This window comes from Miniopterus schreibersii, assembly GCF_964146895.1.
Source record: "Miniopterus schreibersii genome assembly, chromosome: 14".
Lineage (NCBI taxonomy): Eukaryota > Metazoa > Chordata > Mammalia > Chiroptera > Miniopteridae > Miniopterus > Miniopterus schreibersii.
This window is the reverse complement of record NC_138114.1, coordinates 32353592-32464452: the sequence shown is the minus strand read 5'-3', so window position 1 is coordinate 32464452 and position 110861 is coordinate 32353592. Positions and strand designations below refer to the sequence as shown.

General features: G+C 41.0%; 4 protein-coding genes across 9 annotated transcripts; 2 read left to right on the top strand and 2 right to left on the bottom strand.

Moving 5' to 3' along the window:
* Positions 1-4674: 4674 nt before the first annotated feature.
* STAMBPL1 (STAM binding protein like 1) lies at positions 4675-44046 on the bottom strand. 6 transcript variants are annotated; one of them, XR_014000289.1, is made up of 12 exons: positions 43959-44046; positions 24073-24155; positions 20198-20415; positions 17943-18018; positions 16102-16197; positions 13859-14210; positions 12629-12753; positions 10649-10786; positions 9352-9485; positions 6756-6868; positions 5730-5829; positions 4675-5039 (listed from the first exon to the last, which is right to left on the bottom strand). XR_014000289.1 is itself a non-coding variant. In XM_081158620.1 (12 exons), the coding sequence occupies exons 3-12, from the start codon at positions 24100-24102 to the stop codon at positions 4983-4985; spliced, it is 1305 nt and encodes a 434-aa protein (XP_081014746.1). In that variant the 5' UTR covers positions 24103-24159; positions 25645-25708; positions 43959-44019; the 3' UTR covers positions 4675-4982. The 6 variants fall into 6 exon arrangements, 5 of the variants coding, with proteins under 5 accessions (XP_081014746.1, XP_081014745.1, XP_081014743.1 ...); XM_081158620.1 differs by lacking the exon at positions 9352-9485 and adding an exon at positions 25645-25708 and having other exon boundaries at positions 24073-24159; positions 43959-44019; XM_081158619.1 differs by lacking the exon at positions 9352-9485 and adding an exon at positions 25645-25708 and having other exon boundaries at positions 43959-44019.
* Positions 43490-49418, top strand: LOC308567318 (uncharacterized protein; the record flags this gene model as incomplete). Its single annotated transcript, XM_081158686.1, has 2 exons — positions 43490-44492; positions 48223-49418. 2 exons carry the CDS (start codon positions 43490-43492, stop codon positions 48369-48371), a joined length of 1152 nt encoding a protein of 383 aa, XP_081014812.1. The 3' UTR covers positions 48372-49418.
* An 18306-nt stretch (positions 49419-67724) lies between these two features.
* On the top strand, positions 67725-90075 carry ANKRD22 (ankyrin repeat domain 22). Its single transcript, XM_081158622.1, has 6 exons — positions 67725-68571; positions 81052-81243; positions 84047-84154; positions 86665-86742; positions 88934-89032; positions 89307-90075. The coding sequence occupies exons 1-6, from the start codon at positions 68551-68553 to the stop codon at positions 89382-89384; spliced, it is 576 nt and encodes a 191-aa protein (XP_081014748.1). The 5' UTR covers positions 67725-68550; the 3' UTR covers positions 89385-90075.
* A 1367-nt stretch (positions 90076-91442) lies between these two features.
* LIPM (lipase family member M) lies at positions 91443-109669 on the bottom strand. Its single transcript, XM_081158616.1, has 9 exons — positions 109508-109669; positions 106487-106604; positions 100989-101187; positions 100027-100136; positions 97475-97611; positions 97189-97335; positions 95809-95880; positions 94534-94605; positions 91443-91986 (listed from the first exon to the last, which is right to left on the bottom strand). Exons 1-9 carry the CDS (start codon positions 109652-109654, stop codon positions 91717-91719), a joined length of 1272 nt encoding a protein of 423 aa, XP_081014742.1. The 5' UTR covers positions 109655-109669; the 3' UTR covers positions 91443-91716.
* Positions 109670-110861: the final 1192 nt, after the last annotated feature.

Sequence of the window (110861 nt, the reverse complement as noted above, 5' to 3'; positions counted from 1 at the left end):
AATTAGGGTTAATGCTGCAAATAATAAGAGCTGGCATGTGCTGGCTACCTATCATGACCAGGTCCTGTACCTTTAAGCCCTTTATATTAGGATCTCATTTTATCCCAGAGCAGCCCCATGGAGTGGGTATCCTTACTGCCTTTCTACAGATGGATCAGCTGAGACTATGAGTGGTTAAGGAACATACATAATGTCATACTTGAGCTTGCTGCCCAGCCCATACTCAGCCATTAGGCCAGCATTTCTCAAAGAACAGGCCACGAAGGTCAACCTCATCAGGGGCTCATTTTAAGTGGGCAGATTCCTGGGCCATATCCAAAGCCTGCTGAACGAGAACCTCCAGAGCTGAGGCTAAGAAGCTGAGTTTTAGTCAGATTTCTCTGGTGATTCTTTAGCACATCAAAATTTGTGAACCACTGTAACATGCTATGATTGAGGGATATTTTCCAGTTGCAAATGTATGCTTATCGGGCAAGGAAACTTCATACCCATTAGAGTTAAACTGAATGATTAGTGTATAGATACCTGCAACAGGTATCTATTACTTAGATACTTTCGTAATCTAAGCAAAAAGCACCAACCATTCCAGTCATCAATCACCGCAGGGTTTACTGACTGCAGTAATAGGAGTCTGTGTACCGTTGTACTTCACGGTGCCCACTAGAGGGCACGAGCTCCCTGGTAAAGGAGTGGGTGCCTGGCCGTCTCAGAGTCAGAAACAGGCATGGCCGGGGCAAAAATCAGGAAAACCAGAACCGCCCAGGGAGTGCGCCTTAGCGAAATGTTCTTTCCTGTGAGCACCCGGCTGCAGTGCCCACACACCTTCTCCCATCATGAATCTACAACTCCTCTCGTTGGTGACACAAGATGCCAGTGACTTGAAGGGCTGAGCAAGCGGCAGTCTCATTGACTAGCCTCACAGGAATCTCAGGAGATGAAACCAGAGATGTGGCTGCCTCCTGACTCCTCTCCTCTCCCCTAACAGCAGCACACCAGGCCCTAACAGCCTTCGTCCCACAGTAGGCGCATGCAACCCGAGGGTGAAGTGGGTTCACAGTGAAATTGCCCACCTCACGCAGCCTTTGCTGTGAGCAGATGCATGGGAGGAAGTGTTACTTATTTTTTTCAAGTGAATAATTCAGTTGTCAAATGCAGCAGCATCTGTGCAGCTGGGCCGAGCGCGAGTCTCTTCAGTAGGATTTACGACACAGGGCAGCCTGAAGAATTTTCCACGGTAGTGAGCGAGGTGGCTCTCAGGGCCAACACAGCTCCCAGCCAACCACAAGCCATTGCTGTAACTAAGCTCACTCAGAAAGAAAAAAAAGGCAATAGAAATGAGATGTTGTTCTTCCACGTCTGAATATAAAAAGCAGATGTTTAAATGTTTATTCCTGGGAGAGCCAAGTGAATTCAAGTGTGTTTGAAGAGCTAGGAGAGGGACGGTGTGAATGGCATGAAGAGAAGAAGGCAAGGTCTTGCCTGGGTGGAACTAGGCTAGAGAGGCAGGTGGACATTAAGCCGCAGCTCAGGTGTATTGCGACGGTAACAAAAGTGGAAACATACGGGCTACTGGCTCTTACATAGCCAGGGGATCAGGGGAAGGCTTCCTGAGTTGGTGCATAAGTAGAGGCTTCAAGAGTCAGATCTAAGCCTGGCCGGGCGTGGCGCAGCAGTTGAGCATCGACCTATGATCCAGGAGATCGGGGTTCGATTCCCAGTCAGGGCACTTGCCTGGGTTGCGGGCTCCATCCCCAGTCGGGGGTGTTGTGCAGGGGGCAGCCGATCAATGACTCTCATCATTAAGGTTTCTCTCTCTCTCTCTCCTTCCCTCTCTCTGAAATCAATAAATATATATATATTTTTTAAAAATTTAAATATTTCGTGCCAATTACGACCCAGCAATTCCACTTCTGGGTCTGAAGAAACCTAAAACACTAATTTGAAAGATTATATGCAACCCTATGTTCATTGCAGCATTACTTATAATAGCAAGCATATGGAAACAGTCCATGTGTCCATCAGTAGATGAGCAGATTAAAAAGATGTGGTGCATTTACACAATGGAATATTACTCGGCCATCAAAAAGAATGCATCTGGGAAATGAACATTCAGATACTACCACCTCTCACTCGGTTTTTAATGGCTACAGCTATTCCAGAATGTTCTTCGTGTAGCAACTTCATGCCCTTTAAAGACTGAAGGGAATATAAATGATTGCAATTTGCCTGACTGAATTTGTAAACATATGCTATTTTCAAGGACAACCGATGACAAAACAGGCTCCAACACAGTGTAGTTAATGACAGTTTTCCAGAGACGTGAAGCTCAGGTGTCCCTAAGCAGATTTCCTGTTCTTGGAGAAAATGCGTGGTGCTGCAGACACACCAAGTCAAAAGCTGTTCTTTTCACATTCGCCTTAGATGCTGCTTTCTATTTCTTCCCCTCCGTATTTAGTTTGAACCTTACTCCTCTGTCCTTTCGTTGGATCAATTATTTTCTCCCCTCCTTAGATCTCTCCACATATGCTACAACTTGAAACTCCTTAAGAAATGGCCTAAAATAATTTAACTTCAGTCTTTCTTTACCAAATGGCATCATCTATTGAGGCAAAAATATGTTAAGCAGGTGAAGCCTATCCTACAAATTTAGAACTTCAAGCCCTTGGTCTTGAAAAAAGAAGTTTGTGATTTCAGATGTATGTTCCAAAGTATGTTGCAAACGCATAAAGCATGGGGCCCAGTGGCAGGCAGCAGTCTTTCAGAGCGTGGTGATTCTTGTTGGCTGCTCTCTTGTATTTCTAATCCTACCCAGTCAAAAGAGTGGACCGACCGTTCTTGATAAAATAAAACTCTGCTTCTACTTGTAGTTCCAATGAACTTGATAAAGGCCTAGGACTGGAGACCCACGAGTGATGACAGTGGGTTCTAGAAGCCTCCGGCATCTTCATCAACTCTGATTTTACTGTCAAAATTTGACTTTAAAAGCATTAACTTCATAATGTATGGCTCTCTCTAAAGCACAATGAGATACCACTTCACACCTACTAGGATGGCTATAATTAAAAAAAAATAGAGTTGTCGGGGACATGGAGAAATTGGAACCCTTACATGTTGCTACGTAAAATGGTTTAGCTGCTGTGGGAAACACTTCGGCAGCCCCTCAAAAGGTTAACCTACATATGACCCTGCAATTCTATTCCTAAATATATACCCAAAGGAGTTGAAAACAGATACTCAAACAAGTACAGTACACACATGTTCGTAGCAGCGCTATTCAAACTGGCCGAAGGGTGAAATCAGCCCACGCGTCCATCACTGGGCATATGGTATGGATAACGCACAGGACGGAGTACTAGTGAGCCGCAGAAGGAACAAAGCACTGATGTCAGCTCCAGGGTACAACGTGGATGAACCTCCAAAAAATGTTATGTTGAGTGAAAGAAGCCAGACACAAAAATTCACATACTGTATGATTGCAACTATAGGAAATATCCAGAGTAGGTGACTCGGTAGAGACAGAACGCAGATCGGTTACCAGTGGCTGGGAGACGTGGTGGTAACACAACATTGTGAATGACTAAATGTCACTGAAATTTTCACTTCAAAAGAGTTAATTTTATCTTATGTGAATTTCATCTTGGTAAGTCATTTTTTCTAATAAAAGTGATTAAAAAATAATGTATTTCCTTGGAAAAAACTTGGATAGGTAAAAAAATTTTATTGCTGACAGGAACCTGCTGAATCAGCGATTCACATGCCTCATTTCCGTAGGTAAGGAAACCTGGCCTAAAGTCAGGAATTGAGCAAATGTCATCTAGCTGCTTGTTTTCTTTTTCTGGCTCATCAGCGATTATATTCGGAGGAAACATAATGGAGCTTCCTTATTTCTTGAACAATCTGTAAACGCTTTTCCTTCTGCAAAAGCTGTGGAGAGGAATTTTAAGCATCATCTCAGACCCAAGAACATCGATGCACCACTCATTCCACTGTTCCATCCAGGACCCACCCGGACAATGACTAACTTGAGTAAATAATTTTAATTTTCCACAGTCGGTGGCTTGTATGCCAACCACAGCTTTCCCAGTCTTTGCTTTCCTCCCGGCTTTATACCTGAGTTGCCTCAATGACCTTGTTTGCATGTACCGGCACCCACTAAGAAGTTCAATGACTTCTGTTTTGTAAAGAGGGGTATTCCCTGTACTCCGTTTGTGGAAAAGACAACATTCCTCCCCCACTGGTCTACTCCCCAATCCTGGTACTGTGCCACCCAGATTCTGCTCCAGTTCTCATGAATGAAGTGCCTGCTATGGGTAGCTCAGTGGCTTGTTTCTGCCTTATGACAACTTGTAGGCAGACTATAGAAGCAGAGCTTGGTTTGCCCTGTACACGGGGCTTTGAGTCTACAGACACCACCAGCTGAGGGCAAATTAACTCTGCAAGTCCAGCTCCACAGCCAACCCAGTCTCCCTGAGCAAAGCTGTCCTCAACTGCTTAGCATCTGCACACCGTATGCACCCATGTTTCTTCTCACATGTGGAAACGGTTCATTTTCTACCACAGGGAAAGGCTGCAGAAGCAGGTGGCCTGTCCTGAGGACCACCTGCTACTCAGGATTTCTGGTTTGGAATTGTATTTTATAGGAATGAGAAAAAAATACAGCAAAACATCTAAAGCTCTGAAAATGTGTGCAGAGACCTCTTTAAACACTGGTCATATTATTGTTTGCAGCACAATTTATTATCTGGTCATAGTATTTGGTTACATTAATGGGTATTGATTTTATATTATTGTGACCACTCTTAAGACAGAGCAACCCAGAAAGAAACCTTCAAAACGCGCAAGAGCAATAAATATCAAACTTTCTGATCTAAAATGTATAAATATAAAATATCAGACATTTCTGGAAACATCTTAAGAAAATTCAGCAAACACATGTCCATGGGCAGGTGTCTGGTGTTGATGGTGCTAATCTTCAGAACCTATCACCTCAGATCCAGCACGGTTATCTTTATGTCTTTTACCAACACGTGTTTACATACCTAGGAAAGAAAAAAATTCTTTAGATCACAATGTTTAACAGAATCCTCTTTAGGGAGGGAATATGAATTTCCTAATTTAAAAATGTTCCTAATTTTAAAAATGTTTCCAATCAGGACAAATGCACTCATATTTATCCATTTTCAACAAATAGTATTTACAGAGATTGCCAAGTAATTTTCATTTTAAATAAATACTAACTTCAAAATAATCTTTCTCAGATGTTACAGCAAGAGAACCACCAAAGGATCAGTTAGAAAGAAAAGTTGTAGTCAAATAACGTTTCTTCAGGGCTATACAAAGCTAACAAAGTACGATCACAGTTTTCTTTGAACTACTATGAAAAAAATTAATGTGGCCACATTAAGTGGAAACCATTCATGAGACATTTAATATCATTTTATTTAATAATTGTTTGCTTACTTGGCGTTTGAAGAAAACTGTACTTCAGTATCACACAGATCCATGAATGGAAAGGTAACTTAGCTTAACTCTCTTAGAGAAATACTGACATTAACTCATAAATAAACTATTAGTCAGAAGAAATTACAAAGAATGACTAATTTTCTGGGTAAGAAAACTTCAAACTAAGCAGTGTAATATGTTATCTCATATTATACCGCTAAAAAAACAACAACAGAGGAGGTAAAAAAATAAATATCTGCAAAAAATAACCAACTGTGTCTACTCACACTGAACAGCCTTGGCTCCTTGGTGTGTGGATGGAAACCCTTCTTCTTACAGGTGGAGACCTCAAGCATGCCGGCATTGGTGAGCCTGAAGACGCCAGTGCTGTTTCAGGGTGAAGGAAAGGGGCAGAAATGAAGGCTCATTGGGCTTTCCAGAGGCTTTATTCAAATGGCACAAGCATACATATCCCTCAAATGGGATGGAGCAAGGCACCACAAACTAGGAATTCCGTGGTGATTTTCTGAACCAATCTTATGATGACTGGCTTAGCTAGAGGAGAGAAACAGTGGAGGGGCTGGTGCTAAATCCAAGCACTTGCAGGACTGTCATGGGCAAGATGCAGCTGAACTGCTAGGTGAAACCACAGAGATAAAGCTAAGGCCCCACGGAGAAAACTGCAGATGGCAGATATTTCTGATTATTCTAAAAACATAACAGTGGTGGCAGCAACAGCAAATATTTATGGAGCGCTGGCTGTGGTGCCAGGCACTGTGCTAGACTCTCATCTCTAGTCTCAGCCTCACGTCCATCACGGATGGGCAGGTATCAGGGATGAAGAGACCGAGCCTCCCGGTGGTCGGGTGTCCACCAGGCACACCACTTGAGGGTGGAGATGGGATTCCTACACAACTTCATGTGTCCTCTGCTTCTACTCACTCAACAACAAAAATGGTCTCCCAAACCTGGGAAGGTTTTGGAGACAATGAAACTCAGGCTGGGAATTTTCCTACAACAGGAAATAGCACAGTAGAACTAAAATCTCAAATGGGCAAACTGGAATAGTAACATCCAGTTTCTCCACTTCAAGGTCATGGGAACTGAAGAAAGAGAACCAGTAATTCTACCACTGAAAAGGACCTTGAAAGGCAAGACGATAGAGCTGCAGGTACATGGGAACTGGCTGTCACCAACCTTTTTTTCCCAAGGGCCTGGTGTGCCTGCCTATTCGAGGACCACAACCTGGTCTGTGGACACACCTGGACCCAGCAGCTCCAGACAAAGCCGAGTCCCTCCACAGTGACACTTACTCTCTATGCTTCGGTGAACACACAATGGCAATCGCCTCTGGCAACATGAGCTGATAAGAGCAGTGAGTGTGAAGGTCAACACTGGATAAGAATGCAGTTTGGGTTGGATGTGTCTATAGAAAGAAAAGAAGACGATCTTATTGGGGTAGCTGAGTCTCAGCTAAGGCCACAGCCCATTCTATGTGCCTTCCCTTTTTTATCATTATTAATCAAATATGAATTTTTAAAAACGTCTTGCTGACATATGCCTTCCCTTTTTGCATCGTTGGAATAACTCTGACTTTGAGAAGAGGTTCTTGGGCATGTTCATGTCCTCTCTGCTTATTAGAAAAGAGGGAACTGGAAATTAATTTGCCAGAGGCTTTGAGGAGATTTTCATTTCATCGCAGCTCATCCAGGAGATACCTCTATTATTACCTCAATTTCACATACAAGGATCCTGGGGCTCCTTTAAGCTTGCCCGTGGTCACACAGCTGGTCAGGGGCAGAGCTGTGACTGGATGTTTTATACAAAACCATGGACACAAAAGGAAAGTTTCCACTAAGTTTACCACACGGTGCTGCCATCCATTTGTGGCTCGTCTTTCCCTACAAACGGGAGACTGGAACTCTCCAGGTTGTTGAAGGTATTTGGGACTCAGAGTGCACAGCCCGTAAATACGTACGTGGTGAGAAGGAAGAGATTCTAAATTAAAAGAATCATCTTCCAGGTTTGAGACTACTTATATACTTTTGTTTATGAGAGACAAATCAGAGGTTCATACTTGGATATGAAAAACACATGCTCCCATAATGATTTTAAAATTCACAGTCAAGTCCAACTACCCTTGCAAAAGGAATGTGACCGTTTAAATCACGAAACCAAGGTCCTTGGCATGCACTGTCTGGGTCCCGCCTCCATCACCCGCTAGCTGTATGACACTGAGAAGATTCCTTAACCTCTTCATGCCCATCTCATCAACTGTAAAATAAGAATCATTTTCTTCATGGGATTATGAAAATTAAATGAGACAACCCATGTAAAATGCTTAGAAAAACGCCTAGCACACAGAAAGGAATCAAAACCATTCTCTGTTATTATTGCTGTTGTTCTTTAATGTTGTCATAACTAATGGGCACAGGCTCATAGAAATAGCTTCATGCCATTATGTATAACTATGGTTTGTTCAAGAAATGTAAAATATTAAAACTCCTTTCTACTTTATTTACTAGAATGAAGATAAAATCCATTGATATCTATTTACAGAAAGATCCATGTTCTGCAAGGAAAAAATAAGTCTTGGTCTGCAAAGACCTAGACCAACTGAGGAATGGAAATTGTCTAATTTTTAAAACCCAAATCTTTATTATCTGTTAGCTGCCTGTCATCTACTTCAGTGAAAACCTTCTCTTGGTACAGAGAGCCTTCTATGCCTCAGTGAGAAAGTAAGACATGTTCAAAGGCACTCTGGTGCTCTGGAGGCGGCGAGCAGACTGTCCAGTAGGACAGGCCACTCCACCTGTCACATTCTTTCCAGACTGAATGCACCTAAGACATTCGGAGCCCTTTGCTGCTGCCAGGAGGAATCACGTCTACTCCGTGAGGACAACTGCTCCATGAGAGAATGGTGCTCCCCACTTCCCCACTTCCTCTACGGAAATAAAAATGATGATGAAGACCGGCCAGGTGTGGCTCAGCGGTTGAGCATCGACCTAGGATCCAGGAGATCACGGTTCGAGTCCCGATCAGGGCACAGGCCCGGGTTACGGGCTCGATCCCCAGTCGGGGGTGTGCAGGAGGCAGCTGATCAATGATGACTCTCTCATCATTGATGTTTCTATCTCTCTCTCTCCCTTTCCTCTCTCTAAAATCAATAAAGATATATATATATATTTTAAAAATGATGATGATGATAGCAGCTGATACCATTTACTGCAATTGAACTAATCACTTTCCCTGAATTATCTCGTTCAATTCTTACAACAAGATGAGAGAAGTTATTATTACCCCCATTTTACAGATGAGGAAACTGAGCTAAGCAGAAGAGTTAATAACACACTGAAGGTCATAGAGCTAGTTCAGCTGCGAAGTCTAAACTCAGTTCCAGATCTGTCTGATTCTGACTCAGCCCTTCTTTCCTGCAACTAATTTATATCTGAAAAAAGTTAGCTGGGGCATTTGTTGCTATTACTATGCCAAGAAAAAAATCCTCACAAAAAGTCATTACAACCACTGAAGTTTAGACATATAACACTTTAGTGTTTTCGTTGAACTGCAACAATTTGGTATGGTGAAATAAACAAAAAGCAAAATCCTGGAATTCTAGAATTATGCCAAATCCATTATGTAAATGGTATAACTTCATTATTGCATACATTATATACACAGGACATAAGGGAAACACTTTTATTTCTAATTTGGGAAATGTTTTATAAGATAAACGAACACTGACTTCCTGATGTAAGTAAATTTAATAAACTATTCTGTCTAAGTCTATGCTACAATTTCTTTGCTACAATTTTTTTTTTTTTTTGCTTTAAAATACATTCTTGTTACAGAAAATAACACCTTTAAAATTCAGCAATTTCTAAGCAAACAGTAAGGCACATTACTTACTGTTAAGTAAAACAAATAGACATATGGAATGTTTTGCAAACTCTTCATTATAAATAATTTCTTGTATCTGAGAGGCAGTATATACTTTTCACAAGGCTTTCAAACCTGGTATCTTGCTTACAGTTCACACAAATCTGGTGAGGGAGAGAAGGTTTGCATTAGCCCCACCTGGTCAATGAGGGAACCTGGAAACAAGGAAGTTAGGAGTCCTGACCAAGGGCACATGGTAGTTTACAGGTGGAGCTGAGACTGAAGTCGCCTCTCCCCTCCTAAATTACAGAGCACCAAATGCCTGGTGAGTTTGTGGGTGCCATATGTGCGTAGGAGTGGGTGGGCCTCCTGCCCTTTAAAGCAAGTAAAAAAAATGGTCACATCATTCTTCAGGGGCTCTTAAAAGTCCCCATGATGTGCCCTAGAAATCTTGGCCAGCATCCCATCACAGTGGCATGGATGACTTGTCCCTACCCCAGGCCCAGATGTGTGAGACTGAATGGAAAACATCCACCAGACAGGTTAAACTGAGGATACAAAAATAGAGTATTATCACCAAAACGAACAACTGCAATTTTCTGAGTCCCTAGAAAAAATGCGCTAAGACATTCCCTGACATTATCTCATTTAACACTCACCATCACCTTAAGTTAATTATTATGATCCCTGTTTTATGGATGGAAAATCTGATGCTCAGATGGCTTAAAAACCTTGCCAAAGTTCCTATAATGATTCTTAGTGGAAATGAGATTTAAACTCAGGTCTTTTAATTCCTAAGCCCTTTCTTGTTCCTGTGATGTCCTGGTGGATGGTAAAATCCAATATTTTTGGCTCCATCCTTTGGCCCTTCTCCATGGCTTGTTTATACAGTTTATACGTCACTGATGTGTATGAGGTGCAGTGGAGTACATGGTCCCTATTTAATGCACAAAAACCTGTTCTAAAAAAAACATTTTCCAAAATTTCCTTAAAGGAAACGGGAACATTAAAAATTGTCTAGATAAATTTGTTAAAAATCTCACTAGGCCTCCATTACACTATGTAAAAAAATCACCAAAACGAGTCACTAATTTCCAAATGTCTCTCCCTCTTTTAACTTGCTAGAAAAAAACTGCACAATATAACCCTCACCAAATTCAGATTTAGACACAGCCTAAAAATGAAGAAAATGCTTTAATGTGATGACTTGAAAAAAAATTAAAAAATAAGGATTTAAATTAAGCTGACGTTCCTCAAGGGAGGAAAATAGCACACATACACCCCCCGCCACACACACACACAACTGAGACCCAAAGGTTGAACGTACATGGATCCACCCCAGGGTGAGGAGGTCGTGCTGGTCCTGAACACTGAATAATTCCTCTACATTCTCCACGTCGCAATAGTCTGGGCCTGCAGACTGCTTTGGCACAATTACGTGGGTAATAGTTAATTCGTTATGCGTCTAAAAAACAATTAGCAAGAAGAATCATTTACTGACAGAGGGAAAAAAGAAAGCATCTGGCAGACAAATATACGTATCATTCTGAATTTTCTGCCCCACGACATGTATCATCATTCCCCCCTCCCCATAACAATTCAAAAACAAAGTACAGGTACCAAACTAGAAAATGTATTATCTGCCAAAAATCGGAGTCAGCAGTTGGAGCCTGAAAACCATTTTCAGAATAGAAAATGTACCATGAATAGGAATTAGCATCCCTGGCTAGTCGATGGCAGTTTAGTTAATAAATAATGTTCTGATAGATTACATCTATAATGGAAAAATCAGAACGAAATAATAGTGGGTTTATTTAGAGGGGGAAAGACTAGTTCACTAATTTTGTGGCGTTAATGAAGGGCATTTGTAAGGGTTTGGGGGGTTGATGGTCTTGCTTTTGTTTTAATTATATTCTATTTCACTTCAAGACTTAGACTCACTGGGATTTTCCATAATTAAGGTAATCTTTTGGATTTGCAATTAGAACAAGAGAAAGCTAAAATAAATGACCTGCCTCGAGCTGAAAGGAAGCGGGTCTGTGAAGCGGTGGTAGGAAGCTCAGGTAAGATGCTTGTGCTGCGTGGGTCCATCCCTCCCCAGCGCGCCCTCTGTGGCCTTAGAAGTCACAGACTTCTCTCTGTTCTTAGGGGCTTTCCTGCAAACTGGCCACTCTTCCTCCACCCTAGCCCCTTGTTCACGGCTAACTTTATGTATTTTCCAGGCCTAGTGTAAATATCCCTTCTCGGGGAAGCCCTCCCAGGCTCTCCCAGACAAAGGTAGTTTTCCAGTTACATATTCCCGTGATCCTGCACTTCCATTGAGAGCACCCAGCCCCGTTTATCATTAAGTCATCTGTCTGGTGCTTTACAAGCACTGTGTAAGGGTCATGTGGCACGGACCGTGGCTGTGGTAGGCTGCTGAATGCCAGTACCTAGCACAGTATCTGGCACATACAGTACTTAGTATTTGTCCAATGAATGAAGGAATGAAACTAAGTACAACATATGGTTCTGGAGAGGAAGCATCCCAAGCACACTGCCCTCTGAAGGCAAATAAGGTGGCTGTGGGGAGGAGACGGCAGGTCATTGTCCTGTGCCTGTCACCTGTGCTTCCTTTTTCCTGGAGGAAAAGGCAGGATGCAACACTGGAATACAGTAGGAGAATGTGTGTGGAATAAAACATACTATGTATTCAATTAAGCAACAGTCCCCAAGCTAAATGTTTAGGACTGAAAATGTTCCTGGACCCAGAAATATAAACTTACACCCAAGGAGACTATGAAAGGGCACATCTTTCTTGCAAGGAGAAAATTAAATGCATCTTTTCTCTTTTATTTCCTTCTATTTTGACGTTGTCTTTCATCACATATTTCTGATAAGATCTTCCATACCTAAATGTGGCCTGTGCCATAAGATTTCAGTTTGTGGAAACAACTGTTTTAAAAGAAACAACAAAACCCTAGTTGTATTCCACACATATCTGAAAAAGGGATGGCAAAAGGATACCTCCCACAGATAAAAGCAGGTAGAGTTAACTATATACATGAATGTGAAACTAACAATTGCAACAAAGATTTGTCTTAGAAAACTAGATGGTTTTAAAATTGAAGACCTGTGATCCCTGAAATTTATCTTCCATTTTCTAGAAGGATAATTCATGAATAACGACAGTAGTTTTATCAATCTATGTAAAGTTAATTTCATAATATTTGCAATTCCTGGGATGCTTTTATTGTGCTCTGCTTATCACAAGAACGTCAGTACTTTGGAAAGTTTCCTGTGCAGAGACATGAAACAAAGACCATACCAGTTTTCCACAGAGTATTCCACACGTTTCTATTCCTCTCACTGTATTAGATTCTGCCAGCAGCAGAAATCTGTGGCAAAGATCTCTTGATAAAACTACACATCGCAGTCCTTCAACCACTAAATCTAAGAAACAGAAAAGGGAGAAGAAGCTGAAAGACAAATCTCACATCCCATCCTTCAAAACTGTTTTTGGCAAGCGACTGCAAATCAATATAAATATCAAACATGAGATGATCAAGTGCTCCACTTCCCACGTATTAGTTAAAACTCTTAAAAATAAACACTGACTAGAAGGCAGGTAAAGTTACCCTTTGCACATAAATTTTATAAACAAATGGCAAAGTGCAAGTGCCTTTGCATTTTCGTGCCCCAGATCAACTATTTTGCATGTATGCACGAGTCTTGTTCTGGCACAAAGCCGATGTACTGCTAAGTCACAGGCAGCACAGATGAGCTCTCACATCCTGTAAGACGTAGGTTGAAGGCTCTTTACTGTGTTTCCCATGTGTTACGTATATCTTCATGAAAGTTGGTGATAATAAAGTAAAAAGATGACGTTTTCAGAAATAATGAGCAGTAGAGTAATTTATAAACTTGTTGCCTATCATGACTTTTAAAAAAATAAATGGAGACACAAACTCCATCCGACAGCGTCTGCCGGGAAGGACTCCCCGTTGGATCCCGAAAACCTGCCAGCGCAGGCGCAGCAGCAGCACCAGCAGCACTAATCGTCGGCAGAAACGCATAACGCATCCCGAGGTCAGCTCCCGGCTTGCGGGAGATCTTCCTGGCCCAGGGCAATGCTAACACTTTAAATTCAAATCGCCAGGCAAAGCTCTGGACGAACAAGCTTCTCAACATTTTTCATCCCCAGTGTAAGTGTTTCAGATTCATGTGTTTCTTTGATTAAATACATGAAAGCAAAAAAAAAATTATGCTTGGAATTCTTCTCTTGTAGAATCTCTGTACCATGACCGAATGCAGTCCCATTTTTTAGGAACTGAATTTCCTAATCTATCTGCTCTCTCAGGGGGCAAAGCATGCTTCCTGAATTTTCAGGTTACAGAGAGTACAAGCCATATGGCAGGGAAAGATGAGCTGTCTGCATGGCCAGATGATGGGGGGGTCCTAGCACAGCTGACAATGAAACGAGGACCCTCCCAGATGTCCCAGCATCGCAGCTCCAGCAGCAGAGGCCCAGGGCCCGCCGGCCCGTGTGCCCACTCACCCTGAACAGCACTCAGCGCAGCAGCCGGCTTTAGGGCCCTGTTGACCGGAGGAGAGTGGCTGGCGTAACTGGGGGCGCTCCTGTCAGGCTGCTGGGCAAACACGTTCAGCAAGGAACTGTCCTGGTGCGCGGAGAAGCAGGACAGAGCGCTCCCATCGACCTCGGGCAGCGCCGGCGCCTCCAGGCTTCGCGTCTGCACGCGGGCTAGTTCTTGCTTCTTGAGCTGGTCTTCAAAAAACAGAAACTGCTCCGTTTCCAGCTGCTGCTGGCGCATCTGCGCGATCCGCTTCCTTTCCGCCTCGATCAATCGCTGATGCTCCAGTTTTTTGAGAATTTCGGCTGTATATTTGTTCTAAAAAAAAAAAAATGTGGTTGCCAGAGCAAAAGGTTAGTTTCCAAGGCAAGAACATTACACTGGGATTAGACGTTCCATCTTCCAGGAGACAGAGGCGCGGCCAGATACTGCGATCTGCCCTCAGGGCCATGCGTGCGACAGTAAGGAAAATATATAAGGTCACGGCCAAAGCCCCTTAACCTGATTCCGGCAGCAGCTTTAAATCCACTCATATTTTACCAGAGACAGGCCATGGCAATCAAGTCCCCTCCACTCCCTTGTGCTTTTAAATAGAAAACCAAGGTCAAGAGGGTGTGCTCAGCCTGACCATCCAAACCATGTGGAACAAATGGTTGTGTCACCTTAGACAGCACTGGTCAATATAGTAGCCATAGCCATAGGCAGCTATCTAAATTTAAATATATTAAAATTAAATGAAATTTGAAATTCAATTCCTCAATCCAGCTAGCCACATTTTGAGTACCATGTGGCTAGTGGCTCCCATATCAGACAGTGTCACACAGAACATTCCCATCACCGCAGGAATTGGGACAGGGCTGCCCAAGAACCCTTTGCATCGGACTCCACAACTCATACTGCTGGGACTTTATGGAGAAGGGGGATCAATAAGAAAAGGTTCTCAAAATGTGGTCCAATCATCTCTAGTACAACAAACCAGGACTTTTGTTAAAAATTAAGATTCCCGAGCTCCCCAGTCTTATCCAAATATCCAGGCATTATTAGGTAAGAAAATATACATTTTTAATAAGCTCCCCAAATGACTTTATGAAAACTAGACTTTGGGAGCTACTGTAAGGTAGTAGTGTGTCTGTTCATCTCTCCTAGGCATAAAGGCAGCCACGCTACCCCCCCAAAATTTCTTCATGTCATTCATGTGAGATACTACTGCTGTGGACTGTGAAGTCATTGGTGTCACCAAAGGCAGACTGTGCAACAGCTGCTGAGGCTGTTTCTTCCAAGGAAATCCTGAGGGGATGATCAGACGCAGTGCCAAGTATGGAAGGGAGACGACTCAACTGGGCTTTTCTCTCCCTTGCTGTTGCTTTATCTGAGCCTCCAGGATCATTTTTGTCTTTCACAGTTCACATCAAATCATCAATATCCACACTTGCAGGAATCTTCTGATTTCGACATTTCCTCTGTCAATTTGTCAAAACACCTCACTCAACCCTGACCTCTGGCTAAGCTCAAAGAACACAGAGAAGTTCTGTGTTCAGACTTAACTGAAGGGAGAGTCAGTAAAGGTGACAGCTTCCAGAGCACATATACATGGACAAAAAAAGCGAAACAGCCTTCATAATAAAGCTGAAAACATTAAGAATTCATGTTTTCAACTTGAGTATCCTAGAAACTGACCAATTTCTTCTTTTGATGCTTTTCAGCCTCTTAGACATCATTGTCATTTTCACTATTTAATAAGAATCCAGAAGCCATCACCCCTTGGTGATATGGTTATATTTCACTCATACGATTATAATTCCACTTCAATGAAATATTGACTGCAACATGTAAGAAACGAACTCACATTTCCAAGGCCTACAAATTAGATACATTGGAAAGCTCCTACTACCTCCATTCATCAGTGAAGAGCAGTCACCTGGCTCAAGGTTACATTGGCAAGAGTTGGTCAAAAAGCTCTATTAAAATCACTGTAGGAAATTTATTTTCTAATGCATCGCTTTATTAGATGTCGGAGGGAAATAAAATACCACATCTTTGGTGCAAGTGCTTAACCTGGATATCAACATGAATTTTTTATTGGTGCTACATCATTGCATCTTTAATTTTTAATTTAAATGCATATGACATTCAAAAAACTCATATGGAAATGAAATTCAAGTATATCTGCACAGAAAAGTCATGAAATAAATATACCAATTGAACTTACTTTGCTTTGCATATAGTCTTGGTATTCTACGTTATATTTCTTTAAAAGGTCCTTTTTCAATTCATCTGTCCTTGGAAATGCAATCTCCTTCAGTTTCTTTTAAAAATATATATACATATTGATTAGTGGGATTTTCAGTATAGTCTTTCAGATCATCAGCTGAGAAAGAAAAACAGCTGGCATGTGGATTAGAAATCAAGACACAAGTAACCAAAGATGATGGTGAAAAAGTAAATCTCTCTTTTCTAGGGCTCCAAAATATAACTTCTCAGGAGGGAAGAGAAGAAATTATCCCCTTTGCAATGTCTATCTGCATTTTGTTTAGCTAGGTACCCGTTCTGAGGTAGTGGGTTTGTAACTGCACATCCCACAGTATGTAAATGATATGTCATCATATTAGAGGGAACACCGAGGAACATGGTAGGTAAGGACTCCTAAGTTTGACAGACTATAAAATGAACTGTGGAACTTTTCATAAAAATATAAATTCCCAGGCCTAATCTCAAATTTACTGAATCCACATCTTTACTGGAAGGGAGGGGTTAGGGAATCTGGATCTCAAACAACTTCCCAGTGATTCTTAATGGATGAGAAATCTGATATAGTCCAAGCACAATCCCCCTCCCCCCTCTTTTTAGAGTTGAGGAAACAAAGGCCTGGAGAAACTGAAAGGCTTGTCCAGTATCATACAACTAGCTATTGGCCCTATTATGACTAGAATACAAATCTCTGACTCTAGCCAGGCTCTTCCACTAAAACTTCTGTTCTCTTAATCTTCTGTCATCCATCCATCCATCCATCCATCCATCCATCCATCCATCCACCCACCCATTTATTCAACAAGCATAAACAAATAAAAAAGTACATGCTTTTGTAGAATTCTTCCTACAAGTAAAAACAAAGAGTAACCCTAAATTAGAGTAAATGAGTCACACTGGCAGCCTGGGACCTTTGGTTTCCATACAGAACTCTCTGAGGCTGAATGAACACGAGAATTGAGGGGAAATGCTACACAGAGGCATGGAAACGAATGACCCTTCAGATAAGTGTGTGTAGAAATTTTAAAAAGTGTAAATAACTATTTGACAAAATCTGAATTCTGCTTACAGGCATCCTCAGGCCCTACATAACTGGCAAGAGCGCCTTTATTCCATTATATGGTATAATGAGTTATTTCCAAGTTTATGCTGTGATTGTCTCTGCATATATTACCTTCCTTCATATAAGATCAACCCAAACTATTTAAGACCAACGCATAAAAAACATTTTTTAAGTGTTATTTAAAAAGAACATCCTCAGCTAAAGGTGTTTGAAACTATATATATTACAAATGTTGATGAAGAATAAATACATTTCAACAATCTTCCTTTTCCATGGGGTTATTTCAAGCCGCCCCCAAACACTTTATTATTAGGTTAGTACTTTAATAATCAACAGTGATTTTTCAAATAGTCGTGGGGTCTGGACTGCATGGGATAATTAAGACCAGCCAAAATGACTGTCTCGGGCAAGTATGGAGAAATAGATAGCCATTCCCTCAATCTCTGGGAGAAATGGTGAACTAATTCCTCCTTCATGCCATAAAGTGATTGAACACATTTTTTATCTCTTTCTTTCCTTCCCCTTCCCCCAGCCCCAGTTTCAATTAGACAACCCACACTGGCTCAGAGATGATGATTAAAGGTCTGAGAAGAAATCGAAACATCACGGCTAATGGGATGAATTTTTTGTGCTTACGCTCTCGAGAGGATGAGACGGAGGTGGAAAGGAAGGGGGTGTGAAGCAGTAATGGGTACTTGTGGGCCATTTGATCCCGCAGGGGAGAATCGACCCCACAATACCTTCATAATGTCCTGCTTCTCGGGGACTGCACACTGCTGGTAATCTCGATGGCTGGGAAGCTTTTCTACAAACAAGCTAGAGAAGAAGAAAGCCCGTTCTTAGCATTATATGATAGAAAAAACTCAAAGACGGTTTCTACTATGAGAATGGGCCTCCTTTTCAAAAGAGGCATGTTCAATACATTGTTGTTTAACCCCTATTCATTTCATCTGCCTTTCCATCAAATGTTGCCTTTGAGTATGATTTTGGCTTCACAGGGCAGTTAAGCTCACTAAACTAAGTACTGAGGTTAAGAGGGTCTGGAAGACCAAGTCACTTTGTTCTTCTCAGGTTCTGGGTACTTAATCCCACCACAGCACCATCTTACTTATGTGTGCAGCTGGCAACACAGAGCATCTCGTAAAAATGTGAGAGTTTGGAAAGATTGATGTAATCCCTTCTCATGACTGAAGAAGACCCAAGGGACCACTCATGAATCAGTAGCGCCATGGTGTTTATATCAAAAACTCTTAACTGAAACTTCATAACTAAGAGAAATGATAGCCAGAACCCCTAGTGGATTAGGTGCTAGAGGTTAATTATTTTTTCATCGCCTTTTTGAGAAACAAGGGACAACAGAAGTAAAGGGAAATCTTCAGAGCAAACCAGGTGCATCACTTCCAGGTAAAGTGAAGTGAAAGCAACGCTTCCCCAAGATAATGTTTCCGTTGGATTTTCTTACTGCTGTATCCCAGCCTGTAGAATAGTGTCCAGCTCATAATGAGTGCTCAATAAATATTTGTTAAATGAATGAAAAGCCCTTCACTGATAGATTGTGATGGGCTATAAATACTATTTTTGATCAACTAACAGGTGCTACAGTATAATTACTCTGTTGTTTATAAAGCATACAGGCATTCATCATTTCACCTATAAGGTAACCTGGAATGGTATCATAACTCTCTCAAATGAGAAAATTAAGGCTTAATTGTCAGCTTCTTAAGTCTTTTTAACTAGAATAAAGTCACAAACATTTCGAGTTGAAGAAACCTCAGAGATATTCATCCACAAGTCATTTGTAGATAAGGAACTGAGGCCCATGGAGGGTAAGTGAATTACAAATTACCACATGGTTAATGACAGAAGAGGATTCATATATTCTGATTAATCAGTAACTGAGAGTATAGTGACCTTTCCCCTTCACCACACTTACAATCCCATAGAAATATGCATAAAACTCTAGCAAAAAGTGAAAAAGAAAATATTGCAAAAAACAACTGGTAACTAGTTATAGTAGTTATACTAGTTAGGGAATTAAAATTTTTGGAAAACATGTGCTATAATGACAATTGGTAACCTCCAATTTCATACTTATTGTTTAACTTTCCAGAAACAATTGATTTTTCCCAAGTAAGCCAAATGTTGCCAACCATCGACTTCTCAAATGTTCTCAGGTTAACTCCCCAAATGAACTAGTGAAATTGATCAAAAAGTGACTTTCATTAAAACAAAAATAAGGGTTTCAGCTTAGATTAAATAATCATTGCTAACAGATCTTCCCAACAAGTGAGCTGGCAAATTGATAAGGAAAATCCAAATTCCATTTCGGTTAAGTCTTAAACTAGGATATATTACTAACAATATCTATTTAATGGGAAATATGATACCTTCACATGGCTGTTTTGAGGCAGCCACTTTCCCTCAACATTTTGTAAATTCCTCTATACATAGGTTATTATTATTGTTTCAAAAAAGACAAAACAAAAACTAACTAGAATGTAAAACTGACTGTTACAGTCTATCCCAGAATCAGATCCTTCCTACCACTGACAACTCATCCCCCAGACTCAACTCATCAGATCAGCTTTTTCAGATGTGAATGGCACATTCAGAGGCTGTAGATGGAGCTGCAATATGGCTCTTGCTCTCATAAAGCTTACATGTCTGTGGGGGCAGAATGGCACGAAAATAGGAAATTTTATTTGCGAAGATCATTAAAGACAGGGCATGGCATGCATGCAATGGTGTTGGCCTATTGAGAGGGTATCTCACACCCCCGTGCTCATCACGTCCCTGGCCTTCTCCCTATCCCGAAGCCTCAGCCATGATATGAGATGCCTCTGGCTACATTTACTTGGTAATCTTAAAATCTCCACATATAATGTTTTTGGAGATTGTAAAACTGATCTGAACATGAAAACATTCCTGGCATCCAAACCGTCTCACCAAAGCATCACGTCGATATTTTTCCAAGTGTCTCACTTCAAAGACTTACGTGATAAACTTATTATAAAGAACAAAGGCGTTTTCCAAGTTTCCTTCTTCCAAATACACAGAGGCCATCCTCTCCATTTCCACGCCGGATCGGAAGTAGCGGCGCGGCGTGATGTCCTCGGTGATGCTGATGTTGCAGCCCAGCTTGCTGAGCGCCCGCACGCGCTCCTCGGGGCTCAGCGAGACGTCCGTGTGGTCGGGCATCGCCGCCAGCTTCTTCTGCAGGGCCAGGTTGGGACCGTGACGATAAGAAATGTCACTGAAACTGTGGATGCATTTCCTGTACTGAATACCTGACAGCAATATCTAAGGAAAGCTTTTCTTAAAACTTAATAAGATGATAAAAGCAACGTCATTTTGCTTCAACACACAAAAAGATACACTTTTTTTTTGAGGGAAGACCCCTTTTAGGTTTTGGAGTTTATAATTATGGGGCAGTTCCTGGAATGCAAATAGTTTAGGTCATTTTAGGTAAAATATCATCCATTCCTTTTCCTAATGGATGTTCCCATCCAGGGCTACGCGAAGCTGACCAAGGGAAAGATTCCTGCCAGGGTAAAGCTCACGTCCTTCTGCTCCGAAGGGTCTCCAAGAGAGCTTTGAGGTTACTGTAAGGATTCAGCTCTACTCCAGAATACATCTAGTTTAATAAGGAGTTTTCAGGGCCTCCCTGCATCTTCTCCAAGCGAATAAAACTCCACAAGTAAGTCCTGGAGAAGCCTTTCCAAGCACACAGACACCTCCCCTCCACCTCCAGCTTTTTTAAAACATTAAAAAGACTCTTAGAGCCCTGGCCAGTGTGGCTCAGTTGGTTGGATCGTGGACCCCGGTCGTCGTCCCGTACACCAGAAGGTGGTGGATTTGATTCTGGGTTGGGACACATACCCAGGCTGCGGGTTTGATCCCTGGTCAAAGCGCGTGCAGGAGGCAACTAATCAATGTTTTTCTCTCGAACATCGATGTCTCTCTTTCTTTCTAAAAATCAGTAAAATCTTTAAAAAGATTGGGGTTAGCCTTGCAGTGTTAACTAGTTTCCCGGAGGTACTTATGCATGTCACAGTTTGAGAAGCACTGCTTTAGACCACTTTACCATATTTTGATGCTCCAAGAATGGAGTTAGCCCAGAACAAATTTAGCTTCCCAAGTCCCCTTCAGGCTGTCAGGGTAGGTAGCAAGTCTGACTACAGTGTGGACGGAGCATTTGATTAAGGTCTGTAGAAAATTAAAGAAGAAATCAAGGTACACATGGCTTTAGTCTGGCCATGAATGACTGAACCAAGTTTCAGGGGCAGGGTGTGGTGAATTAGATACCTGCAGTTTTTCCAATGCCATCGGGTCTACTTGGGTGGTAATTTTATAGCAGACAGAACCCTAGAGACCTGGGACAACTCTTGCTTTTAAAGGTTTAATATATAACCAGAGAGCCATAACCGGGTTTCTCAAGGCCCCATGAGGTCAAAAGCAGGCCATGCCTCTTGCACCCTCTATCACTCTTTTGACGGAGCCTACAGCAATGTGGGCGAGTTTCCCCTTTCCTGTTTCTTTCCCAGCAAGGAAGCTCTCAGGGCCTGAAGGTCCCACCCTGGAGGTGTCCAGCTATCCCTCCTGTGACTGGGTGGGGAAGCCAGTTCAATTTAGAGCAGAAGGGATAAGACATACCAGTCTCCCACATGCTTGAAGTCCAACTTACGAGGAGTAAAGGGTGCACTTGATTATGATCTTCCCCTGGCATCTTAAATCTATTTTCACTTGGTCCAGAATTCAGAAATCAGAGAGGTGTGACTGGCAGCAACACCAATCCTCAGACCTTTTCTAAGTGACTTCCTCTTAAATTAACACACAATCCCTTCTATACAAACCCCGCAGTGCTGCTCTTCTAATTCTCTGAGAGACTTTCTAATTTCAGAGAAGCTGTTGGAGGCTCCCCACACGAGAGGCAGGGATCAGAGCTTGTGAACTGGGAGGCTTAGGCCTGAGCAGACACCATCTTTTCCAGCTGGGAAGCCTCAGACACCACGGCAACACCTCCACATTTCCCCAGCCACGCTTCCTATAGAGCTGAATAGCACTAAATGAAAATATTTTTATTTGGTTATAGAAAAATTCTCTGATGACATCAGAAAATGACTGGTGGGGAGGGGAAAGCTATGGAAATTAGGGATTTTTCTAAAGGAGGTTTCCAGCCTCCTGAATGTACAAAAGTAATTTGTCTATTTTTTACCACTACACAGTCCACCTGAATTATAATTATTTATGTACCAGGGATCTTTTATGAACTCCCTGAAGGAAAGGAATCATTTTCCATTCATCCCTGTTGTTTTGTGTTGTAGCATGATCCTTAAAACACAAATAATAATCAATAAGTGTACTAGCCCGGCCGGGCGTGGCTCAGTGGTTGAGCATCGACCTGGGATCCAGGTGATCAGGGTTCGATTCCCGGTCAGGGCACAAGCCCGGGTTGCGGGCTTGATCAATGACTCTCTCATCACTGATGTTTCTATCTCTCTCTCTCTCCCCCCCTTTCCTCTCTCTGAAATCAATAAAGATATATTAAAAATAATAATAAGTGTACCAAATGCAGGAGAAAAAGAGAAAAGGGGGCAACGTGATTAAAATTAGATCACCTTTTTCCCAGAAAATAAAAATAAGATTTACCTTTCCTTTACTGAATGGTCCTATCCTTCCCAAATTTAAAATTGATTTCAGAGATAAACTGGGAAACAGCCTACAGTCTTCATCAGTCTATGTTTCATTTGCATGTGAGGTTCTTGGATGAAAACACAAAATTTCCAGATGAGAAATTCATTCATTTTACATTGACTGTCCACTAAAATGTTAATTATTCCTACATATGTTTTAGAAAACCACACAAGACACTCCATAAGGATGATTCTTCCCTCGGCAGAAAGTGAAAAAGTTCCTACAATTCTCTACCCTTCAAACATACGCTCAAAGCAACCGAGCTCCTGTGAAGGATTGTCTTGGCAGACAGAGAGGCTGGGTGATCACCTATTTCAGAGCAAGCACCAGGCCTCTGTTTCTTTGTGTTCCGGTGTGAGCTTTGTGTGTCGAGGGTATGCAGTGCCTGGTGCTCTCGGGGCTACCTGGAGGGCTGTGGTGAGCAGGCTGGGGAGGGTCGTCAGGAGGATGGTAGTGGTAATGACACCTTCCACTTATAAAACCCCCACGATAGGCTGGGCACATGAAAAATATTGCTTCCAACTGTCATAAGGCACAGAGTACAGAAACAGGGCCATGGAGGTTATATAATGTGCCTGTATGCACACTCGAAGGGTGACTTGGGGCACAGAAGAAGCGCACGTGATCCCAAGGCCCCTGTCATTTGCTCTCCTGCACACTGCTTCTTCTAAGATGTAGCCAGAGAAAGTGTGCACCGTGTTGGGCTGAAAGGGGAAAAGTGAGAAAAACAAGAGTTTCAAGTATGCAGACATTTACTTAAGATCCCAAAGCAACACTTAGGGGTTAAATATAAAATGTTTTCCTCGGTCACTACCACACAAGGTAAACATCCAATTTTTATCTGTGAAGTTGAGGCACAAAGAAGGGGCAGATGGACTTGCTGCAAAGTCACCTCTGAGATTCTTGTCTCTGGTGTTCTGCTAAAGGAATACACTCCTGGAATCTCACCAGATAAGATCAACACTTCACAATCATGTGGAAAAATATTTATTTTTAATTCTAGCAAAGATGGCTTTATTAGTCACTTCCTCAAAAGAAAGGACCACACAGATGGATGAAAAAAGACCAGGCCTAAACTTTTTGAAGTAACTGTGATTCATTTCACATTTGGGTTGTTTCTGTTCTCTTTTTTTGGGTTTTCCAACCATATGTAAAATATCAGTTGGTGCTACCTACCAGAGAATTCACAGTAAAAGGCTGGTCCATGGTGTCCTGTCTACAAAATGAGGGTGTTCACTCTTTCTTCTCAATCACTTCATCTGTCTCAAAAACAAAAAAGCAGAGCTCGGGTTATTTTTTTAAGAACTCCAGCCTCAAGTCTTAAACCCCAGGGTTATTTCTGCCTCAGAAGAATATGAACAAATTGAAATGACTCTAACGATCTGTTTTTTAGAGAGACCGTTGGAAATAACTTCCTGAAAATACAAAACTGCAGGTGGCTATGGTTTCTTAAAAGTGGAGGTATGAACAGAATTAATTATTGCCCAGAAAGAGTCTGCTGGGTGTTGTCTTGCTCAGGACCCTGCAAGGTTATTCAGTGGGTTTTCTTTCTTCAAAGTGAAAAAGTCACAGTGGTTAAGAGCATGGACTCAGGGGCCATGGACTCTAAGATCTGGAGTCAGTCTGGGCTTAAACTAAGCCCTGCTAAATATGGAAGGTAAACTCTAAAATGACTCTGTGACTCTTGCCCCTTGGAATCCATGGGTCTGTGTACTCCCCTCCCCTTGAGTGTGGACAAGACCTGTGTCTGGCATCTAATCAACAGAACATAGCAAAGGTGATGGATGGGATATTACTCTCATGTTTATGTCAAAGATAAGAGATTTTGCAGATATGTGCTGACCGGCTATTTCAAGCCAGAACTGGCCAGTGTGGCCAGCTACTTTGGTTTGCAAGGTATTTAAAATTACTTAAATTAATGTGAGTGCAGACAAGAGTTATCTTGTGACCAGTCAGCAATGCTGGGACACAGAAACATGTGTATACTTGTGACCGGTCAGCAAGGTGTTAAGACCACGAATCATTTGTTGTTATAGGGAGATTATCCTGGGTAGGCCCGACATGATCAGGTGAGACCTTTCAAAGAGGGAGACACTCCCCTGCTGGCCTTGAAGACTCAGCCCCCATAAGTTCCACAGATGCAGGGAAGTGAATTCTACGTATAACCACCTGTTGTAAGCCATGAAGCCAGTGGTAACCTGTAAAGCAGCAATAGAAAACAAATATGCTAACCGTGTGACTGCAGGTAAGTTATCTACCCTTTCTATTCGTCTGAAATGGGATAAATAATAGTACCCCTGCCATGTAATTGTGAGGATTAACTGAATTAGCATATAAAGTGCTTAGAATAGTTCTCAGCACAGTCAATAGTATATAAATGTTAGCTATTATTAGAATCTTTGTTTTGCAACTGATGAAACTAAGGTTCTGAGAGGTTATGTACCCAAGTTCAAACAGTCACTCGAATGTTAGCTTCCCTCTTCTTTACGTTAGTTTAGGTCAAGCTTTGCATCACCACTTCCCACTTCTCTAAAATTACTTTGCCTTTATGCGCCACTCATCACTGATGCGATGATGGACACATATCCCCTCCTCAGTTCCTCGTTTATGAAATGAAAGGGTTAAGCCACACTCCTTCAAGTTGTAACAGCCTGTGATTCTAGCACTCTCAGAAGCAGATCATTTGACCCGTCCGTGTTATTTTTTTGGCCTGAATCCACGGCCGAAAACCCCTTCAAGGAAAGTCACCTGGCATGTTCTAGATGTTCCCCTTCACCCTCTCCAGTGACCCCTGGAGATCTAAGCTTGCAGGCTGCAGAAATGCACAAGAAAGAAATGACCTAGAGAGAGCCACGGTCACAGTGTAGTTGAAACCCCAAGTTAATTCTGTCACCATTGAATGTCGGCAATCCCATTTGGGGAATTACCATTTCTCAGTGAGAAGAAATAAACCAGAAGAAAAAAAAAAAAGACATTACAAGAGTTAAAGAGACAGAACAAAGAGGCTTAAGGGGAATTTAGAGCTGGGTGGGAAGAGAAAGGAACGAGCTACTAGTCACTGATTAGGGTTTTGTAAAACCTTCTGGAGTTACTCAGATATTTAAACACAAAACAAATCATTTAAAAAGTTGGAAACATTAGAACCAGCAGTTCTTAAATTTTACTTTATCTAAAAATTACATAAACCTGGGAATTTTAAAAAATGCAGACTCCTGGAACTCATACCTCACTCAGGAGGATTCTGAATCTGTCAGTTTTAAGCCCACCAATGGCACCGAGTGTTCATTAGGATGTGGCCCAGGTGAGTTTGCTAGATGATGTTTCCAAACAATACTTCCAGAGACACTGCATTTGAGAATGTATCGAGCAGGATTCTTGTAAGTAAGGGCATTGATTCCGGAACTCAGAGGATAATGGAAAGATCACAAATTCCAGGAACAATGTTGTATGTTAACTGTAATTGAAAAATTAAAAAATTTCCAGGAAGGGCAGAGAAGTCTGGCTTGGAGGCTACATATCCAGGAAGATCACCCCAAATCACACAGCACCCATCTGCCCGGTTGGGGAGCCTGCAGCTTCCACCAGCAACACCCACTGCTGCCTTGGAAAACATGTGTTGCTGCCTCAATTTCTTCATGTCACTAGTTTCTATTCCAAAGTTTGGGATGGAGGTATCTGACTGACAGAGCCTAGGTCACATGCCTGCAGCCCTGCTGCAAGGGTGGCTGGAAATGCGAATACATAGCTCTTTACACTTCCATAGAAGGCAGTGGGATGTGCCAAGTGAGAAAAGACAGATGCAGGGCTGGGTGGCCCAAATCAAACAAACTTCTCTGTAATGAACTTCTAAATGTATGAAATGTGTAATTCAATAAATCTTAAGCACCAAAATGTATTAAATTGCTGTACACAGAAACCAATCACTATTAACTCTCACACATAAATTTATCTACAATTCAGAAACAGAAAGAAATCAACTCCTTTCAAATTTAAGATGAAAGAAGTTTATACACTTGTTAGTAAACTTTTTTTTTTACCATTAACTACTCCATGGCAGTGGTCCTGTTTTAATTCCTTTATTTTTTTTAATCCCCAGTCCTAACATTTATCAGTTATAATAAGTTACAATGACCAAAATCAACACAAACAGGTTATGCTCTCTTGATCAGTAGCTGTCAAAGTGTAGAAAAGATCCCCAAAACCTTACTAAAGGGTGTGTGAGGTCAATATCATTTTTATGATATTACTGAAACATTATTTGCTTTTTTCCCATCAATCTCTCACAGTTGTATCGTGGGGATTTCCAGAGGTCTGAGTTCATGCCATGCTTACTTGAATATGTTTATAAATGTCTGTTTTAGTTTTTAATATGGTCATAGATATAGTCACACAAACAAAGCTTTTTAGTGCCCTTAGTACTTTTTAAGAGTGTAAAGGGGTCCCAAGACCAAAACTGCTTGCTCTAGATGAACTATGAACACAAAACACACAAAGCAAAACAAAACACAGCATGCTGCTCCGATCTAACCAGAAGCAGAGTGGTCCAGAAGAGTCTAACAGAGGAAAAAATGAATGTCAAATATCACCTCCCTTTTGAGCTCGGAGGGTGTGCTAAAGTTACTAGAAAACTGAGGGCACAGCAAGAGATACCTAACCTCATGCAACCTGAGGCCCACAAGAGCAAATGCAGCTGACCGCTGCACATTCTGCAACACCCACTCTCTTTTTCTAATATAAAAATATAATTTTTAGCTGATACAAAGCCACCCAGGTAAAGACTACATTTTTTTGGAGTTAGGTATGACCATGTCACCAAGCTCAGACCAATGGGTTGTGAACAGAAGTACTACGATCGAAGTCAGGATCCTACCCTTAAGGAAGGGACATGGCTTTCTCCATCCACCCTTGCCCTGCTTGCTGGGATGGCGGGGGGGTGGGTGGGGGGGGGAAGGCTACCATACAGGTGGACTATCTTCAGTCATGGGAGGAGCCATGGCAAAGCAAGAAGAGAAGAGGAGTGGTCTAATTTGCTTACACTCAGACCATCACGGCAGAAACAAATTTCCATCTTGTCTAATCCTTTGTCTTTGTTTAGGCGGCTGGGCCTGTATCCTGACACACGCAATAAGTTTAACCTAGAAAGGATGATTCAGTGCAGCCCAGGGAGGCTCTTGCGGCTGGGCCTGTATCCTGACACACGCAATAAGTTTAACCTAGAAAGGATGATTCAGTGCAGCCCAGGGAGGCTCTTGCCAGCACGGATAATGAAATACACATCTTCCAACCTCCCACCTACCTCAGCACTCCGCCTGTCCTGCCTCTCTCCACACCTCTGGCCCAGGTAAGGGGGAAGCATAACTATCACTTCCTCCTTTCCTCCCACAGCTCACCTGGATCCTGCCCAGCCTGTGAGATCCCACTTACCCATCTAGAAGTTTCACACCTCTTTAGAATCAGTGCCACACAATCCCTCAAACATAGCAGGTATTATAAGCTACAGTCCCAAAGGCAACATTTGGTCATCATAAATGTTTAATTTGGCTGTTACGATAAACTTAGGAAAATTTTAAGTTAGTTACAAAATTTAAAAATTGGGAGATTCATATAAAAATTCAGATTTCAGGTCCTCTTAAAAGAAAAAATCAGAGGACCTGGCACCACTGGACCCAGTACCTAGAACATTCAATTATTATAATTTATCTTCTACCCTGCGTTTAGAACAGTGCTTGCTACTTAATAGGGGCTCAATATGTGTTTGTTAAATTAATGAATGAAGAAGCAATTTCCATGATGTGTACTTCTCATCACATTCCCAGACACATATTAGAAGCTTAGCAGATATTTTGCTCTAAATCTGTGCTAAAATATGCCTCCCAAATGCACCAGCCTTTAAAAACTTACCAGGTAGCTCACTTAATTCTCTCAATACAGGTTTATTCATTAATTCAATCATATATTCATTCAACAAACACTAACTGAACACCTAGGATGTGCCAGGCGTTGTTCTAGGCAAGTGGAGCATGAATAAAATTGGCAGATTTCTGCCCTGGTGGAGTTTACATTCTAGCCAGGAGAGAGAGATTAACAATAAACATTTTGAATAAATACACAGTAAGGTAGAAGGTAGTATGTCCTCTTGAAAAAAGAAAGAGTGGAGAGGGAAACAGTGGGAGAAGAAATCAGAGAGGCAAGGAAAGTAAGGAAGACTTACAGATCTCCATACGGACTTTTGCTTGCGCTCGGAGTGAAATGGGGAGCTATGTAGGCTGCTGAGCAGAGACGTGATGTCAATGGCATCATCATTTACAGAGCGGCCTGTGGGTGTGCTGCTGAGGCTAGACTATGGGGGCAGAGGAGGAAGCGGGGCGCCACCGGGGAGAGGTGACAGTGTCTTGGGAGGTGGAGAGCAGGGGATGAAGCAGGTAGAACGCTGAGTCTCTGCTGAGGAAACTGAAGCCATTTCCATGTAAGTTTTCCCTTTCCAACAGGAGGAAGGGCAAATGGCTTAAGCGCCTGGATGATCAAAGCACACGGTAGCAGGGAAGGAAGCGGAACCAGCAACCCGAACAGCACAGGGGGGCTGGCAGGCCCGGCAGGGCCACCTCTCCAGCTCCTCTCACTCCGGCAGCTGTGGCAGGAAGACAAGCTGTGGACTTCACGTGCTCAAGGTAAGGTAAACATTGCAATTTGGAGGATCAGAAATATACGCAAACGAGGCACCCAGAGCATACCAAAGGCAGGAGGAAAATAATCAACATCAGGCACAAATAAGATGTAAATTCCCTTTGCAAAGTGGGGGCTTGATGGGCCCTGGGGCACCTGGCGGGAAGGCAGCGTGTGGAGTCAGCCTGGGCGTGAGCCGTGGGTCCTGTATCCAACTCGCTAGTCGTCCTCACTAGACCTTCCAGGCTCACGTCCCTCCTTCCCACCTGCTCATCCCGCCGAAGGACTTACGCTGATTGAAAACACTCATCAGGAACGCCGATGGACTCTCCGCCTGCTCCCTACTCCACCCCAGGCCGGCCCACATTCCTGCGGTGCCAGAGCATCGGAATGACAGCCTGGGTCACACTTAACCTGTCCTGAACCCCTGGAGAGTTCCTTTTGCTTTACAGCTCCTGTCTTCTTGCCTTTATCTCTAGCCTCTTTTGCTCACTGTAGTCTCCAAAGACACAACCATTTTCCTCTTTAAATAACCCTTTATTTTTAATTTTTATTTTTTGTGGGGTTTTTTAATTTGATTTCATGCATAAGAGGGAAAAATAAGCATCCTTTTAAAGAGGAGTCTGCTTCCTGTGAATCCTCACATACAAGGCCTGGGGGAACCAGGCCCAGAGAGATATCCAAACCATCTACTCACGAGCACACAGAGGACAACCCCTCTGTGTCCCATGTGTTCAGCTAACTAGTAGCTGCTAGAACCAACTGGGCAGTTCGTGACAGGGCCCAGAGGGCATGTGGCAAAAATGAGTGTTGTCCATGAGTGGCGTGGGCAGGGCGGCGACCCTCTCCCAAGTGCCATTTCACAGCTCTGAGTTTATGCAAGTTTTGTCTTCCTGCGCCCTCACAGTTTTACAGCCCAATAGCAGAATCCTTTTGATATGGGTCCCAATTTCATGTCCCCGTGTCTCAACCTCCCCCAAGGAAATGTGGAAGCAGCTCGACAGTCCTGTCTCTTAAAAGCAGAGACAAATAACACCAGGAGTGAACGGTGAGAAAAATATCTGACCTAGCCCAGCGTGTACTGTGTGACCTTTTTAGCCTTAATTCCCTTAACTCTCCTTTTTTTTCTTTATTAATACTTTTTTTTGGTGGCTGAGCTCAGAATCCTGACCCACTTTCATACCTAAATCCTTATTTCCTGAATACAGAGAAGATACTTCCTGACAGTGAACAGCCTCCTTAGAGACAAGAGCCAGTGAGACGTCGCCCAAACGTGTCCCCTTCTCCCTGGCACTTCTTTCAACCTGAAGGCTGCAGTGAACTAGATAAGCAGGTGAGAGGCCAAACACTCCAGGCCACCTCCTGGACTCACCTTTCTAATTGGCCAACCAGCAGACTTTCTTTACCCCACCGAATCAAAGTTCATGTTTACCTGGTGCAATGCCCTTAGTTGGAAATAAATAAAGGAAGTTATAAATTAGACTGTGGGCTGCCGTGACCTAATCTGATTTAGATAAAGCAAGGAAAAATGCCATCCCCCCACCTTAAATGACACGGGCAGCAAGGAGGATCTCCTGAGTCACACCTGGACAGATTGGGACCTGCTTTAGGGAAAAAAATGACCTACACCCATACCTGTGCTGTTCATTGTGAAAGATTGAAACATTCAGATATTAAACCAACAGTTACTCTGACTTTTTAATATTCAATGTGGTTCTATTTTTTAAATAAGATGATTTAATTAATATAAATCAGAAAACATTTGGAAAATGAATTTAAGGCGTAAGGGAGAATTCGTATTTGTACACAATTATTTTGGCATCATAAATCCGTTGGAGCATGTTAATTTTGTTACCTTGCTATTGAAATACTAAAATTTCCTGGAAATTATGCATTCTAAAGATAAGCCACCCATAAGCCACTAAAATTCTAGTGTACATACTTCCCTTTTGATTGCAATTTGCTTTTAAGAAAATACTACCTAATTCAATGAAGCATGACCCAGAAATAAATTTTCAAAATAACATCATCTTCTTGCCTGCCAGTTCCCTGAAGCTCAGAGATGAGGTCAGTCCTTGGGCATTATTAATCAACTTTATTTAATTTTCATAAATTTTCTAAGGACAGTACTTCAACAAGATGAATCGAGTCCAGCACTACTACTGAAAAGCAAAAGGGATCCTAGAATGCTTCGCATTCAGGGCTCCTCCACGGCCCCACCCACAGGAATCCTAACTGCAGCAGGCTCCAGCAGACAGCTGCATCCGCATTTTTGATCTTGCCCTAGACAGTCTCTTCAATGCAGCGGACGAAAGCATAACAGTCTGTGCCCATCCGTAACCCTCACCAACAGCCCATTTGTAAATGCTTAACCAGCAAGCGGCTGGCTGCTGTTCCTCTTCGCGCGCCACTCACTCCTTCCTATTTTCCTTCCCCGCCGCTGATGTCAAGTTTCCTGCAGTGTGGTTCCTAGGCCACCTGCAGCATAATTACTTGGTGGTAGAGGAGAGTGGTTATTACAAGAAACAGATTTCTAGGTCCCAACAAGTCAGACTTTCTGGGAAGGGTGCCCCACGAATCTCTAGTTTTATTAAGCGGCCCCGGAGACCTTTATGTACATTAAAACTTGACACTCACCCTGGCCGGTGTGGCTCAGTTGGCTGAGAGTCATCCTGTGCACGGAAAGGTCGCCAGTTCGATTCCAATCAAAGCCCAGGCCCAGATTACAGGTTTAGTCCCTGATCAGGATGCATTTGGGAGGCAACCGATCTATGTTTCTCTCTCACATAGATGTTTCCCTCTCCCTTCCTCTCTCTCTAAAAAAATCAATAAAAACATATTTAAAAACAAAAAAACCTTGAGATTCACTCTATCAGATAAAACTTCTCTAATAAGAGAGTTACAAATTACCCCCAATTACCTGGCCTTGATCAGCTGAATATTCCCTACTTTAGAACAAACTCTTGCCTTGGCCTCAGTGAAGTAGACACATTTCCTTTTTCCTTGCACTTCCCTCACCCTACATCTCAAATATTATTTTTTTATCTTTCCTCTTAACATACTTTTATTCCATCAGACACTCCCCCCTCCCCCCCGCCATTGTTTTGACTAAAGCAAAATCTGAGCTTTAGCACCGTGTCTTCAAATGTTCTCTATCCATTTCCACCAGGACATCCAACTGCGATTTCTCACTTAGTATGTTCCAAGGCTAAATATGTCTTTCCTACAAATATTAATAGCACCAAATAAATTCATTCATTCATTCATGTCTTTATCCAAAATTATTTATTAAGCGCCTACTTTGTGCTAGCAGCTTGTGATACTATGGTGAGCAAAGAGATAGACAATATCTGATCTTATAAAACTTACATTCTGCTAGGGGCAGGGGATGGGGCAGACAGGTGTGAAGATATTAAACAATGATCTGCATCATTATATCATTAAACTGTGGTAAATGCTATAAAGACAAAACACAGGAAACAGAATTCTGCATTTTTTTTGGTCAAAAATCCCCCAGAAGTGATGGTGTGTTCTCAGTACATCAGGAGACACTGATTCACCCCATTCACAGTGATATTAACTGTGCTCACTTGTTTATGTCTCCTCTACAAAGCTACTATTTTGTCCTTTATAATTACAAAGTATTTTACAGGGAGTTACTTTGAAATATGCAAATATACTTTCCCCCAGCAATTTTAGCATCCGAAGGTGATTCTTCCCTGAAACAATTATTACTGTGGTGTCTGAAACCAGCGAATTTTCTATTTCCATTCTTCTTTCTACATTTTATTAGTTTAGTTGAAGTTTTTGTTGGAAGGTTGTTTAGCTTTTGTATAAAATTTTAAAAGTTTAGGCTGTCAAATGGATCTCTCTTTTATGGTATCTGGGTTTTTCATCATTCTCTAAAAGGTCTTCAAACTCACTGATTATAAAACATTTTTAAATATGTCTACCCATCTTTTCTTCCGGTAATGCTATGGTTAGGTATTTTTAGATAAATATCTTTGATCTGTGTGGAATTTATTTGTATGTAAGGAATAAGACAAGGACACAGTTTCCTTTTACCAGCAGGCAAAGTGGCCCTGAATCTTCTCAGTTATGCTTAGCTTCTTACTTAATTCTCAATTCTACTCAATAAGTTGATCTGCCCCAACTAGGCACTTAGTACATATTGATTAAACTGAAATAATCTCTTTCAATTATAAAGCTGAAAAAGATACTCTAGCAGTGATGGGTAAAGTTACGGAAAAAAGAGGAATTGGCGACCCAGAGGGGAGGCGAGTATGCAACTGTGGATGAGGGACCAGGTCTGGGCTGAGAGCGGTAAAAAGAATGGAGATTAAATCGTTATTGGGGAAGATTCTGAGGTATAAACAACATAGAACTTGGGAGTTAAGTGGGCATATTGGGATATAGGAGCGAAAGTGGGCAAAGACTGTAAATGCTGCCCTCTAAGGGAATTGTAGGTAATGATGCTCCTGACCGCAACAGAAAAGTGGCTCATTCCTCCGCGCCGCTCAAGGAATGGGACCAACACCGGGTAATTACACAGAACACGGGCGAGGCCTGGACGTGCCCATCCTGCGTCCGCGGCCTCCCTCAGCTCCGTCCCCATCTACTGCTGCCCCGGGCACAGCCACCCTCCTGAATGTCTGAAATGTGCAGCCGCTCACCACCTTTCCTTGCAGCAAGTGGCATCTGCTGATTCTCTCTGCCACCCTTTTCTCCATCAGCATTGCTAGAAGAGCCTTCTAATCGGTCTGTTCTCTAGCAGGCTCCCCTTTGATTATTTCCACACACAAAAGGTATGTCATTCAGCACAGCTGGGTGTGGCTCAGCGGTTGAGCATGGACCTAGGATCCAGGAGATCGAGGTTCGATTCCCAGTCAGGGCACATGCCCGGGTGCGGGCTCGATCCTCAGTTGGAGGCGTGCAGGAGGCCAATGACTCTCTCATCATTGATGTTTCCCTCTCTCTCTCCCTCTCCCTTCCTCTCTCTGAGATCAATAAAGACATATTGAAGAAGAAGAAAAGAAAAGGTATTGTCTTTGCTTCGATTGAAAACCTTTATTAGCTTTCCATCACCGTTCATGTTACATATCCTTAATAGGTCCTGCAAAGCTGGGTCTGACCCAGCTGCCCACTCCCCAGCCTGCTCCACACACCGGCATCTTGCAGTTCTGAGGTGCCCCATGCAAGGTCTAGGCAAATGGACCCCATCTTCACTTCACACTTCCACTTCCTCTGCATCTTTCCAGTGTTGGCTTAAGCATCTCTCCCTTGGGCAAGACATTTCTGACCACCTCCAGACTAGGTTCCACTCTTAATTATATATTCGTGTAGAAACAGCAGACACGCTCACATTGAGAGATCTTCTACTAAACAAATGGCCAATGTTCTTAAAAAGTGTCAAAATGATAAAAGACAGAAAAGCTGAGGAACTGTTTGAGATGAAAAGAGACTAAGGAGACATGACAACCAAATGTGTGTGTGATCCTGGATGGGACCTTGGACCAGAAGAAAGATGATGATGAAATGTGAGTAAGACCTATAGATTAGACAACAGTACCGTAACAATATTACTTTCCTGTGATTAATCAATAACTCCTGTGATTATGTAAGGTGTTAATATTTGGGTCAAATGGGTAAAAGATATACAGAAACTGTGTACTATTTTTGCAGTTTTTTGGAAGTTTGAAATTATTTTAAAATAAATTTTTTAAATGTTCAATTACAATGTACCCTAAAAGCCTCTTCAATAAGTAAAAGGAAAATGGATAATCTATTGTCTCTAAACTACAGGGAGCATCTGCAGAACAGTAAGAAAGTGATAAAGAGTTGAATAAAAAATGGCAAATGTAATGAACAAGTCATGAGGGAAATATAAATAGTTAAGTAACACGTGAAAAAAAGTTTCATTTCACCAGTAATTAAGAAACTATGAATTTGAACAATGTATTTTCATTTATAAAACTTGCATCATTGATCATACTCAATATTGTTGAGAACTGGAAGAAAAATGGGCAATTTTTAAAAATATGCATCCCTGTTGACCAACCAATTCCAGTTCTAAGATTTCCCCATAGACTATCCTACCCAAATAATTCTCTCCCTCTCTCTCCCTCCTCTCTCTCTCTGACCCATTTCAGCATGGTTTAAAAATATTAACATTTTGGAAATAAAATTAAATAGCCATCAAAAGGGGGTTATTTAAAATAAAGAATCTCTAATGCGGATGAAGCCATAAGACAGGATTTACATCCATACACACAGAACCAGCAAGTTGTTCAAGTGATAGCATTAAGTGAAAAAAAGCAAGTTGTAGAAGAATATAAAGTATGACTCCATCCTTGTAATACTCTAATACATATGCATTTAATGTATATTAGCATTAGCAAGAAAATAGTCTGAACAGCATATACTGAATTTTCCTCAGCTGTTCTCTTCAGGATGGAATCACGAAGGATTTTACATTCAATTCATTTACTTCTGTACAGTTTGTTACAAGCGTGTATCACTTCATAATCAGACAAATTACACTTTTTTTAAGCCTGTAAGTTTTGAATAGGTAGTTTCAGATTTGAATTCTAGCCCTGCCACATCTTTGTTTCCAGATGTGTGAATTTTGATCAATTACTGAGTGTGTTTCTCAGGTCTAAAGTGAGGATAACTGGCCCCGCTGGTGTGCCTCAGCGGCTGAGCATCGACCTATGGTTCCAGAGATCCCCGGTTCGATTCCCAGTCAGGGCACATGCCCGGGTTGTGGGCTCGATCCCAGTCAGTGGCGTGCAGGAGGCAGCCGGTCAATGACTCTCATCATTGTGTTTCTATCTCTCTCTCCCTCTCCCCTCCTCTCTCTGAAATCAATAAAGATATATTTAAAAAAATAAAGTGAGAATAATTGTGCCCTGCTTGCTTTGCAATATTATTAAGGCAGTCACAGCTGTAGTAGTTATTCATGGGTTTTCTAAAAGCCTCAGGCTGCTCTGGCCTGATGGCTGAGCTGGGTGGTCTTAGTGTCACACCGTGTACATACAGTTGCTAGAAAGAGAAATTTACTGGCCACAGACTGGAACACAGAGCCAGAGAAGCCTGCTGCATAAACCCTTCAAAGTCAGTCCTACCAAATTCAAGGCCCCAATGACTCACCTTGTTCCCTGCGGCCTTTATGATGACAAACCAGTTGGCTCTGCCCACGCGTTCCTTAATCCTCTGATCTGGCCCAGGTACTGACCGTCCCTAGCTCAGGTGCAATGCTTGTTTGCGTCAGGTTAGTTCTCTGCTCCCAAATGCGCACTGGTAACCGAGGGCCTCCTGGGGGAAGTCTAAGCACCTTCGCCAGCCCCTCAGAGCCAGGGGTCAGACCCTTTTCTTTTGCATTATTAGACTTTGTTTTCCACTGACCCCTTCCCTTACTTCCCTTTTCGATCAAACCCTCTCCGCCTATCTTAACATCTGCCATTCAGAAGGACGTGCAGCATTCTCTCTAAAAATTCCCACCAGCCCTGTGGTTTTCTCAATCCGTCCATCAAAACACAGGTGTTAATACGAAAATAAACAAGTACAGAGTGCCATTATAGAAACTCCAAGGCAGCCTTGACGTGTATGCTACGACATGAAAATGTCCATGGAAATCAGGAGTGAAAATGCAGAAAACTCAAAAATAGAAGCACAAATCTGAATATAAAACTAGATTTAGCTCTTAAGTAGGTTTTTCTCAGTGTGGTTTAATTGACCACCTGTATCAAAATCCCTCAAGAAGACTGTCAAAATGAAGGCTCCCAGGCCCCACCTAAATTTACTGAATAATAATCTATGGGGGTGGGATAGATGTTTAGGTTTTTTGAGACTCATCTGAGAAGCACTGTCCGAGTTACCTTTCTAAGTTTTTCAATAACATGCTTGCTGAAGAAAAATAACCTTTATGCCATTAAGAATGTGATGGTTATTTACATTTCTTTCAAATCCTACATTTTAATTTCTTGGATTTTTTTTATTAATTGGGGAAACAAAGTTCAACACCCACTAATGATTCCAACAGATTTTCATCTTTTTATTTATTTTTGTTAAAGCACTATGTTGATTCAGCAAGCAGTTTCTCTGCCCCACTGAACAAAATCACAAACATATGCAGGACTTAATCCAGGCTGCTCTTTTCTAATCTCTTCCATCTCCCATATCCACTTGTAGAAAATGTATCTTGTGGAACAGTTCATAAACCAATGTCTCAAGGACAAAACTAGTTGGAACAAGAACTGGAGTCAATCTACCAGAAGACTGAGGCATGAACCCACAGGCATAAAGAGCTCCCACTATCTCCTCTCAGTGGCTGAAATGCCTATTTCCAGTATTAAAAAATATGGCGCCAGAAAACAGATAAATACAATCACAGGGTCCTTAGCTGAGCTGAATTTAACCAAGATCACCATTACTAAGTATAGTCTTCCTTCTGCCTTTAATTAAAAGGTACACAACTGCCCCAGCCGTTGGAGTTTGAAATGCAACACTCTCAAAAGGACTGGAGTTTCTCTCTGAACACAGGAAAAGGCAAAACAGGCAGGCAGTGTTCACCCCAAGCCAAGGAGGGTTCAAAATGAGTCATCACTGGCTTCCTGTTTCCAAATTCTCCCAGTCATCAAATGAAACAATCAAAATGAATAAATAAATGAAGTTGGTTATCTCTTGGATGTACCTTACTGAATCTGTGGTTCAGTCACTGATGCCACTGAAATATAAGTATAGCAGATGTTTAAAAAACAAAACACCTAAACTCCAATCCTATCAGCCTTCATCAAGTTTAAACTCACTAAGTTTAAAAACAGCTCCTTTAAGAGGAATTGAACTTTGGTTGAATAATGACGTGTAATGCACACAAAAAGGTAAATCAAAGGATGCACACTGTATTTTTAAGGATGAGACTGGAACATTTTTCTTCAACTAAACAGTCATGCTTTACCCACAAACTTTACACAAGACCAAGAAAAGCTTTTGCCTTCTTAGAAAAAGACAACACTAATTACAGATTTATGAAAGTTATTTATGAGTCAAGAAATTATATAAGGACTAATGTAATATTAAAATATTAAAATCAGTGATAGCATATTCCATCCTAAAGAAGCTCTGGGGGAATTAAGAATTTTGTATTCTTAGTTGCTATAGCAGTCTTTCCACCTATAATTAAAATCTGACCTCTTATAATTAGACGTAATTACTTCAACAAGTCAAAGAACAGCTAAAATTTACTCTGTGGTTACTCTATAAAATATTCTGAATAAAAACAGTTATAAAATGTCATCATAACTCCACCATCAGTCATGAATGGGAGATATATAAGATTCTAGGGGTGTGGAGAGAGGTGGATGGCATATAAGTTTTTTAGGATGCTGATACCTGACCAATAATTTAACGTACACATACTCATTTGTAACACCTCCTTACACCCAGTGATTCTTTATATAAAATGTAAATGTCTCCCTAATATAATGTACTATATAGTATATATAACATATGTGTATATTATACAATGTATACATATAAGTATAGTATACAGAAGTATATAATGCACACCTAACATAATGCATGTAACATCTACATTGTATAAAACATGTGTCATATATAATTACGCAATATATAATATGAGCTATATATTACACACTATATTGGGGAGACATATCCTCCCTGCCTCCAGCAAAGAACCACTGGATATAAGGAGAGATGTTACAAATATGTTGCATATGTTAACTGTTAGGCAAGAACAAAAAAGAATCAATTCTTAAAGCAAATGTAAAAAGACAAATGGGACCACTTCTTAATAAAAAACATCACAAAAGACCAAAGCATCAAGTAAAAATAGCAAAAATTTTGTGCAACAATCTGGGCAAGAACTGTATATTGGAGATGACATATTTTACAATGGAGATGATCAGCCCTGAATCTCCATGAGCACAAGCCCCCACGATTTTGCTCCAACTGGTATTCCCGGCACCCTGCATGCAGTACAGGAGGCGGGAGGTACACAAGCTAGGAAAGAAGGCGTTGGGAGTCAGATCGTCTGGGTCTGACTCCCAGCTCTATCACTTCCCAGACTATGACCCTGAGCAACTTATCTAGCATCTCTGGACCTCAATTTTTAAATCTGCACAATGGTACCTATTACATGCAGTTGTTTCATGAATTAATAATAACAATAACAACAACAAACACATATAGCGCTTAACTTTTTGCCAGATACTTCTAATCCCTTTTCTTTTATACCTACTTATTCATTTAACCCTCCCCCAAGCCTAATGAGACAGAAATTAATATCCCAGTTGAAAGATGAGAAAATGGAGGCTCAGAGAAGTTAGTAACCTGCCCAAGGACACACGACTAGTAAATGGCAAAAAGAATTCACGTTCCTACTTGCGCCATCACCTTTGGCATAACGTGTTAAAGCTTCGTACAGTGCGTGGCATGTAGCACATGTTGAGGAACTAATATTTATTACTAAGTATCTGTCAAATGTTTGCAAGATTCTGAAGTTACACCAGGGCTCAGCAGGAAATAATGCTGCGATCAACGGGGGGTGTCCCATGGATGTGGAATACGTGAGTGACCACACTCGTGCCATAGGTTTGCTATCCCTCTTCCACATTAAACAAAGGCGTCAGATGTCTGCCTGTCTTAAGTTTTCCCTTCTCCATTTCAGCGTTTGGATTAAAAGTCAGGCTATCATTATCTGACACCAGGTTACCACATCCACTCCCTTCTTCCATTAATCCACTCCCCCACCCAATTGCCAAAGAGTTCTAAGAACCTACCTTGAATTGGGTACCTTATCGAATCAAAATGCCACTCCCTGGCTTTCAAGGGCCTTAGTAAGACACGAAAGGAACAAGCCTTTAACTCTGGTTCAAGTACCTACTAATCAAGTAAATACCTGATAAGAATGGCCATGTTTCATTATGCAGAGGATATCAGTGTTTGAATTACTTCAAAACAGTGATAAGCAATTTTTTATTTCATTTATTTATTTTGGACATAGCCCATTGGAAAAAAAATTAAATGTTTATGGATCTCATTTGATTTTTATTCAGAATAAAACAAGCTTGATTGGAGGACATAAACGTAAGAATGTCAGATAGAAAATCTGCATTGTTAATATGCATGATCATGCTAATATCCAGGCAAACTTCAGACAGCTTTCTAATCTTTAGTACTGAAATAAGAACATGAATCATAGGATAAATTTCTAAGGACTAGGAATGGAAAGTCAGAACTGTTTTTAAAAAGGCATAGCACCCTTAATATCCAAGATCATACAATACAACCATTTCCAAGAGGACTTTGAAAGGCTACCTAGAGCAATTAAAACACATGAATTACTGGTGCTTATATAAAGGAGCGGCTTTTAATAAATGCAAGTTACTAAGTAACTGCCAGTCTGAATTAGTCTCCAAGCCAGCCACATCAATCGACAATAAAACGGATTTAATTTAAAATTTAGAAAGAAAATCAAACACCATATGCTTTGAAGACTTAACCATTTGCCAAAGGTTTAATTGGCTTTTGCACCGAGCATGAGGAGATGCTGGATTGTACTAGAAATTCACGCTATTTGCTTAGAAATGCAAGTAATTTGTGACAAAAGGCACATCCAGATCATTCCTGAGTTGAACATTCTGATGTCAACTCAGGATTTTTTAATGTAAACTCACACATCCCACTGGACAATTCACATGTTCACAGAACTTAAATGAGCAAGTCAACAATACAGAGTGGTTTTTGTTTGTTTTTGTTTCGTTCTGAAGGGACTGTTATTGCCCCTTTGTGGAGAAAGTAGATATTAGTTGAAATATATCAATGGGCTTCAATTTGATGAAAGTTTTGGCGATTCTTATAAAGTATGGCCAAAAACAGTACTAGATGATGTGATGTAGTTAAGTTGAAAGTAAAGACATTCTAGACTTGGTTTTCATTTAACAAATATTTATTGAACATCTGTGATCCATTAGCCCGAAGGGACAGAAAGCTGACTCTAATATTTTCAGGGATGACTATGAGTCATTTCTTGTGGTGTCATTTAAAGTTCCTTATAAATTTTTCACAGGGTTGAGAAAAAAAATGCTTGCATTAGACAGAATCACAAATCCAGGGGATTAAAATGTGTCTAATTTGTACATGTATCCTCCTGGAAGGCACCTGGCATTTCCTGGGCAGCATCTACATGTTTCTTCTACCTTCATATGTTGAACAAGAATTACTAGACTTTTCTTCTCTGTGAAAAGCAACCTTGCTCCCTGGATTGATGCTGTAAGTAGGATTGGGAAAAGTCCTTGAAGGCGGGATATGATCAAACTATCAAACTGGTTTAGTTAGGTCCTAGGTGCTGAAAATAAAAAGGGGTAACTTTTATTACCAATTCTTTATTTTTATCACTCCCTGTCAGGAGCCAACCTCACAGACAATCTTCTCTCCAGGAGCAAATCTCTCTGCTGAGGATACCTTCTGGGTCATCCCTCCCCTCTCCAAATCTCTCACTGGCCATCAGTCCTATGAAACAAGGCTTAAAAGTACTTAAGAAATGGGCCCTGAAGACCACAACATGGGTAAAAGACTAGGATCCTCTGTCTGATGATTTAAATGGTGCTTGTTTAAAAAACAAAACAAACCAAAAGAACCCCACAAGTTTCTTTTAAAAATTCCCAAGAATCAGCTCCTATGTAAATTTCAGCTGAGATTCCCAAGTGGCCAGCAATGTGCTGGACATATGCTTGAACTAAAAAGCAGCAGCCAGGTGTGTTCCAAGTGGATTCCAATAACATTTCATGCCTTTGAATGAAGAAGCTGGAATGGAGCCAGTGGTAAATAGGAAACAGTAACTGGATTTTTTAAAAAAATCAATATTTATAGCTACAAAATGCCTACTATCATAGTTACAGAGTACATTTTTGAAATTCAATTGAGCATCCATCCCACAAACATAAGATTGTCCATTGAAACAAGGTCTGGAATAAAAATAAAGGCTTAATTTTTCTACAAAACCATCAGAGAAAACTACCACCAAAAGCTTCACACATAAGTAAAAAATTCAGGTGTAGCCCTGGCTGGTGTGGCTCAGTTGGCTGGGCATCATGCCCTGCACTAAAAGGTTGCTGGTTCAATTCCAGGTCAGGACACATGTCCTAGTTTCTGGCTAGAACCCTGGTAGGGAGCATGCAGGAGGTGCTGATCAGTGTCCTGCTCTCACAGATGTTTGGCTCTCACATCAATGTTTCTCTCTGTCCCTCCCCCTCTCCCTTCCTCTCTCTCTAAAAATCAATAAAAAAAAATCTTTTAAAAAAATGCAGGTGTAATTTATCTGCTGGAACAGATCTGCCATATTGACACTGACAGGGCCTTGAACATGACACCATAAATCAGTGACACTCATTATAACTTCGGAAACTCCCTAAAACCTAGGGCTTCATTTTCTTCTCAGTGACTAGCAGGATGTTTGGAAATCAGTGTGCTCACTAGAGCTTACTTTGAAAGATGTCTGTTTTACTTACCACCTGATCTCCAGACAGCCACCCCCACCCCCAAGCCACTCAAACACTTAAGATTTTTTTTTTCCAGTTCTCTAGATCAGGTTCTGTTTCTTGAATTACTTATTACGTATGCAATTTTTAACGTTTTTTAAAATTAAATTTATTGGGGTGACATTGGTTAATAACATTATATAGGTTTTATACTATATATATTTTAAATTTCAGTAAACATGCCACCTTAGGCTCTCGGGTGTCAGCTGTGTGCGCTGTTTCAGAGAGTTCTGGAAAATGATGTTACAGTGACATTACACTTCTTTGTGCATTTCCTTCAAGACATTCAGTTAGGGCTTAAATTACTCAGATGTGGCAAAATGTCTTAAGAGTCGCTCATAAACCGCACACAAGTAAACCTCTAGAGAGGCATGCCCTTTTCCTGCAGGGGCAAAGGTCTGTTTCCCCAGCCCTCGCCCCTCCCTTCCTCGCCCCTCGCACGTCCCGAGGCGGCGCGGGGGTCGGTTTCCAGGCCCCCCCATCTCCAGTCGGCCCCAGAGGCGCGCGCTCAGGTCGCCGGCAGGGTCCCGCCCCGCGACCCGGAGCCTCCCCATCAAGGTGAAGCGCACCCCCGGGAGCCGGCGGGGGGCGCACGTAGGCGGCGCAGGCGGACGATCGGGGCCTGGAGGGAAGGAAGTGAACAGCCGGCGAAACCACTTTCCTCCCGCGGCACAAAGCCGGACCCCACGCCGCCGGCGGGAGAGGGGCCGCGGCGCGCCAGGCCTCAGGGCACGCGGACCCGGCGCGCGCGCTCGCCGGTGCGGTGCGCACTCACGCTCACACTCACGCTCACGCTCAAGCTCACACTCACACTCACGCTCACGGCGCGCGCCTACTCACCAGCAGCCCCGGCGGTCCTGAGCCCGGCTGCCTCCGCGCCCGCCGCGTGGCCTGGGCATCCGCCCGGCCGCTGCGGCCCCGACCGCGCTGGCCTTTGCTGGCCCGTCTCCGTGCACCGGCGGGGCTTTGTCAGCTCCCCGCTCCGGCCGCGTGCGCGGCTCTCCCCTCCTGCCCCTCGCTGCCGGGGCGCCGCAGCCCCGGCGGGGGAGGGGGGCTCGGAGTCCTCGCGACCCCGCGCGCAGGCCGCGCCGATCCCAAACCTGCCGCAGCCGCCGCAGGAAGAAATCGTCGCTGCGATGGTCCCGGCCTCCCGCCGGGGCGCCGGGCGCCGCCTCCGCCGCTGCCCCCGCCCCCTCTTCCGCGGCGGCGCCTCCCGCGTTCTGCAGAGACGGCTCGCAGGTGCGAGCGGGCCCCGCGGGCGCCCTGGGCGCGGTGAAGCGATTGGTGCGACTGTCGTCTGGAAGCCGGCGTGTCCCCTCCTCACCCGGACCGCCCGGCCCCTCATTCTGCTCCACCGTCCACTTAGCAGGATTGGTGAGTGGCAGGAGCGGTCGCCTTTGAGGACTGCAGCGTACGCGCCCCTGGTGCAGATGGATTTGACCGTGAGCTCCACTGGAGTCGGGGCAAAAATGGGGTTTTAGAGAAAATCCCGCTTGTACCTCCTACGAGGAATTCCATCTTGAGATTCATCCATAACCCGCCCCACTGTGAAATACTCCAGTCCGCTTCCCCTCCCCCAACCCCACTTCTTCCCCGCGGTGGTGCAAACCGGGACGACAGCGTCTGGATGTTATAATCGTCCAGCGCGGCGTCTTCAGCCGGTCCTGGCGCCGCGCCAGGCGCTGCGAACGTGAAATCTCACTCCTTTCTGTCTCCGCTGCCGTGCAAACTTTTTCCCCGTGACGCAGACACAGTGGAGGTTAAGATTTAAAATCTAATCCGGCACCAGAAGCTACTTTCATTGGCTAGAAAGATTCTATTAATTTATACATGTTTTAAAAACACGGCCGCTGCTGGATGCAACACAGGCACTTTTCCGCCTTCCCTGAGTTTGGCTGGGAGGTAACTTGCAAGTAAGAAAAGTGACTGCAGAGAAAGGCAGTGGAAAACGTTTTTTCCTAATCTGATTTTCCTTGGAGGTCCAATGTCTGGCCCTGGCTCTGCCACTGGACCTGTTTAGCCTCAGGCATTGTCAACGTGCTAGGCCTCACCTCCCTGCATTGGTTTTTAAAATGAAATGGGTTTGGCTATTGGAGGCAGCCCACAGCCTTGATTTTTAAGAAGCAATGGTGTCATTGTTTTTCTAATTTTGAATTTGGTTCCGAATTGTAAAATCAGAAAAATCTCACAAAAATTCAGACTTTTGGCATGTTCTGAAATGTTGGAGGAATTGGCAACCTTTGGTCCATGGTAAGTTCTAGCAGCCATCAGCCAGTGCCAAGTAGCAGGTGTCCCCTTCAGACTGGGAAGATGCATTTGTTTTCCACAGTCCCCACCACTGCTATATATGCCCCACCTCACTGATATTTGAGGATATGGTAGACATTTGTGTTTGCAGATCTGAAGTAGATAATCTCATGGCTTAAACTTAAGTGATAATTAAGATTACTCAGATTCCTAAAAAAGTATTATGAAAGAAAGAATTCCACACACATATTTATAGTGGTAACTGATCATGGTCTTGCTGCCTAGAATCTGAGGAACAGAGTGAAGAAATAAAATGGAGTCATTGTAGTCAAGCTGCAAAATTATTAAAATCATTAAAATCATTAAAATCAAGTAGGTTGAGGTAGGAAGAAAACAATTCTTTTCTTGCTTTAACTAGTTTGGGAATGTAAACTTTTTGAACTTTCCAGTCCTATGTCAATATCTAAGTATATATCAAACCTTCCTGTTGAAAGACTAAGGAAAGAATGTTCTTGCATCCAGATAGCCTGACATTCATTATCCAGACGAGAGAGAGATCATCTTGAAAATTACTACCCAAGATCAATTCAGAAGCTAAGAATGCAGAGCTGATCTTCTCAAGTATGTTCTTTTTTATGGGACTGGCATAAAAACAGACATGTAGATCAATGGCAAAGACTAAAGAGCCCAGAAATAAACCCATGTCTATATGGGCAATTAATATTTGACAGAGAATGCAAGAACAACTGGGTAAAGAAAGTCTGTTCAACAAATGGTGTTGAAAAAATTGGACAGATAAAGTACAAGAAAAATGAAACTAGACCACCTTCTTACATCATATACAAGAATAAATTCAAAATGGATTAAAGACTTAAATGTAAGATCCAAAACCATAAAACTCCTACAAGAAAATATAGGCAGTAAAATCTCTGACATTTTTCTTAGAAATATTTTTCATATATATATATACATATATACATACATACATACATATATATATTTTGTTTCCCTTCCCTTAGGGAAACAAAATAAAAATAAACAAATGGGACTACATCAAACTAAAAAGTTTTTGCACAGCAAAGGAAACTATTAAGAAGCAAAAAGACAACCTACAGAATGAAAAAAGATATTAATCAATGATACATCTGATAAGGGGTTAATATCCAAAATTTATAAAGAACTCATACAACTCAACACCAAAAAAATAAACAAAAATAAGCCAGAGAAAGACAAATACCGTATGATCTCACTTATATGTGGAATTTAATGAAAAAAAATAAACTGAAGAACAAAATAGAAACAGAGGCATGGACACATGGAACAGACTGACACCTGTCAGAGGGGAGGGGGCTTGGGAGACAGGATGAAAGAACATATATACTTGAAGCCTGTATGTTTTGGTAAACCAATGTCACCCCAATAAATTCAATTTAAAAAAAAGAAATTAAAATCCAATAAAGACAGGAAAAAAATGGGCAAAGGACCTGAATAGACACTTCTCCCCAAACCAATTGATTTCTCTCTCTCTCTCTTGCTCGCTCGCTCGCCCCCTCCTTTCCCCCTTCCTCCCTCTCTAAAGTAAAAAAAAAAAAAAATACTATTTCAATATTTACCCAAAATGCAATATTTCTAAAGGTAGGATTTTTAGTTCTTACCAATCAATTAGCAAAGATTGCATATAAATAAGCATTGCCCTCAAGACTGGTGACGATGAAGCTGTAGAGGAGTGAAAATAATGCTTTCCCACCCGTCTAAATTCTTCTGACTGGCTTGATCATAGAATAAACATAAAACAGATTATCCGGAGAAAATGACCAAATTTATTATAACGTACATACAAAGGTTCCCTAAGAATGCCGCACCTGAGGACACACTGTGCGGCTGAGGCTGACGTGCCAGTTGGACTAAGGGAGGGAAACGGGAAGCAGGCAACTCACAGGCAGGGTGGGAAAGAGCAGGCTGGGGAACAAAGTCTTGCCAGGCCACCCAGAAACAGCAGGGCACGGGAACAGAGGGGGCTAAGGTGAATGTGCTAATGTTCCCTTCCTGAAGCAGGTTTTTCTATCTGAATTTTTTTGGGGTGGAGATGGTCAAAGATTTTTTTTTCTGAGTCTTTTGTTTCTTAAAGATAATCAGCTTAAAATAATCAATATTCCAAAAGGCGTATTTTGGGGTGGCAAGTTCTGCTACCCCTCACAATGAAATGACTCCTCTACTGGATGGTGTAATTTTGATACACTGCAGGGCATGAATTTGTCAGTGTGTTAACAGAAGCTGTAAAATGTACACAATTCTTTTTCCCAAGTAATTCCAATCCCAGGAAGCAATTTATCCTATGGAAATTTGCAATGAGAAGTAAGATTATTTCATTAAGATGTTTATCGCCAACTTTGGACATTAAGATCATGTTTATGATGAGTTTTAAACAACATTAAAGCTGCTTATGATACAATGTTAAACAAATATAGGAGAATTTATTAAAATTACCCCTTAGAGATTAGTTATGGGGAATTATAATTGCCTTCTTTATATTTTACTATAATTTTAATTTTTCTTAATGGGCATGCTTTCCTCTTAATTAGGAAAATTAAATAATTAAAAATAAACAATTGGTAGGCAAACAAATTTGAGGTTGTATGAATCACAGTGCCTCATTCATAACAGGTACGTAATAAATCTTTGAGGCAAGAATAAAGGTAGGAAGAGGGAAGGGAGGTCACAGTATTTCACAAAGTAGACTGGTGAGTTAAGCGATTGTGACTTCCCTGCCCTATGCTTACTTGATGGCATGTATAGAAACAGGACATTACATTCTAAATTGCTTTATTAACTAATGCTGCATTTGAATATTTCCCAGCAAAACAAGAATACTTTTCTCACCGGATGAGTAACATGGAGCCAGCACTCAGATTGTTTCCTGTCTCACAACATCAGAGACTGATCTGTTCTGAGAAGGCGGAAGAGCCCAAAGGTGTTGGTGTTCAAGACAAAGAGGTTCCTTTTTGATTCTGATTGGCCATCAAATGGACCTGGCCACTTCTCTGAGTTACCCAAAAGTCCAAGAACTTGAAACAGCCTCTGATCCGCCAGTCTATCCATATCATAGTTGAATCTTATTTCTTGGAACTGACAGTAAGTACAATGAATGAGCAACTATGCAGAATTTACATTAACCAGGAAACCAAAATTATGTCTAGGTACTCCTATAATTGTTTGGCCTCTGCCCATAAAGTGGCGGTCCCTGGAGTGATAACCACCCTCATTGGGGTCCCTTCCGAGACCAGGTGACCTAGAGGCCTTGTTCTTTGTTTCACAGAGGTGGAATTTTCTGGCCCTGGATTATCTTTAAAGTCAAGAGAAAGATATACCCAATTGATTCTATTGATTAATTATTATGCACTTGAAATCATGTACCTCAGAAATGGCATTCTTCAAAACATGTATTCCTGCTCAGCTGGAGTGGCTGAGTGGTTGAGGGTCAACCCATGAACCAAGAGGGCCCCTGTTCGATTCCTGGTCAGGGCATGTGCCCAGGTTTCTGTCTTGATCCCCAGTAGTGGGTGTGCAGGAGGCAGCTGATCAATGTCTCTCTCTCATTGATGTTTCTATCTTTCTCTCTCTCTCTCCCTTCCTCTCTCTCTAAAAATCAATAAAACATATTAAAGCAACAACAACATGTATTCTTAAAATTCTGGGTATCATTGTTTCTACCAAAGGTTCTCGAAGTGTGGCTCAGTGACCCTTGAAATCTTTTCAAACAGTCTGCAAGGTCAAAACTATTTTCATAAAAACAGAAGTCCATTATTTGACATTTTTAACCTCATTCTCTTATGGAGTTTCCCAGAGCCACAGGTGTGATGTCACCATAACTGTAATGCAGACACAGAGAGGAGAATCCAGGCACCTTCTATTAAGGCAGATGTGGTAGAGATTTGTAAAAATATAAAGCGATGCCAATTTTTGTTTTGGAAAATAAAGTTTCATTGTAATAAAAAATGTAATACAATATAATTGGTTTGTTTTTAATAAACTAATAAAATATTTTTAAATTTCTATTTTATTTACAAATATAGTAAAAACAAATAGACCTCACATATACAAAAGCACTGTAGAGCCCTCAATAGTGTTTAAGATCATTATTACGTGTGTAAAGAAATCCTGAGGCCAAAACATTTGAAAATCACTGGTCTGTGCTAATAAGTTCTGAATAACCTATTTTTCATGTGAAGAATTACATCGTAACTATAGCAACTTGCCTGTGTCACTAAGCGCAGGAAACAACTGCTTCAAAAGTGGAAATGCAGGCACACTCGATTTTCCACTCATGTGTCATGTTTCGGGGCTCTCTTCCTGTTAGTTACCTTAGGCTCGGAGGATGTTATGTCCATTATGTTCCCACAGGTAGTACGCTCGAGGTCTCCGAATTTCTGGAACCTGTACTCTCCTACCTTTTAGAAACTGGCCTGGGCCTCTTTCCCTTGAGTCTAGTTTTTCCACTGAAAACGTGAATAATGGCTCTCGATCATTCTTAAGGTAGTTATGAAGCTAATGAGAATGAAAGCATTTTGAAAACTATAATGTGCTTTGAGATATAAAATTTACTACTATGAAACATTTCAATATCCCGGCAGACTTTTGATGAAGATGTAAATTCTCTCTTCAGCAGATGGTATTTGATCCCGTGGACTTAGGTACATAAGACCTTGACTGGTGATTGTGGCATAAACATTAATCCAGATATTTTGCGTTTTATTGCACTCCACTGTATTTGCAGGCATTGTATTTGCATCAACATTAAGGCAAGACCCTCCATCAGCAAAAAGATCACGGCTCACCGAAGACTCAGATGATTAGCATTTTTATCAATAAAGTCTTTTTAATTAAGGTATGTACATGGTTTTTATAGACATAATGCTAGTGCACACTTAATAGACCACAGTATAGTGTAAACGTAACTTTTATATGGACCGGGAAACCAAAATATTTGTGTGACTCACTTTATAGTGATGTATGCTTTATTGAGGTGGTCTGGGGCAGAACAGGCATTATCTCCAAGGTATGCCTGCAGGGTTTGGGGTGTTAGATTTTTTTCTAAAGACTTTTTTTTTTTTTTGCAAGCTTACTTACAGATACAAAGGATGGTTTTGGAAGGACAGAAAAGAGGAGGGGAAGGGGAAGGGGGGTGGTAGAACAACATCTGACCCTCACTGTCAAAACAGATCCTGTGACCATTGCATTTCCCCTGAGGCTGCTTCAACGCGATAGAAATCCTTCCTTGGTAGCTTTGGCTGTTATTTAATGGCTATTCAATAGGTTTGAGCAGCTTTCTTGTAAAAGAGAAAGTGCAAACCACACAAGATGGCATCATATTTGTTATTAAAATTTTCAATTTCTTTAGTCAGGCAGAAAAAGAATCTATTGTCTGTTTATAGAAAAAAATGTGCACACTGAAGTTTTTACTGAATACAACTCTTACGTTTATCTATGGCTGTATAAGCAAAGACACGACCTTTCCCAAGGACAAATAGTAAAAATAGCAGGTCTCTAAATATATATTTAAGCATGTGCTGCTGGAGGCTCATAATGTAGATAATGCTTATGTCTTAGTCTGCTCAGGCGACCGTAAAACAATAACACCAACTGGTGGCTTAAACAGCAGGATTTTTTCTCTCACAATTCTGGAGACTGCAAGTCCACGATCAAGGTGCTGGCTGATCTGGTTCCTGGTGAGAACTCTCTTCCTGACTTGCAGACACCCACCTTCTCACTGTGTACACATTCATATGGGGTAGAGGGAAGGAGAAAGATATCTCTCTTCCTCTTTTTATAAGTAAGAGGTTATAATTTAACCTCAAGTACTTCTAAAAGTCCTGTCTTCACAAACAGTTGCATGGAGTGTTAGAGGTCAACATATGAATTTGGCGGGAGGGGGGAGAGGCAATTCAATCCACAGCAAGTTATTTGCCATTTGAAAGTAAGTACAAAATAGGCCTTGAATGAAACCATAGTTTCATACAAGTCTCTTAGAAACTACAGATTCTTTGTATTCCAAGGGACAAAATAATCATGAATTTGTCATTATACACATTGATTCATTCAGTTTCTTTAATTAAATAACAAATTTTGTCATTATAGATCACTCTACATTAATACATGACTAATGTTTTCAGAGACTCAAATAAACACCAAGAGATTCCCCATTCCCTCCAAACAGAGAAGGGGGATATTCTAAGAAGTTGTTGATATTGCCTTTCTCTGACTTAATAGATTTTTTTAAATTAGAGGAATCTTGATCATTACTTGAGGTGGAAAATGGGGTATGTCTTCAAGTTTTAGAATCAGAAGTTACCACAGAAATCATTTAGTCCAACTTCCTTACCTTGCAGAATAAGAAACTGAGCCCTGGAAAGTGGTAGTGAAGGTCACAGAAGACTGCACTACAGGTAAGTCGTATGTCTGTTCCAATACAGTCAGGAAACTTGTTAGCCTGCCACCAGCTGTTGTCATTAGATTTTACTTTTACTGAGTATGTAATACTTTCCTAGGCATAATGTCAGTTGGTTCTCTTAGGAACCCTGTGATACAGGAAGGCCATATTTTAGGCCAAAGGATGAAGGATTGTGTTTCTAGAAGTGGTGCACGGAAAGGAATGGAGGGACGACTACAGTCTGCACAACACATGACAGTAAGGGTCACAATTAAAGAGAAACTCAAATGCCACATAGAAACAAATGGGCCTCTGTTACATATTATAAAGGGATAAGTAAATCTGTGAAAGCTGGATATTAAGTAGCAGGGTAGCTGAAAACAAAAAGTGGACAGAGTGGGCTTCAAAAGCAAGTTAATTAATTCCTCTAAGCCTTAGTTTCTTACGAGTAAATACAGTAGAACTCTTAGGAAGATTAAATGAAATCATATTGATAAAGCATCTAGCCTAGCCCTATGTCTAGGACAGGAAAGGGTGCAAGGAGGTTTTTGAGCCTTGGCTACAAAGAGTGGTGTTATTATTGCTAGAAATAAAAAAAACAACCAACCAAGCAATATATAATATAGGCTATAGTAAGATGGTGATGTATCTTATATAACTATAGAATAACCAAGTGGGAGTGCCTAGTAATCCCGAGAAATTAACCTTGCAGTGTCGATTTTGGGATCATCTGCTGAACTATTATAAGTAAACCCCAGAGAATGGATGAAAGTCTCAAGGACAGTGAATGGGAAAGGCCTGAGCATCAAAGATTGAGCCTCAACAAATGACCACTTGTGCCAGGGCAGCCGAAGGAAGAGAAACAGGAAAGACTGATCTTGAGGTGAGCCAGGTGTGACTGAGTGTAGGTAACATTAATTATAAAATTGCTTAGCTTTATTGACTCACACCTGTGCCAGGAAGTGTGCTGAGTAATTTGCTTGCACCCTCTCGCTTAGTGCACACGGCCCAATGAGAAAGTGGAGTGATGCAGTTGCGGTGAGGGCTGGCTCTCTGAACCATGGGAGGAGGGGATCTCTAGAAGGAGGGGCCCCATGCTACAGAGACTGCGAGAAAAAGTTTAAAAGAAGGTAGGTTGATTTTACCATTTACAATCGCTGGTCATGGAGCGGGCACATAACTCGGTTCCAGGGAATTGAGTGGGTGTTGGGAGAGGAATGGGACACCAACGGCAGGCCAGTTATCCCATAGGAAAGCAAGAGTTGGACTGGCAATCAAGGCATCACAGAGCTTTCTCCAGGGAGGGAAGGATTTGGTAGAAGGAATGGATCGGAGGACTGTGGGGTATGGGAAGAGATAATGAAGAGAGTAAGATCCTGAAGGAGACAGGGCAGGATCAACTCAACAAGGCGGCCGTCAAGATTCATTTTCAGAAGGCAGAAGACCAGACTTGTGTTCTGCTGTCTTGTAAGTCTTTCTTAGCACACTTTTGCATTCAAAGAAATGTCCGCTAGGCATCCAAACTTTAGCTAGTGATTTAAAACTTTGCCGAGCGTCACAAGGATGCTGAAAGAATTGTTTCGCAGTGTTCATGTTTTCCTCCCTTATTTTTAGTATCTTGTAAGTTGCAGTTAGGCCAAGGTTTTTGTTATGCCCCTCTTCTGACGCCAAGGCTTTTCTCTTTAATATGTAAATCTATATAGCCTCCTAAGACTCTCCCCAATGACCTAATCTCACATTGTCAGATTCCCTACAAGGCAAGGGAGTCCAGGAATTAACCTAGAAAGCAAGAAGCCTCTCTCACTGCCTCCTACTACCTCTCCAAGTCCAAGAAGAGAGTGGAAGGCTGAGAACATATATGACCATGTATCCTTGTCACCAACAATCATCTGAGGCGGAAGAAAAGGGTGAAAAGGATAGGGTAAAAAATGTGACATACATCCCAAAAGAAAGTTCTATCAGGTAGAGACGCGTCCGGGAGACAAGAGCAGTCTTCCAACTATAAAAATTTAACAGACATATGTACTCAACCGAGCAGCAATTGTGACCCCAGAGTATTGACTTCTAGGTCTCAAGGTGGAATCTTTAGAAAGTTAAGATTTGAGTGGTTGACCGTGTGCACTGTCTTGGCCCAGTGTTTTCTTCTGTACTTAAATCCTTAGAACCGTGAACAGGAGCCATGTCTGCAGAAAGTGAGGCTGTTGACTACAACAGTTAGGAGAATGGGCTTTGGAAAATCAGCAAGGCCTGGGTTTGAATCTTAGTTCTGTCACTTGGCAGCTATGTGACCTTTGAGACAGTAAATTAACTTCTCTGAATTTTAGTTTTCTCCTCTATAAAACAGGGGTAATAATATTTCAAAAGGAGTTCGTAACTATTTATTGAGTTGGCATACTAAAGTGCTCAGCAGGATCATCAGCGCCCTGGGAGCACTCACTCATCATTATTACCATTAGTAGTGAAAGTGAATTCCCCATTAGCAGATCAATCAGAGGGGCCCAGTAGGATAGAGCGAGATTCCTGAGCTATCCCGTGAGTTCCTTAGCTTCACAGTAATAAGAAGCTATGTGTGTGTTGGCAGGTGGGGTTGGAGGAGGGGGAGGGAGGAAGTAAAGTCTGTCTGTGTAATTACAGGCCATTTAGCATGCAAATATCCAAGCTAACTTTTCTAGAAAATGGTGTGCTCTGCTCGGAAGCATTTGGTTACTCTTCCAGCCCTGATGTCAGAGCCAAAAAGAGACATTTGCAATGCAGGCTAGAGTAAGGACATAAAATTCATTTGACAGCAGATATCTCATTAAGATCTGATTTAGCTTGATTAAAATCCATATTGACTTGGCCTAAGGAAGCTATTGCAATAGAAATGACTTACTCTAGTATTCTATCAGTGCACAGAGAATGACCTGAATTCCGGTAGCTCTTGGATGATGGGGGATGGATTTTATGAGTGATCTTTAGTTTTGTGGGGGGTTTTTTGTGGTAATTTTTCTAATTTATTTATTTTTCTATTTTTCCAGTTTTTCTGAAAAGACCATCTATTACATGTATAATAAAAAATTTAAAAGTTATAAAATAAATACATCTCACCTCTTACTAACAGACTAGTTTGAAAGGGAAATCGAACCATTGTGTTCAAGACGATTTGGAGAAGAGAGGACCTGAGGCAAGCATCTGTGTATAAGGTGGTAAAACTTTGGGTTTATGCCCAATATGGTCTTTTTTGTTTCACTTTTCTCTTCCTGGGAGAATTCTGGTGTGCCCTGACTTGCTCTTCTACCAAAAGGCCATGAATAGTTCCTCTCCTGTAACACAACCGCTGTGAGTTTAGGCAGCTATCTTGGCGCATCCGCATTGTCCCATGAGAATTAGGGACAAGGGGAACTAGTGCATATGCTGATGTAACGCAGCTCAAGGTGCCAGGAATAACAGAGTGCTTTGTCTTTGACCCAAGGATTCAGTATCTTCTACCAGCATCCATGAAACTGCGGGAGGTGAACTCTTTAGGTTACAAGTAGGGCACAATCTCAGACCCTCAGGTATTGGATCTTGCTGCTAGAACTGTTCCCATTGTTGTCTGTAGAAACTGGACACAAGTCATTAGAATGGAATTGGCAGTCTCAGTTTTTTCTCTTCTGAGTTTCCAATTCTAAGCTCAGGTGGTGGGTGCTCCTAATTGGTAGACCCTCGGTCATGGGCCCATGTCTGAGGTGAAAGGAGTCTGAGAAATACAATATTTGTTTTTCCACAGTTTCTATCGTGGAGAAGTTTTCAGACATAGCTTGTTCAGGACCACAGGCAAAAACATAGACAAATGTCCACTACATCAGTAGTTATTCCATATTTCTCAAATAGATACATAATAGAAATTCTTAGGACTCTGTCAAAGGTTAGATCCAAAGAAAGAGGTCTGTAATATCCCTCAGGAAAAGACTTTGTTTGTTTGTTGTTGTTTTTTAATTCTCACCTGAGGATATTTTTTCCATTGCTTTTCAGAGAGAGTGGAAGGGAGAGAGAGAGGGAGAGAGAGAAACATAGATGTGAGAGAGACACATTGATTGGTTGCCTCCCGCACATCTGGGGATCAAGCCTGCAACCAGGGTATGGGCCCTTGGCCAGAATCGAACCCAGGACCCTTCAGTCCTCGAGCCAATGCTCTAACTACTGACCATACCAGCCAGGGCCCTCAGGGAAGAACTAAATTCTATGGCTGGTAGCAGAGATGTTTGAGGCACTTGGCAAAAAAATACACCAGATGGCACTCTAAGTGGTAATTACACTTCTGCTTTCTTCTAACTTCATTGGATGAGCTGGGGCTTTGTTTTATTTTGTGTGTGTGTGTGGGGGGTGTTGTTGTTGTTTTTTCTATGGCCTGTTAATAGGAGTGCAAGTCAGGGCACACCAGAGTTCTTCTAGGAAAAGAAGATATTGCCAAATTCCAGATTTTTAAAAATCATATATAATTCAGGGTTGGGATGAGGCATGTGCTAGGTGTCCAAGGCCTGCAATAAGGATAGGTAGGACTCACTGACCTCAGTTACTACCACCTGGGATAACAATGGAAAGGGCAAGATGGGAAGATTCTTGAAGATGGTGAGGCAGTGGGAGTGAAGAGCAACTCTGGGAGAGGAGGTCCTAAAAAATCATGTTGGTTAGAGGCTTAAGTCCATTCATCCTGTAGAAGCCTGGGCCTGTGTGTATGTGCGTGTGTGTGTGCGTGTGTGTGTGTGTGTGTATGTGTGTGTGTTACTTTTAAGAGTAGCATACATATAAGAACATGTGCAATCATAAACTCAATTAATTATCCTAAAGTGAATATACCTGTGAAATTATAATCCAGGTCAAGAAATAGAACATTGCCAATACCCCAGGAACTCTCTCAAGTGCACTCCCAATTACTAGCTCCTTCTTTGCCCCAAAGATAACCACTACTCTTATTCTAACATCATAAAGTATATGTTTGCTCTTTTGAACTTCATAAAAATAGAATTATAAGTATATACTCTTTCATGTCTGGCTTCTTTGCTCAACATTATGTGTGTACAACTTATCCATATTTTTGCAGGTAACAATAGTCTGTTCATTTTTATTATTGTGTGGTATTATATTATATTAATATATCAAATTTATCCGTTCTACAGTTGATGGAATTTGGGTTTAGTCCAACTTTTGTCTATTGCAAATAATGCTGCTTGAAAATGTTTGTATGTCTTTGGTACTTGCATTTTGATTTAGTTTATATCTAAGAGTAAAATTTCTTGGTCACAGGATAATCATATGTAGACTTTTAGTAGATAACTTCCAAACAATTTTACAAGGTGGCCAAAGCAATTTATACTCCCCACACTGGCATTGAATTTTGAGAGACATCAAGCCTCTGAAGATATATGGAATCTTCCATCTTGAATCATCAGACTTCTCTGTGTGGTTAACTGAGTTTGTGGGCTGCATGTATGCATACGAACATCTCATATTTCTTAGCACCAGCTAAGTCACCTCCTTCATTGTCAGACAGCTCTTTCTTTCCCCTTTTCTTCCTGAGTCACTTCCAGAATTCCTGAGTATGGTCCCCAAAGGGTCAGAATTATAAATGAAGAGTCAATATTAGGTTCAAGCCAAGTTTAAAAGCTCATGGGGAAGTCAACTCACTAACTTGGCCACACAATAAATTTCCTTAGAGAATGGTTCTGCATATTTCTTTTTTACAGTTTCTGAGGCATTCATTGAAATATGGATGATGGCAGTTGAAAAATAGCACTTTTTCATTATCTTCTCTTTGGAGACATAAAACAGTTAGGGGGCCTCAGCTGGTGGCTGAAACCGCTGGAGGTGGGTGGGTTTATCTCTCTCCTGTGGCCCCTTGTCATTTGCTAGGCTTGACTATTCTTCTTAAGATGACTGGGTCCCAAGAGAAGGTGAAAATGAAAGTGGGAAGTCTCTGGGACCTAGAATTGACACAGCATCCCTACTACTGTCACATCCTGTTGGTCAAAGCCAGTCACAAGGTTATCCCATACTGACGGGAAGAGCAGCATGCACGCCTGGGAACAGGAGGAATTGCGGGCTATCTTTGCAGACAATTTCCCATGTTCACTCCAGTCTAGGTACTTCAAATTAGTAGCTCATTTAATTTTTTTAAAATTTATCTTTATTGTTGAAAGTATTACAAATGTCCCCTTTCCCCCCCATTGATCTCTTCCACCCTGTACCCCACCCCCAGGCCTTCACCCCACTATTGTCTATGTCCATGGGTTATGCATATATGCATTAAATTCTTATGTTAATCTCTCCCCACCCAGCCACCCAGCCACCCCCACCTTCCCTCTGAGATTCATCAGCCTGTTGCATGCTTCTTTGTCTCTGGTTCTATTTTGTTCATCGGTTTATTTTGTTCATTAGATTCCACATATGAGTAAGATTATGTGACACTTGTCTTTCTCTGACTGGCTTATTTTGCTTAGCGTAATACTCTCCAGGTCTCACCATTCTGTCTCAAAGGGTAAGGGATCCTTCGTTTTTACCACTGCATAGTATTCCATGGTGTAAATGTCTGAGAAGATGCTTGATATTTCAATCTACTTGCACTTGTAGAGACTTGTTTTGTGTCCTAACATGTTGTCTATCTTTGAGCATGACCCATGTGCACTTGAGGAAAATGTATATTCTTCAGCTTTGGTGTGAAACATTTTGTAAATGTCAATTAAATCCATCTGGTCTAGTGTGTTATTTAGAGTCAATGTTTCCTTGATTTTTTTTGTCTGAAAGATCTATCCAGTAAAGTCAGTGGGGTGTTAAAGTCCCCTACTATGACTGTATTGCTGTCTATCTCTCCCTTAAAGTCATCCAGAAGTTTTTTTGTTTGTTTTTTTCCAGCCTGTGTCAGTCTTCTGTTCTGAGGTGGGTCTCTTGTAGACAGCATATATTTGGGTCATGTTTTCTTATCCATTCTGCTACCCTATGTCTTTTGATTGGGACATTTAATCCATTTATATTTAAGGTTATTATTGATAAGTACTTATCTATTGCCATTTTATTTCTCTATGCCTATGTTTCTCATTCTCTCTATTTCAATTTCTTATTACAGCAGCCCCTTTAACATTTCTTGCAATGCTGGTTTGGTGGTGATAAATTCCCTTAGCTTTTTTTGTTGTCTGGAAAGCTCTTTATTTCACCATCTATTTTGAATGATAGCCTTGCTGAATAGAGTATTCTTGGTTTCAGGTTAGTAGCTCATTTAATTTTGATGACTATCTTTCCAGTCTTCAGATGAGGAAACTAGTACTCAGAGAAACTGTCCAAAGTCATCAGCCTTTTAGGAAGAAAGCCAAGAATAGAACCTCTGCCTCTTAGATTCCAAAGCCTGTGTTCCTTTCTAGTATGCCACAGCTTCCCTTGTTTCTGCAATATTTGGTTAGCCATATTTGCAATATTTGACCATTTGGGGGGAAATTTAAACATCTTTGAGTGCAAAGCCTTTGGAAATAATCTTGTCCAGCCCCTTTATAAACAGGTTCAAGTTCGCACAGGAAGTCAGAGCAAGGACTGGAAATCTGATGTTTTACCTTTCATAGCACAGTCCAAGCCAAGGTCAAATACTGGCCTTAAGAGTCAGAAGGCCATTGAAGCACTTGCCAGATGAGGTCACCCCAGCTCTGCCTGCAAGGCTGTGCCTGCAAACTTCCCCATTGTCTCTTGTGAGTGTTAGGACCTGGGGACTGCTGGGCCCCTTGGGTTTGCTCAGTCACCTGGGAGGCAGAAGTGAAACAAGAAGTTTTTACCTGCCTTGTGTGATCAGCAGCTACAGGGAGAAAAAGAGCCCTGAGGTGACAGGCTGAGAAATTATACAGGAAACCTGACACTAGCTCCTTGATAATTCAGCCTTATTGTTTGGCCACCTGTAAATCATGCTGTTTGCCTCTGGACTTGTATCAGGACTCTCTCTGATAGGGGAACCGTCTAAGAATTAGGGATGCATCTTCTGTGCCATTTATTCGGTCAGAGTTAATAATGTCTGTGTTGTAGGAAGGAAGATCTAGTGTCCAGGAAATTTAGCTGGTAAAAATTCTGGTACCAGAATTGCAGACACATGCATGAACTTATTCTTATTTCATAAGTTATTTACCATAAATAACTTTTTTTTTAAGGCTTTATACCTGGAATAGAAATGAGCAGGCAGCCCTGCCCCCCAAAATGCCCAAAGGGAAATGAGTGTAGCTGTTGAGAGAGAGAGAGACATTACAGTAAGCAGTATCACTCACTATACATCTTCATTAAATTTATGTGAAGAATTTTTAGAACCTCAAATCAAACACATTTAAACATAAGTGCAAAAGTGCATTGGAAGCCAAAGAGAATGCTACAGTTGTCACTCTGCTACCCCCTCTTCAGGCTTCTGAATCAGATGAATCAAAAATCACCTTTTCTCAAAGTGGACCTCGACTCCCCAACTTCAGACTCATCTGGAATGTTTATTAAGATGCAGGTTCCACCCTGGCCAGTGTGGCTCAGTTGGTTGGGCATCCTCCCGCGTGCACTAAAAAGGTTGCCAGTTTCATTCCTGGCCAGGGCACATGTCCGGGTTGAAGGCTCAGTCCCCAAGAGGAGGCATGTGGGAGGCAGTGGATCGATGTTTCTCTCATCAATGTTTCTCTCTCTTTAAAAATCAATTTTAAAATCTTTTAAAAATACAGGTTCCCAGGTCCTAACCTAGAGATTCTGACTCATACCTCTGCTGTGCTTGTGGAGAATTTACATTTTAGCCAGCTCCCAAGTTTTTAGTTGGCACATTATATAATAATGATAAAGATGATTCTAATGACAAGGATAGCAAAAATGCATCAAGTGATTTCTGTGGGCTAGACCTCAGGGGTTCTGGTGTATCCCAAGGAAGGGAAAACCCAGAGAATTTGGTCAATATTGGATTTTTTCAAAGCCTTTGAAAGTAGACTCAAACCACTTACGATTTGATTTAAAAAATAAAGATGTGTGATGTTTCTTATACTCTAAAAATCACGTAGAATTCCTATGTGTCACAGTTTCATTTGTCTTTGAAAATCCTGCATCACATAGCTGACTCATCACATAATGGTGGGAGGGAGGAATGTAATGTAAGTTAGAGTGCTAAGGGCCTTTTAAAATGGTAGGCCATGAATGTAGTTCTGGTGTATGGTTTTTAAGTCTTTTAGATGCTGCCATTCTTAATACTCTCAAAGCAATTTTAAAACATCAACGTGATGGAATGTCTTATTTCAGGTCAGTGAATAGCTCTGTTCACTTGTTTGGGTGCAGTGGAGATTGATAGAAAAAAAGAAGGGCTGTTTTGATTAGATAGAGTGGTGTATGACACTGTGGCCTTGGGATGCTGTCTTGTTTTAAGATGGTTGGTTGGCTGAAAAGGTCTGGGCATTGCCAAGAACTGGGGAAGCAAATCAATTTCTAAAGAGGAAGTATTGGAGCCCAGCTGGGCGTGGCTCAGCGGTTGAGCGTCAACCTAGGATCTAGGCGATCAGGGTTTGATTCCCGGTCAGGGCACATGCCCGGGTTGTGGGCTGCAGCCAATCAATGACTCTCTCATCACTGATGTTTCTATCTCTCTCTCTCTCCCTCTCCCTTCCTCTCTCTGAAATCAATAAAGATATATTTAAAAAAAAAAAAAGAATTAAAAATAAATAAATAAATAAATAAATAAATAAATAAATAAATAAATAAATAAAAAAAAATAAAGAGGAAGTATTGGAATCTGGCCAACCAAAGGCTGACAGCTGTGAACTTAACACCTTAATTAAATAAACAAACAAACAAAACACAATCCAAAACAAAAGAAATCTTTGTTATAAAATAGAACAAAACAATCATACAAAACTTATAAAAACTTGAGACTGGCCATGGCTGGTGTGGCTCAGTTGGCTGAGCATCACCCAGTGTACCAAACGGTCATGGGTTTGACTCCCAGTCAGGGCCCATGCCCCGGTTGTGGGCTCGATCCCTGGTAGGGGGAGTGCGGGAGGCAGCAGATCAATGTTTCTCTCCCTCTGCTTTCCTCTCTCTCTAAAAAAACCCCAATAAAAATATATTTTTTAAAAAACCCAAAAAAACTTGAAACTGTGTTTCATAGGGTTAGAGTGGAATGTATTACACTGAACATTTAAGCCCCACGAGGAAGTAGACATTAATCATCTCCTTTTAACCTTTATTTAAAAAAATTTTTTTTAATCTTTATTGATTTCAGAGAGAGGAAGGGAGAGAGAGAGAGACAGAAACAATGATAAGAGAGTCGTCATTGATCGGCTGCCTCCTGCACGCCCCTGACTGGGGATTAAGTTCGCAACCTGGGCATGTGCCCTGATCGGGACTCGAACCCCAATCTCCTGGATCCTAGGTCGATGCTCAACTGCTGAACCACACCGGGCCGGGCTCCTTTTAACTTTTAAAAGGCACCAGGAGTAAGAGAAAATTGTAGTTCAAGGTGTAAAGTAGACAGCATCCTGTGATCTAGGTCAGAGTAGTAAACTCACGCTCTACAGATACAGCTTGTCTCATACTGTGAAACTGGTTTTATTGCAAAATCAAAAGAGGCTCATGATGTAAGTCACCCAGCAGATTCCTGAGTCACGGGAGAGACAGTGGTCAATTTGTGGAAGTAGGTGGCTCTATTCTGAAGCAGTCAGCCAATGTAACAGGATTTGTCAGTAAATATAGTTACTTCCTAGTTATCATTTCTGTTTTTACTAAGAAATGTAAATAAACTCCCTTGTCCTGGAACTGTCAAAGTATCTTAAAAAATTAGAAAACATAAATCATAGCATTTCAATGACTATGAGACTGTGAGCATGATATTCAGTTTCCCCTAATTCTGTGAGTACATGGTGAAGGATGACACAGAAATAGAACACACCATGGAATTAACCATTGCATAAGTGCTGAACAATTAAATGACCTATTTTAAATTTAAACTTACAATGCCAATATATATATTTAATTTTAAGGGCTGGCTGACCTCATTTTCTCCTCCATTATCATAAATACCTTATTTACTAGAAAATTCAAAACTAATTTCAAATTTGACAAGATTTTTTATGTCTTGAGAATAAAGACCCTGTATTAGTACAAAACAATAATTATGATTGCAATTTCACCTCTGGATGCTGGACTTAATTTATTATTATTATTATTATTTAAATATGTTTTTATTTCAGAGAGAGGAAGGGAGAGGGAGAGAGAGAAACATCAAAGATGAGAGTCATTGATCGGCTGCCTTCTGAACACCCCCTACTGGGGATTGAGCCTGAAATCCTGGCATGTACCCTGACTGGGAATTGAACCGGTGACCTCCTGGTTCATAGGTTGACACTCAACTACTGAACTATGCCAGCTGGGCAAGGACTTAATTTTAAGTGAACTAATGATATAAGAAGAATTCACATGCCAGAGAGTTACAAAAAAAGGTCACAGGACTCCAGTGCATAAAACTCAGAAATACAGCATTCCGATTAGCAAAAGTACTTATTTGATTAGATAGCAACTGTCAGCATTAAAGGTGTAAAATGGAAAAAAAAAGTCATTGTTTTAAAGAAGTAATAACCCTATGCAGTCAAGAGCTTGATACAGGTTGTAGAATAAAATAGAAAACTTTAATAAGGTATCTAAACTGTCTCATTTCCTACATTAAAGACTACTGGTCTATATGCTAATGACTCTCAAAATCTTTATTTCTAGAACAGCTCTACCTCTAAAATCCCAGAACCATATAGCAAGCTTCCCGTTGGATATCTCTACCTAGTTGTGTTACAGATGTGTCCCTTAAACATAACTGATGCGAGTCAGAACAGATCATCCCTCATTAACCCTCCTCTAATCCTGCTTCTCTACCAGTGTGCTGCTGCATTTTGGTGCAAGGTGTGGCCCAAGAAAAATGATTCACTTGACGCGAACCCTAAGAATGAATTTATCTGCTGACATGGACTCCCCATGGTAAACCAAGGACCCACATTTTATGAATAATAAGAGTCTAGCAGCTATTTGCTGACAATGGCTTCTCACATGCCCTATACAGGGATGAACCTCAGGCTAAAATCTGGGCTTCATCTTTCCACCAATGGACTGATACCTACCCCATCCAATCAGAACTTTGCAGATTATACTCTCATTTATCACTATGCTGACCAATCAAAACTGTACAATTTGGAAACCTCAATATCATATGGACCAAAATGGGGACTATGGGTAGAAAAATTATCTATGAAAGTTGACCTTTCTTTTGTCTCGGTGGAACATAATATATGTTGCTACCTGAATCTGTCTCTCTGGCTGTAGCTCTTTTTGCTCAAGTCAATGCTTTTATTCTTTATTACAGTCTAAAATTAATTTTGGTTGACAAAGTTATCAAAATCCACCAAATTTCCCAAGCCAGAAACATGCATGTTATCCCTGATTTGCCATTTCCCACGTATCATATATCAGATTGAGAGTTCCTGCTGTTTCTGGCTTCTAAACACCTCTGAAGTATTATCTCAGTCAGGGTTCAGTAACAAAAACCACACTAGGTATTTTTTTTTATCCTAGTTACTTTAACAAATAATTTAATATAAAGAATTGGTTAAGTGGATCCTGAAGGGCTGAACAGACAAAGAGGGGAAACCAAAGCAATAGTGAGAATTGCTGGAGCAGCAGCCACCCCTTGGACTGAGGGAAGAGCAGAGGTTGGGATTATCATAATTTAAGAGCTTGGGGGAAGGGTCCTGAAATTCTTGGCACCCAGGTCTTGAAGATGGGCCATTGTCTGATTGCTGCTACTTCAGGAGGTCAGAGGAGAGGTTGCATCAAGTTGGGTTGTGGGAAGGAGACAGCCGGTGATGATGCCTCTGAAGGGTATGATTAGGCTGGTTCTGGGAGTATGGGAAAACCTAAACAAAAACATGCCAATTGCTGCTTCTAGAATGAAGGGCTATTGCTAGGCTTATGCTGATAGGATCAGCAAACATGTAGAAATGAGCAGGTTTCTTTCTTGTCTTTAGCCTTGAGGTCTCCCTTGAATGCTTCCTATTGGGAGATTTAGCTTACAGACTGTTGGTGTAGCACCACAGAACTAAATGACAAAAATAAACAACTTAGTAATGAATTTGATGTCCTTCATTCAAGGGAAAACAATCCATGAATTGCGGGAGTACAATACTTCACAGGCAGGACTGAGCTCTTCCGAAAGGACACTGGGCACGAGGGAGTTTTATAGTGTGTTTAAAGGGGCAACAAGGATGCAGGGTGTGTGCAGTGTCAGCCCTGAAAGGTGTTTTTCTTTTTCTTTTTGGGCATGCAAGTGCCTGACTTAAGCTTTGATTGCTGAGGCGTTCACTTCAAAGGGACCTGTACTCGAGAGATGGCTGTCTGGAATGAACACATTGCAGCCACATAACTCGAGAAAGAGCCAGTCTGCCTCACCCCATTGAGGCTTCTGTGTTTGAGGGATCTTGGATGGTTTCAGTAACTGACCACTTGGGAAACCTGTTCTTTTCTCTTCCTGCACTTTAAATGCCCATTGTTATGTTTTAAATTCAACAGTAGAGAGTAAGCCTTCGAAACCCTAGACCCCTGCCCTCAAGCCCAGTCTTTTGTTATAGAGCCCCAGCCAAGAACCTAGAGGAGGAGACGGAAAGATTTTTTTCTTCCTCCACAACCATCTTCCATTCTAATGCTATGAATTTATCACGGTCTCCTTCTTCACCTTTAATTGTCCCTTTGGCCTAGATGAGGGCTTCTCTGCTGCAGCACTGTTTTGGGCAGAATAACTCTTCGCTGAGAGAGGCCGCCTCTACACTGTAGGATGTTTGCAGTATCTTTGGCTTCTAGTTTCTAGATGCAAGTAGCATGCTTCCACTTCTGGTTGTGACAGTCAGAAATGTCTCCAGACATTGCCAAATATTTTTAATTTCAGTTAAACAACACATAATTTTTTATTATAAGTATATCTCACGCGATATTTCAGAAATTTATCTAAAGTTCAAATTTAGCTGAACATTCTATATTTTTGTTTGCTAAATCTGGCAGCCCTACCTGAGGTCAAAATCATCCTTGGGTAGAGACCCACTGGCCTAGAGTTCAATATTAGTGCTTTACCAGTTGCAATGAATGCATTTTTTTAATTTGTTTGTTTTTAGAGTCAACCCTACATTGAAAGAGTTCACTGTTCATAATCATAATGAGGATTGTGCCATTAGAACCACATTGTAGGGGAGAAAAAATAATTTTTCCTATCCTCCTCTAGGTTCTTGGTTGAGGTCCCCCCCCCCATAATAAAAAACAGATTAATAAGAGAAAAACAAATAGAAGTTGAATAACATGTGTAACTCATGTATACATGGGAGATACCGGGGAAAACTGAGTAAAACTCCCTGAAATGGCCCAAGCCACCACTTTGAATACCATTTTGAGCAAAAGACAAAAGAAAGAGGTTGAGGAGGGGCAGCTCTGAGAGGTTACCAGGAAAAGCATAGCAAACAAAGATCAAGTTTATGATACAGGTTCCGTGGCTTCTCCACTGATAATGTTATTGGAGAATTGCATGGATTGCCTTTCTCCATTGCTAGTGGGAGTGGGGTTCTTGGGCACCCCTGGAATAAGCATTTTCGGAGGCCCCCACAAGAGGATGAGATATAGTAGGAAGCTTTATTTGTGTGGAATTACATCCCTGGGTTAAATACAACCATATCAATAAGAGTTTCCAGAGATTTAGTCACCTTTCTCCTCCTGGTACAGACAGGAGACACCTTTACAAATGTAGATTTCTTTTATAAACTTAAATATCCCTTACAGCAGGTTCAATTCTACTCTATTTTCAGAGACTCTCCTGTTGTGTCTACAGTTTCTCAAAAATAATTCAAAATAATCTTTATGCTGAAGAGGCATATTTTACAATGGCATATTTTTCTAGCCTTCAAGATGCAGTGAAGAGAGAGATGCAGAATCCGATTAGGTGAGTTGTGGTCCTGGTAGGAAATTAAAGAAATCTCTGAGTTCCATCAGAAAGGAAAGAGCTTGGAGAAGGAAGCTAGCAGCAACCTTCACAGAGGGGTAATGAGAGTGAAGGTTGTGCCACACAAGTTAGTTAAGAGAGGCTACAAAAGAAACTAAAAGGGGTTACAAAAGATTTGCTTAAGAAAGTGATGAACCCAACGGAAATAACAATGTTCAAGTCAATGGGAAAGACACGTAAATGTTTTAAGAAACTAAAGAAATTCTAAATAATAGCAAGCCAAAGAGGAAGTCAGTTGCAATCTTAGAGGGTATTGCAGACTTCTGTCTCCAACAGAATTACCAAATTCTTTAACTCCTACCAGGCTGACCCTAAGTCCAAGTCCTTAGTAAAGTAGGTAATTCTTGTTATAACAGTTACAGAAATGATCCATATGTGATGAGGGAAATAGAAAGAATTTCCCTGAGTAGGCTCAGGACTTGAATCCTGGTCCCTGATCTTGGCCACTAAAGAACCTTAACTGACTGGAACAATTAACATCAATTTGCTTGAAATGATTGACCTGTTTCTTTCACGGGTGTGTGTGGGTATTTTAAACCTGGAAAAGTTTAGCATTTTGTGATGATTGTGTTAAGTTCAGAGAAAATGTATGATTATCTGATGTTTAGTATATAAAATGTTTATAACATTTAAGAGATTTGTCGTATTAGCATGTTTGACCAAATGGCCTGGTGATTCCATTTAAAATGTGTAATAGAGTAACTGATTTTAGATCTACAATTTTTGAATTGAATGTTATAAAATATTTGGCTAAATTTGTAAACAGTATTAGAATGTTTAAGGCAACTTAATATTTATTATGTTAGTGTAATTTATTAGATTTACAAGACCATTTAATTGGTTGGGAAAGTTATTCCCTGTTAGGCTCAGAAAATTTAAATATAGTAATGCAATAAATGTAATTGAAGCCTTTTATGATAATTTAATTAACTAGGATGTAAATGGATTGATTCTTCAAAGAGTTGTTTTTTACAATTTGAATTGCGCAAACTTTACTCAAAGATGCCCTTGAAAGTGTTTATGAACACACTTATGCACAAAAAATATCTTTTTATAAAAATATAAAATAGTAATAATGCATGTATATGAAGTAAAAGAATATATGTACACCAGCTTATAAATTGACCTTAATTTATGAATGTCTTATTTTAAGTAGTTTATACTAATCAACAACATCAAGGAAGAATAAATGTATCTGTACTTAAAGGGAGCAAACAATCCATAGTGGCGGTTTTGAAGATAATTTGTCATGGAAGTCCAGCCCTGTGGCAGACACACGGTCCTCACAAGTGAATGTGCTCGGCTCTGGCCTTTCCCAATAGCCGCTGACAACCAGGTTTCAATGAGGAAATGTCCCAAACACGGTGCCCTGTGTTGAACTCCGCGTCCTTCCTGCCTTTCTTCCTCAACCTTGCCTCTCTTCCCACTCGCTGCCACTGGCAGAGCAGATGTGAGTCAGAAACCGGTTCCTCAGGCCTGAAACATTAGACGATGCCCCGCGTGGGCCACTGCAGGGGAGCTGACGCCCGTGTGTCGCTGGGCTGGGCCCTCTAGAAGGCGGCGCTGTCGCCTGAGTCGCTGGAAACGCACTGGCAGGTGTGGAAAGAGAGGGTTTGCCGCTGACCTGGGCTCCCGGGACCTTTCTCTCTGCCGGGAAGCATTTTGATGTTAATCAGAAATAACCTCCGGAAGATTCTGGAAGCTGTGCAGGTGAAGTCAGTCTGTGAGAGACCAGCATGGGGATCCTGTACTCTGAGGTAATCTTTCTGAAAATAAGATGCCACAGGTGTTAAAAGCTGCTCCTGTTTTTCAAATGTAGTTTCCTATCGCTGTTAGTGTCTCCTTTTAACTTGCTGTGAGAACATCAAGTCAAGACAAAGTCCTGTGTTGATTTTTCTGATATTTTTAGTGTTTTAGGGCAAATGGTTTGGCAATTCTAAACTGTTAGCTACGTGGAAGTAGAGAGGGATACAGCACATTTTCGTGATGTCCATTGTTTGCAGGGGGGATTTGACCTCGCAAAATGGAAATTGAGTTGTCCTTTTGTGATGTCAAACATCCAGAGGAAAAGCAAAAATTGTACCTAACTGGATTTTCTAAACATACAAAAGATAGACGGGCTTTTTTGTGGAAACACATGTACAGAGTCCTGCCTTTCAGCTTGGTATTTGAAAGGAAATTCACCTCTAGCAGTTGTGAATAAAGACTTTCTCTGTATAGAAGAGAAATCAAAACAATATATTTTAAAATACATTATTGAGTTCTTTCTTTTCTCATCTGATGGATATAAAAAATGCTTTTTTCTGTACTGAAAGTAACCTATTAGAATCAAATTAATTTTTAACTGCATTTCAAAGGAGTATACGTGAGTAATGCTTAAACAAGTATAAGTGATGGCATTATTACTCAGTCTTTGCTCCCTCTCACGCAGTAACCGGTTAGTCTGCATGTCATTACAGATGCTCAACAGAACCTCATTGGGTGGTTCTTCTAGAACAATTTCTCCCCGTTTGCAGTTATTTCTAATGCCAGTTGTGTGTATGTGTGTTTACTTTTCTGTAGTCAATGTGCTCTTTGATTAGTTTATAATTCTAGGTATGTCTTGCCCAGTGACTTGGATCTAGTGAAGATGACAGCACTTCTAAAGCTACTCCAGTAACTCTTAAGCTTTAGATTGCCTCAGTATCAGAGAGAAAAAAATTGTTTAAAATGCAGTTTCAAGTGCCCCTGTGCCAGAGAGTCTGTTACCCTCAGTCTGGGGTAGTGTCCAGAAACCTACTTTTAGAAGAGCATCCAGGTGATTCTGATGTAGGTGATCAGCTTACCACCCATGGGAGAGAAACATTGCTCTAGGCTAGTGCTTTTCAAAGTTTAATGTGCCTACTGATCACTTCAAGATCTTGTTTAAACACACAATCTTGCTCTGTAGGTCTGGGTGGGGTGTGTGGGACCTAAGATTATACCTGTCAGCTCCCTGATGTTTACGCTGTTGGTCCACACAGCGCGCTGTGCATAGCCGGTGGATAGTTGGCTGTAGTCTAGGCCCTGTGAATAATTACATTTTTTAAAAAAGCTGCATGAGCAGTGCACTTGTTTGTTGACTGTGTGTTGATTTGGCAAGTGGTTGAGTCAAAGCAAGACAAGGCAAGACTTGTTGAATTACTTATAAGTATCAACGAGAATATGCCCAGAAGTGGATTATATGCTTCAGTTTTCAGACATATTGAGGACAAAGCAGTTTGGGATTTACTATGATATTTTAAAACAAATACAACAACCACGTGCACACACACACACACACACACACACAACCCTAACTTACCTGGATGATCTTAGATAATTATTCAAAGTTCATAATTAGTATTGAAACAAAAATAGTCCACGGCAGTGTTGAAATAAATGTTGCCGCGTCTCAGTGTCACAAGGAGAAGCAGATTCTCGGCTCTCGCATTTAATGCTGCTCACTGTCTGCTCACTCTTGCATCAGCAACATAAAACCACGACACACCTGAAAACTCCGCCATTTCCAGAAAAAAAACTTGCTGTTTACCTTTTTGGAAAATAATTTCTCAATTTTCAGGATTCCCCTTGATATCAACTTCTCCCCCTTCTCCCTCCTCCCCCTCCCCTTCCTCTCCTCCCCCTCCCCCGCCCCTCCTCCTCCCCTCCTTTCCCCCCTCCCCTCCCCTTCCTCTCCTCCCCCTCCCCCGCCCCTCCTCCTCCCCTCCTTTCCCCCCTCCCCTCCCCTTCCTCTCCTCCCCCTCCCCCGCCCCTCCTCCTCCCCTCCTTTCCCCCCTCCCCTCCCCTTCCTCTCCTCCCCCTCCCCCGCCCCTCCTCCTCCCCTCCTTTCCCCCCTCCCCTCCCCTTCCTCTCCTCCCCCTCCCCCGGCCCCTCCTCCTCCCCTCCTTTCCCCCCTCCCCTCCCCTTCCTCTCCTCCCCCTCCCCCTCCCCCTCCCCCTCTCCCTCCTCCTCCCTCCACTCCTTCTCTACCCCTCCCCCTCCCCCTCCCCCTCCCCTTCCTCTCCTCCCCCTCCCCCGGCCCCTCCTCCTCCCCTCCTTTCCCCCCTCCCCTCCCCTTCCTCTCCTCCCCCTCCCCCGGCCCCTCCTCCTCCCCTCCTTTCCCCCCTCCCCTCCCCTTCCTCTCCTCCCCCTCCCCCGGCCCCTCCTCCTCCCCTCCTTTCCCCCCTCCCCTCCCCTTCCTCTCCTCCCCCTCCCCCGGCCCCTCCTCCTCCCCTCCTTTCCCCCCTCCCCTCCCCTTCCTCTCCTCCCCCTCCCCCTCCCCCTCCCCCTCCCCCTCCTCCTCCCTCCGCTCCTTCTTCTCCCTCCTCTCCCCCCCCCCTCCTTTCAGGTATGAGCGCCGTAAGCGAGGGTCTGAAGGGTGCGTGTGAAACCGGTCGGAGCGGCAGGCTTCTCGGGAGCAGGCGCGCGGCCTCCCGGGCGGCGCGGCGCTGACTGCGGGGCCGCGTGGGGCGCTCACCCCGCGGCCTTACTCGCTCCGGCAGCCCCGGCCCGGGGGGTGCTCCCGAGCGGGAGGGGCGCCCTCGCTGAACCCCGCAGAGGCTTTTGTCTCGTCTTCAGTGGACAGCTTTCGCGGGATCCCAGGGCAGTACATTTGAGAGCTGCCCTGATTCTGCCAAAGATTTAGAAAATCCTTGATATCCCAGAATGTCAGCTTCTTGATCTCTGGACTGACACCACGCTGTGAAATGTCCAGAATTAGAATCTGACTTCAGCGATGGATGCAAAATGCTGATGAGTAATGGGCTCTTTTAGATCGGAAGAACGCGTAGGTCGCTTCTTCCAGGTGCGTTTGGAAGCTGCATGTGAGAGGAAAGAGAAAAACAGCAACAAGCTTCGCCTCACCCTCTGCTGCTCTGAGGCAGACGGTCTGGGGCCAACCCTCGTGACACTCTCCCATAGATAATTTTAAAGAGGCTGAGAAGCTCTGGAGTAATCTCTCAACTATTTAAACGCTGCCTACTCCTCTGTCATGTGCCAGTCTCTCATGTGTCCCGCACTAGTCACCCTGCATTTCCCAGGTATAAAGAACGTGAGCCACAGGGAAGAACAGGACAAGAGACGTCCAGTCTTTTCCCACCCCTGGTTCTGTCCTGCCTTGACACAGCTACTTTCGTCTAAACTTTTAGTAAAATTAACTTCCCGCTTGGAGTGTGGGAAGCTCTTCTAGATTGGACACACAGGCTTATCATTTTTCTTTAAAGCTGTAGGGGAGAAAAAAATGCCTTTTTTGCTTTACTCATCTTAGGTGCATTGGCTGGGGCCCTGTAAGATAGCCTGACAACAGAAAGATTAACCAGAGAAACACAAACAGAAGTTTATTAACACCTGCATCCTGCGTGCATACAGGATGAGTAACTCAGCCTGGTTAGAACCGGGGCTCATATAGCATCTTACGGAAAGAACAGTACATTTTAAGTGGCAAGACAGAGGAAACAGACTTTCTGGGAGTGGTGGATTATGGGGAGGCGCGGATATAGGGGAGCTAATGGAAGATAAGGGCCAGCTGGTAAATTTTGTTATGTAGATGGTGCCTTCTCTGGTCCGGTAACTTTTGTCCTTCCTGGTAAAGAGGGATGGGGGAACGTCACAAATTTATGTTCTGCTTTTAGCTAAATGGGTGTAGGGTGGAGAGCTTTCCTTGTGTCAGCTTCTCAATTGCCTTTAGCTCAAAATAATCTTCATGCTGAGAGGCATATTTTGGGTTGAATATTCTACTACCCTTCAGAGCCTTGCATTGCTAATACTTCTGATTTATGTATATGTATATCATTTATACAAAAATATATAAACACTTTAACAGCTGATAGCTCAATTTTGAAAGTGAAATGTATTTTAATAAACACTGCCTTTATAATTATTCAAAGTGTATGTATACATTTTTGGGGACACTCTATATACATGATATATGTATATATGATGATAATATTTTTTAAACTGAGATATAATTGACATAACATATTTGTTTCAGGTATATGATGTAATGATTCAATATTTGTATATGTTGCAAAATCATCACCGCAGTAAGTCTAGTTAACATCCATCACCATACACAGTTACAAATATTTTTTTCTTATGATAAGAATTTTCAGGATCCCCCCTCCTAGCAGCTTTCAAATATGCAGTATGGTGTTTTTCATATAGTCACCATGCTGTCCATTACATGCCCAGGACTTAGTCATTTTATAACTGGAAATTTATACCTTTGACCTCGGAAAACCACCAATCTGTTCTCCATATTCACATGTTGCAGTGTTTGTTTGTTTTGTTTTTATATTCCACATATAGGTGAGATCATACAATATTTATCTTTCTCTCTCTGACTTATTTCACTTAGCATAATGCCCTCGATGTGCAGCCATGTTGTCACAAATGCCAAGATTTCCTTCTTTTTATGGCTGAGTATTATTCCATTGTGTGTGTATGTATGTACCACATTTTAAAAATCCATTTCATCCATCAACAGGCATTTATACTGTTTCCAATATGTTCTTAAGAAAGAAGGGGAGAATGAGGGGGTACCTCAGGGTCAGGTCTACCATCTGCAGTAGAGGGTGTGCTTGGAGCTCAGTGAGAGAACCTGGCTTGGAGTAATCAACCCAGTTACAGAAGCGGGACTTTTTTTTTTTTTTAAATATATCTTTATTGATTTCAGAGAGAGGAAAGGAGAGGGATAGAGAGACAGAAACATTAATGATGAGAATATTGCACTGCAGAGTATGGTAAAAATTGGAAAAAAGGAAGGTGTGTAAGAACTGAACTCAAAGAGCTTAGGAATTCATACTTACCAGAACTATAGAATCTTCTGTAGATGTTTGACTGTCAGCTGGGGACACAGGCTTTAAAAGGAATGTCTTAAAAATCATATCATAATGATGTATCCCTTTAAACTTTGGGAAGGTCTAATGATAAGGTTATCTATGAGCAGACGGATATACAACACACACAACATGTATGTGCATGCAGTACACAACATACATGTGCACACACCATGAATATTAATCTTTTAGGAACGGGTCTATTTTTCAGATGCTACTATAGAAAAAAGGTGCATAGTTCAAAGAAGAGAGGGGTTGTTTTGAAATATACAGTGTCCAGAGAGCACAATTTAGGTTGAGCAGGGCTTATTGGGGGAGTTGGTAGAGTTGAGGAGGACTCAGGGAAGACACAATAGAGTTGTGATTAATGGGAAGGCTATTGGACTGGAAATCAAGAAAACCAAGAATTTAGTTCTGATTGTGCCAGGAAGTCTGTGGGAGGCAGTGAGAGTGACAGGAACTGAAGGGGGCAAGGATGTTGTCAGGGGCCGGATCATGCAGGTCTTGTTTGTCAAGATGAGAAATCTCGACTTTATTCTAAAGACAATGGAAAGCAGTGAAAGGATTGTAGGAAGAGGAATGGAATGATATGACCCAATTAACGTTTAAAAGGTCACCATGGTAGCTGTGGAAGAATAAATTGGAGAGTTGCAAGAGGGGAAGCTGGGAGCCTGGAATGAAGCTGTCATACTGGGGTGGCAATAGGGGTTGTATTAGGCCGATGGATGAATCTGAGATACATTTCAACTGCAATATGATGCAGGAATGTGATAAGTACCCATGTGAGTGCCTATGGGGGTTTATTCATCTCTGTATCCCTAGAGCCTCACACAGTATCTGGTGAACATTGGGAGCTCAAGGTCTCTTAATTGAATGGAAGAACATAACCAAGAGCTATAGAAGCTTCTGGAACTTTTGTGGGTGGGGTTCATGATGAATTTGTGCATAGGGAAGCATGAGGGTGGGAGAGTCACTGTAGGTTAAAACACTGTTTCTCGAGTTAGATAGATCAGAGTATGAATTCTAGTTCTGCTTCTTACCGGTTAATAACAGCTCTGAGCTGCAGTTTCCTCATTGGCCAAATGCGATAATAACTATCCCCACCAAGATTGCTGTAAGGATGAAATGAGGTGTTGGTGAAGTGCTTAGCTGTGTAGCTGGCATATAGGAAAAGTTCGTATACAGTTCCTATTGTAACTATTAATTTTTTTACTGTTCTTTGTAATTTCTCTCCTAAACAGACTTAGTGCAAAAATACCTGTTTTGGTCCATTGAGTGTTTGGAGACACTGGCTACTAAGAGTTCGAGTCCTGAGCCCTTCCCCAGCTCACCCTTCTTTGGGGCAGAGAGCACAGAGAAGTCTTAGGACGATACGTCAGTTCCTGTTGGTGGTGTGCTGGGTAGAGTCAGCTGGAGCCAACTTGAACTGGTTTGTTATGAGAGCTGATTTTGCCCAACTCCAAGTTCAGGGACCTCTCCTTGGTAGTTTGAAATCAGCCAGGTGGGAGTAGTTACACCACTCAGATTGACAAACACCACAAAGGTTTTCTTTCTTTTCCACCACCTCCTTCTGGAGAACCAGACGTTACCCACTTATGAGCATACAGTGCTTCCTCTTGGCTCTGCATTCACCTCTTTGGTGGCCTGAGGTAGCAGAAAGGTTTCAGGGCTTTTGATTTGCTGGATTCTACCAGCTAGAACCCACTCTTCCTCCACCCTTTCTCCTCACCATTGGAGGCAAAGGCTTGCTTGCCCTTTCCTGGCCTTCCTCACCGTGACCTCAGACCTTCTCGGCTTTGAAGTGTGGCAATGGGGCTTCTTTAGCTTCCTGGCATTGAGGACCACATCCTCTCTCAAGTAGACCTTGTTGCAGAAAGAATAGAAAACACAGGCACAGAGTTAATTGAGCCCGCTGATAAACTAACTTGTCTCTCCAGTGTCATCTGTTACTCACAGCATTCCAGCTGTTCTGGAGCATTCCATGTTCTTGTCTTTGGGTCTTTGAACTTGCTTGTGAGCTAGCTATATGCCTGGCTTTAACTTAGGCCAAATCATGTGTCACCTCCTCAGAGAGGCCTTCCCCAACCACTCTGTCTAAAGGGACCGTCTCCTAGCCACGGCACTCTCTCTATCACATCATCCTGTTTTATTTTTTTTAATTGCATTTATAATTACTGAAATTGGGCTTAATGTCCCCCATTTCCTAGAGAGTAAGGTACCCATGATTTTTGCCTGGTGGTTTTCAAAGTCTCGTTTCTCTTTGGCCAACCTCTGATCTTCTGCATGCTCTCACTTCTCTTTCAGACCACTCTCCTCACTCCAGTCTTTGAGCTACCTGCTTTTCACCCTCCACCTTTCAACTTGCTTTGTGTATCCTTCAAGGCCAAGCTCATAGTTCATGTCTAAGAAACCTCCTTGATGTCTCCTACCTGTAGCAAGAACTATGCAGTACCTCAGGCGGTTCACTGACCTTTTGCCAGTAGGTTAAGTCCAGTGTCCCTAACTAGACTGCAGCCTTCCTGAAGTCAGGCTCCCATAGTGATGAGCACCTAGAACATGGATAAAAATCTCTCATGGATTGACACACTGATCAGCTGTGACCTGGCTGGGGAAGTGAGGTTAGGCAAGGGGTTGAGGTTTAGAAAATAATAGCTCAGTGGTTCTGAACCCTGGCTAAGCATTAGGGCACTTTTAAAATACATGCTCAGGTTCCACTACTTACCTGATTTTTGAATCAAAATATATGGAGGGCCCGGCCGGGCGTGGCTCAGCGGTTGAGCGTCCACCTAGGATCCAGGCGATCGGGGTTTGATTCCCGGTCAGGGCACGTGCCCGGGTTGCGGGCTCAATCAATGATTCATCATTGATGTTTCTATCTCCCTCTCTCCCTCTCCTTTCCTCTCTCTGAAAGCAATAAAGATATATTAAAAAATAAATAAATAAATGAATAAAAAACAAAATATATGGAGGTAAGGCAGGGGCATTCATGCTATTCAAAGTTCCCTGAGTGATTCTGAGGGTTGAGAACCACTGCAAAAGTGAAAGAATCAAGCCCCCATCTTGATTACAAAGCCATAATGAGACACTGCAACTCTTACAGTCCTACTAGGTAAGGAGCAATCAAAACTCTGGAAACTTGGAATATTAAGAACAACTTTTTGTATACTTTAGTCTTCCCACTAAGGGGTCAAGAACTTGGTGCTAGAGCCCCACCCCTGTCCCAACTTCCCAGGCCCTAAATTTTAAGCCATGTCTCTGTAGTATATGACATACCCAGCATGTTGATGATTAACTAAAATATTCTGAATATGTTTTTTAACATAGTCACATTTTCCACTGCTCCAAGTATAATAGATATCATAGCTAGAAAAATACTTGGTATTACTTTAATAATATAGAAATATCTGAGCTACTTGCATTATAGATGGCTCCAAAAACAAAGTTTCCACCCCATCCCACTTTTTGGTACTGTTTTCCCTAAAGTGTAATGAGTCTTCCCTAATTCCCAGTCTAAAGAAGGATCCTGGGGAACCCTGCCTGAGGATCAGAGGACTGGATAAGTTACACATCAACCATCTCATTTTAAATGTGCCAGAACAATTTCTAAGGAGGATTTGTTGGGTTTTGAAGCAAAATGATTCTGGTAAAGAGCCTTATGTACTAATGAAGTCTCTTCCCACAAAAGGAAAAAATATATTTTTCTTCTAAAAATTAAGAAATCAGAGAACAATAGTGAACACCTGTTAGGTTTCATTTGATTTGCACGATTGATTCCAAGCCTTTCTTTCTAACAACTCATTTGTTCACTACTGTGATTTTAAAATTTCTTAGTGTATTTCTTCTTTCAGACAAAAAAAAGGCACAGAAGTATTTTTAAAGCTTGTCTTTGACCCAGTTAGCATTTATGTAACATGAAGGAAGGTCCCAGCAGTCACTGGGTTACGAGGAATATTAGCAGTGAGGGGAAAATCAAGGCTGAGCACAGTTACCCCTTCTCTCCAATGTCCCCCTCACCTGTTTAGCCCGTGTTCCTCGGTGCCTTCACTGCAACCTCGTGGGGACCTGCAGTGCAGTCTGCTCACCCCTTGTTCATTGCTGTGTTATGACCGTGGCTCAATTTCTTACTTGAAGTCTTTGCTTATGCCCCTTCCTCTGCCTTCTCACATCTGTCCACCATGCTCCAGGACACCCCTTCCTTGATGGTGTAGCACAGTGTTCCCTTTCTTTCTCTTCCCGGGGTCATCCGTAGTGGCCTCCATATCCACAATATTCACCCCCCTTTCTTGACCTTTGTGTCTAAGCCAAATCAGCCACCCAACAAGACCTCTCTACTTCACATTCTGGACAAAGTTCTGTCTGCAATGCTTAGAATTTGGCACCTCTGTCTCCTGTCATAACTTCTTAACTGGTCATAATTCCCACTAAAACACATGTACTGACTCTGCTCCATTCCATCTCTGTTTTTATCTGCTTATCTCTCTTTCTTTTTTTCCCCATCAAGTCCACAGGTCTCTACCTGGTTTACATATGTTGGCCATTCAGTCTGAATTCCATGGTGAACTCCTCTCCTCTCCTATCCCTTGCCTAACACATATTTTTTAACCTTTGCTCTTTGCCCCCTTCATGTTTTCCACCCTCCCCTGACAATAGGTTTGCTAAAGGAAGTAACAGACCTATACTGTAGGCTCAGCCCACTGTAGCTTCTTAATGTGTTTCTACAACCTGATGCTTCAAGTGATTTTATATTTTTATTCATCTCATGTAGACACTTTCATTATGACTGTCCCAAATATCCCCACCATGCTGAAGAGCCTTTTCCACCCTTGCCACAATTTCCTCTCCTATGCCATCAACCCATTCATCTATGTAAACATAAATGCTATTTACAAAGTAATCTATGTCTATTCATTTATAATAAATATTAGCATAAAACATAAGATGGAACCTCAGACTTTCTGGAAAAAATATCACACAATATAAAGTTCTCTCTACTCCAAATCTCCCTCTTTCTTCCCTTGCTTTGGCCTTAGATCCAGAGTGGTCATTCTGTTTAGTAAGGCACACGCATCCATTTTTGCTCTCTAGCCTATCACCTCTTCAGTCTCTTTGGGCAATTATCTACTCTTTCATAACCACCCCTGCCATCGTCACTGGCTCATTGTGTTGTAATAATTATTAGTGTAGCTAACATTAATTGAGGGTTTATTGTGAGTCAGATCTGAGCTAAGTGCTTCATCTACACAGTCACCTTTAATACTTTCTGTAACCTGATAAAGAAGATGTGATTATTAAATGGAAAAGGAAACTGAGCACAGAGAGTTTGGAACTCAGAAGTTTGCTTCCAGAGCCTGTGCTTATTACCACTTGAACACACCACTTTGCCTACAAACATGCAGAACGTTGGCCATACTCTGCTACACCCATTTATGTACCCGTGAGCAACCTCTTAGCCTTCACTGCCAAATTTACCGCAAATTCCCCTCCAAAACATCCTCTAATTCTTCATAGGCCGTGTGTGCAGGCCCTTGTGTACTGCCTTCTGCCCCATCACTGTATAAAAATTGATCTCTGAATGATCATTAATGATCAAATCCAGCAATCTTTTCTTGTACTTCATTCTCTTGAGTCTATCTCTTCTTGAAACATTTTCATCTAGGCCGTATATTTTTTTCTGGTTTCTCCTGCAACCTCTCTGACCACCATGCCTTTACCTCTTGGCAGATATTGCTACTTCTAGGTCTCTAGAATTTGGAGAAAGAATCTGGATCTATAACCAAGAAGGCTTGGGCACCAGAAGGCCAGGGCAGAAGACGACTGATGAGTTTTCTGAGACTGTAGGCTGTAGCTTAATTGTGGGTGCAAGTGCAACCAAAAAAGCCTCAAACACATGATTTTTTAGCCAGAAGACATTCTGAAGGCTGTTTTTAAATTGCCTGAAGTAATTAGATCCAGAAAGTACGCATTCTAGAGTCATTCCCCTTAATTTGCTTCCAGGCATTGTCAGCTATGAGCTGTGTGACTTTAGCAAGGCAGACAGCCTCCCTTGGTTTCACCCGAACAAAATGGATATAATAATAATAGCCTATAGGGTCACTGTGAGGGTTAAATGAAATAAATGAAGTGCTCAATAAAAACGCATTGTAATTTATTCACTTACCTATTTACTCATGAAATGTATATTGAATGCCCACTTTTTGTCAGGCATATGCAGGATGCTGGGCGCTGGGGATACAATGCTGTACAAATGCAGACACAAGACCTGCTTTCATGGAGTTTACAATCTAGTTGGGGAGATAGCTGTTAACAACACACATCTTTAGTTAGTTAGGTCAAGGATATTGATAGGGAGTGGTGGGTGGTGATGTTGGAAAGATAAGATTTGTGAGATTTGAAGAGTCATATGTGCCAGCTTGGGGACAGCATCCTAATCTGGTTGGTCACCACTGTAGGCTTCCGGCAGGGAAGTGATAAGAAGCTGCTGTAGTCTTGGTGAGAACCATGAAGATCTGAACTAATACCTTGACAGTAAGGATGGCTAGAAGGGTTCTGAGAGTTTGGGGGGATAGAATTATAATGGTAAATTCTCAAATTCTTATTGTTTTCATCTACACCCTGAGTTTCTCCAAGTTCCAGGAACTTTAGAGGCCAAGATAATTCATTACTGTTTCTTCAACCCAAATGGACAGCCTCCTATTCTCTCTCTTTCCTAGCTCGCCGACCAACACTTTTGGATTTTCCTTCTTTCTCTTGTCAGGGCTTTTATGACACTGAGCTGCCTCCTAGTGGAGACTGAGAATTTATAACAGCATAGAATCTTTTCAGCGATTTTACAATTCATGCAACAAATCGTATGTCTAACTGGGCCAGGCATATGCTTTACTTTTCACAAACAAGACTCTGCGTCTAGGATACAAGAAGCCTAGGAAATATTGAAAGATAAGATTAGGTCAATATTTTAAATAATATCGCTCAAGTGGGATTGAGAAAGCTTTCAGAGACATCAAGTGACTACAGGAAAACTATTCAGTTTTTCCTTTTCTTGTTTTAGTTAAGTCTTAGTAAGGATTTTGAGGAGCCCGAGCAGAGGGTGCTTTATTTGGTGTCCTATGGGAATGTGGACCCTGTGTTGTCAAATATTTCCTTTTTTGGGGGGGGGGGAGGTACAAAAGTTTGTACATTTCTGTATGTCAAGCAATTTAGGAAATCGTAAGGGGTTCCTTAGGGACCCAATGTTTGTTCTAGACTTAACACTGGGCAAAACTGAGACCAAAAATCTCACTGACAAAGCAATACATTACGATTTGGAAACACTTGAATTTTAAATGACTGATAATGATTTTTTTCTTCTTTTTGTGGTTTAATTATGCTTATATTTCAAAATCTATTTTTGTTTCTTCTCAGCCCATCTGCCAGGCAGCTTATCAGAACGACTTTGGTCAGGTGTGGAAGTGGGTGAGGGAGGATAGCAGCTACGTCAACGTTCGAGATGGCTTTAACGGGGACACTCCCCTGATCTGCGCCTGTAGGCGGGGGCACCTGCGGATCGTTTCCTTCCTTTTAAGGAGAAATGCTGATGTGAACCTCAAAAACCAGGTGAGGCCCTGACAGGGGAGTAGAGCAAGTAACTGACCATGGTGCTTTCTTTCCCCTCGTGTCAATGGAAGCAGTGAATGTCACGCTTGTAGCTCCTGATAACAACATTTTTTTTGGCCTTTACTTTAGAGAGACTGACATATTATTATGACATTTTATTAGGCTAGAAAACAAACTAAAACATAATTCAATCAGCAGGCATACTGTGTGGTTAATTATGTCCTTGTACTTCTGAAAAAGAAGAGAATGGTTCACTCATTTGACTGGATACAGCTTCTCTTCCTTTCCTTCGCCTCCCCATGCTTTTCCTTGCCCCCCCCCTCCCCGCTTCTCTCCCAGCTCCTCCTCTCACTATTACAGGAGTAATGGGAAAGATTTCCCGGGGGAAAAATATTGACCGGCTGGTGCTAGTTCATTCGTTGGGTTTTTACTTTCTGTGTCAATGTATTCGTCTCCAGAAGATTCTAAAGTTTGCTTATAGAATAAAAGAATGCTAGTGAAAGATTTGCCAAGGACAAATAAGCTAATGAACCAGAGGCCGCTTGAAGTCACATAGGAAGGCTTGAAAGATGCAGCATTAGCTGGCGTGGAGTCCTCAGTGAAGGAAGAACAGAACATGTGTCTATTGCTGTGACTATCCTTCCAGAACCCCCTTGGAACTTCCAGTGTCTGCATCATAGTAAAGGCAACCTTTAGAGCACACAAAGTAAACACAAAAAGTCACTATTTTGTAATAGTTATGAATGCCTTACATCCACTCATGTATATTTAATGGGGAAAAACGGCCGGTAGGACCTTCCAACTCAGTTTAAAGACCAGCCATTTGTAGTAATAATGTAGTATCAGAAAAATAAATCATTGCTGGGCTTTCTTGCTTGTGCTTACTATTTTTTTGTTTGGTTGGGTTTCAAAGCAAGTCATGTCTGGGCTGAATCTAACAGAACCGCGGCTTAGTAGAGTATGACATGGGCACCCAGCTGAAGAACCAGGTGCGTGGAGTTGTGGTCAGAGGGGGTGGTGAAAACAGATGCCGATGAGCCCACATCCTCTCTCAGAGACTTACTTTTAGGAAGCTGATGGAGGCAGATGTTCGCCAACACAGGGGCAGGGCTGAGGGGCACCCTTATCTCTGTTTTGCAGAGAACCTGAGCCAGCCTCCTGGGACCCTCTTGTATTATAAGTATCATGGAAAGGACTTCAGTGGATACCTCAGATTAATAGAGATTTTATCAGAATAAGTGGTTTGCATTTTCTAGTTTAAAAATATTTTAATGTTTTTAAAATGTTCAACCTTTTTCATTTTTCCCAAATACTAACTTCTGTACATTAATAATTTGAACCAGTGGTTTCTCATTTCTTAAATCTATGTTTATGAGTTATTTTCAGAAGAACTAAACAGAGGCCTTAAAAACAAACAAGAAGCTCTGCTAGTGATTCAGATGCACATGCTTAATAGAGAAGATTGATTCTATGGAAAGCAAATTAAAACATAAAGATAGATATAGATACACATATGCATATATTTTAGTTTGTCAAATTGACCCTGCTTAGACAAGAAAATCAAGTGCAGATCAGGAAGGAAGTTTAAATCATCATTTTACTGGAGCACAATATGAAAAGCATGAATACCTTTTACCCCAGGAATTATATTTTTAGAAACTTATGCTAAAACAAACTTAGAAATGTTGACAAATCTTTATGAATGAGTATGTTCAAGCCATCTTGTTTATGAAAATCACATGTTAAAAACTCAAATGTCTAACAGGTAGTGTTTAGCTAAATAAATTAGAATGGCTTTATTCAATAGGAAGCCAAACAGCCTTTACAGTCATATGTTTAAAAACATTAAATGGCATGGAAAGATGCACTTATGCTAAATGTTAATGGAAAAAAAGCATATATAATTTTGCAGATGCAGTGTAGACCAACATTTAAAAATTCCACATATATGCATTTTAAAAGATTGAAAGGAAATACAGCAACATGTCAACAATGAACTCGGCTGTTTGATAAGGGGTGATTTTAAATTCATTCTATTATTATCTTCTTGCTTAGTTTACAAAACTTTTATAGAGACCATATATACCTTTATATTAGAAAAGCAAAGTCTTATTTGAGAAAAGTGCCTCCCCCAAGTGGAAGAAGTAGAAGTTCACCCCCCTCTCTCTCTCTGGCTTTCCCTGTCCTCTCATTGATCTCCTTGATTCCACTCACAACAGCCTGTTCTGCATTATCCTTACATGGGCATGCTTCCATCTCCCCTGGTTGATTATGAGACCCTGAGGCTTACCATTCCTCACAGTCCTTAGAAACTTCAGTTTATCACTTGATAAATTTATGTACTTGAATTAAATTGAGTTATTTCCATTATTTTAGCACTGCCCGTATGTATGTAGAATCAGAAAAATTGCCATGTGATTAAGAATTTTTTATGAACAAACCACAAAATGAATAACTGTAACCATTGATGATTAGGATTTCCATATTGAGTTTAGTCCTATGTTTAAACTTCAGTGTATTTTTTCCCCCAAAACTAAGATGAGTATGAGAATCCATCCTTTGATGATTTGTAAAATGAACATTTCACCTGCTATATTTCTGTGACCCTCCCCCAGTTTTTTCTTTAGACTCTACTCTGTTCAATATTCTAATCAATGGAATAAGACATATTCCACAGAAAAAAAGGTGGCATGGGTAGCATAAGAATGAAAAGCACAAACTAAATTTCTTGATAGGGTAATCTGAAAATAGGAAGTTTGAAATGAGACATTTTATTTATGAAGAGTTCTCTTCTAATTTTCAGAAAGAGAGAACCTGCTTGCATTATGCTGTGAAGAAGAAATTTACCTTCTTTGACTATCTACTCATCATCCTCTTAATGCCTGTCCTGCTAATTGGCTATTTCCTCATGGTGAGTACACTTGTGAGCAAAGGATCGATGACTAGGAGATCAATAGCATGACTGACTCGTCAAGGGGTGCTGGGCTTGTGAGAGGTAAAGAAATAACAAACTAAGCTCTTGGTTTGTATTCTATAAATGAAGTTTCCAACATCCATTTGATGCGTGATCCATAGTAAAATCATCTGTACAATGTTTATTTAGAAAAATAAATTAATCTTAAGTTGAAGGAGTCTTGACTTGGGGTGATGAACACACAATAATATACAGTTGATGTATTATAGAATTGTAGACCTGAAATCTATCTACTTTTATTGACCAAGGTCACCCACATAAGTTCAGTTTACAAAAAGAATCATCTTTAGGAAGCACAAAAATCTTGAATATTAAAATTAAAATTCCCCCCTCCTACTATTTATTTTCTCCCTTGAGTTTCTGATTGTTAAGGACCCACTATTATTATGAGTTAAAAAACAGATTTACAGCCAGTAGCTGACAAACATAGAAGATCTGCAGAGAATTTGAAGCCCGCCTTTCACCTAAAGAATGTATTCATACTTCAATGAGTCTTTGGCATGCAGTAATGTTCTTGAGTGAATAGAGATGTAGTTGGTGTAGGAATGCGGTGGGTAGAAGATGAAGCTCGGGTTTTCTTGTTGTTTTTCAAATAACGTGACAGCTTTGCAATGTTTTCCATTTGGTTTTCGGTTCTCCTGTGGCCGGTTCCACCTTTGAAAGATGATTTAACAGATGTGCAATTTACTCCAGTTAGATGACCAATTTCTCTTCTCTTTGTAGCAAATAGACCATGAATGTTAGTTATGCATGTTAACATAAGCTCCAGAACAAAGTCTACCAATCAAAAATGTTATTACCTCCTTGGGTATTTAAATTTTACAGAATTTGAGGAACTGAAATTAAATATGATAATGTTGATTTTGATGCTTGAATTTATTTAGAGAGAAAACTATAATTCACTGATAATTCACATAATCTGCCTCTATCTTTGAAAAGTTCTTGAAAAATTAGTTGTGTATTTAGTACATAACATTCAAATATTTGTAGCTTTGGGGCCAGGGAATCTATCATTCATTTGCAAACATCTTTAGAGATCATGAAGAAAACATCACTACTATGATTGGCAAGGTTCATTCAGAATATTTTGATGCACAACTCAGTTTTCTAAGACAGTCCAATATTTAAAAGCTGAAGGCCTGGGCAAAATGACTAATTGTAATGACTAGCTTGGCTCTGATTGCACATGCACCCTACTTATTTATGGGGCCTGAAATGCTTAATTTGCGATGCATAAAGAAGGATTAATGACATGAGAAGAAATGATAGGTTAAGGGACCAGAAAGGACTGTGTTACTTCAGAGAAGGGAAGAAGAGAAAGTCACTTTGGACATTGACACAGGAGGAAAGCACAAGACAGAAGACCACTGGATGGAGCTTCCTTCCTAGATGATAAAGGGGCTGAACTCCAGGATGTGCCCCCCAGAGCAGGAAGAGCTGTGCTCTGGCGAGCAATGGGACGGACATTAGGGGGATGCTCAATCTGTCGTGTGGTCAGAATCTCGGGAGGAGGCAGGAAAAGTGGATTTATGCAAAGCTTAGTTAGTTTCATCCTTTTCTTCAATCATTTAATGCAAACTTATGGGCCCAGTAGGTGCTGGCACTGCCCTGGGTGTTAGGGATAAACTATGAACCCAGCAGGTATAGTCCTCCTGAGAGTTAGAGGGCAGTGATGAATGAGCCATTAATCAATAATGGCAGAAAAACATGAAAATTCCCATGAGGTAGGTGGTTCAGAGGAGTGATAATGTTATGAGAGTCCAGAAGAGAGGGTTTTTGCATGGCCAGCTTGGTCAGGGAAAGCCTCCTGGAGGAAGAGGGTCTTGGGCTGAGATAGTAAGGATGTTTTTTATTGTTATTTTATTTTTTGATTATAGAGATACTTAAAATTAAGTTACCAGGCAAAGAAAGGAGGAAGAAGGCTTCTAGAAAGAAGGAATATTCAGTGTAACTGTTCTATGACACTAGGGAGCCTGGCGGGAATGAAAGGCTAACTAAAGGCCAGTGTGGCTAGAGCCAGGTGAGCCAGGAGGCGGAGAGTCAGCAGCTAGGCCGTAAGTGGAGGCTGAGACGGCGCCTTTGCAGGCCCGGCGGAAGAGTTGGCTTTGCCCTCAGAGCTATGGGATGTCATTGGAGGGTTTTGAGCCAGGAAGGGAGACAGGTCACTGGGCCCTGTTCTCAGTAGGACTTGGTAAGTCCGGAGCGTGGCCCCAGAACCTGCATTTCTAAGTTCCCAGGTTCTGATGCTAGTCAGGTCTACACTCTGAGAGCTCTGGCCTTACCTAATTGATATTGGAAGGGGGTGTGGTGGTGGGGGACATTTTTTAAAAGGTACATGGGCACATAGGGCTATTGGATTAAAATAAATCCTATTGATTGGAGTAGTTCGGACATGAGATGAAGAAAGTGCTTGTAAACAAACCTCTTGTCCTGGTCATTTGCAATAGGTATCCAAGACAAAGCAGAATGAGACTCTTGTCCGAATGCTACTTGATGCCGGCGTCGACATTAATGCTGCAGACTGTGTAAGTTTGTATTTTTAGTCATTTTGATACAATATTCAAAATGGTATCTGTAGGTAGTATATTTGTCATCTATAAAGCTGCTCGCTTTATGTTCCTTTTGCATTTCTTTTTCTTTTTTTCCCCACTGCCAGTAAGGTGACCTTGAGGTTGTTTATAGACTACCACTAAACTCGTGGGAATAAAATCGTTATTGACTATGGAACATTTTTTTAAAAAAAAAAAAAAGTGCTCCACCACTGGTGAGAAGTTGAGGAAGACGAAGGCTCTGATGGCAGAATTCCTCCTTGGTAGTTGAGAGGCTGGAATCGGAATGCCTACGTGTAAACCTAGGCTTGCCACTTTTTTACCTGCGTGCCTTTGGGCAAGTTATAAACTTACTCGACTTTCAGTTTCCGCCTCTGGAACATGAGGGTATCGATAATTTACAGGGCTGATTCATGTAAAACACTTAGCAGAGTTAGCAGCTACTACTGCAGCCAAGATCCCAACCAGCAAAGGGTCCCATCTGTAAACTAAAAAAAATGACAAAGGTCAAGGAAAATCCACAGGATGGTAAGAGCAGTGATAGTGACGGGAGCAGCCTCGGCTGACTTCTCCCTGCTTGTAAACAGAAGGCTTCCCCTCTTTGCAACTGCACCCTGGAGCTCGTCTTCCTCCCTTACATGACCATAAGTGGGTCAAAGCTTATTTGTAAAGTTTTATTTGATTATATTGACTGAAGGAAATTTTTGATTCCTAGTTCTGTACTGAAAAAGTGGGCCAGTCATAATTTGATTCTAAAAAAACCAATATTCTGGTTTTGATCCCTAATTTATGTTGTATACATCTCTGTGTATATTACCATTCTATGTTCTGTGATAAAGTGTCCCTGTTTCTATTAATTACTTACATCATTTTAGTTTGGGTTGTATTGTTATCATATGTTTAAATGTAGGTAGTTCTAGTTCTCTCTTTTTTACTTTCTCTCTCTCTGTGTGTATGTGTGTGCGAGACAGAGAAAGAGAGAGAAAATTTATGAAATGTATGCTTTTCCTTTTATTCCAAATATAATTTTTGGACTAATTTTGATATACTACTACTGTGAATCATCATTTTCTTAGATAATTTTGAAATGTATTAAGAAGTCATTAATGATTAAGTAAAAGGTAATTCAAATGTTTAAAACTTTGCTTGTGAACAAAATTTCTCTAGGATATTTTCTTAGTTATCTATGTCTATCTCTGTCTCTAAATAGAGAATTACATTCCTGTGTATGCTCATACATATATGCACAAACAGGCACATATTTTTACCACTATTTTTCAAAAATGACCTGTATATAAAGATACATTTTCCAACCTTAAGCAATGCAACGTATATTTTTTAGACTCTCTTTATTTCACATGGAAAAATTCAGAGCCAGATCTTCCATTCAGCGTACTATCACTTACTAAAAAATATGAGATTACAGCATTATTTCCTATGATCTTAGAGGAGTTTTTGGGGAAAAAGATCCAGAGTCAATTCTGTTAATCTTGATAGTCAAGGATATTATTTCTTCACTTACCAAAACCATGGTTGTTTGGCTTTGAAAGGCAAAATTTTTAGCACAAATGCCCCAGCTATAAATTTCTTTTGACCTGTAGTTAGTGTTTTAAACTAGTACCAACAGAGTAGATCCCCTAGTTTATAATACGTAATATAACCTACAGCAAACCAAGAATGGGGGGCTTCTATGTCAAACTGCGCTGGTCCTATAGGTGTGCCGGAGAAAGATGAACACCAGCCACCTTCTTCAGACTGTGGGATTTTTGATAAAAAACCATAGATGATGATATCTGCAAAATGGCCCATGTGGAGACTAAGGGAAAAGGTGGAAACATGATCACGGTGCCGATAGGCCAGGCATACAGAATTCTCCAAAGAAACCTTGGGATGAGTCAGCATCAGCTTTTTATAAGTTGTTTTTCTTAGTTTGGAACAGAAAATAAGAAAAGAAGATATTAATGGCTTATAGAACATTAATAATATACATAGTGAGGCAGAAAAGACTTTAAGGACAAGAAATATTGTTGCACTGAGATGGTTGCAGACTGTTTTGCTTAGCTGTGCTCCAGAAAATGTGAAGAGCGCGTGCTGAGAAGCCCCACGCTGTGGTCTGGGTCTGTGGGGTTCCCTGGCTGAGCTGCTGTGTTGGTCCTTTGTGTTTCAGTTCGGCTGCACTGCGTTACATTACGCCTGCGAAATGAAAAACCAGACTCTCATCCCTCTGCTCCTTGAGGCCCATGCGGACCCTGCACTAAGAAATAAGGTAAGAGCCTGCGGCCTGTGGCCTGAGGTACCTCCAGCAGCATGGTCTTCTAACTCCGGCCTTGTGTTGAATTCACCTAACTGCCTCTGACGTTAACAGCAAAATTAATTTTCCTCGTTAAAAAATTAAGTTATCCTATTACTGTTAGGTCGGAATAACATTTAAAGTCTTTGCCAAGCCTGAGAGTCGATCAGTCTAAACTGTTTACTGGACCCTTTGCATTGACATTTGATTCTACTAGAGATAAATAACTATAACTTCTTTTTCTCGTCAGCATGGTGAAAGTTCCCTGGATATTGCACGAAGATTAAAATTTTCCCAGATTGAATTAATGCTAAGAAAAGCGTCATAGTCCTTGTGGCCTCAGACGGAGACACAGAAAGAGTGAAAGGACTGGATTCTGTCTGCATCTTGGATTATGGTCGGTGGGCCACTCAGCTGGATGCTGTATGGGGATAGCGATGACTGCCAGGGGTAATGTTGTTGAAGAGCTTTGTAGTCATGTTTCTGCTCAACGGAGCTCACCGTGGCCCTAATCCTTCTAGGAGAAAACACTGATGCTGTTGGATTCTCCACTTCAGTCAAAAAGGTGATGCTTCGATTCAGTCTCTCCCGAAGAAGGCCAGAGCTCTGCCGGTGACCTGCCTTCTCAGCCCTGGGCTCCTGTGAGAGGCTGTCCCATCTATGTCACGCCCAGGGGACACTGTTCCTCCCATGGGCCCTTTAAGTAGTAGGAGGAGTGGAAGCATGTACATTTGTATAGAATGGTGGGTGTAAGTGTGTGGGTTTAGAAATCCACATGGAAATGTTCCTTTGGCAAAGCAACTTCAACTTCAACAAAAACATTATCACCGATCAGTGGTTTTACACCACAGAAACTGGCAAATGCTAAAATCAAGGCTTCTTTTCCTTTCTTTCTGGAGAATCGGTTTACCAGCCCACTGCTAAACATTTTGCTGTCAGTTTACAAATAAAAGCCACCTTGACTTTGAAGAAGACTATGTGATGATAAAATGCTTGTTTAAAAATATCTTTGCTTCTCTTGTGAATGCAAGGCAGCTACTAAACTTGTTAGTTCTTTTTATTTTATTGATAAAATTTAAAATATTACTGTAGTTTATCTGGATAAAGTATTTCTCTACAAGAAATAGAGCTATACGATGAGGTAGTATTTGGGTTATACTTCTAGATGAGAGATAGAATATCAAAATATCTGTCCAACTCCTTTGTCAATGAGACAGAGTGGAAAGAAACATATTTTTAAAAAATGATTAAATTTTACAAAGCAAGACTGAATCATGACTATCTTTAGACATAAATGAAGCCACACAATGTGTGGTAATAAATATGTCTAAGAATGAAAGATTTACCATCCTTGAACCAAACAAAGTTCTAATAAAAATCAAATCCAAAAATATTTAATGAGCTATGTACTGGGCTGTAAGGCACATATTGCGTGAGAGAAGTAGCAATGTGTAGATGTAGATTCTAAAGCCCTCAACTATCTCTTAATGATTATTTAAGATCCATTCATACTGTACTGAGTGACCCAGTGACTCTAGAAGATAAAAAAATAAAAGCGAACCTCACACTTCAATGTACCTTTGATACACAGCAGTATACCTTCAATTCAGAAGTTTTCAAAATTGCTCTATTGATTCCAGAGTTTTGAAAAATTATACTATTACTCATGTAATTTATATCTGTCATCTTTGAAACTGTGTGAAAAGTGAATAATTTTTAAAAGAAATAACCAGATTTTTTAATGAGCAGGGCAATTGTCCAGCACTAACTTTGTCAAGATCAAAGGAGAAAATACATGACATTTGTTTTATTTTGTTGGTGACATTACAAAATTTTCTTCCTAGCTTTTAATTTTTAGAGGCAGAAAGCCAGGTCAGACATTTTTAGCCAATAGGTTTTGTAGCAACTCTCAAACAAGCCTGAAAGAGAATCTAGGTACTAAAATACACACACATGCTTTGTGCAATGCATAATGCATTTATTGGAAAACTCATAAAATTCTACAAAAGTATCTCCTCTGAGATTCAACTATACAACTTGGCCCATTTGAAGATGCTTAAAATATATTTATCCATACTGCACATTGATTTTTGTTTTTGTTTATTTATCTATTTTTTGGTTAAAGCAGCTTGGCTTTCTGAGGTAATGCTATGTCTCTATGGCAATAAGGTGAAAGTATCTAATTTATTTTGTGTAAGTTAACAACAGTCCAGACATTCAAGACTTCTCTCTCGTCCCAATTTGTCATTTTACTTTATTGTTCCAAAATATGGCTTGTAGAAAAATAAATACATGTTTTAGGGAAGTTTACCTGAATGACATAGTGGATATAGATAATTTCTAGCTCTTCCAATAAAATTGTCTATAGATAATTTCTAGCTCTCGAATAAAACCTACCCTTCAAATGGTAAACTATATAATAGCACATGAAACCTATGTTCAGCCAATAAGTAGTTCAATTAGCTAAAAATTTTGTCAGTTTTAGTGCCAAAAGCAGGAAATCTGAAAGAATATATAGTAAACCTCTGCCTTCCCTTCTCCACCTCCCTTCTACTGATAGGATAGGTTTCCAGTTCTGGAAATCCTTAAAACCCTCTGTTCATGGACCCCAGCCCCGTCGTCCACGAGGTTTTCCCTAAGACTTGTCAGTACCAGATGCTTCACAGTCTGAGCTCACACATTCCCTGGGAAAAGCTGGTCTCCTCCTTTTCCATCATATATATGATTTCATTATATAGACGCTGAGGAGCATCCAACCCCCAGATGAAATCCACGTGCGCCCATTCAGGAATGTTCTTATGGTAGATGAGGTTGTTCATTTCAGAGAGCAGAGATTTCACATCATCTGGATTTGAAAGCCAGTCCTGACCTCCAGTCCACATTGCCGTAGGGACTGTCATGTCTCCAACTTTGTACCTTATAGGAGTTGGCTAGGGAAAAAAAAAAAGCTGTTAACCGTAGATTACATTTGGACTTCCAAGCTCATAATTTACATTCCAAATAAATATATTAAATTTGCCACGTGTTGTGATGAAATATGCCAAACAGATCTGCATTTAGAGTTTTTGTTCCAGCACCTACTTGAAGGTAAAATTTACTGAACCTCACTGAATCTCAGTTTCTTCATCTGTGAAGTAGGGGTATCTGTAATCACTTACTAGGTTAAATGAGAACACATGTAAATTGCCTACCACTTTAAGCATTAATTTTCAATTCTTTCTCTTCCTATTAATAAATATTTTACACATAAATTTCCTTTAAAAAGATAATTTCACAGACGTTTCATGAGGCCAGAGTTAGAGATATTCTACAGAGAAAGGCAAGAGAATGGAACCCACTGAGAAGGCCTCTGCTCTGGATCTTCCCAGAGGTTTTTCTATAACAGAAAACCCTTGAAGCAGGCCCAGCTTGTTTGTCTTCAAAATCATGGGAAAGTCAATGGCACTGGAACTCAGGTAGTTTGAACCAAGAGAAGGTGTAAATTAGATCCCTGCTCTAGTCCCCCATCCTAGAAGAAGGGTGTCTAGGATTCTTAATTCTTGAGAACTTCTCTTATTCAAACAGTGCTACAAAATCAGACTGGTTGCACCCGGAACTTCCCACAGAAATGTTGAGGCCCATCTCTTACTTAGAAAATCCACCCTGGAGCCTATGCTTCCAATTCAGCCAGCCCCTGTTCCACTTTGTGACTTTCTAAAAATTTGGAGTTATAACGTGTGATATTGCAACGTATAAGAAATCTCCCTTTGGTCTTCATCTCATTTCTGGCACAGAGCTCCTATAATCCTTAGTTAAGGATTTTGAGATGAGATCATCCTTGGTTAGGGTCGCCCTAAATTAAATGGCAAGTGTTCTTTGAAGGAAAGAGTAAAAGACAGAGGAGAAAGCCATGTGAAGATGTAGGCAGAGGTTGAGAGGTTGGAGTGATGTATCTACAAACCAAGGATCACCAAGGACTACAAGCAACCAACCACCAGAAGCTAATAGAGAGGCATGAGGCATGGGGCAGATTCTCAGAGACTTGGAAGAACCAACCCTATTCAAACCCTGATTTTTAGACTTTTGGCCTCCAGAACTATGAAAGAATAAATTTCTACTGTTTTAGTCACCACCATTACGCCCTCCCCCCTCCCAAAAGAACCCACCTTTGGAAATTTACTAAGTGATGAGAGACATAAAGGTGTCTTTTGTTATGTTAATGAATGAACTGGAAACAGATCCAGGCTCCTCTTTAGCAGAGTCAAACCGGTGATTAGAGGATTGGGACTTTTTGTCCCACACCCCCACACCTCTCAGGAAGGGACAGGGCTGAAGACTGGGTTCAATCGCCAATGGCTAATGTTTTAATCAATCATACCTATGTAATTAAGTCTATGATATGAGACTTTCAAAAATTTACCTGTGTCTATTTAGCTCCTCAGGCTTTAAATTTGTATGGTCAATATTTGTTTACCTTCACACACAAGCTAACTAATAATCGTCAGGGAAGATTTTATGCTCAGAAAAGTATAACATCAACTTCTGATTCTACACAACATTTGTTTTTATTCTATAGCACTGACTACCCATTTTCTTAAATTATTTTCTTAAATTATTTTCAAAAATGTTTTTTACTTGCGAATTACAGAATCGTCATAAATGTGACCAGGGAGAACTCTTCAGGGTGATCTAGTCCAATAATTTTTAAAGCTAAGGAAACTGAGGCCTGAAGAATCAGAGCGGCCTATCCATGATGACACAAGAGTATAGTGCAGAGGCAAGACAAACACAGTGATCCTCACTCACCAATTAACACTCTTTTTCTTTATGCAGCAAGCTTTTTAAAATCGAGTTATAAGATTGTATTATACTGTGAAGTGATGATCACAGTAAGTTTAGTTAACACCCATCACAACACAGTTACAAATTTTTTTGCTTGTAATAAGAACTTTTAAGATCTACTCTCAGCAACTTTCAAAAATACAATACAGTATTATCAAGTATCGTCACCATGTGGTCCATTATATCTTATGACTTATTTCTATTATAACTGAAGTTTGTGCCTTTTGACTCCCTGCACCCATCTCCCACCTCCACCCCCTCACCCCTGTCTCTGGTATCCACAGATTAATGTTCTTTGTTTTGTACCATAGAAACCTCACCCCTGCCACCCTCACTGGTGGTTTTTTGGTTTAGATCCAAGGAGGATTCTTCTAGCAGTAGCCACCACAGACCATGCTCTTCCCTTCACTAAGCCTTCCTCATCTTGCTCCTAAGGAGCCCAGTGCCTCCCTCACGAAACTCTCCAGAAAGTTCTCCTACCCCCTTGTCAAAGCAGCCGGCCTCCTGGCTGAGCTGTGAGCTGCCCCATTTTCAAATGGAGTCAAACCCAAACTATTTTCCGCTCGCATTCTCTTATTTTATTCCCGTCTCCATGATAGACTGCCGTTGGAACTGCCCTCTCGTGCACTTTGAAAGGGTGGCATTGATTTCTTTACCTGATTGCCTTTCTCCAGATTTTTGGTCTCGCTCCCCCAGTCAAATGCCCGGAGTTCCCCAGAATTCGCTGCCTAAAAGGAAACAAACATTCACATGGTATATTCCAGGGCAGCGTGGGCAAGAGAGAGAGAGGAGGGGTGGAAATGTGCCACCAGGCCTGCAAACGGGGGGACGCAGAGAGCAAAGGCTGAGGCTGAGGTCCCGCTGGATTAGGATGGCCCAGGCGAGCGCAGAGGCGAGGACGGGAGCCGGGCACGGCTGCAGAACTACTTGGCCACCGTGGTACCCGGCCCCAGAAAGGGCACCCCCCCAGGCGTCTTCTCGGTGGGTATTCTGCACAGCTCCAGGCTCCAGAGGGAAAGCTCTCCCCGTCACTGGGAGACGTGTTGACACTTAATCCAACTCAGAATTATAAAATCTCTCTCCCTCTCAGTCTCTCTCTCTCAAACACACACACACACACACACACACACACACACACACACACACACTAATGACCATACAAGAAAAATTTCACTAGACTCTAAATTGCTAGAAAAACAGAAGACAGGTAGCACCAATGTTTCTGATTTATAGATGCCATCACTATTCTTAAAACTCTCTGCTTGAGGTAAAAGCCCTCATTTTTGTTAACAAAGTGGTATTTTTAACAGATGAGAATCCAAGGTTACTTATGCTCTAGCTCTGCCCTTGTATCCATCCTAATTTCCGCCGTCAATCAGGCTCACTGTATAGTATCACCTAGAATGAGCAATATTATTAACATGATTAGGTTCAGTGCGTCTTCCTTGGTGAAAGGATAATCAGCATTCGCATTGTCCTTGACTCCATTCTGAGCGTCTCACTTCAGCCCCGCCTCCTTTAGTTCGTGTGACTGGTGACCAAGACGTCCCCTCAGGTGTTGCAGGTGCGGTCTTCCCCTCCTGTGAGACCTCTTTGGGTCATTAGGTCCTGCTTTAGCATTTTTGTTACTATTTGACTGTGCTGCAAGAGGAGCCAAAAATGATCTTCTCCAGCCTCATGTTGAGGTGGCTAAAGACAGAGAAAGGCCTCACCGGGACCATCCGAATTCACAGTTTTAATGTCCACTAAAGACCTCCGTGGGCCCATCCTTTCCTCCCATCTCCTGAAAAGTGTCAATATTCTAGATCACATTTCATCTTGTAATAAATGTGAAATAATCCCTGGTCTGCCAAAAGGGAGTTCTTTGACTAGTCCAGACAAAATTCACAAAGACACTTACTTAGGGTAAAGTACAAATTCAACATTCTTACCTGGCTCCAGTGCAGGATATTTTGCACAGATGTTCCGGCAGGAGAGTGAGCAACGTATACATTTGCCCGGCTCTGTAACAAAGCATGAGTGGTTTGTGGGACATGGAAAAACTCACAACATACGCACTTTGTCAAGATCAGATCTCCAGGTGTCAGACTAAGAAGTGGAAACAGCATTAAATTGTCAGCCATTACCCATGAAACAGTAATATGCACAAGCGCATAAATAAACAAGCCTCTGAATGTATTTCTGAGCACCTATAGTTTTCATCTGAAGATTGCTTCTCATTGGGTATCTGAATTTTTTTTTTAAATCTTAGTACAGTAATTAAGGATGAAGTCTCTAGAACTGGCCTATATTCAAATCCTAGCTCTGCCATTTAATTTTTAAGTGGACATGGGGGTTATTTAATCCACTAACTCTCAGGATCCTAATCTGTATAGTGGGGAAGTTGATAATATCTGTCTTATAGGATTGTTAGCCTGGCACATATAAATGTTTATCAATTGGTAACTATTAATCATATTATTTTAAAAAATAAGAAAAAGACTCTTCAGGAATTAAAGATGTGTTCTTCCAACTGTCGGGGCTGCTGCTGGCCAATAGCCCTCTGCTGTGGGGCCTCTTTGTGGGATTGTCCCAGGCGCAGAGAACTGTCTTGCCCAATGTATCACCTAGTACTGGTGTCATCTGCATCAAATGACTGGTTGATGTGAGGACATAAACACCCAGCCCTCTCACCCTCACTTGGGACAGCGCTGAAGGGTCATCCCAACTTCACCAATCCCTGTTGGATCAACCAAGTTTCCCATTAAGAGTGCATCACAGCTTTTTTTTTTTTTTTTTAATGTACCCAATCCTGTTTCATTCCCTTCTCTAGGTGGTATACCAAGCGCATAACCAAAAATCACTCTACTCACTAATCTCCATCTCAGAGTATGCTTCCTCAGAATTCATTCAGTGTCACCCACCAACTGGTAGCTATGCCTAAGCCAAACTGAAACTCCCAGACACCCTATCAAAGGACTTAAACTACAAAAGGAAGGACCCAAATAGAAAGAAGAGGTGGATACTGCATGGCGGTTCTCTGACTACTGGGTTCGGATCACCTTTTTTCATCTGCTAATTGACTATATAAAGTTACTTTCATATCTCTTCCATCTATAATCTGTGAAGTTAACATCTACCAATGCCCTTACATTAATTAACCTGACCTTAACCCACATTAAAGCATTTCCCATATATTAGTATAACCTGGAGAAAACTGAGATTACATTTCTCTCTAAGTCTTTACTGGCAGTAGCTCACCTTCAAAGAGTGAGACTAATAGCTTCTAGCTTTGCTTTGGGAAACTGAGAATTTACTAGGTTCTCACTTACCATGTTCATGTTTTTTGTGTTAAATCCTCCCAGAAGTAAAATGATATTGCTGCAGATCTGATCAATAATCATCTGGCCACAAAGGTAAATATAAAACTGGCGGAGGAATCTGGTCTGGTACAGAAATTCTTTCCTGCCAAACAATCCCTGTAAAAATAAGAAACAAGATAGTAGTCATTACATTACAGTGCAAAAGAAGTGGCTCTAATTGAAAAGTGCAAATCTTACCTTCCTGGGCGGGAAGACTCTTGTACATAGACAAAGAATTTTCTGAGGAGTCACATACCTTGATCATCATATCTGGCAGCAACAGAAATTTGGTCCCAGGGCTTTTCGCATGTTTAATAGTAGCTATGGGTGCTAAGGCAAAATATAGTTTTATTTTCTGAGCCAGCTCTGGCATGGTGGAAAATGCAATAAAGCCTGCAAGAGAAGGAATTGTCAGTGTGGATACTGGATAGCCTAGAACTGATAAAATGATTATTTTACTTTTGTCAAGATATTTCAGTAATTACTTGTGATTAAATCTTAACTTTCCCATGAAATTATAAGTTCCTTGAGGGGAAAAAACAACAACAGTGAAGACTCCTTTGTGTTCCCTCTGACATTTAGCTTATTTGATGTCCATTAGTGGGTTCTCATTGAATTACTGAATTAAATTATTGAGGCCCATAATATGGACTTTGAGACTTTGATACATATATATATATATATGCATCAAATATACATATTGAGAGGTAACTATTTGCTAGACATTTTGCTGGTGATATTTATGGTTCTCACCTCACTCAATTCTCAAACTTTTATGCAGTATTTTTAAATAAATCTCTATAGTAAAAAAAAAAAAAATTAGAGAAATTGCCTTGTTTATTGATAACAAAGGTGTTCTGTAAAATAATGGGTAGAGCAATGTTTTGCTGGGGTTTTTCTGATCCCTAATTGTTCTGGAACCCAAATTGTAATGTAACATGGTAAACAAGTTGTCTAGTGAACTGGATTCCAACTCTTATTTTTGCCATCAATGTGGTATGGTGCCCTAGTTAAGTCACTATGTGTCTTCATTTCTATACCTATAAAATAGAGTCAAATTACCCAAGTTACCACTGTACAAGCATAAGCTCTGTGGAATCTTTGGGAGAAAAAGGCAATTGTATAAAGCCAGGGCATAGTCATTATATTAGAAATACTATGTGTCTATTTCAAAAGAGCCTGTATACTGTCTGTCTAGGCTGATATTTGCAGGTTGGGAAGAGGGAAACTGGGTAGGAAAAAAACACACTGGAATCACATGACTTCTGTCTAATTCCCAGAAGATGTGTGAAATTTTAAGAAAGACTGACTCCTTCCCTTCTTTTCTCTTCATGTGATTAGATTTGCCAGCCAAGTGCAAAGGCAGGCAGAAAAGTGATCTGGTATTAGCTCTTGCTCTCCCAACCATACCATCAGTAAAACTGGGTTGAAAAACTTTAAAATACATTACTATATTCCAGTCTAATTCTGACTGTGTAGAACTCCCCTCAAATGTCAAGATCTGGGAACTCTGGATCACCTCTCCCATCAAAACCTCTCTTTATGTAAAGCAACTTTGAGTTCTCCGTATTAATAGCTCCATGGTTGACTAATAGAATAATACTATGCTTTTTTGGCCACTTCCTTCTTCCCAGAGTAACATTTAGCCTCATCTTTAGCACCTTTGTCTTCATGTCAAGTTGAACAATTTTAGGATAGAGAAAAAAATTTTAAGACCTCTAGAAATTAGAGTAGGAGCAGGCATAACACTTAAACTTTCTTTCTGTGAAGTATGTGGTGAGACATAGCATCAGTAGGATCAGTTAATGTTATTGAAAAATCCAGAAAGGAAAATGTGAAAGTCAGTCTCTTTTCACTCACTGGAGAGCATCAATTGAAAAATGAACCAACTGAACTTGTGCCCTGAGTTCCCGTGAGTGCTCACCTGTCTCCTTAGAATCCCTTACCCTGGCCTTCAACTTTGGGTTTAGCTCAGGGTGAAGGCAAAGAGCTCTTCTCAGTCCCTTCTAGAGAGCCTTCTCCTCATGACACACACTGTGCCCCTCCTGATTTTCCTTCTTTCTAAGCCAAGCACATTTTTCCTGTTGACATTGATCTAATATAAGGCCAGGATAGCCTGCCTCTCCTCCCATCTTCCCAAGAAGGTGATCCATATCTTCTGGGGCCATGAGTTAAGGTTTCTCACAAATTCATCAAAAGCCAAAGGACACTAACATGTAATTGCAGACATTGTCATTAGAAGGCGAAAAAAGAGGGACTTGAGTAAACTCCTTCATCAGTTCTGTATATAGTGTGATGAAAATACTTAGTGTCTACTGATTGCCTTTTATGTGCCAGACACTGAACTCAGTGTTTCATTCATTCAAAGCACTTATTGAGTGCATACTATGGGCCAGGAACTGCTCTCACAGTTGTGTTTTAGACAAAATCCCTGCCTTCACAAAGCTCATATAAATAATCTTATTGAATGGCCCATCACCTCTAACACCCCTAAGAAGGAGCTATTATCCCCATTTTATAGATGAGAAAACTGAGGCCAGAGAGGTTAAATAATTTGTTCAGTGACATTTACCTAAGAGGTGGTAGAACCAGCATTTGAATACATATCTATCTGACTCCAAAGCTTTTGCTCTAGCTACCATACCAGAGGCCTTCCTTAATTCCATTCCCACTTCCTGTAGCTCTTGGAGTCACTGAAGAGGGTAAGGCCAGAGGAGTGAAGTGTGAGATGATGGATCCCAGGCATAGCTGCACACCATATGCTCACATTTCTCCTGAGTATACAAACCTGCTTTCCTTTGAACCTACCCATAGTGGTGCCCTGTGAATAGCCGACATAATAGATCTTTTCCTGGCCCGTTTTCTGCAAAATAAAGTTTATGACTGCAGGAAGGTCAAACCTAGCCATCTCATCATAACTACAAGGGGAAAAGACAAAGTTATATGAAAAATTATAATCAGAAACAAACAAAAACAGCCCCCCTGGTTTACAAATAAACCCTTGAGTTGTCAGCCCCAAGAGTTTGTTACTATGGCCCTCATAACAGTCACAATGGATTTGTTTCAAACTTGTGATGAATAGGTGTCTCTGAAGTGACAGGCTGTTAGCAAACTGCTATTTTCTGCAGATGTTACAGAGAACTAATCATCTTCAATGAATATTTACTGAGCACACTACCCACCTTCTAGTAGAGGTGTCCTGTTATTCTGTTAGCAGAACAGCACTGGGTCATGCAGATTCATTTATATGAAAAATATTAAAGATGTTTCTTTGATGAAATGGATAAAGAACAGGTTGAATGTCCATAGATAATTTAAATAAAAATATTAAAAATCTTTTGTAAGAGTGTGAGAGATGTGCTAATCAAATGGATAGTCCCTAAGGCCTAATAGTTTTCATATATTTTTAATGTTGTCTGGTCTCATCTGCCCCTGGGGGTAATAGTCCTTGTCATAACTCACAGAAGAGTTAGTCCTACGACACCCATCTATAAGAAAATGAACATACACTGGTCTCATTCCAGTCTCAACCTGACACCAACCATCATTCTCACCACATTAATCAGGCCCAATCCTTTACTTGGGGAATTCAATTTCCCCCACTACTTCCCCAAAATAATCACTAGTCAGTTAAGACAATTGGGGGATACCATATCAGGATATTGATGGGCCAACCAAAGAAAATTTCCCAAATACTAGACACCATAATTTTTTACCGAGTTCTTCCAAAGACATCCAGGTCCACCTCCTTTCTCAATATTTTCATATACCTGAAAGCCCAGAACTCATCTTGGTCTATGGAGAGGGTCTTGTGTTTTCGAGACCATGTGTTTCCCCTGCTGTTCCCCAGCCACACGTCAAAACCAGCATCTGCCAGAATGAATCCCAGGCTGTTGTTGGGAAGGTTGGAAATCCAGTTGCTAGCATCTCCAAGTAGGCCATGCTGCAATAACACCACAGGCCTGGAACCTACAAAAAAGAGAATTCAACTGTGGGAAATGTTCTCTACCTTTTTTGTTATCTCCTGTTGGTGAGGGTGTGAAGGAAAGGTAATCTTTGTACACTATGAGTGGGAAAGTAATTGGTACATCCATTAGGGAAAACAATATGGAGGCTCCTAAAAAAAAAATTAAAAATGGAACTCCTATGATCCAGCAATCCCACTTCTGTGAAGTCAGTGTTATATATACATATATATCAATCACACTTCAATTAAGTGACAAAGGGTGTGGATTCTGCTTTTTCTCAAGGCTTTGGCCAACCCTCTGTTTTCTTAGAGTGTATAAATAAAGCCCTGTGTTTTAATTTTTTATCTAGTCTTTCTTTACAGCTTACAGAAGTCTGTTTTGGGAGAGAAAGGACTGCTTAGAGGCAACTGTGAGAATCCACAGATGTCCACAGTAAATATACACATTCCTGTTTAAAGGGAGAGGTAGCACAGAAATGAGGGGAAGAAGCTGGAGAAGCTGGAGATTTATACTGCCTCAGACCCCTCCCTTTCCCATGCTCCCCTTTCTCAAGAGAAGTGATGCTCCACAGTTTTCTCCCCCTGATCTCTTTGTTCTGTTTTCCCTCCCCATCCTTATAAAAACCTTTGCCTGCATTGAGATAAAGAAGATGGATTTTTGAGGACAGGAGTTTCCCATGTTCTCAAGATCACAGCACTTGAATAAACCTCTTTCCTTTCTCACCAGCATCTGTCTCACGAGTTTCGCTTTGTTGCATCAGACAACTGAACCTGGGTTTGGTTAAATATACAGGGTGTCCCAAAAAAATGTATATACACTTAAACAGCTGATAGCTCAATTTTGAAAATGAAATGTATTTTAATAAACATTGCCTTTATAATTATTGAAAATGTGTGTATACATTTTGGGGGAACAGCCTATATATATATATATATAAGATATTATTGACATATTAAGACATATTACTGACATACTAAATTATACTAAATAAAATGAGTCAGAAAGAGAAAGACAAATACTGTATGATCTCACTTATATGAGGAATAAGTTTAATTCATAGGAACAGAGAGTAGAAGAGTAGTTACCAGGGACTGATGGGTGGAGGAAATCGTGAGATGCTGGTAAAAGGATAAAAGTCTTCAGCTCTAAGATGAATAAGTTCTGGAGCTCCAGTATATAGCATGGTGACTATAGGTAATAATATTATGTTGTATACTTGAAATTTGCTAGGAGAATAGGTCTTAAGCTTTCTCTCTCTCTCTCTCTCCTCTCTCTCTCTCTCACACACACACAAGGTAAACTAAGTGAGACTATGATGTGTTAATTAACCTGAAATAATTATTGTGCAGTGCATACAAATATCACATAATTACATTGTACATTTTAAATATATACAAATTTGTCAATTATACATCAATAAAGCTTTGAAAAGACCAAAAAAAAAAAAAAAGTGAGCTAATATTGTCAATATAGGAATAAGCCATCATCATGTGCTTCGTAATCTGCTGCACTGGGATAAACACAGCTTCATTTCTGTGGTATTTCTGCCAACATGTATAAACTGAATCTCATTATGAAGATGTATCAGACAAGCCAAATTGAAGAATATGGCATAAAATAACTGTCCAAAACTCTTCAAAAATGTCAAAGTCAAAAATACCAAAGAAAACCTGAGGAATTTTTTCAGCTTAGAAAGTAGACAAAGAGACAACCAGATATGGTATTTGATACTGGATTAGATTATTAATGATGGGTGGTGGTTATAAGTGACTTTGGCACAACTAACAAAATCTGAATATGGGCTATGGATTAGATACAAATATCAATCAGTGTTAGTATGTGTGAAAGGGATCAGGATATTTTCCCTACCCCCTCCAAATATGTCACTTTGGAATAAGAATTATTTTGTGCTGAAGGCATTTTAATTCCTGAAATCCCTTGTCTGCCTAAAAACAGGGACTCCCAAAAGGACTCAATTGTCATAAATTTCCTCCCCTGAAGCAACTTTAATCTCTTTTTACAGAGGAGAAATTAGCACCACAACCTGACAAACATTGTCACAAACTATCTTACCGGCTATCTATTTTCCCAAGGACCCTTTATCTTTCCACAGTCATTTGCTTTTCCTTAAGTGCTCTTTCTCCCTCTCCCCCATCCTTACCCAGTTAGGTTTATAGATCCCCCAAATCTACCCACCCTTCTGAGTTACTTATCTCTGAGTGCTCCCCTGTATAAGTGTGATACACCTGCTAATAAACCTCCGCTTATTTTCCTCTTATTAATCAGTCTTTAGTTAGGCTGATTTACAGGGCTCCAGTGGGAGAACCTCAGATGAGTAGGAGAAAAAGTTCTTTTCCCTCCCTAACATTAAGAAATATTCAGGGGTTAATGGGCATGATGTCTCAAACTTAATATCAAAGATATTTGGAAAAATAATATGAGACAAAGAAGGATGTACATGGGGCAAAATGTAATTCACAGTTGGTAAATCAGGGCAAAGGGTATGTGGTAGTTTCTTGTACAATTTTCTGTACATTTGAAATTATATTAAAATACAATTTATAAAAATACCAGTAGGGGATAAAGGATTAAGGGCATTAGAAATTCTAACATGATAAATAAATTAAGATAAACATTATTTTGGACATTAGCAAGTAATACTGAAAGATTAATACAACGTTGCATCTTTCAGGGGCAAAAACATTATGCTTTTGATAGGATTTACGAGAGCTAGACCCAATCCTGAATGTAATGTCCACAACACAGTACCTGGTTTAGAGGAAGAGAAGCTTTGCTGCTGCTGTTACTAGAGCTATAATTTTCAAAGGCAGTTATTCTCTGAGCTTCAGTGTCCTAATGAACAAAGCAGTGATAATTCAATGCCTACCTCACAGTTTGGAAGGTTAATTGAGATACTGTACATTAAGCATTCAGCAAGCTGCCTGACCTCTTATAAGATGGTAGATCCTCTTATTCATTGAACTGATTCCATATGCAGGCTCCCTATAGGCAGAGGCCTTTCATTTTATGAATGAGGCAAATGTAAACTTTATGAATTCCATTTGCCTCATTTTATTCCTCTGGGAAAGGGACATGAGGGCTGCTAATACAGGGCCAGGAAGACAAAACTGAGTTATTTTAGGTTTTCCTTTATATCTGGTCATTGTGTTCATCCTCTTAGTTCTCAAGGAGAGGACCTCGATATGATGTGATCAAACCAAGGGGGATCAATGTTGCCCTTTAAATCCTTAGGACATTTCCCATGGCTGGGGCCAGCTTGACCCGACCTGGCAGAAGTTTGTACTCACTTAGTGAGAGAACTGACTTATAAATGATCCGTATCGTTTCAAATAACCCCTAAAGTCATGAATGTTCATTTAAATTGTAGCCCAAAAGTGAATGTGTAAGCGCTACTTTCAAAAGGCTGTCATATCTTAGGATGGCCCGGCCTATTTTCTCTCTTGATGTAACTATATAAAGCGGACAATGATTATCTGATGAAGGAAGATTTTTAAAAGGCTTCTGTCACAAACTTATAGACATTTTAGTTGTTTTCAGTATGAATTTCATTGGTGTCTTTTTGAAGAGATGTTGAGAACTCTTGCCTTCCTTTAGTGCTCAGAGATTTCCTCCTTTCAGAGGCCAATGGAAGCTGCAGGAACAACAGCAGCCACTGGAGGGGAGTATTTTGCACAGACTGGACCAGAAAAGCTGTCACCTTGAACGCCAAGCTCTTCCTTGGGCAATGAGTGAACCATGTAAACAAACAGGAGGTGAGAAAACAAATTCCCATGAATAGGAGCTGCAGGCATCTCCCTTGAGCTTAGGAAATACCACAGTCACTTGATTGCTTGGCATAGCCTGTGCCTTGCTTACCCTCAAGGGTTAATGCAAAGTTATCTGTGTCTCCAGGTTATTAATTTATTCATTCCACATATACTTATTGGTACCTACAATGTGTGGTTAGTACTCTTTTAGGCACTAGTAATAGCCTTGAACAAAATAGATAAAGTTCTTGCTCCCAACGAGTTTATATTCTGGTTGGGGAGAAACAGATAAACAGACAGGCAAATATCTACAGATCAGGTGGTGTTAAGTGCTATAAGAAAAATTAAGCACCATAAGGGGCTAGCCCTCAACAGGTGGCAAGGGGTTGCTATATTGAGTAGGGTGGTCATGGAAATAATGTGATAGAGGAGTTCTGAAAGAAGGGCCAGTGCCAACTGTAGATATCTGATGAAATACTGTTCCACAGGGAGAACTGTAAGTTCAAAGGCACTGAGGTGGGAGCATGCTGGACATACATAAGGTACAGCTGTGAAGTTGGTATTTTTTAAAAAGCTGGTTTGCAAAAGGTTGCACAAGTGTAAATTAGACTACAACAGAACCCTGAAGCTTCTTTACACCAAAGGCCAGTAGCATTTGCCCAGCATCTGCTGGACCTAGTTAAGAACAAGGGCTATGGTGTCCCACAGGTCTTTATTTGAGCGCAGGTTTTGCAACATACCAGCAAGTGCTAGCATAGACTTTCTGGGCAAGTTTCTTAACCTCTCCGTGAGTGGCAGTTTCTTATAATTATTGTGAAAGTTACATGAGACTAATGCAAATAAAGCACTTAGCATTTTACCTGGCATCTAGAAAGAACACAATGAGAAATTATATCATCTGGACTCATGACAGGTGGTGTGGTTGCTGCTATAAACATAGAGCTAGAGTATTAAAAAGAAGAGAGCCAAATAGAGATGAAGGATGGGCACAATTTGATGTGTAATGAAGGTGAATTTTTTAAAAGCCAGCAATTGTTCAAAATCCCTATGTTGAAAAGGGGATGTTATATGAACTATGGAAACATGTACCAAAAATTTAAAATGTACATATAGTGCCTGATTCTAAAAGACCACAGTGAAGATCTCGGCAACATCTTAGATATTTAAAATGCTGTCTGGTTGGGGAATATAGAGTGTGCAGGGCTTGGTCTGGTCTTTTCAAGAGAACATTAATGGATATTCTTGATTATCTGTATGGGAGGGGTTTGGAAAATGGGTTTAACTGCTAGAAGAGATCAAGAAATAGACTTTTCTTAAGGTCTTTTTTGAAAAGTAAACACTATGTTTATTTGGAATAAGTGGAGGTGGGGTGGTGGTGAGGGGCATTGAGGGGAAACTGAAGTCATGTTTTTGGCCTGAGCAATGGGCTCCAGTCAATACCCGTAACCCAGACTCCCTTTTACACGTTCATATCACTAAGAAGTCATTACTGTAGGAAGGCTGCCATCCTGGGCTGACTTAGGGTAAACATACCTGTCTTCTTGCTTTGCACGAGGCCTTGCGGAATTCTGTTCACGGAAAGGATGTACCCATCTTCTGTTGTCACTTCATACTCCTCGCAGGCATAGCCTTTATGTTGGATGATTTCGCTCTACAGAAAAAGCACAGTTTCTTTTGAGTTCAGTTCTGTAAGGCTATGTTCGCAATTATCCCAAAGTAAAAAGTAGATTTATTGATGCTGAAAGACATAAATATAAAACTCCTTTCTTTATTAAATCATGTTACCTCAGAAAAATTAGCCAACCCTCTGCAGTTCTCATTTTCTTTATCTTCTATATGGAGACTTGACTAAAACCATGGCTCTCCAAGTCTCCACCCTGGCCCCAAACAGCAGCAGCCCTTGGGCACTTGTTAGAAATACAAATGATCAGTTTCCAGCCAAACCTACTGAATTGGTCATTGTGAGGATGAGGCCCAGAATTTGTTTGAACAAGCTCGTGAGGAAATTCCTGATATTTAAGAACCACCGGACCAGGACACTGATTCCAAAACCTGGGTGTGTATCACAATTGTCTGAGGCGCTTAAACATACAGGTTCTTGGGCTGGGATCAGGTAATTCTAATGCAGGTGTTGTCTTATGAAAACACCTGACCATGCATTTCCTCACTTTCTTTTCAGCTCTACAACCACAGACTTAAGAGCAGTAGTTCTTAACATTTTTAGGTCAAGGATCTCTCAGTGAATTTGAGGGGTTTCAGATTTCTTGTTACCTATGTATGACCCATGGTTAAGGACCCTTATTGTATACAGTTGCTACACGTAGAAACTCTGTAAAATATGAAGCTGCAGAGATCTCCTAAAGTATTCTCACTGTTCTTGCCATTGTGATCATTTAGAGAAGGAAGGAATTATTTCCACCAGCTGCTCCTTTAAAAGGAACAAAAGAGAAAGCTGGGTGTCAAATGCCCACAGTGGTATATAAGGCAAAAGGGCATATTAGTTAAGAGAAAGGCCCTAGGGTCTCATTGCTTGAGTTTTAATCCTGGCTCTCACACTAAAACACAAATTAGCTATATGATGTTGGGAAACTTACTTAACCTATTCCTATTCTTCAGTTTATTTGGGAATTAGGTACACTAATGATTTATACTCCATGGCCTTATTGTAAGAAATAAAAAAATATAAAGCACATATAACACCAACTGGGTTACCTGGCGTATAGTGGATACTAAATGAACATTAGCTACTACAATAATTAAAAATCACCCCACTCTTTCAAATAACTCCTATTTATCTTTCAGACTTCATGTTAAAAAAACTTTTCTTCAGAAAAACTTTCCTAAATTGCCTGGGTTAAGTTCCCCCTATTTTATGTTTTCTTCTTTGATTTCACTGTTCTTGTAATTAGTAATGGAGTGTCTCTCTTCCCTACTGATTGTAAGCTTCATAAGTAAGGAGTCTGATATTCTTAGACCTCTCTGTAACCTCATTGCATAGCATAGTCGCAAGGGCCTAAAAAGTGTTCAGTTAACACTTACTAAGAAATTACATAAATAAGTCAATTGTATACCAAAATATAGGATAGATTATATCCATATAAATCAGTATGCAGTCAAACACATTCAGAACTTGAATCACATTATTCTATTTCATTTAATTTATACGAGCAATCATATGAATTTCCTATTTTGCTTTGTCTCTCCATGCATAAGTGCTCCATGTCAGAATCCACTTCAGGAGTTTTAGGGCTCCTGAAACTCCAACAGTATGTTGGTGCTGTGCAGACATGGTGGGTGAGGCCCAGGGAGATTGCCTCCGCCTACAGCTAAAGAGATTCCCTCCACCCAGTAACCCAGAGGAATTTGTGTGGGACCTTCTCTGGGCCAGAGGATGGCTCCTGAAGATCTACGTCAATTTGCTAACTATCTGGACAAACCACCAAAAGACAGTCAATCTTTAGAATGATCAAAAGAAACCTGATATTTAGCATCATGTAGATTCAAAATATTTCTATGACCTGTCAGAGTTATAGAATCTATTCAAAGGAGGCTTCTGTAAAAAAGATCTTAAATATGTATTCAGGGATGTTAAATCTATGAGAAATCTATGGATCGTGAACACTACACACAATCATCTCACTCCTCTGGAAGTAGCCTCTACCTCTCACAAGGAGGGTTTATTACATGCTGGTTACAATTATATGTTCAGGCAAGCCTGCTTATAAATTACAGCTCTACCACCTACTGGTGGCGTGGCCTAATTTAAGTTGCTTAACTTCTTTAATCTCAGTTCCTTGATTTTAAAAATGAGGATGATCATATCTATTGTATAGGGCAGTGGGGATTAAGTGAAATTATTATTTCTGCAGCTTTCATTACAATATCTGCTATGGGATATGTGTTATTATCATATGGCAGACATTATTAAAACTTAACCAAGAATTTGAAAGTAGGCCAAAAAAAATGGTCTGGGATACCTAAAGAGATGTCACTTCATTCCTGAATTTTACTCACAGGAGGCCCTCTTCAGCAGTCTTTAGGGTTCATTTATTTATTGTCTGTCAACAGAGTTACCAGTCCAAAATAAGATAGCAAGAATACATTAGAATGGTGCAGGAAGCTACTAGAAGTGGGTGCCCTGATACTAAGGAGTAGGGGATAACACCTTATAATATGGGAGAAAGTAGAAAAAGAATTAAAAGTGCAGACAAAATGGAAATACTTGAGGGTCTGTGCTTGGCCTAAGATACTACAATGATTTATCTGCTCATAGAATCTAAAAATTCAAGAAAGAGTTAAATTATGTTTGAAGCCCAAAAGGATCAAGTCATTCTCCCAAGTTTACTGAATTTGTTTGAGGAGAACCCAGTCTACCCACACCCAGTTTTTCAGTTTAGGACTTTCCTGAACAATATGCTAATTTGTGCCTGCTCAGCTAGCAAAAATCACCACCATATATAAATATAATACACAATGCAGGTGCTACACAGATGCAAACACTAACATGGAAGGCACTCCATTCCCCTCAAAACATTACTGAAAATCCAAACTTACAATATTCATGAACGCTTCTGGGTCCACATCTTTCGTCGGCATACGTACTGAGTTCACATTTCTTTGGAACAAATGCGCCACCAGAATCAGAAGCCACATCTCAGTTCTGTGTGAAATAATCCATTCTCTTGACAAGATTTTTGACATGGTCCAACATCTGCATTTATGTTTTCCTGGCAATATAACAACTAATTCTAAAGTCAGAAGGATCTGTAGGTTTAAAAACACGTATATTCCAGCTGTAATTCCTTCCCGAAATTCTGGAGCAAATTAAATAAGCTCAGTTGACAGGAATGAAAGAACACCAAGCTGGAATGGAAACATTGCCTAGGATGTCCCAACACCATCTGGCTCCTCCCACTGCCTCACACAACTTGCAGTCACCAATCCTTTAACTTGAAGGTGTGTAGAACTTTCTTTGATGCCACCTGGAGTTATGTGCATAAGATACAGCCCATAAAAATCCCTGTGCTTCACCATCAGGTAATAAGGGGCCTAGGGGAGCATCTTCATCTTTTTTCTTAGTTTTTATCTTTCTTTGATAGGTAGAAAAATGTAGAGTCTGCAGAAAATATTACAAGTTTTTATAGTCACAGTCTAAGGCTTGAATGACCACTGTCATTTGATTAAAGACCAATGTAGTAATAACTGTTTTTATTTAATGTGTCAAAAAAATTTAGGACATTTTCTATTTTTAGTGATGAGGGAGAACATTGATTAGAAGAAAATGAATCTTCCATGTTTAGAGAATTTCTATCTTCCTCCACTAAATAGACATGTACAAAATTTTTATTTTGAGTTGTAGTCGCTAGTTAATTGCTGAGAGATTAATTCAAAGCATATCTGGTAATTAAACTCTCTTCAGTAACTAAAATGAGTTGCAGCCTAGTTGTGTTCACTGTGTGGCAATGTGAGCAATTCCTTAGACTCCTAATATTTAATCAGGCCAGGAGGGTAGAATTTTGTCATTTTTAAGTAAAGAATGTGTTAAAATGTAAGGAAAATATTATTTAAAGTAAAATATTTCTGTACTTTTACATCAACTCTTCCAGACTGAGCTAAGAGCAGTCACACTAGTTTGTATACTTCTGGAATGCGGTTGGTGAAGGAGCCGAAGCTGGAACAGGAATGGTGAGTCCGTGAGAAAGTACCTGCCCATAGTCTCAGCCTCACCCACTCCGGGCTGGCTAAACCTGTGATGACATAAGCCTGCAGCTCTTATCTGGAATAATTTCAGCATTCCCACCATTGTTGATCTGATGCGTGCTAAGGAGGAGTGAATTGACCTAATTTAGGGTAGCAGGGGAGCATTTGTCTAACACTGCAGACCCCTAAGTCCTAGTACCCATTGAGC

Bases quoted from the DNA above. Each gene is read 5' to 3' on its own strand.
- LIPM (XM_081158616.1), bottom strand. From the start codon at position 109,654: ATGTCAAAAATCTTGTCAAGAGAATGGATTATTTCACACAGAACTGAG. The intron at 100,137-100,988 runs GTATATGAAAAT...TTCCCCTTGTAG, and splicing joins GATGAGTTCTGGGCTTTCAG to TTATGATGAGATGGCTAGGT. The intron at 94,606-95,808 runs GTAAGAATGTTG...GTTTCCTTTTAG, and splicing joins ATATCCTGCACTGGAGCCAG to GCAGCGAATTCTGGGGAACT.
- ANKRD22 (XM_081158622.1), top strand. From the start codon at position 68,551: ATGGGGATCCTGTACTCTGAG. The intron at 86,743-88,933 runs GTAAGTTTGTAT...TTTGTGTTTCAG, and splicing joins ACATTAATGCTGCAGACTGT to TTCGGCTGCACTGCGTTACA. The intron at 89,033-89,306 runs GTAAGAGCCTGC...TTTTCTCGTCAG, and splicing joins ACCCTGCACTAAGAAATAAG to CATGGTGAAAGTTCCCTGGA.
- STAMBPL1 (XM_081158617.1), bottom strand. From the start codon at position 24,102: ATGGACCAGCCTTTTACTGTGAATTCTCTG. The intron at 18,019-20,197 runs GTAAGTCTTTGA...CTTCTTCTCTAG, and splicing joins CTTTATAATAAGTTTATCAC to CTTGTTTGTAGAAAAGCTTC. The intron at 5,830-6,755 runs GTAAGTGTCACT...ACCCTGAAACAG, and splicing joins TGTTCACCGAAGCATAGAGA to CACTGGCGTCTTCAGGCTCA.